At 47.8% G+C, this 137,132-nt stretch overlaps 14 protein-coding genes, 1 long non-coding RNA gene, 3 other non-coding genes and 1 pseudogene across 23 annotated transcripts; 13 read left to right on the forward strand and 6 right to left on the reverse strand.

The window, feature by feature from the left end:
• The first annotated feature begins 4,806 nt into the window (after positions 1 to 4,806).
• LOC120671477 lies at positions 4,807 to 6,852 on the forward strand. Of its 2 annotated transcripts, XM_039951822.1 has the most exons (4): positions 4,807 to 5,017; positions 6,056 to 6,283; positions 6,363 to 6,392; positions 6,477 to 6,852. In XM_039951822.1, the coding sequence occupies exons 1-4, from the start codon at positions 4,829 to 4,831 to the stop codon at positions 6,606 to 6,608; spliced, it is 579 nt and encodes a 192-aa protein (XP_039807756.1). In that variant the 5' UTR covers positions 4,807 to 4,828; the 3' UTR covers positions 6,609 to 6,852. The 2 variants fall into 2 exon arrangements, with proteins under 2 accessions (XP_039807756.1, XP_039807746.1); XM_039951812.1 differs by having other exon boundaries at positions 6,363 to 6,828.
• A 437-nt stretch (positions 6,853 to 7,289) lies between these two features.
• Positions 7,290 to 9,250, reverse strand: LOC120671488 (DNA polymerase epsilon subunit 3-like). Of its 2 annotated transcripts, none has more exons than XM_039951834.1 (3): positions 8,822 to 9,250; positions 8,150 to 8,349; positions 7,290 to 7,796 (listed from the first exon to the last, which is right to left on the reverse strand). In XM_039951834.1, exons 1-3 carry the CDS (start codon positions 9,076 to 9,078, stop codon positions 7,660 to 7,662), a joined length of 594 nt encoding a protein of 197 aa, XP_039807768.1. In that variant the 5' UTR covers positions 9,079 to 9,250; the 3' UTR covers positions 7,290 to 7,659. The 2 variants fall into 2 exon arrangements, with proteins under 2 accessions (XP_039807768.1, XP_039807776.1); XM_039951842.1 differs by having other exon boundaries at positions 8,231 to 8,349; positions 8,822 to 9,246.
• A 3,645-nt stretch (positions 9,251 to 12,895) lies between these two features.
• Positions 12,896 to 15,163, forward strand: LOC120671497 (ubiquitin-60S ribosomal protein L40-1). Its single transcript, XM_039951855.1, has 4 exons — positions 12,896 to 13,105; positions 13,207 to 13,396; positions 14,483 to 14,549; positions 14,872 to 15,163. The coding sequence occupies exons 1-4, from the start codon at positions 13,003 to 13,005 to the stop codon at positions 14,899 to 14,901; spliced, it is 390 nt and encodes a 129-aa protein (XP_039807789.1). The 5' UTR covers positions 12,896 to 13,002; the 3' UTR covers positions 14,902 to 15,163.
• Positions 13,787 to 13,876, forward strand: LOC120696367. Its single transcript, XR_005684143.1, has one exon. It is a non-coding gene; the product is annotated as a small nucleolar RNA Z266 (small nucleolar RNA).
• Positions 13,988 to 14,084, forward strand: LOC120696368. The gene has a single exon (XR_005684144.1). It is a non-coding gene; the product is annotated as a small nucleolar RNA Z266 (small nucleolar RNA).
• LOC120696365 lies at positions 14,256 to 14,345 on the forward strand. Its single transcript, XR_005684141.1, has one exon. It is a non-coding gene; the product is annotated as a small nucleolar RNA Z266 (small nucleolar RNA).
• Positions 15,164 to 41,388: 26,225 nt separating the features above from the next.
• Positions 41,389 to 42,036, reverse strand: LOC120695195 (germin-like protein 9-3). Its single transcript, XM_039978494.1, has one exon. It carries the CDS (start codon positions 42,034 to 42,036, stop codon positions 41,389 to 41,391), a length of 648 nt encoding a protein of 215 aa, XP_039834428.1.
• A 7,637-nt stretch (positions 42,037 to 49,673) lies between these two features.
• On the reverse strand, positions 49,674 to 51,335 carry LOC120671506 (40S ribosomal protein S25-2). The gene is made up of 3 exons (XM_039951866.1): positions 51,184 to 51,335; positions 50,896 to 51,105; positions 49,674 to 49,975 (listed from the first exon to the last, which is right to left on the reverse strand). The coding sequence occupies exons 1-3, from the start codon at positions 51,184 to 51,186 to the stop codon at positions 49,862 to 49,864; spliced, it is 327 nt and encodes a 108-aa protein (XP_039807800.1). The 5' UTR covers positions 51,187 to 51,335; the 3' UTR covers positions 49,674 to 49,861.
• A 256-nt stretch (positions 51,336 to 51,591) lies between these two features.
• LOC120671518 (uncharacterized protein At2g27730, mitochondrial-like) lies at positions 51,592 to 55,607 on the forward strand. Its single transcript, XM_039951876.1, has 3 exons — positions 51,592 to 51,815; positions 54,676 to 54,714; positions 55,010 to 55,607. Exons 1-3 carry the CDS (start codon positions 51,711 to 51,713, stop codon positions 55,220 to 55,222), a joined length of 357 nt encoding a protein of 118 aa, XP_039807810.1. The 5' UTR covers positions 51,592 to 51,710; the 3' UTR covers positions 55,223 to 55,607.
• A 1,674-nt stretch (positions 55,608 to 57,281) lies between these two features.
• Positions 57,282 to 65,069, forward strand: LOC120695196 (annotated as a pseudogene).
• Positions 65,070 to 66,607: 1,538 nt separating this feature from the next.
• LOC120671526 (chlorophyllase-1-like) lies at positions 66,608 to 69,309 on the forward strand. The gene has a single exon (XM_039951889.1). The coding sequence runs from the start codon at positions 68,203 to 68,205 to the stop codon at positions 69,142 to 69,144; it is 942 nt and encodes a 313-aa protein (XP_039807823.1). The 5' UTR covers positions 66,608 to 68,202; the 3' UTR covers positions 69,145 to 69,309.
• A 3,673-nt stretch (positions 69,310 to 72,982) lies between these two features.
• On the forward strand, positions 72,983 to 74,978 carry LOC120671549 (5-amino-6-(5-phospho-D-ribitylamino)uracil phosphatase, chloroplastic-like). 2 transcript variants are annotated; one of them, XM_039951932.1, is made up of 2 exons: positions 72,983 to 73,139; positions 73,452 to 74,978. In XM_039951932.1, the coding sequence occupies exon 2, from the start codon at positions 73,567 to 73,569 to the stop codon at positions 74,704 to 74,706; it is 1,140 nt and encodes a 379-aa protein (XP_039807866.1). In that variant the 5' UTR covers positions 72,983 to 73,139; positions 73,452 to 73,566; the 3' UTR covers positions 74,707 to 74,978. The 2 variants fall into 2 exon arrangements, with proteins under 2 accessions (XP_039807866.1, XP_039807860.1); XM_039951926.1 differs by having other exon boundaries at positions 73,014 to 73,317.
• A 2,220-nt stretch (positions 74,979 to 77,198) lies between these two features.
• Positions 77,199 to 78,144, forward strand: LOC120671566 (beta-amylase 7-like). Its single transcript, XM_039951942.1, has one exon. It carries the CDS (start codon positions 77,316 to 77,318, stop codon positions 77,769 to 77,771), a length of 456 nt encoding a protein of 151 aa, XP_039807876.1. The 5' UTR covers positions 77,199 to 77,315; the 3' UTR covers positions 77,772 to 78,144.
• A 181-nt stretch (positions 78,145 to 78,325) lies between these two features.
• Positions 78,326 to 81,647, forward strand: LOC120671533 (beta-amylase 2, chloroplastic-like). The gene is made up of 9 exons (XM_039951901.1): positions 78,326 to 78,803; positions 78,893 to 78,970; positions 79,058 to 79,261; positions 79,439 to 79,633; positions 79,986 to 80,150; positions 80,228 to 80,488; positions 80,657 to 80,875; positions 81,094 to 81,313; positions 81,407 to 81,647. The coding sequence occupies exons 1-9, from the start codon at positions 78,468 to 78,470 to the stop codon at positions 81,433 to 81,435; spliced, it is 1,707 nt and encodes a 568-aa protein (XP_039807835.1). The 5' UTR covers positions 78,326 to 78,467; the 3' UTR covers positions 81,436 to 81,647.
• Positions 81,648 to 81,964: 317 nt separating this feature from the next.
• On the reverse strand, positions 81,965 to 85,433 carry LOC120671541. Its single transcript, XM_039951915.1, has 5 exons — positions 84,296 to 85,433; positions 84,146 to 84,204; positions 83,590 to 83,718; positions 83,090 to 83,225; positions 81,965 to 82,605 (listed from the first exon to the last, which is right to left on the reverse strand). Exons 1-5 carry the CDS (start codon positions 84,983 to 84,985, stop codon positions 82,282 to 82,284), a joined length of 1,338 nt encoding a protein of 445 aa, XP_039807849.1. The 5' UTR covers positions 84,986 to 85,433; the 3' UTR covers positions 81,965 to 82,281.
• A 2,306-nt stretch (positions 85,434 to 87,739) lies between these two features.
• Positions 87,740 to 101,663, reverse strand: LOC120671576 (cleavage and polyadenylation specificity factor subunit 2-like). The gene is made up of 18 exons (XM_039951951.1): positions 101,386 to 101,663; positions 100,329 to 100,497; positions 100,068 to 100,164; positions 99,869 to 99,995; positions 99,680 to 99,795; positions 99,366 to 99,460; positions 99,135 to 99,286; positions 98,763 to 98,820; positions 98,586 to 98,693; positions 97,909 to 98,161; positions 97,389 to 97,570; positions 97,014 to 97,109; positions 96,815 to 96,913; positions 96,352 to 96,483; positions 90,241 to 90,285; positions 88,884 to 89,048; positions 88,379 to 88,450; positions 87,740 to 88,183 (listed from the first exon to the last, which is right to left on the reverse strand). The coding sequence occupies exons 1-18, from the start codon at positions 101,532 to 101,534 to the stop codon at positions 88,085 to 88,087; spliced, it is 2,214 nt and encodes a 737-aa protein (XP_039807885.1). The 5' UTR covers positions 101,535 to 101,663; the 3' UTR covers positions 87,740 to 88,084.
• Positions 101,664 to 101,687: 24 nt separating this feature from the next.
• On the forward strand, positions 101,688 to 103,525 carry LOC120671587. 2 transcript variants are annotated; one of them, XM_039951969.1, is made up of 4 exons: positions 101,688 to 101,889; positions 101,974 to 102,082; positions 102,548 to 102,660; positions 103,189 to 103,525. In XM_039951969.1, the coding sequence occupies exons 2-4, from the start codon at positions 101,983 to 101,985 to the stop codon at positions 103,264 to 103,266; spliced, it is 291 nt and encodes a 96-aa protein (XP_039807903.1). In that variant the 5' UTR covers positions 101,688 to 101,889; positions 101,974 to 101,982; the 3' UTR covers positions 103,267 to 103,525. The 2 variants fall into 2 exon arrangements, with proteins under 2 accessions (XP_039807903.1, XP_039807896.1); XM_039951962.1 differs by having other exon boundaries at positions 101,731 to 101,924.
• Positions 103,526 to 104,751: 1,226 nt separating this feature from the next.
• LOC120671598 (LYR motif-containing protein At3g19508-like) lies at positions 104,752 to 105,555 on the reverse strand. Its single transcript, XM_039951982.1, has 2 exons — positions 105,306 to 105,555; positions 104,752 to 105,196 (listed from the first exon to the last, which is right to left on the reverse strand). Exons 1-2 carry the CDS (start codon positions 105,495 to 105,497, stop codon positions 105,128 to 105,130), a joined length of 261 nt encoding a protein of 86 aa, XP_039807916.1. The 5' UTR covers positions 105,498 to 105,555; the 3' UTR covers positions 104,752 to 105,127.
• Positions 105,556 to 129,052: 23,497 nt separating this feature from the next.
• Positions 129,053 to 132,788, forward strand: LOC120671606. 2 transcript variants are annotated; one of them, XR_005673680.1, is made up of 4 exons: positions 129,053 to 129,553; positions 129,804 to 129,985; positions 130,077 to 130,183; positions 131,594 to 132,788. It is a non-coding gene; the product is annotated as an uncharacterized LOC120671606 (long non-coding RNA). The 2 variants fall into 2 exon arrangements; XR_005673679.1 differs by lacking the exon at positions 129,053 to 129,553 and having other exon boundaries at positions 129,683 to 129,985.
• Positions 132,789 to 137,132: the final 4,344 nt, after the last annotated feature.

Raw genomic sequence — 137,132 nt, forward strand, 5'->3', positions numbered from 1 at the left:
CATTACTTTTAAAGGTGGGTGAACCATTACCCGTCTCTGAAAATGAGCATTATTTCTCGAGGTGGGTAATGACATCGCCCGCCCCTAAAAATGGGCGAGTGATGACAATGATCCGCCCCTACAAATGTTCTCACGCGAAAAAAGTCTATAATTTTTTCATATGATCTCGGATGAAGACAAATTTTATATCAAAATTGTAGAGTTTGATGAGATATAAAATTTTCTAGTTGACAACTTTTTTATTTAAGGTCATTTAGTAGTCCAAAAAATATTATAAGTTTCCTAGTTTCAAAATCTACAAGTTTTGATTTGTTTTCAAACAACCTTGGATGTAGAATGTAGAGTAGTTCCATATCAAAGATTTAATGGTTAAATCTAAAATTTTATATAGTTTATACATTATTCATTTAAAAACATTTAGTATCACAAGATTATTTACTAGTTGTGCCCTACATATGGTTATTACTATATAGTATCTCATACAACTCAAGTTATATTTTCAAGTTTCCACAATCTTAACACATATACACTAAATCAAATTTGGCATATTTTTTCTGTATCTATAGTTCACAATAACCATAGTATAGAAATTTTGCTTTCTTTATTTTTTCTACTATATTTAAAGATTCAAATGAATTTTTAGAATAAAATGAAAAAAAAATTAGAGGGCGGGTAATGTCGTCACCCACTCTTGAAAATGAATTTGTAGAGGCGGGTCATGAGCTCACCTACCTCTACATTGATTTGTAGGGGCAGGCATATTATCCATCTCTACAAATCAACTTTTAGCTGCGAGAATTAGGGATGAATATCGCATCCATCCCTAAAAATACGTTCCTACCTGTCCCTATGATTACTTTTTGTATAGTAGTGGGGTGGGCTTGGGTGGAGTGTCCGAGCATCCCTCGGACGACCGTGGGCAAGCATTACCTTTTTATTTATTTTTTTGAAAGGGCAGCAAGAAAGTTGCTGCAAAGTTTTATTAGAAGGAACAGAAAAAATAAAAATAAAAACAACTTTACAATAAACCAGCCGGCCGTGGGGTCACTCCTTGCAAATGAAACAAACACAACGCGAAATCAAAAGACAAAAAAATCTCGAAAATATGCAAAAAAAATCTTTTGCTCCGTAGACACAGAATTAAATGTAAGAAATCTTTCCGCTCACTAAAGCAGTGTGACTACAACGCACCTACTCAAATCATCATCCGCTGTGTTGCCAGCCTCCCTTCACTCCCTCCACACAAGTTCGTGTCTCAGACCGAGCCAAGCATACACACAGTTGGAAAACAAGCCTCGCCATGTCACGAGACGATACTTCGCCTCCAACGTTCCCGGTGTCCTTTTCCATATTGGAAATTCTTTTCCACCAAGGGCTACCAAAACTACCGCTGTGATATCGTCACAAACCTGCCAGTTCATCCCTAGGAGAAGCACAACGGCTCGTCTGCCGACGTTGGCCTTCCCCTCAGGTTGCCGCGAGCGCGCTTGGATCCAGATGTAGCACAGAGGCGGAGATCGAGGGCGGCTCAGCCCGGCGAGGAGCCAGTGATGCGCACAACTGGATGGTGCCGACAAAACTGTCTTGTCAGCCGTTGTGTCGCGCCTGGTTCCCAAAATCTCCTGCATGGATCTTTTTCAGCTATCGAAAATTCTCACGCGCACTGGCACCTCGCCAGAGCTACTGCATGGATCCTCGATTTGTTTAGGGCTCTGTTTAGATTCATAAAATTTATATTAAAAAACATCACATTGAATGTTTGGATATATGCATAGAGTATTAAATAAAATTTATTTACAAAATATTTTGCACGGATGGGTTGTAAATCGCGAGACGGATCTAATAAACTAACTTAATCCATAATTTAAAACAGTGATGCCACAGTAACCATCCGCTAATCATAGACTCATTAAGCATATTAGATTCATCTCGCGATTTACAATCCATCTTTACAAAAAAAATTACAAATAGATTTATTTAGTACTTTGAAATAGCAAAAATTTATTTCAAAATTTTACCGTAAAGATCTAAACACGGCCGCGTAGCAGTTTATCCCGCTGGCCTTGAGCCGGCCTCTTTCCCGCAGTACCCTTCGACTAGCAGCGGCGGACCTAGCCAAGAAAATGAGCAGCCGCCTGCTAGTACAGAAGACTTTACAACTTCTCTGAACAGAAATTTGTCCATTGAAACAAAAGGAACTGAGTGTCAGCCTGCTGTGCCCTCGCTCGGGTCAACAACTCAACATAGGTCCGCACCTATCAACGAGGACGGAGCACGGAGGCCGCGGATTCCGAGCTATTGTCCGAGGCGGACAAGGAGGTTCTTATATTAAGGCAGTAGCACAAGCGATTCCGAGCTATACTATGTCCTGCTTTGAACTTACCAAAACCCTGTGTGATGATATCAGTAAGACGATATGCCGATTTTGGTGGGCTCAGCAAGGGGATGAGAACAAAATGCAGAGAAGCTGACCACTCGCGAAGACAGAAGGCTTGGGATTCAGAGACCTGCACCTCTTCAATATTGCTACGCTTGCAGCCTGTACATCAAGAGCCCCATGGGGAAGCCAAACAGGATGTTCTAAGCAGCTGCGTCCTTGCCCGTTTAAAACCGACGGCGTAGTCTGTAGTGGAGTTTGCTATGGGATTTATGTTTATGCAGTAATTTATCTTACTGTTTTGCAAATTTTGTGCCTGAAGTGAACAAGAGTGGCTTTTATGATACACTAGTGTTTTTTTGTTAGAAATTTAGGCAATTTCAGTACAATTTAATCCAGAAAAAGATAAACATGTTTGTGACATTAGATATGTGCACGTGTGATCTAAACGTGATGAACATATAGATGATACTTATTATCATAAGAAAAATATACCCAGCAGCAGAGCCGGATGCACTAGTCGACATAGTGCTTGTTGGTGTAGTCGTAACGCTCGATGCAGTGCAGAACGGAAGCAGTGCCGATCACCAAAGACACTGGGAAGAAGACGATCACCGCAGCTCCAGGAAGGAGAGGACGAAGCGAGTAGTCGTGCCGCAGCGACACTCCCCAAAAATGTGATTGCCGGCCTTCACCCGAGCAGGAGAACTCGTAGACGGCAGCGTTTCGGAGGCCTACTCTTCCTGTTCTTGTGCACGCAAGAACAGAAATGGGGAAAAACAGTCCGGCAGCAGAATCAATGGAATTGTTGTGTGTCAGTCAGGAGAAAGAGTGACCAACCGACACTTTTATCATGCGCATGCGGAAGGTGAAGTGCAGGAGGTGCCCTCTCATTTCCGCACTGTCATCAATCACCAGAAACTCCTAAGTTAAGGAGGAAAACTCCCGCAATTACTCGCAGAAACTCCCAACTTAAACAAGATAACTCTTGCATGCCTTGATAGACAAAACATCACATGCATGCATGTGTGTTAATAAGCGAAACTCCTGCACTTAATTGATTTTACGCATGCCATAGCCATGGGGGAAAGCTATTCATCGCGCGCGTGGGTGGCAGCGGAGCTGTCGCAGAAGCGAGCAACGCGCCTGTTCATCTTCCCCGGCGAGCTCCGGCCAGGGTTCGGGCCCTTCGGGGTTCCGGGTTGCCGGGTCCTGTGGCCTCCGGCGGCCTTAGAAGAGGGGGGAGGGGGGTAGGGAAGCCCGGCGGCGGAGGCGGGTTGTGGGCGGCGGCGGTCGGCGGCGGGGACGCCGCCGGCCGGGGGCGGCGGGGAGACATGCGGTGGCCCAGGCACCGGGCGGGGGAGCACGGGTCCGAGCTGATTAGTGTCGGCGGCGGCGGAGGGCAGCGGCGGAGGCGCCGGCGGCGGCGCCGGAGCCGGGGGAGGCGGGGGAAGGCGGGGGCGCGGCGCCGGGAGCTTCTGCGATGCATCGACGGCAAATCGCACAAAGCGATGAATAGACACCCCCATAGCCATGTCCATTCGGTCACAATTCCAAATGATATTAAACCATCACATGCACACTATTTATACATACAGGACTTAGAGTTTATTTGATATATTAAATATTATATGAGCAAAGCCCGTAATATATCCAACATTTTTCACCTTGCCCTTGAGCTGACGGGACAATGTGCATCAAGCTACGCTGCTGCTATTGGCGTAGTTCTTGGGAATGCCTCCTTACAATACCTGCGTTCATACTCGTTGCACGTCTGGTCGCTGGCTGTGCCCTGATTCCCCAACTATCACGTCGTGTTTTCGCCCACGCCACGACGGAGTCTCACAGTCCAGCTTACCCGTGCAGACGAACAGGTTGCAGCGAGCTCCACAGTTATTAATGAGCTGAGCAGCTCAACAGCGAGCAGTAGTGAATGGGAGACCCGAACGCGGTGATGGCGGCCCCACAAGCATGTATTTGCCTGCATTTTATCGGCGGCTCGCGAGACGTCAGCTGAGGAAATCTTTCTCTCCCTCCCTCCTCCACCTCAACTTATTGGCTGACGAGGCAGACGAATCGCCCACCACAATACTTGTTCTCATGCAATGCAGAACGATCATGGTGACGTCAGCATCAATGCTAAAGGATCATGGTCTTGTCAACTTTAATGACTTTCTCCTGTGGGTAAAATCGTAAAATCTACCCATAGTAAAGTTTTGAATTTTAGTCTCACTGAAATAAGCACTTTTGTTTAAAATGTCGATCCCAACGTTCACCTATCTGACGAAAACTTAAACGTGATCGAACTGAAACCAATTTGTGTGAAACTCAAAAATCGATGTTGCATAAAGCGCTCGATGCTTTTGGGCTGCATGAGGCCCATAGAAGGCCCGGCCCAATTGCAGAGGCTTCTTCACTAACCACGCCACCCCACCCTATCGAGCGAGCAAAATGTCGCTTGCGCCGCCTCCGCCTTCTTCCCCTCGCCTCCGCGCCTTCCGCCGCGACGGAACCTTCTCCTCCGCCGGCCGATCCCCCAGTATCACCGGATGCCTTTCTCCCCGCAGCGCTCTCTGCTCCTGTGGCCGCGCCGGACGCGCCTACTGCCTCTTCTCCGGCGGGGGCAACCGCAAGAAACAGGTGCGCGCGGCGCAGCATGCACCCCTTGATTGATTACTGATTTCAATTCGTAGCCCCGCAAATTCGTGGATTCCTTTGTAGTCGGATTTATCTGGGAAAATGGTTACCCAAGGTGGACGCCCGTCGTGAATCACGTCGTCATGTAATGTCAGCGTTGCAGGGTTGAGCTGTCTGTCCATGGGACTGACACATTGCGGGGTCAGTAGATGATGGGATCGGCAAAACGTGTTTACAGAATTCGATGGTTAAATGAGGACCTGTATGGGGGATCTGGTGGGAGTTTCTCCAAACCCCCTTGTTTAGTACCAGTGCATGCGTTTCTGTGTACATTTTTATGGGGATGTTTATAATGCTGAAATCTGTAATGTAGGCAGATAGAAGTTGAACCAGGTCAGATAGATTGCAATTGCAATGCTTATTCTGCTTGTGTCGTTTCTCTTCTGTTTGTTAGTTGTCGCTAATGTTTAGTCATTTAGACAGCCCAGTTGTTGCAAAATCATGCGTTAGCTCGGATTCAAAGATCGTGTTTGGCATACGATGCTGATATTCTTTATACTGAAAAAATCTGGTACTTCTATGTACAAGACTAGTGAGCTAAGTAGCACTACTGATTTCTGTGAGAATCCAAAATTACATACACAATATTAGCTTAAATTGTGCACAAATTTCCTCACAGGATGAAGCTAGGGGATGGCAAATTGTGCACAAATCCTAGTACTTTGATTCTTGTGGGGATGTATATAATGCTGAATAATGTAATGCTGCCACATAATAATAGAATAAATTTGATGACAAAACTTATCCTACTAGTTCATTTCCCCCCTTGTTCACTTAGTTTGAGCAACCTTGCACTTGTTGTCACAAAATTGTACATTTCCTAGGATGTAAATGTCCCTTTTTGGCATGCACCAGTTTTCTGTTTTAAAAAGAAGTGTTAAGTACTACTAAGCTATCAGACTAAGTAGTTCTACAGTTTTCTGCGTGAATCAAAACAACACATAAATATTATTGCAAAATTGAACAGTACTTTCCTGATAGGATGAAGCAAGGAAAGCTCTGGAAAATGCCCTGGGGCAGAAGAAGGCAGAGTTTGACAAATGGGATGTGGAGATTGAAAGGAGGCGACAAAGGGGGCGGCCTAGAGGTCCTGCTACTGGTGGTGGAGGATGGTCAGGAGGAGGCCTGTGGTTCAGGTGGCTTACCAGTGGAGGTTTCTGGGATGCAGCAAAACAAATTGTTCTTACAATCCTGGGCATTATCGCAGCGGTAAATACAAAATAGCCTTATTACCTTATTGAGCTCCCAATTCAAATATCTGCTAACTGTTGCTCATTTTTCTTTGCAGTTTTTCTTGATTGCAAACTTCAATGTTCTGGTAGCTGCTGTTATCAATTCATTGCTGCTAGTTCTGCGGACAATAAGGCGCACACTCTCCTTCATAGCTCGCTGTGTTTTCCAGGACGCATTGGTTGAAAGGCCTGGACCAAAATCAAGTACCCTAGACAACAGCAATGCGGCTGCATTGCCTGTGAAAGGAAGAGCTGGAATGTCTGCGACAGAAAGAGTTGTAAAGAAATGGGGAACGGACTGAAGTAGAGCACAGCTATTCTTGTTAGCTTTCGTATTGTTCAGAGTTTTTCTGTCATTTTACCCGTTGTTTGTCATGTTCATGTAGAAGATGAAAATGGTAGAAGTTCTAACTGGTCTCTGTGAATGATATCTTGCACATTTCGCAATTTTCTTGTAGCATATGATTGATCTGATCCCTGAACTTTTATCCACAATACTGAATTAAAGCCATTTTTATATCAGCTTTGCACACTCATTTTGAAGTATGAAGTGTGCAGAAACGTGTTTGGAATTGTTTTACTAGCAGCTGTCCTGATTCATTTTCTAAGCTCTCCCAACTTGCAAAGCGAGCTCTTTTCCTATGTTTCCTATGAGTTCTGGATCATTTAACATTGTCTCCAAGCTTGTTGCCAAAGATGAAATGTAGTCCGCTTTGTGTTGATATTTTTAAAAAAGTTTAATCATGTTTCAGGATTTCATGTGACATGTAATGTCAGTGCGAAATAAATATGATCATTTGGTGATTCTAAAAGGAACCGAACACAGTCACTTTTCAGCAATATAATAAATCGTAACCAACATGAACCTTCCAAATATTGTTTTAGTGCCAGACTTTCTGGATAAACACCAAAACATTGATGGAGATAGGCTATACCGAAATGATATAGCCTAGGCTTCATGGCTACTTGGCTCAATTTGTTCATTGACAATGATCGACGCCACAAAAGATTTACTCAAATTTGGGGATACAACTGCGAGCGACACAACACATTCAATTTCAACATCTAAACAGGATGCGTGATAAGCTATTTGACTTGAGGTAGAATAAAAACCAGCAATTTGCAACAATATATTGCTGATGCCGCTCATAAAAATCATTTCATCTGGAGCAGAATTCTAGTAGCTACCTGAGAGCTGGAACTGACAGCAGGGCACTTGAATTATACAGCTCCATATCAGGTCTACGGTAGTTCTGCAGTACAGAGGTAACATGCAGCACATAGTGCCTACAACTAACAACATAACAGTAACACCTTGGTTTCTGCATGTAACTATCACTCCAGCAGAAAAAGCTAATCATCATTCTCCTCGGCATCATCAGCTGGATCATTTTCCTTCTGTGGTAGAGACTCTTCATTTAGTTTCCTTCTCTTCTCCTTTTGTTTTTTGTTTGCTTCTGACCTTTTGTCTGCATTTTTGTTTCTGAATTCTGGAACAGAAAGAATGAGGAGAAATGAGGAAATGAATAAGATGGATCTAGAATAGATTTGACTACAAAAGCCTGAAAATAATTGTATGGAACTCATATGTCTTGGGTCGTTGGCAGAACATCATGCAAGCCTTGAGTATAAAAACTAGAAAAAGAATGGGACTTGATCTCCTAGAAATTCTAAGTGTATTGTTAATAACCTTTATATTAATAAATGCACCAAGACATTGAAAGCTTAAGCAAGTATAAAAATGAGTAAAGCCAGATGCCGTTTTACTGCCTTCACATATGGATAAATAAACCCATGGAGTATCTAATAAGGTGATTAACAGGATCATAGTAACAAGACTGACCTTGCAGTGAGGTCCTACATATGGATAACCACATGGAGTATCTAACAAAGTGAATAGTAGGACGAAGGTAACAATACTGACCTTGCAGTGAGATCCTAAGTGGCTCTACAAACTCTGAAAACTCCATCTCATCAAGCGCCTTGAGGACATCATCAGCATTGATGGTCTGCCTCTTTGATTCCTTGCACATATCATTGGCACTGCAGATAAAATCATCATCATAATATGATCACAGATGCATAAGGAGAAGCTGAATATGCTAAAATTGGAAGCCTTTATTGACCGGGAAAACTGGGAGCCTCTGGTTACGCTATGCAAGAACCCTTGCTTCAAGTTTTTCGATTACACAGGTTTCCCTTTCCATAACCCCCTTTCTAGTTAACGAGCATACAAAATTTCAGGACTACTCGCTTTTCCAATAGGCAGAAATTCTTCAATTTTCCTTAATTATCAGAAGATTAGATTGGGAAAAAAAAACGAACACTCCTGTTCAACAAATAGTACTCTGCTAACGCATTATCAAATTTCTTCATTTCTCCCCAGTTCCAAACCCCAACCCAAAAATAGGGAAACGGAGGACAAAGACACTGCAACAGTAATCACAATAAATCGTGGGCAATCTGAGTCCGAATCAGAGTGTAGCAGGGGGGGAATGGGGGGAGAGGCACGGACGTGGCGGAGAGGTAGTGGATGAAGATGCGCGCGCTCTCGGCGAACGCGGCCATGGCGTCCTTGTTGACGATGACCTCCGCGCCTTCCCCGCCGCCGGCGACGTGGGCGAGCTTGTCCTTGACCAGGCGGCGCACGATGGCCTTGGGCAGCTCCTCCACCTCCGCCTCGGCCATCGCGGCAGCCGGTGCCGGGGCGGGCTCCTCCTGCGCGGCGGCCGCCGGCTGCGGCTCGGCTTCCTTGGTGGCCTTCCGCGGCATCGTTCCTCCCTCCCTCCTCTGCTGCGCGCGGCGGCTGGCGGTGGCGGGGAGCAGCGAGAAGTGAAGTGGGAGCCGCGAACCCTAGCAAAATGGTGGCCTTTCCCGCGCTCTTCTCTCCCCCTTCCCGCCCACTGCTCCGCGTCGGAATTTCAGGGTGCGACGGGACGGGAAGGGCGGAAATAATCCTGTAGCTGAGAAATTTCTATATTTGACATTTAATTGAATTTATTATGAATGTCTCACCAAATTTAATATTTACTTCACATGCCCCTCAAAATTTGATATCCAAACTGCGAATTCTTTTAATATAGGTGCTGTTTCTCTTTTTTTTTCCTTCTTTCCTCCCCCTTTCTTCTCCCGAACCATGTCAAACGATCGAACAACTCTTGCTTATTAATTGTTAGAATTTGACGGAATCCTTCCCCAGTTCGGCTAAATCCCCTACCGCCGTTGTGAATTGTCTGCGCTAGCCACCGGTGCTGTGCAAGCGTATCACTCGCAGTTTGCCGCCATCCCGCGTGATAGCACGAGAGCTGGCACGATAGTAATGGCAACGGCTACGAGCACTCGAGCAGCAGCGGGGATATTACCAGTCTGGCGCAGCCTCTGGACCTCCATCTAGGCCGTGACCTCGCTGTGCTTGGTGGAGAATTGGTGATGGATCAGGGTTGGACATCCACGGTAAAGTTGTGCACGCAATCCGGGAGCGGGAAATCTATTCTCCGCATATGTGGAGCCGACGTGTTACGTAGCACAAGATGGGGAGGGCCTCCTCTCGACTCACCGTTGGCGAGCTAGGGGGAGGAGAGGGAGGAGCGGCCGCTGAAGGGGCTGTTGGTGGGGGGGAGGAGTGGCCGCCGACAGACTATAAGTTCTAAGTTGATGCGGTTCCAATGACCGTTGGATCTAGAGGGGGGTTCAGGGGCGGCGGCGGCCCGACGGTGGAGACGGGTTGGCAGGCGGAAGGCGAGGCGGCGTGGGAGCGCCGCCGGCCGGGCGGGGCCGGACATCCGGTAGGCGGCCACTGGTGGCGGGGACGAGGAGAAGGCGGTGCGGCCGCGGACGGGTGGCGTGGCAACGAATTTGGTTGGCGGCAACGACGGTGGAGGGTGGTGGCGGGGGCGCTGGGGGATGGTGATGGAAGGCAGGGGAGCAATAGCAAAGCTGCTTATACGATGGAATCACGGCCACCCCCGCGCGCTGCAATAGACGACCTCGTCCGGGAGACAGGGAGCCGTGGAGGTCGGGCGCTCCCAGGGGGCACTGCGTTGAGCCAAGGAGTTGGACGTGTGCAGTCTGCGTGGCCAAGGCGAGCGACCGAGCACTCTGGGAAGAGGAGGTCCTGCGATGGCGGCGGCCGCGAAGAGAGACGAGGGAGAAAAGAAAAGGACAGGGGCAAAACTGATGTAGGAGAATGAAAAAGGAAAAAGAAAAACTAAAAAAGCAAAAGAAAAGATGGAAAATAAGAAGAAGGGTAAAGAAACATTAATTAGTATTGAAACAATTCGCAACATTGCTATTAAATTTCGGAAGACGTATGAATTGAGGGTTAAATTCAGTGAGACGAGAGGAATTAGTCCGTCTGGTCCCTTCCTTTCCCCTTTCTACAGTAGAAGAGGGCGACTCGAGGGCGATCTCCGATTCCGGCGCTGATTTCGTCGGATCCTCTCACCTCCGGCGGCTCGTCGGCGCCGGAGGAGGGGGGATCCACGGAATCGGTGTCCGGTGTATATACCCTCCACTTGCTAGGCTTTGGTAGGTTAGGGTTTCATCTACCCACTCCAATGGTGTCGAGTGGGTTCTTTTGTCTCTGCTGTGTCGTCTCCGGAGATGGCGTGGATGGTTGCTATTTGGTCGGCGGCGGTGCGGCAGGTTTTGGCGCTGCGACCGGTGGGAGCTTCTTCATCATCTTCGGTGACGGAAGCGTGAGTATATATCTCCTGTTCTTTTGCGAAAGGGTGGGAGTTTGGGGCTTCCCCGCTGGCGGTTTGCTTGTCCAAGTTGCTGGGACCCTCAGCGACGGCGGACTGTTCTTCCGGTCGCCGGTTTCATGGCTGGCGACGACGGACTTCTTCTTCCTCTTTCACTTTGCCAAGGTGACGGCCTAGGTAGGGCTAAAAAAAAGAAAAAAAGACATTCATTCAACGAAATCGATACGCTTGGGGTTCCAGGCGTTGGCTCTTGCGGCAAATCCAAAGCTTGGAGTCCCTTGGCGAGGTGGGAGATGGATCTTGCTTGGTCTTGGCGTTGGCCTCCGGCCGACGGGACCGAAGACGATGGCGGCAACGCTCAGGAAGAAGATGGAGGTTGCCTGTTGTAATTTTCCTTTCTTCAGGGTGCTGTCTGTAAAATGGGGATGTACTGTGCTAATTTAATATAATCCCTCTTTCGCAAAAAAAATCAGTGAGACGTGTATTGAATGTCGAACATCAAAATTTCTCGTACGTAACATATGAATTAATTATGATGAAACTAGGAGAGGTTGTGAATTATCTATGTTTTTGCTTAATAAACAGAGAAAAGAAAACCTTGGAACATATGATTGCTTTTTTACAAGGACTCCTGTTAAAGAAGAAAATAATTCTGCTCACCACAGCATATTACACGTGGCGATGTGCCATTTGTTCAGCAGCCGGATCAACACACATTTATTATGCAAATAAATAGACTTAAAAATAAAAAAAATTAAGGCGTGTTGCGACGACCTCTTGCCCCTGAAGCGAGAATCATATACCACTAGACCAAACACCCATTCTGTTTGGGACTGATATTTCACCTTAATTGACAGTGTTTATTGGTAACTAGGGCATTCTGGCCTCAAGCCCTCAACACGAACCAAACGAGATTCAGTGAGCAAGTCACAATGTAACTTTCGGCCTCTTCTGACCGTTGATCAGGAATAATCAACGCCACCTCAATGCAAATAATACCGAGCTACATCGAAGCTGTTCGGCTGGTAGAATAAATAGTACTCGGCTGATAGAATAAATAGTATTATGTGAGAGAAAATAATTCGAGATAAGCCGTGCCAAGATCAGCCGAATAGTCCAAATAACAGAAGGAGCGGACGGTTACAGTTATCGTGCTAGAGTGCTCACTCTACAGTGATTCCTCTGTTGTTTTCAATCCGACGCTCAAGGAGGTGCCCAGAAATAATTGCAGTTGCACGTGTTACTGTGATTCGAAGCATAGCAGAAGCTCGTTGCTGCTTGGTGATCGGTGGGCCCAGCTATGGTGTTTCTTCCTCCTCGTGACGCCAACAGCTTCTTCCTCCTTATGATGCTGCCAGGTTAGAGTGGGAGGTGGCCAGGTGGGGAAACGACAAGGGGTTGGGACTTGGGAGGTGGGGGGAGCAGCCCTCAGCGAGGGCCGTCGGCCAGAGTGGTGGTCGAGGCGGCGGTTTTAGAGTTTGGGGCTTCTGGGTGGAGGCAGCTCCATGGCCGACGGTTATAGAGGGAAGGTCGCAGGTGGGGGCAGCTTGACAGTGATGGCGGTTCGACTGGTGGCGTGGAAGCGTAGCTAGCAGAGCGAAGTTGGACCTATACTGGGCGGTGACCTATGGCGAAAAGGTTGAGGTCGATGACCAGCGCGGCTCAGACGGAGGCGGCCACTGGGGTGGGGCCAAGCTGCAGATGGGCTGTGGTGGGCCTTCTGACTGCGAACTACGCTCGGGGTGGCTTATTTGTTTTTTTTTCTTTTTGAGAAACAATGGGTGGCCTCTGGGTGTCACTGAATCCCTTTCCGACAGAAACGGCCCGGCCCAATGAAAACCCTAACGCAGGGAGCTCGTTCCTCCCCGGGGTATAAAATGGAGGGGCCGCCGCCCTGCCCACCTCACCCGCCCATTCCCGCACGAAGCCGACGAGTCGCCGCCGCCGCGCAAGAGCTTGTGAGGGGCTTCGGAGGAAGGCCGGGTAAGGCAGGATGCAGATCTTCGTGAAGACCCTGACGGGGAAGACCATCACCCTCGAGGTCGAGAGCAGCGACACCATCGACAATGTCAAGGCCAAGATCCAGGACAAGGAAGGTAGGGTGCCATCGTGCCCAATCCTATCCCATCTACCCATCTCATCCAGCCGGCCTTTGTAGTGTCCTGGCTGATTGATTCCTCTGCCTGGATCCGTGCAGGCATCCCGCCGGACCAGCAGCGCCTGATCTTCGCCGGGAAGCAGCTTGAGGATGGCCGCACCCTTGCCGACTACAACATCCAGAAGGAGTCCACCCTCCACCTCGTCCTCCGCCTCCGCGGTGGCATCATTGAACCCTCTCTCCAGGCGCTCGCCCGCAAGTACAACCAGGACAAGATGATCTGCCGCAAGTAAGCACCTTTTTTTTTTACTCTGGTTGCCACCCTCCTCGCTTCTGTAACCTTTCTGTATGTTCTCCTTTAATGTTGTTTTCTGGATGGATATGTATTTGCCTGTCAGATTTGTTATTATTGTACCATTATGTTGTAGATGACGATCTGTGAGATTTTCGTTTATAGTTTGATTGGTACGCGATTGGACGCAATTGGAACTGTGGGTTCGTAACTCCCTGACCAGTATGTGTGGCAATGGGTTTCCCCATGGGTCCAGAGATTGATCCCCACCCATACTTTGTCATCTGCCTAGCCCACTCCAGCAGTTGATTTTCACGGGTGGGAAATTTGATTATATACATCTGCTGTGTCATCCTATTATCTTTATTACATTTCATCTGATTAGTGGTTTGGATGGAGTGATGAATCAATTAGATGTGCGAAAGTCTCTTTGTGAGCTTAACTTTTGAGGCATACATTCTGTCTGACCTCCCAAGCCACTGATTAATATTTCACTGCAGTTGTTAGTACATGTTTTGTTTCAATGGTTAGTTTGCCATTGCCTCTGTTTTTGCCCATCTCCGTGGAGTGCTATCAGTTTTTGATCTACCCTGGCAGGGGTGATGAATCAATTAGATGTGCGAAGTTAACAACTTAACATATGAGCTTAACTTTTGAGGCATATAATTTGTCTGACCTGTCAAGGCACTAGTATTTGGCAACGTTCTTGAAACTTGTTTAGTCTGTTACTGGGCCTCCTCTTATGAACTTTCCCTTAGATGTTGCCTTTTTTCTTGTTCTAGAGGTTTTTATGGCTTGAGTTTTCTTCAATTGCAGTGTGGTTTGCACTGTTTTTTTGTGCTTTTGTAGCATAATTGATTGGCAGGAATGATGAATCAATTAGATGTGTGAAGTTACTTTATGAACTTAACTTTTGAGGCATAAATTTTTGTCTGACCTGCCAATCTTAGAAACAGCACATCGCTTCTGATTTCTGTTGCATTTTGGTGCTCGTCTATTTATATGTTGTGGCTATTTTGCTTTGCTTGTGATCATCACCACAAGGGATAATGCATCTAACGAGTTTTTTCAATTTGCTCCCAGGTGTTATGCACGTCTTCACCCCAGGGCAGTCAACTGCCGCAAGAAGAAGTGTGGCCACAGCAACCAGGTAAACATCGTTTTCTTGAGCCAAATTCTTCTCCTTGGGGATTATTACATAATTATCTTATTATATTCTTTGGATTTGTAATTAAGTTGATAGTAGTAATGGAGTTGGTAGCAATGTGCCGGGTCATATATCCAAAGCCATGGCAATTTCTCTGTATCATATGATGCTTGGGGATATTTAAGGAAGTAAAAAGTGTTTGGAGCATTATATGGTTTGCTAGTTATTATTTTGCTGGCGACTTGTTTACTAGTTTTACAAGAGCTTTTCTTTTTGCGGATGATGCAAATATCTGATATGTTCCGTGTGTTTGTCCCCATTTCAGCTGAGGCCCAAGAAGAAGATCAAGAACTGAGGCATGGCGTATCGGTTCCATGGGTCGTCCGGATCAACTAGAGCGTCCGAATTTAAGTTTTTGCAGCTGCATAATGCTCCTCTGATTTGAGTCAGAACTTAGTGGTCTTTCTGTTCAGGGTCTTCAGCATGTATTTGCTGGCATAAATTTGTGACAGAAATTCGGGTTTATATTATATGGTAAGATTATAACTCTATAAATTCGTGGTCGTCGATACTTGTGTTCTTCGTGTGCTGTTTCGGATCGAATCTCGTCTTGTGTCTCCACTGTTGTCTCTCCTGTTATGGATTGTTATCTCTGCGTAACAGCTTAGGTTAAGCCCGATTCCGCTTGGTGTTGCCAGATTGTGATCGTGTGCTGGGGAGAGGCGGCTGGGTTTCTGTTTGGGCTTTACTCGGATCCTAACGGGCTTTGAGCAATCCGGAAGGGCAGGATTTCGCTGAGCCTCGCGCCGCTCGCGTTAACGCGTATTGTTTTAGTCCCACATCGTCCGCGCACGTCTAGTCGCCGTCACATATAGGGCCTGTTTGGTTTGGCGCCTATGGCGCCACACCGTGCCTAAGCTGCGGCGGCCGATTCGGCTGCCACACCTGCGGCGCGGGATGTGTGGCGCGGTGTGGCGCCGTAGGTCACGAACCAAACACGCCCATAATTCGCGATCCTGACGCGTCTCTCGCCGCGCGGCAAGCGCGGTTAGCACATGTGATCCTGGTTTCTGATTCGAGTCAAGGTACAGTGCTCTCTCCTATGCTGCCACAATTACCCTTGGAATGAGGTACTGACTTTGCAAACTGGTGACGCCGTGCGGCATGCACGGCTAGCAAAAATAAATCACCAAGCCATGTTGTCAGGGTCAGGTTCTCGAAGGAAGCCAAACCCCGCATAGGGTTGTTGCCATCCTGCAACCGGGGGTACACAGCGCGGCGCCACCATTGGTTCGACAATAAAAATAATACATATATGCTAACCGATGAACAGGAATTTCATTGCAGGTTGGCAACCCTTTTTTTGGTGTGATTTAATAAAAAAATTTATATCTCTATACTAAATTATTTTTAGCACTACAGTTTACTAATCAATATATTTATAATATGGGTTGACCGTAGCAAAGACTTCAACTGTGCAAGACTTCTCTGAAAATTGGCTCTACTTTAGGGATGGAACATTGAAATTTGGGGCTAGTTTATGTTTGACGGTATTGCTAGGTCGAATCCAACTGCCAAAAATAATTGAAGACCTTGTTTGGTTCAATTGTGCTTATAATAAGACCCAAAAAAGCCTGTTAGCTTCCAAACATCAGGGCTTATTTAGTGACTTATTGTAAGCACCCCATAAGTACCTTGAGGGTGTGCTTATTGTGCTTGTTTGCTGGTGGGATCCACCACATACTTCCACTTGGTTCCCCCTTTTCCACCCCATACCCCTCCAACCCTATCGGGTTTAAAATTAGTTTGCAACATTGATTGGGAGTAAAACTGGTAGAAAAAAATATGGATGCTTATTTTAATCATACATCTCCAAACATGTCTGAAGCTTATTTTAAGCCTATCATTGCTGCGTGCTTATTGGCTTAAAATAAGCCTCCACTTCCCGAACAAGCTCGAAGTATAATTCTTCTTACAACTGTTCAACAATTACAGTATGTGCATCGTGTGCGTGTGTAGTGGTAGTAGTTTTTGTTGTTGCTGATTGTGGTGGACCTATCCAGTCTGAGCTTAAATTATTCTTAATCGATATAATGGGCAGCTCTTGCCTGTTCGTTTCAAAAGGATATGCATCGTGTCATTGTGTGAGTTTACAGCTGTCAGAATAATGGGCAGCTCTTGCTTGTTCGTCTGAATATGTGATACGTACATCGGCATATTTTGGGACAACTTAGGCTTTTACCATCATATCCACACCAAACTAATGGATGCACAAATTTCTCCCAATTTGTGGCTTCAGAAAAGTGGCATGCTGATCACTAGCAAATAAATTTTGTTCCAAAATGAATCTTGCACATTCTTATCAGTGCAACTGTAGCGAAAATGGACTCTCATGCCATATTTCAATATAATATTTTGGCGATTGATGACACACACAACACTTGGACTAATATATGTGTTAAGATGATCATTATCAGGCTTATAGGTACAAGGGATGAAAAGATACAAAACCCCGAAGAAATCAGGTCGAAAGGACCAAGACATAGGTAATTTGCACTCACCGGTTAAACCGACGTGAGGCAAATTACACTCACCGGTGCAATGGGCTCAGTAGAGACCAAGTAAACAGAGTGCACCGGATGAACCGATGATGGGAAAAGATGTATCATCGGTACAACGGATCCAGAAGCTAAGGCTAGGGTTCAGCACCGGTTAGACCGGCGATGCTCAAATTGAGCGTCGGTACAGTTGTCCAGAGACTCCATTTTTCAGGGGTTTCTGAGCTTGCACTCACCGGTTAAACCGATGATGATTTCAAGAGCGTCGGTACAATTGATCAAGTAGCCGTTGGAGCAGTAACGGCTAGTAGCTGGGAAAAAGCATTCACCGGTTGAACCGGTGATGACAAAACTAGAGCGTCGGATCAACCGGCGTTCAGGAATTCTGTCAGCCTTTCCCAACAGCTCTTTTGGGGTGTGTGGGCTATATATACCCCCCAAGGCCAGTTGCTGCATATGGTTGGACGCCAAAAAGATTGAAGGAAGTGTTGCCCAAGCAAATCATCATCTCCAACCATCCTAGCAGAGCTTAGTGTCATATCTAGCTTGTGAGAAGCTTTGAGAGAGTGCTTTGTGCACTTGTATAGGCTTAGTTCTTGAGAGAGCTAGCTTAAGAGAAGTCTTGCCGAGGCAAATAAAGCATTCCCGTCGACGACCCTCCGACTTGGTGTGGAGCGGTGCCGACACTTTGTACGGGGGAAGAGGAGACCCCCTCCTTGGTGGAGAAGCTCCGTAGTGGATTTCGGCCGGGTGACCGAGAGAGACGGTGGTGGTGCACGAGACTCGGTGTCTTGTGGGCACTTGCCTTTGCTTGCCGGTGCGCCTTGGTGGCCTAGTGCAAGACGGTGATCGGAAGAGCCTCGGTGTCCCGTGGACGTAGGCGTTTGAGCCGAACCACGTTACATGACCGTGTCTACTCGGTAGTTTGCATCCCTCTTGCCCTTACCACTTTACTTACCGTATTACGTTTCCGCATTTACTCTATCTTGCGTGCCTTTACTTTTCTAGTTAATTTGATTAGAATTGGCTATAGGTTGCAAGTCTTTTGGGGTAAGTAGAGAGTATCATAGATAAACCTTAGTAATAACTAGCATGTGTAGGACGTGTTAGGTTTATCTTATGCAAATAGTTTGAGCCCTAGGTTAGAAAGCGAATTAGCGACCCTATTCGCCCCCTCCCCCTCTAGGGTCGAACACCCCGGTGATCCTTACAATTGGTATCAGAGCCTGGTCTCACACCTCTTACGAGGATTAGCCAATTCCATTGGTAAATTTGTGAGTAAGCTCGTAGGAGACCCGTCGACTTCACCGTCGAGTGAGTATCATGTCCGGGGAAGGGATGAGTACTGATAGGGCTCTGTTTTTCGATGGCACGGGTTTTCCTCGATGAAAAGTGCTTATGCAAGCACATCTCCAAGCCCGTGGGCTTGATGTTTGGCGTGTCACCGAATTAGGCAAGAAAAATGAGACTAAGGCCGAGAGACAATATGATGCCATTTCAAAATCAATTCTATTATCCGCTTTATGTGATAGTGTGTTTAATCGTGTTTATGCTTGTGAAGATGCTCATAAGCTATGTACGCAAATCATCGAGAATCATGAGGACACAAAGGATGTTGCCAATCAAAAATATCATATTCTCGGCGGGGAGCTTAGTAGCTTTAAACAACTTCCAAATAAAAATGCTCATGACATGTACTCACGATTAAATATTCTTGTCAATGAAATTAATGCCTTAGGTCTCAATCAAGTTGAGGATTGGGAGATTAACCGGAAGATCCTCTGAAGCCTTCGCAAGCCCGACTACGACATTATCAACTCACTCTTGCAAAAGAAGACTTGGTCAAGCTTACACTAAACCAAGTCATCAATTAAATCATCGCCCATGAATATAGTATGGGGATGACAAAGAAGAAGGAGCAAGAGTCCACCTCTTCTTCAAGCCATAAGAGTCTCGCCGCCAAGCACTCATGCAAGCACCAACCAAGGCGACAAGACTCATCAAGCTCAAGTAAACAAGAAGAAGAGGATGAGAAAGATAGTGATGATGAATCAAGTACATGAGCATGTACATGAGCTCTATGAGCTTGGGTACAAAACACTCATTAGAGGGAGTGCGGTTGGGATGGAGAAGATGGCGAAGAAAAAGAACAAGTCAAGACCCCAAGCTCTCTCCGCCATCTGCAAGCCCAAGAAAGGTGGTGAAAGCTCAAGTAAAAAGAACAACAAAAATTCCAAGAGCTCCACCACTCATCGCCCTCGGAGGACATCACCACCACCCATGTGTCTTATGGCAGTAGGTAATAACGATGTAAGTGATGACTCCTCCTCCAATGATGAATCCGATGTTGAAACTGATGAAACTAGTGAGATGATGACACTTCTTTATAATCAACAAGAACATCTCACTAAACAAAGTAAAGAAATCAAAGCTCTCAAGGCTAAAGAAAAACTTCATGCTTCATTTGTCTCAAGATATGAGAACTTGCTAAACAAATTTAATTTGTTAGACAATGAGCATGAAGAGCTTAAAAAGAAATATGGGAGCCTTGAATCTAAAAGTAGATAATCATCGGATGAATCTTTCCCTTGCAATATTCCTTGTGCAATTCCTATTATCAAAGTAGATGCGTCTACCTCTTGTGATCTAACCCCATGCAATGAGGATGTGATTGTAGAAACATGTGATGATCTCATTGCAAAGGAAAATGATGAGCTCAAACAAGAGGTAGAAAGGCTAATGGCGGATTTGAGGTGGCTCAAAGGAAAGTACACTCAAGAGAAAGCCCAACCTTCTCAAGATAACCCCCTCAAGGGCGTGAACAAGCTTGAGAAGGGAGAAACTATGACTTGCTTCAAGTGTCACAAAGAAGGCCACAAGTCCTACCAATGCAAGGAAAAAGAGGGCCAAGCAAAGGGCAAAGAAAACGGCAAGCCCAAGAACTTGAACAAAAGCAAGAAGGGCCACAAGAAGGCTAAGGAGATCAAGAAAAACACATCTCCATACTTGAAGGCCTCATTGGTGTACACCAAGACCACCCACAAATTCAAGCAAAAGAGCGACCGCTACATTCTCAAGAAGAAGGAAAATGGCAAGGTGGTTGCTCATGCCATGGGGTGGAGATATCAAGGATTGAACCGGCCTATTTGGGTGCTGTAACACCCGGATTTAAAATTTGTTTGAAATTGAAAAAAAAATTGTTCAAATTTGAAATGTTTTTATTTCAAAAAGATCTTTGCTTTTGTAAAAAAAACATATCTTTCTCTTCTTCCCCTTCTAGCCCAGCCCACTCCTCCCTCCCTCCTTTCTTCCTTTTCTGCGCAGCAAAACCGGCCCATCCAGCCCAAACCGCTTCCTCTCCCTCTTTGTCACTGCCAGCCGGGCCCCGCCCGTCAGCTCCATCTCCTACCTCCCACCGCCTCGCCTTCCCGCAGTGCAAGCGCCGCCGGCCGCCCAAGCCCCACGGCCGCACGCCTCCCTCCCCTCCCGCTCCACTTCAGCGCGCCTTTAATGCCGCCACCACCCCTTCGCCTCCCCCTCCTTCCTCTTTTGAAACGGCTGCCACCACCGAGGCCTTTAATGGCCGGCTGTCGAGCTTCGCCGCCCCTTTCCCTCCCCGCCGACCTCTCCTCTCCCTCCCTCGGCCTATAAAGGGCAAGCCTAGCCCGCGTGCTTTCCCCTTCCCCGCTCCTCGCCCTCGCTCTCTCTCTCTCTCTCGCGCGCGCGCAGCGCCGCCGCCGTGCTCGGAGCACCTCCACCGCGCCATCGATCTCCCTCTCCGCCGCCTTTCCTCGCTAACCAAGCGCAGCCGGAGCTCCGCCTTGAGGTGAGCAAGGTAGCCACCTCGTTTCCCTCTCGTTCTCCCTCTCCTGCGCTGAGGATTGCTCGCCAGAGCACCACATCCGCCCCTCGCCGCTGTGCGCCCTCTCCGACCAATGCAGCACCTCCCCGACCCCTCCATCGTCTTCCCCGTGCTCTCCTCTCCCTCCTAGGCTTCTCCGCGCGCGAAACTGAGCCCCGGAGCGCAGATTCTGGCCGATTTCGGTGACCCGCCGCCGTAGATCGCTCGTCGCCGGCGACCAACAGCGCCGCACGCCTGAGCCGCCAGAAGCAGAGCCGCGCAGCCAAGCCGTTGCTCCGCAAGCCGAGCTGAGCCGCGCCCGAGCCGGCCAAACCCGATCTGTGCCGTTGGATCGAGATCCATCGATCCAGAATCAATCTAACACAAGTCAATACCGGTCAACCTTGGTCTTTTTGCAAAAGAGCCCCTGTACTTTCTGGTAATCAACCCGCACTCCACCTCAGTTCAATAATAATTCCAAAAAGGTCCTTTCTTTTCTGTTTTAGCCCCTGAACTTTCTAAAATTTGTACCCGCCGTCCAGGACCTATTCTTTTGCAAGCTAGTCCCTGTATCTAATGTTTATTTGTGCTCTAGTCCCTGGTTTCTTCGGATCTAACCCCAGGAAGTTCTGTATCTTCGCAAATAAGCCCTCTGAAACCTTGTTTTAGCCATAACTTCTTCGTTCCAACTCCGATTTCAGCGATTCTTGCGCTCACGCAATCCTTGCAACGCGTACAACATCTTTATCACCATATCTTTCTCTATTTTAACTATTTTATGTCTTGTTTCTTGTTTTATTGTATGTTTTGCTTGTGTGATCGTGTAGACGACACGTCGTTCAAGGGAAATCAAGAGCAGCAATACGAGGAAGAGAATCAACAGTTTGGCAAGGAAGGCAAGTGGACTTCTCCCCCTGCATATTCTGTTTTGTCCCAATAATAGCATGATAATTCACTTTACTTTATTGTTGAATTGCATAAACTTGACGGGACTCCTATTAAGGACTTTACCTAGTCTTTTACCCCAAAACCTTGAACACTGGGTTTAATATATCTGTTGGGTAGAAATGCTTAGTTGCTTAACTTTGGGAATGGTTATATCATAATCTTTTGAGAAATATTAATCATGATTTATATTGTTATGATGTGGTTAATTACAAGATCATATGATTTTAATTGGAACATGAAGAACCACCCAAGAAAACCGTACAACCACAATACCATATGGCTCTGGTCTTGGCTGATTAATTAGAAATTATAGCTTGTGACAGTCTTACCGAAAGGGCAAGAGTGGAAGCATCGATGGGGTATAGCCCGGTCCTCTTGGGGTAGCAGCCTTTGCTAAGGTGCTGACCATTAGGGAGGGTTATGCTCTTCTTTGACTTGAAATCTTAGCGGGTAGTCACTTGTTAGGGAATCTTTGTAAAAGCCTCGTAGTGGACCCCTCGCCACTCACCAAAGGAAGTGCTTAAGAGCTTTGCAAACCCGGGCGACTGTAAGGATCGATGGACCAAGAGGGGGGGTGAATTGGGCCTTTTTCAAAATTCTAAAGCAATAAAACAACCTTAACCTATGCAAGGCTAGTAAGGCTCAATTCACCAACCGGCTAAACAAAGCAAACTACACAAGCTAACAAAGATATGAAACTAAGCAAGGTAGAGCTAAGCTATGATCTCTAAGGTCAAGCACATGAAAGAAAGCATGAAAGTAAGTGCTTGAAATGAAAGAGAGTGCAAGAGACAACCGGATTTTTCCGTGGTGTCGATGTGTTGGCACACACCCCTAATCCACGTTGTGACACTCACTAAGAGTCTTGTCACCTCCCATGTCACCGAGACTTGGGCGCTCACTAAGAGTCTCCGTTCACCATCCCGGCGTGGTGGAGCTCAAGCCACGTACAATCTTCTTCTCCGGGCTCCCACAATCCTTGGCAAGCTCCGCGAGAAACACTTCGATCACCAAGATCGTCTAGGTGCTGCCAAACACCAAGAGTAACAAGTTCCTAAGCCTTCACTTGACCTACACTCAGTTGGCCCTAGCTCAAGCACACTTGCTACACTTGCAATGGATGAGTTCTTCAAGGTTGAAGCACAAACTAAGCACTAGATCTTCTCTCTTTTGCTCAAAGCTCTATCTCTTCTTCTCAAGGGTGGCCTCAGGTTTTCAAGGTGTCAAAGGCAACTGAAATGAACCAGGGGGTACCCTTATATAGAGTGGAGGAGGTCACATAGCCGTTGGAGGTTTTCTGCACAAAAACCGTGACCACCGGAAGAACTGACGGTATAGAAAATGTGTTCGTCGGTTCAACCGGTCTCTCTGTGTCAAAGAAGTAGCCGTTGGAGTTCTGACACAGTATCCACGCTTGCGTCATTGCACCGGTGCATGCTCCGTAGGGGCATCGGTTCAACCGGTGCTGAAGAGGTTCGCTGATCAACTCAAACAAGCGTTCTGGAACAAAGTACATCCAATGCACCGGTGCTTTGATTCTTAACCATCGGTTCAACCGGTGCTGAAGAGATGTTGAAGTCCACCAAAACATGCTCTCTGGAACAAAGGACTTTCATTACACCGGTGCTTTGATTCTGATCCATCGGTTCAACCGGTGATTTACTTGATGTCTGCCTTCATCCAGAGAAGATAGACCGACAGGGCATCGGTCCTTCCGCCATGCATCGGATGCTCCGATGCTAGTGCACCGGTTCAACCGGTGCTACTGATTTTCTTTGTTTTCAGCTGTTTTGACTTGGATTCGAATGTGACTTTGATTGTTTCTTCTTCCAAGAGTTGTGTTGACTAAAATTGACCATCTTTTGCTGTTTTTGAGTGAGTGTGTAATATTTCTAGGGCCAACTCAAGTTTGATCAAGCTACTAACTCATGAACCCCTCTTAATAGTGCGATCGCTACAAAACTATAAAACCTATACTAACCTAAGTGTCCTTCTCAACCTTGTGACACTTAGGACTAGAAAGATCCTTAGCCTTGACAAATATAAGTTAAAAGCCGAGATCGCCTTTTTGAATGACCGAAATTGAGGGGCCTCTTTTGACATATGACCAAATGAGCGATAATGATTTATTAAGCTGCACAAACTCATTAGTCACAATAATGGTTGTCATTAATCACCGAAACATACCTTGAGGGCCTAGATGCTTACAATCTCCCCCTTTTTGGTGATTGATGACAACACAACCATAAATAACGAGAGAGCGAGAAAGATAAAGCAAGATAAACACAAGCGAACTCGAAAAGAAGGACCAAAGAGCTCAACGGCTCAAACGAAATTCATAGATATGTCTCAAGGCACGGCATACTCAAGCGACAAATGTACATATCCATGAATTAACACCAAATGTGATACAAAGAATCAAAGTCCTGATAACTACGAGCTCTCTCTAGCTCTACCCTCCCCCTAACTCTCTACCCTCCCCCTAACACCTCTCCCCCTTTGGCAAGAAAGCACCAAAAAGGAAGGCGATCTAATCCTGAGCTGGAGAAGGCGGGGTCTTCCGGCTGGGTCCGGTGGAGAACTGAGCGGCGGAGTCGTCGGCGTCGTCATCTGTCCAGTCGTCGTCGACCGAAGAAGACTTCTGCTCGACCGGAGTCGTCGGAGCAGCAGAAGTAGCTGGAGCAGCGGTAGGAGCTGGCGCGGCGACGATCGTGGAGTCCGTCGGAGGAGCAGACGTGACGGGAGTCAGGTCTGGCTGAGTGGGGCGCACGACGGACGGACGGAGCACCTCGGGCTGAGAAGGAGAGTCGAACGTGAGTGACTGAGCCGAGGGGTGCTGGAGCTGGTGTAGGATCTGCTGCTGTCTATGAAACTCTGCACGCTGCTCGGCTGTCCAGACACTAGGCTGTGGAGCAGGAGCCGGGGCAGCAGTAGGAACAGGACTGGCAAACAACCCGGTCGGTAGAAGTGGTGACACCGGGAAAGATGACAAGGGTGTCTGCATGAATCCGCCAGCAGGTGGAGGAGGATCAGTGGGGTCGAACTGGAGCTGCTGGGGTGTAGGGAGCTGAGGCTCTGGCAGTCCAGTGTGTCGGTACAGCTGACCGAAGCATCCCGAGAAGAAGGTAAACATCTGCTGCTGGATCTGGGACTGCTGCTGAAGCTGTAACCTCATGGCCTCCTGCTGCTGTCGAATCCCCTCAAGCACCAGAGTCTGGGCCTCCTGCTGGCGAGCCTGCTCGGCCTGCATGCTCAGCTGAGCTGCTGCAAATCTGTCCTGCTGATCTGAGAGCCGAGTAAGAATAGCAGCGAGTGCATCTGGCTGAGTGACCTGAGCGGTGGAGACTGGAGGAGCGGGGGCTCGTGCTGCACCAGAAGATCCTGCCTCATCATCATGAGCTCCTCGAGGGACGGTAACAGTGGGAATGAAGTCCTCGTCATCCTCCGAGTCCTCTGAGTCAGTGATCAGGTAGTGTGGGAGCTGAGCCTCTGCAGCTGCTAGTGAAGCGTCCTCGGCTGCTGTCGGATCATCTGCAACAATGCCCTCAGCCAAGAAACGCTCATCCAGAACCCGCTGTGCTCGGCGCTGGCCTCTCGAGCCACGACGACCGTCTCGAGGAGTAGCTGGTGAGTAAAAACTGAACTGTGTCCTCGAGTGCTCCAGCTCATCCATATGCTCATTCTGACTTAGCTGAGCCAGAATCCAACAGATCCAATGAGCAAACGGATGCCGACGGTGAACTGTCATGCCATCCAGAATCACATCCTCTAGCTCGCAGATAAAGAAGTCGACTAGGTCAAAGTCACGACCTGTCATGATATAAAGTAGAAGCCACTGCTGCAGAGCTGTGATCCCCTCATTGTATCCAATCCGAAACAACAAGCTCTTCCTCAAGGCTAGATGGATAGTGTGTGCCATGGGAGTCAGCCTGTCCGGAGTCCTCGGTGTGCCAGGTAGGAAAGGCTGCTGAAACAGAACACTGATCTCCTCATCAGATGGAACGTGAGACTCGTGAGGACGTCGAGGAGGTACCGTGCTGCCATAAGCCTGATAGTGTATGAAGTGTGGCTCCTCGGCAATCTGAACTCCAAGGTAGGTAGCCAGTCGTGCTCGGGTCAAGCGATAGTGCCTTTCCTGGAACATGAAGTCTATAAACTGCCGGTCCTCCTCAATAAACAGAGTGGCGTAGAAGACTCGAACCCACTCTCGAATATACCTGGACCTCTCACTGAGTAGAGCAGGCAATCCAACATATCTCTCAAAGAGAGGAAGCACTGGAGTCCCACCTGCTGCTACACGCATAGCTACCCAGTGGAGCATCTTGTGCTCACTAATCTTGATGTCCAACTGGCAGTAGGTGTGGTAAAAAGACTCCTGAAGCAGAGTGTAAAAATGACGATCAACTCCGACATCCCTCTGCTCGGGAAACCACTGCTCTGGGGTCACATAACGCAATCTCTTGACCCTAGGTCCTGGAATACCCCTGAGATCGAACAACTCAACCTCGGGCAGCTCCTCACCACTGTCCTGACCACCTGTCTGAGTCTGACTGTCGGTGTGCTGCTGCGGTGCATGACTTGCTCCCCTCTGAGTGCCACCACCTCGAGTCCGTGGACGTGAGCGGGACTCAGGTGTGGCCTGAGCTGTCTGAGTACGTCCTGAGCGACGTAACTGCTGCTGTGGCTCCCCCTGAGCCTGAGGCTCTCTGATCCTGAGTGAGCCCTGCCTGTCAGCTGCATCTGCCACTGCCTCGGCCTGCTCTCGCTCACGGTCCTCACGGGTGCGCTTCTTCTTTTTCTGCACAACCATCTTGCTCTTGCCCTTCTTGTCACCAGCCATCTGACATAGAGAGTCAAAACAAAGTTTTGATTTGAGCCTATGACATGAATTCTAGTGGATAACTTTTGAAAGAACACACTAATATAGATCTCATCAAGTTAAAGAGCCTATGTGTGTGAGTGAGAGGCAAAGATCATGTGTGGTCATGTGTGATAGATATGAAAAGTGAAACATGACACATGTGAAGATCATACCCTGGAGGATTAGAGAAGAGAACTCGACAAAGATCGAAGAAAACCCCTTTGGAGCAAAAGCTCGAACACCTTGAGCGCGCTTGAACCAAAGGTGCAAGGAACTCAAATCAGGGCTCGAAACGCGGTGGAAACTCCAAAGGAGTGGAGCAGGAGGGGCTACGCGCGTAAAGGAGTCTGTTGGCGACGGTGATGAGCGGCGGCGCGGCGAGGAAGAGTCGGAGCGCAGGTGCACAGGCGCGGCGAGGGCGTGAAGCAGGCGGCGTAGGCGCGGAGCGGGCGAGGCGCGGGCGAGGCGCGGGCGAGGAGGAGCTAGGCGCGTGCGGCGGCGCAGGGGCGGAGCGTGTGGAGCAGTGGCGGCGAGTGGGCGCGTGGCGGCGGAGCGAGGGCACGGGCAGGCGGTTCGCGAGGAAGAAGGTGAGCGTGAGACTGACTCGCGGGGCCCGCGGAACGGTTAAGAGAAACAGGACGTGCGGGCCCGCCAACCCTAAAGCACCGGAAGGTCCGACGGTTTAAAGAAAAAGCATCGGAGTAACCATCGGAGCAAAGTTGACCGGATCTGGACGAGATTGAAACGTGGTCAAAAGGGGCACCGGAAGATCCGCCACTGAGGCACCGGAACATCCGACGAGCGTCGGTGCATCTGCAGGAGTAAGGTCCAGAGGCTATGCAAGGCCCATTTACTCCACGCAGTAGCACCGGTTGAACCGATGCTGAAGCGTCGGTTCATCCGCCATACATCGGAAGCACCGGTGATCCATCGGAGTAACGGCCGGAGGTTGTTCCAGAGGCGTTGCAGAAACCTAGCCACGAAGACTTAAGCACCGGTTGAACCGATGAGATGAAAAGCAAGGCGTCGGTTTAACCGGTGGTTAAAGAAATTTTCTGCTGAACTACAAACTCTACTTCTGATCCAAAAACTTAAAGCCAAAGCCATAAACACTCAGTTTTGGATCATTTTCGAGAGACAACCTCGCCCCTCAAACACTCAAACTAAATGCTCGCAAGCTTTTATATTAACTTAGGCAAATTAAGATCCAAGCGAGGTTTAAACACAAAAACCAAATGTATGAGCCACTTTGCCTATGAACTTAGAGATAGAAATTTTAAGTTCGATAGAACGTGACTCAATAGGCATGAAAGCACAACATTGATCTTATCACCCTTGTAGAGATGATATATCATATTTAGCATGAATATCTTTCTCGAAGTGTGATTTGCTCCCTTGTGATGCTACTAACGTGATGCAATGCCAAAGCAAAGCGTGAAATTAAACATGGATGCATTCTATATGACAAGCACATGCATTGCAAAATTTAAATCTATCTTGTTAAGTTTGAACCCTCGTCAAGCTTCTTCATGATGAACCTTTCTTCATGCCATGAGCAAAACCAAGACCACCGGCTCATGCAAGACCCATGTTCATCACTATCTTGACAAGGTTAGACAAGCCCCTAGCTCATGTACATATGAAATGCATCTATATGACAAGGCAATTATATGACGTTAGAAGCATCTAGAACGTTAAGCTCACTCCTTAGCCTAACAAAAGTACTCTCGTCTAAAGGTTTTATGAATATATCCGCCAATTGCTCCTCGGATCTCACACCTTGTAGAGATATATCTCCTTTGGCTTCGTGATCACGCAAGAAGTGATGGCGAATATCAATGTGCTTTGTGCGTGAGTGTTGAACCGGATTTTTGGCAATTTTTACGGCACTTTCATTATCACAAAGGAGCGGGATCCTATCTAGTTTCACACCGAAGTCCAAAAGGGTTTGCTTCATATATAGGATTTGGGCACAACATGCACCGGCCGCTATATATTCCGCTTCCGCGGTGGACAAAGCCACGGAATTTTGCTTCTTACTCGACCAAGAAACTAGAGAACGCCCAAGCAAGTGGCAACCCCCGGAGGTACTCTTGCGATCCACACGGCTTCCGGCAAAATCCGAATCCGAGTATCCCAAGAGATCTAAACTAGCGCCTTTGGGGTACCACAAGCCTATGCTAGGGGTGTGCTTGAGATACCGAAGGATCCTATTCACAGCCGAAAGGTGTGACTCCTTTGGGTTAGCTTGAAAGCGGGCACACAAGCACACACTAAACATTATATCGGGCCTAGATGCGGTAAGGTAAAGCAAAGACCCTATCATTGAACGATAGAGGGATTGATCAACCGGTTTACCGTCCACATCCAAGTCGAGATGCCCATTGGTTGCCATGGGTGTCTTGATTGGCTTGCACTCATCCATCTTGAACTTCTTCAAGATATCTTTAGTATATTTTTCTTGATGGATGAATGTCCCTTCCTTCATTTGTTTGACTTGAAAACCAAGGAAGAAGGTCAATTCGCCAATCATGGACATCTCGAATTCCCTAGACATCATGGTAGCAAACTCATGGCTTAGTAAATCATTAGTTGAGCCAAAGATAATATCGTCAACATAAATTTGACAAATGAAAAGATCCCCGTTGACTGTCTTTTGTAAACAACGTGGTGTCCACCCTCCCGATCTTGAAGCCTTGCATGATTAGGAAGTCACGAAGCCTCTCATACCAAGCCCTTGGAGCTTGTTTTAGCCCATAGAGTGCCTTGTGCAACCTATAAACATGGTTAGGATTCCTCGGATCTTCAAACCCGGGAGGTTGCTCAACATAAACAAGTTCGTTAATAACGCCATTTAAGAATGCACTTTTCACATCCATTTGATACAACTTAATGTTATGATGTGAAGAGTAAGCAAGAAGGATACGGATAGCTTCAAGTCTTGCGACCGGAGCAAAAGTTTCACCAAAATCCAAACCTTCGACTTGAGAGAACCCTTTTGCCACAAGTCTTGCTTTGTTGCGTATCACCACCCCATGTTCATCTTGCTTGTTTCGAAAGACCCACTTGGTGCCGATGATGTTCTTGTCTTTTGGAGGAGCTTCGAGGACCCAAACTTCATTGCGGGTGAAGTTGTTCAATTCTTCTTGCATGGCCATCACCCAATCCGAGTCCTCAAGCGCTTCCTCTATGCTAGTGGGTTCAATACAAGAAACAAACGAGTGATGTTCACAAAATGAAGCATGCTTAGAGCGAGTTCTTACTCCCTTGGAAGGACTACCAATGATTTGACCAATTGGATGATCCTTGGAGATGCGACCATGCTTCACTAGCGGTATTTGCGTGGATGGTTGTTGGGGTGGATCTTGTGTGACTTGTACTTGTTGTGGAACATTTTGCTCTTCTTGTTCTTGGACTTGGGGTGTTGGTGTTGGCACATCTTCTTGAGGTAGTGGATCATCTTTTTCTTGATCTTTATCCACTTGGGGTGCCTTGGAGGTGCTTGGTGTAGATGAGGAAGGTCCTCCCCCTTGATCATTGCCTTTATGCACCTCTTCCGGCTTGATATCCCCAATGGACATATTCTTCAAAGCTTCATCAATCTCTTCATCACCTACATTTTCATAGCCAACAACCTCCTCTTGGGAGCCATTAGATTCATCAAACTCCACATCACATGTTTCTTCAACTAACCCGGAGGTTTGATTGAATACTCTATATGCTTTGGAGTTTGATGCATAACCAAGAAAGAAACCTTCATCACATCTACTTTCAAACTTACCGAGCCTTTTCTTCTTGTAGATGAAGCATTTGCAACCAAAGACTCGAAAGTATGATATATTTGGTTTCTTCCCGGTGATGAGCTCATATGGAGTTTTCTTGAGGAGTCGGTGGGGATACACTCGGTTGGATGCATGACACGCCGTGTTGATTGCTTCCGCCCAAAACTTCTCGGACGTGCCATAATCATCCAACATTGCTCTTGCTAGGGTGATGAGTGTCTTGTTCTTTCTTTCCACCACTCCATTTTGTTGAGGCGTGTAGGTGGCGGAAAACTCATGCTTGATGCCCTCTTCATCGCACCATTCTTCAATCTTCATGTTCTTGAACTCGGTGCCGTTGTCACTACGGATCTTCACAATTGGGGAGTTGTACTCCCTTTGAGCTCTTCTTGCAAAAGTCTTGAAGATTTCCGGAGTTTCACCCTTATCGCCTAGAAACATAACCCAAGTGTAACGTGAAAAATCATCAACGATTACTAGGCAATAGAGGTTACCACCAATGCTCTTGTATGTAGTTGGACCAAAGAGATCCATGTGAAGTAGCTCGAGCGGCTTGGAGGTAGACAACATCGTCTTGATGGGATGATGTGTTGCAACTTGCTTCCCGGCTTGACATGCTTTACATAGCTTGTTCTTGTCAAAGGTGACGTCCTTCAAGCCGGTGATCATCCCTCTCTTGTGGGCTTTCTTGAGGTTGCTCATGCCAATATGAGCAATTCTTCTATGCCAAAGCCACCCAAGAGAAGACTTGGTGAAGAGGCATGTCATGGTGCTTGTTTGCTTTGAAGAAAAGTCCACTAAATAGATGTTGCCATGCCTAAACCCCGTGAATACCATTGACTTGTCTTCTTCAAGAGTTACTACAACACCATTCTTGTCAAAGGTACATGTTAGTCCAAGATCACATAATTGAGCAATAGAAATGAGATTAAAACTAAGTGCTTCTACAAACAAAACATTTGAAATAGATAAATCTTTAGAGATAGCTATTCTACCCAAACCTAAGACTTTCCCCCTTGAGTTATCACCATAGGTGACATGTTCATGATCGCCGGGGTCTTCAAGAGAGGTGAACATGCTATCATTGCCGGTCATGTGTTGAGAGCAACCGCTATCTAGTACCCAATGTTTTCCACCGGCTTTGTAGTTCACCTACACACATGAGAATTCACTTTTGAGTTTTAGGAACCCAAACAAGCTTTGGGCCTTGCACATGTGTGACAAGAGCTTTTGGGACCCAAAGTTGCTTGGGGAGCTTCTTCTTTGACTCCTTAGTGAGTTTGCCAACGAATTTGGCCTTCACCTTGCCCTTCACTTTACTCAAGAGAAAATGGTTATTTTCAAACGTTGAAGAGTAATTCTTGGGTAATTTAGGAAGAGGACGTGATGGTAAAGTGCACTCCCTAGTGTGGTGCCCGGTGACTTGGCAATGTTGGCAATATGATCCAACTTCCTTGATGAAGCTAATCTTGATCTCCGGAGAAGGAGTAGTAGCTATGTTTGGCTCCGGAAATGAACCAAGACCTCTCTTGCCATAGTCACGGGCATTGTTGAAGAGAATCTCCTTGTGGATGTATTCTCCTCTTGAGAGCTTCTCCACACTACTCTTGAGGCTTGCAACTTGATCCATCAATTCCTTTTCCCTAGAAGGTGCAAGCTTGGGCAAAGCATTAGTAGCATTTGCATTAATGAGTAGGTCATCACATGAAGTAGAAGCATTGACCTTCTCAATAGTTTCATGAGCAAAGTTCTCAAGACTTGGGTCAATTGCTTCATAGGCAAATTCAAGTTCTTGATATTTGTGAGCTAACTCCCTATGCTCTTGTTTAAGCTTTTTGTGGCTTTCTTCAACTTGCTTAGCAAGTACAAGTGACTCATTGTGCTTTTTGAGCAAGTCATTGTACTTGCCAAGCAAGTCGGAGTGGGCAAGCTCTAACTTGGCATGAGTGCTCTCAAGAATCTTGACTTTGCCCTTTACCCTCTTGATGACGGATGTATACTCATTAATGAGGTTAGCAAACTCATTAGGGTCAAGCTCATCATCACTATCATTTTCACTCTCACATACCTTAGAGTTACCTTTGGCCATGAGGCACATTGGAGGTGGAGGTAGTGATGGTTCTTCATTTGTGAGGGCGATGGTGACTATGTCTTCTTCATCACTTGATTCTTCGCTTGATGAGACATCGGTCACCCACTCTTGCTTTTCCACCAAGAAGCTTCTCTTGGTGTGCCCTTTCTTCTTTGGGAAGAGCTTGGTCTTCTTGTCATGGCTCTTCTTCTTCCCAAGCTTCTTGTTCTTGTTCTTCTTCTCATCTTCTTCATCATCACTTGAATCATGGCGATGTTTGACTTTGTTGTCCTTCTTCCTTTTGTCCGGCTTGGGGCAATCGGGAGAGATGTGGCCTTTTTCTCCACAATTATAGCAAGTTTTGTTCTTGACATCTCCCCATGGCCGGAACATTCTTCTTTTGGGGTCAAAGTTGAAACCCTTCTTGTTGATCTTGTCATTCAAGCGTGTGAACTTTCTCATCATGAGAGCAAGTTCTCCATCATCTTCTTCATCGGATGAGCTCTCATGATTATCCTCTTCTTCATTGCTTGAGCTTGATTCTTGCTTGACCATCTTGAGCTTGCGGGATTTGTTAGCCTTGGTTTTGAGAGCAATTGACTTGCTTGTTGTTGGCTCTTCGGTCATACCAAGGATACTCATTTCATGAGCGCGAATTTCGCCCACAAGCTCTCCCACTTCCATTGTATCAAGATTCTCCTTTTGAAGCATAGCATTGATAATGTTGTACTTGGGCTTCGGAAGGAGCATGAGAATCTTGCGGTTGATGGAGCCACTGTCAATTTTGGAAACTTCAAGAGCATTAATGTCCTTGACAATGACATTCAAGCGGGAATACATATCATTGCAATTTTCATGAGCAAGCATTTTAAAAGAATCATATTTTGCTCTAAACAAGTGATATTTTTGTTCACGGACTTTTGTGGAGCCTTCATGAATTTCAATTAGCTCTTTCCATATATCACTTGCTAAGTCCATGCCATTTACTCTAGCAAAGACTTCCTCACTAATGGCTTCGAAAATTGCATTTCTAGCCTTTGCATTCCATTTTAATTGCTCCGTGGTGGGAGTTCCGGTGAACCCGGTCTTTGTTGCCAACCACACTTCGGGGGCAATCGCATCAAGGTATGCGGCCATACGAACTTTCCAATAGGCAAAGTTCTTGCCCTCGAAGTGAGGCGGCGAACCTCCCATCTTGGCCATAGCTCTAGGCGGTGAAGCCTAATGATCCAAATGAGCAACGAGGCTCTGATACCAATTGTAAGGATCGATGGACCAAGAGGGGGGGTGAATTGGGCCTTTTTCAAAATTCTAAAGCAATAAAACAACCTTAACCTATGCAAGGCTAGTAAGGCTCAATTCACCAACCGGCTAAACAAAGCAAACTACACAAGCTAACAAAGATATGAAACTAAGCAAGGTAGAGCTAAGCTATGATCTCTAAGGTCAAGCACATGAAAGAAAGCATGAAAGTAAGTGCTTGAAATGAAAGAGAGTGCAAGAGACAACCGGATTTTTTCGTGGTGTCGATGTGTTGGCACACACCCCTAATCCACGTTGTGACACTCACTAAGAGTCTTGTCACCTCCCATGTCACCGAGACTTGGGCGCTCACTAAGAGTCTCCGTTCACCATCCCGGCGTGGTGGAGCTCAAGCCACGTACAATCTTCTTCTCCGGGCTCCCACAATCCTTGGCAAGCTCCGCGAGAAACACTTCGATCACCAAGATCGTCTAGGTGCTGCCAAACACCAAGAGTAACAAGTTCCTAAGCCTTCACTTGACCTACACTCAGTTGGCCCTAGCTCAAGCACACTTGCTACACTTGCAATGGATGAGTTCTTCAAGGTTGAAGCACAAACTAAGCACTAGATCTTCTCTCTTTTGCTCAAAGCTCTATCTCTTCTTCTCAAGGGTGGCCTCAGGTTTTCAAGGTGTCAAAGGCAACTGAAATGAACCAGGGGGTACCCTTATATAGAGTGGAGGAGGTCACATAGCCGTTGGAGGTTTTCTGCACAAAAACCGTGACCACCGGAAGAACCGACGGTATAGAAAATGTGTTCGTCGGTTCAACCGGTCTCTCTGTGTCAAAGAAGTAGCCGTTGGAGTTCTGACACAGTATCCACGCTTGCGTCATTGCACCGGTGCATGCTCCGTAGGGGCATCGGTTCAACCGGTGCTGAAGAGGTTCGCTGATCAACTCAAACAAGCGTTCTGGAACAAAGTACATCCAATGCACCGGTGCTTTGATTCTTAACCATCGGTTCAACCGGTGCTGAAGAGATGTTGAAGTCCACCAAAACATGCTCTCTGGAACAAAGGACTTTCATTACACCGGTGCTTTGATTCTGATCCATCGGTTCAACCGGTGCTTTACTTGATGTCTGCCTTCATCCAGAGAAGATAGACCGACAGGGCATCGGTCCTTCCGCCATGCATCGGATGCTCCGATGCTAGTGCACCGGTTCAACCGGTGCTACTGATTTTCTTTGTTTTCAGCTGTTTTGACTTGGATTCGAATGTGACTTTGATTGTTTCTTCTTCCAAGAGTTGTGTTGACTAAAATTGACCATCTTTTGCTGTTTTTGAGTGAGTGTGTAATATTTCTAGGGCCAACTCAAGTTTGATCAAGCTACTAACTCATGAACCCCTCTTAATAGTGCGATCGCTACAAAACTATAAAACCTATACTAACCTAAGTGTCCTTCTCAACCTTGTGACACTTAGGACTAGAAAGATCCTTAGCCTTGACAAATATAAGTTAAAAGCCGAGATCGCCTTTTTGAATGACCGAAATTGAGGGGCCTCTTTTGACATATGACCAAATGAGCGATAATGATTTATTAAGCTGCACAAACTCATTAGTCACAATAATGGTTGTCATTAATCACCGAAACATACCTTGAGGGCCTAGATGCTTACAGCGACTCAGGGGGACACGAATTGTGGGTAAAGTGTACAACCTCTGCAGAGTGTAAAACTGATATATCAGCCGTGCTCGCGGTCATGAGCGGCTTCGACCCTCACATGATAATTGAACTTGAAGAATAATTAAACTGTGGTTCTTGGTATGTGTTGGATCCTTTATGATCTTTATGTTTAAGTGGGTTGGTATAAACTTATACCTAGTAAATAGGTGCTTGCTAATAAAATTTGACCAACTAAAATGATAATTGCTATAAACCTCAGCCTTTCCTTGATAGCCTTGCATTTCCCCCCACTTGCTGAGTACCAACCATAAGTGTACTCATCCTTGCCTAATTGCTGCTCAGAAGAGAACATTGAAGTGGAGAACTACAACAACTTCAAGGAGTTCTAGGCGTGCGTTCACCAGTCAATTGCCTGTGGGATTGGATGAAGCTTTGTTGAAGATCTCGTTTAGGATATCGGTGGAACGTCTATTTATCGGAGTGTAATAATGTTATGTACTCTCTCTTGCTTACGTTTTGGACATTGTCTTTGATATATTTCACTTATGACGTCTATCATATGTGTGTAAACTTGATCCTGGCGCACATATGAGATGCATCTGATTTCTTTCTGAAATCGGGTGTGACAGGTGCCTAAGGAAATAATCAATACCATGGATGGCTCTCAAAAGGTTTGGATCCCTAAAACTTAGGCGCCAAACAAGCACTACGAGGAATTTGGAGGCTTGGCAAGGTTTGGGATGCATGAGTAGGGATGCATCATGCAAAGTTGAATTAAAGCCAAGTTATGGATTAAAGATTAGTGACCCAAACTCCCCTCCCCTACATATGAGGTAATGAGCTAGGTAAAAGGATGATCTCAATTCATTTGATATCCTTCATGCATCTTTGTAGCTCAATGCCTCTCAAGGATTGCATGATCTTATCTTTACTATTGATATCTTTCATTTGATATGCCTTTTTAGAAATTTCACATGGTAGGTTATCCTTGCCTTATTCATATCTTGTTGTAACCTACATGAGCTTAATTGATTCTCTCACATGGCATATGTCTTTCATAGCATATCTTGCAATTTGATATCTCTCATATTCATGGTAAAAATGCTTTTGATATCAATTGCTTAGTTATGATGCCTTGATTAGCAAGTTATGAAGTTAAATCCCCATTATGTGAATTACAAGTGCATACATTTGTTTAAAGTGATTCAAACACTAATGCACACATTTAGGGGGAGCTATCTCTATAACTTACGTTTGTGTGACTAATATGCTTTACAAGTGCTATTTGTTGTAGTCACCGAGAGCTATCTTCATGAGTTCAAATTTCTTTTGAACACTACCCCTATGTAGCGAAAATGGCCTCTCATGCCATATTTCAATATAATGTTTTGGTGATTGATATAGACAACACAACACTTGGACTAATATGATTGTTAAGATGACCATTCTCAGGCTTTTAGGTTCAAGTGATGACAAAGAGAAAATAAGCGTAGCTAGGCCCGACAAGAATTGAAGAGACCGTGAAGAAATCCAAGTCAAAGAAATCAAGATAAAGGGAGACATGCCAAATTTAGTGGGTATAACACTCTATCACTAGTAAATTCCTTTTGCTACTAATGCTCCTTGCTATTAGTGGTTATGAAGCTTTTAGGTGTTTGATGACAAAGGGGGAGAAATGTACCCTAAAAACAAGCAAATAGTTTGGAGTAAATGATGCCATTAGCAAGGGGGAGGAATGAAAAATGCAATGCAAAAGGATGCATGGTGATAGGGGGAGGTACTTAGTCAATATGGGGGAGAAGTGCAATTTGATGATCCCATGGACTAAGGTACAAAAATTTTCATTGCTCATATGGTTCAAACCACACAATTGTCTTACATTGGCCACAAGTCATTGTTTCACAATTGCTATCAGGCCGGAAGCATTTCGTCCTATGGACTAATCAAATGCCGGTGACCTTTAAAACGAGCATTGAAATGTCATCCGAGCAAGCTAAGTAGTTTCTAACTTTTCAATTTGGTACCAATTTCTTATTCTTGCAATTCATCTTGCTTGCTTTGGTTGTGTTGTCATCAATCACCAAAAAAGGGGAGATTGTAGCGAAAATGGCCTCTCATGCCATATTTCAATATAATGTTTTGGCGATTGATGACACACACAACACTTGGACTAATATATGTGTTAAGATGATCATTATCAGGCTTATAGGTACAAGGGATGAAAAGATACAAAACCACGAAGAAATCAGGTCAAAAGGACCAAGACATAGGTAATTTGCACTCACCGGTTAAACCGACGTGAGGTAAATTACACTCACCGGTGCAATGGGCTCAGTAGAGACCAAGTAAACAGAGTGCACCGGATGAACCAACAATGGGAAAAGATGTATCATCGGTGCAACGGATCCAGAAGCTAAGGCTAGGGTTCAGCACCGGTTAGACCGGCGATGCTCAAATTGAGCGTCGGTGCAGTTGTCCAGAGACTCCATTTTTCAGGGGTTTCTGAGCTTGCACTCACCGGTTAAACCGACGATGATTTCAAGAGTGTCGGTACAATTGATCAAGTAGCCGTTGGAGCAGTAACGGCTAGTAGCTGGGAAAAAGCATTCACCGGTTGAACCGGTGATGACAAAACTGGAGCGTCGGATCAACCGGCGTTCAGGAATTCTGTCAGCCTTTCTCAACGGCTCTTTTGGGGTGTGTGGGCTATATATACCCCCCAAGGCCGGTTGCTGCATATGGTTGGACGCCAAAAAGATTGAAGGAAGTGTTGCCCAAGCAAATCATCATCTCCAACCATCCTAGCAGAGCTTAGTGTCATATCTAGCTTGTGAGAAGCTTTGAGAGAGTGCTTTGTGCACTTGTATAGGCTTAGTTCTTGAGAGAGCTAGCTTAAGAGAAGTCTTGCCGAGGCAAGTAAAGCATTCCCGTCGACGACCCTCCGACTTGGTGTGGAGCGGTGCCGACACTTTGTACGGGGGAAGAGGAGACCCCCTCCTTGGTGGAGAAGCTCCGTAGTGGATTTCGGCCGGGTGACCGAGAGAGACGGTGGCGGTGCACGAGACTCGGTGTCTTGTGGGCACTTGCCTTTGCTTGCCGGTGCGCCTTGGTGGCCTAGTGCAAGATGGTGATTGGAAGAGCCTCGGTGTCCCGTGGACGTAGGCGTTTGAGCCGAACCACGTTACATGACCGTGTCTACTCGGAAGTTTGCATCCCTCTTGCCCTTACCACTTTACTTATCGTATTACGTTTCCGCATTTACTCTATCTTGCGTGCCTTTACTTTCTGAGTTAGTTTGATTAGGATTGGCTATAGGTTGCAAGTCTTTTGGGATAAGTAGAGAGTAGCATAGATAAACTTTGGTAATAACTAGCATGTGTAGGACGTGTTAGGTTTATCTTATGCAAATAGTTTGAGCCCTAGGTTAGAAAGCGAATTAGCAACCCTATTCACCCCCTCCCCCTCTAGGGTCGGACACCCCGGTGATCCTTACAACAACAGCCCACAATTTAGTTTTAGGTTTGGTCAAAGTTTTCTTTAAGCATGCAAACTTCTTTGAAATTTGGCCTCACTATTTAGGGGTGGAATATTATAATTTGAGGTAGTTTGTGTGTTTGCTGTTATTGTTTGGCCGGATTTAACTATCAGAAATAATCAATTATAATTAATTTTTTTTCTTTGTCACTGGATTGTCTCTGAATTATTGCTACGTTGCTACTCGCAAAAAAAATGGGGGCAAACACATTTCTACTCTTGGTTTGTAGCGAAATGGTAATTTTGCCGGTTTGCCCTCATTTTTTTTAACTTTATGATTTTACCCTACGATTTCAAAACAAAGGCAGACTTTACCCTTGGTAACTTTGCTCATGCGTTATTGCTCCTGTTTTTATGATAATTGCTCCTGTTTTTATGATAATTGTGCTTTTACTCATGCTTTAGCACCGACGTCGGGGCACGGGGGACGCCTGAGGGGAGGGGGAGCGCAACGGTGAGGGGGGCGCCGCGCAACGGGTCTGGCGCGGCCGCGTGCCGACGCTGGGGCGTGGGGGGTGCCGGAGGGAAGGGGGAGCACGGCGACGGGGAGGGCGCCAGCAAGCTCCACGCCTCGAGCGGGCGCGCGCCAACATCGGGGGTGGGGGGTGGGGGCGTGATGGGGAGGGGGCCACCGGTCGCCGCTGCCGATCGCTGCCCCGCCAGGTAGTGCCGCTGGTCGCCACCGCCGGTGCAGGTCATCCAAACCCTATCGCCTAATCGGTGAAATAAGATAAGGCTAGGGGTATTATTGTCTTTTCCTCTAGGCATTTTTTATTTTTCAATTTTTTCTTCCATTTATCCCAGCAAGGCAACCGGTGTTATAGAGTAGGGATAAAATCATAATTGAGCTTTGAAGTAGGGGCGGAAACACTTTTTTGTCAAAAAAAATTTGCTATGTTGCGATTGTGGAGCGAGTGGTACTCGACTATACATCAAGAGAAATCAATCGTCTTTAAAATTTGAAATAATTTCAGTATGTTGGATGTAACGGGGAAGAATTAAGAGCAACTCCAGCAAGGCCCCTAAACAAACTCCCTACTCTATATTTGGAGGCCAAAACTAAAACACAAACTCCAGCAGGGCCCCTACTAAAGCCCCCATCCTAGGAAGGCCTCCAAATTCGCCACCACCCCCCAGGCCCGGGGGTTCTACCCGAGGTCGCCATTCTTCCATTTATTCCCGCGGGACGGATTTTTCCAGCTTCCTTGGCAGTTGGCACCGCCGAGCTCCATCGGCACAACTGCGGCCTGGTCGCGCCGGCTCGAGCTACATTATCCGCGCCGCCGCCCCTGAGCTGTAGCACGCTCGCCGCACGCTGGGTGGATCTGCGGTGCCTGTGCACTCGCGCCACAGCCCCGAGATGTAGCCTGCTTGCCGTCGTTCCCAAGCTCGGGCACCCCGCCACACCCCGAGTTACGGCAACCCCGTTGCCGAGCTCCAGCACCCTCCTCTCCCCCGCTAGAGCTGCAGCACCTCGTCGCCGCCCTTGAGCTCAAGGTCCTCCACCAAATCGAGAACGGGAGCTCGAGTACCGACCTTGGGGGAAAGGGGGTGGCAGCCTCCGGCGCTACTGCTGCTAGGGCACGTGGTTGGTGGAGGGATAGGCAATCCGTTTTGGCTAGCAGAAGGGCGAGTGCAGACGGCGGAGGGAGAGGGGTGCCGGAGACTGGGAGAGAGAAAGATGGCGGCGGAGGGAGATGCATGCGAAAGAAAGAAGATGCGAGGAAGAAGAAGGGTCGTGGAAATAAAATAAAAGGTTAGACACTGTTGGCTGGGTCCCACTTGTCATAATAAAAGTAGGGGTTCAAAGTAGGGACTGTTATTGGAGTTGTATGTAAAAATTTAGATCCCATAAAGTAGGGAGAGCCCTTACTTAAGAAGTAGGGACCTTGGTTTATTTAAGAAGTAGGGACTTTGGTTTAGGAGCTATTGCTGGAGATGCTCTAACAACTGCAGTCGTTATCATCAGCTTGCTGCTTGGCTGAAAAAGAGTCTGATGGAACTACATATCATCATTGACATCGCAAATGAAGGAGGAATAGGAAAAGCAGACAGGTAGCTCAAAAAGTAGATGAAATTTTATAACTTTCATATCAAATATAGGTAGAGCAAAACGAAAACTTATAGAACTCATCAACATAACACATCGCACCGGCGATTACAGATCCATTATCTCATGATCCACGACTCTCACTCATCACTTACTACCCCGCCATTTTACACTTTGGCAGGTTATTCAACGACGACACGGCCAGAACAGTATACGACTGCAAAGAGAGGATGCACGCGATCGAGCCATATGATTCGGAGAATGACGATCAAGGCTTCTTGGGCGGGGTGAGGGCGGCCTTGAGCTTCTGGACCGTGGCCACGTCGGTCTTGAAGGACTTGGCGAGGACGGTGTCGTCGATGCCGGTGCCGAACACGGTGACGGGGATGGACACGAGCCCCGCGGCGGCGCTCCCGAACGCCGAGAGCGCCCTGGCGGGCTCAGTGCCCTTGTTGCACTGCCAGTGCACGGTGCCCTTGGGGAACACGAACATGTCGCCGGTGGCGAGGTCCTGGGTGAAGAGCTTCCCGGCGGTGTCGACGAAGCCGACGGAGAGCGCGCCCTCGACGACGAGCAGCAGCTCGGAGGCGCGCGGGTGGGTGTGCGTGGGGTTGACGGAGCCCGCCGGGAACGAGAGCGCGGCGTAGGACACGCTCTGCCCGTTGAGCGCCGGGAACTCCGCCATGGAGGCCTTGGTCGCCGTGAAGCTCGCCCCCGGCGCCGGTGCCGGCGCGGCCAGCGCGGCGCGCAGGCCGGTGTACGCGAAGAACTGGCCGGTGAGGTTCCCGGGGATCGCGCCCAGGGGGGCGATGTAGTCGGTCAGGATGTCGGGGTCGCCGGCCACGACAGCCAGCGGCGCCACCGAGAGAGCGAGCACCACGAGCACCAAGGAGCCCAAGCGGCCGATCCCTGCCATTCTCGTCTCGTAAACTGCTACCAGATGGTGGCCGAAAGACACAGGTGGTTGACTAACTAACTGCGATGTGATGGTCGATGAATCCTATCTGAAGCTTGCTTGACTGATGAGGAGCAGCGATCATGTGCCTCCCCAATTTATACAGCAGCATTCATGCCAGTGGTCAGTTGGAGTAATCGACGACGATGGATGAACCAATTGCTTTGCTGCATAGGGAAACTAAGCCAGAATAATTTGATTAATCCCTCCAGCTTGGAGATGATCATTGATAAAACTTATGATGACTGGAACGATTAGTATAGTGCTGGAGGCTCAGATGAATGTTTCTCCAGGCATCCAGGGTCCCGGATACGCCTGCACTGCTAGGGCGCCGCGCGAGATGCCCTGCGACGCCGGCTCGTTTGGCCGGCAGCTGTGTGCAGCCTGCCGCCCTGCACTTTTGGGAATTGTTTGCGAGGAAGTTGCTGGAAGAAGACGAGGAGGCCGTACAAGGAGGTGTCGATGTAACTGTTCGTACGGAGCATACTAGTCGCACAGCTGCTGCCAGCAAACGGTTGGCTCGATCGCCTCATTCTCGGTTTCTCCAATGACAGTGGCAGCTCAGTTGGGTAGTCGGGATTCACAATGCAGGTGACTGCTTTGTTGTTTGCAAAGGGATACATGCATGCTTCCATGAAAAGGCTGTTCTTCAGTGGTAAATAACTAAATATAATTACTCCTATTAAGCTAATGTTATCCATCCAGCAAGCTGGTGCAGTCATAATGTAGATGTCCAGTAGTCGTCCAGATGCATGCTGCGTTGGAACTGCAAGGACCCCAATGCTGTCTCATTTCTCTAACACTTTGCTTTGCCACTAAAATGTACGTATTTTTTTAAAAATAAAATAGACAACAGCATGTTTGAAACAGTAAATGCAGAAAGTAAACAGTTGCGAGAGGATTGTGACAATCTTTTTTATTTTATGCAACGTAGACAACTTCTCGCTGAAAGCAAGGATGAGTGCCGAATGCTTTCGTCGGATTATAGAGGGAAAATTCAGAACATGTTCAAGTAAGAAAGATATGAAGGGTTACTCACATTTACTAGTTACGAATGGAGTGCATTCGCCAAGTCGGTTTTGGAAGAAAGTTTCAGTTGTCCTCTTTTTTCTTCAAAAAGAAGTTACTGTTGTCCTACTAGGATAGAAATATGTTTATGGCGACTTTCGGTATGACATCGTCAAAGTGTAGTGGAGTTTGCATTCGGTCATAGTTCTTTCTCATAAGAAGTACCTAGTAGCACAGAAAACATATATCGTTTCAGTCTTCATGTTTAGCTATTTCTGATTTGCGTGGTGCAGATGAAACATGGATTACTTCCTACCTATCTGGAGCCCTGTAAAGATATTAGCACAAGCCCTCTACTGCAACTACTGCAATCTAAACCGGTCTGCAACTACCCACTACTGGAAATCAAAATTTTCTTGTGCGCTAGAAACTGTTAGGGATATAGGGAAAAACCGTCAGGGAAATTATTTCTGATAGTAAATCGACATACAAATCCTGAAGGGATAAAATGGCTGAGAAATTACAAGATAGAAAAATTTCCCTGGCAGAATTTCCCTGTGTGGTGGCCCACAAGAAAATTAGGATCTGTCGGGTTAACAAAATCCATTGAGAATCATTTCCCTGTAGGGCGTTCTCGATAGGGAAATCAAATTTCCAGCTCTCCATCAGTGCTATTAATTTATCCATGATGGGAGTACTGAACAATTGACAAATCGACCGACAAAAAAATGAGATTATTTTCTGTCAGGCACAAGGTTTTCTAGTTATTCTGTTGACTAGCATTTCAGGCACTAATATAGCATTTTGCAATAATAGTATTCCTACCATAATATTTGAAAATACGAAGTTACATCACAGATTTTTGTGCAAAAACATATTTTTATATTCTCTACTGGAATTGAAGAAAACAAGCCATATGTAAAATATAAAACAACAAAAATTAACATACAAACAAATGCCACTAGACGAAAGACGAAAGATCATGATTTTGTAAAAAATTAGAGAAAGGAAGCATCAAATTTGGAGTTCATATGAGGAAGAAATGATAACTAGAAGTTTTAATTCCGGATTAAAAAGAGAAATACATGTGTTCTTCAAATACTACCAATTAAAAAGTTTAATTCATAAAAATGAATGATTATTGGAGGTAAATCTTTTTGAGTCTTACAGGATCATGTTTTGAGATTTTTCGATAGACGTTTGTGCCACATCATGAGTTTCACTCGAAATCATAGTCAATTACTTTATGAGTCAATTTCACTGTGAGTTGCACATAAACTAACAAGAAAATTAGTATTTCCCCGTGAGTTCTAGAAAAACCGACAAGGAAAATTGTATGTTTCCTATGAGTTTAGGAAACCGACATTCTTGTGAGCCTTCGTGGTACTCTAAACAAAAATTCTCGACACACAAGAAAATTTCGGTTTGCAATAGTGACTGGAACATGAGATTGGGATTTATTTCGGGTCGAAAACTAATTATAACAAAATAGACTCATGAAACTTATCATAAGTCTATTTTGTTGCAATTAGTTCACGTCCTGGAATAAATCGCGAAATCTTGTTGTACCTATTATTCCGGCCCGAAATGAATCCGACATAACCGAACAAGGCCTTAGTGGTAAAAGACCTCTCCATGTATGCAAAATGGCAAAGTGACTTCAATTCTTTATGTCAGGAAAGACCAACAACAACGGATCAATGCAATCCAGAGCTTGCATTGGGCCGTATGTAGCCACTATTGGAATTGGCAAAGATACAAATCTGTCTATTGAACCATGCAGTTAATTCTCACTGGATACATATTTTAGCATTTTATTTGACCTGGCCGGCACCAGGCATAACTCAAGAACATGCGTGGAAATCTCTACGGACCCAGCTGTTGTCTCTCTGCAGACCCAGCAGTTATTTCGAGGACCCATCAAGTTAAACCTACAGACGCTTATTTCTTGTGTGGAGCTAGTCCTGCCTTGAGCTTCATTGTGTTAGAGTTTCACCAAGCCGCGCGTTTGCCACCCAGGCTACCATAGCGACCATAGTTCACGCCGGGCGCAGTTATTCGTCGCTTGAGATGATAGTTGCGCTAACCATCACCTGAAAGTAGGAGCAATTATTTTTTCCACCATTGCGGACGGAATTTTGGGCTGTATCACAAGCCCATTTATTAATTAAATGCTTTGAGTGGAAGAAGTAAAATCCAATTAGTACTATCACGAGAACATATTCACGCATATAGGTGGGGATAAAATTGATGACATCACCATGTGCAATGGGGTCAAGTTTAAAAAAAATCTATAAATCTTGAACTGTTCACCCAAATTAAATTTCGATTGCACCATTGTATTTCTTACAACAAGATCTTCAAAACAAGACCACACTCGACTATGTTTGCACGAAATTTTTAAAAGTATTTTTTTAATATGAAATAATTAATTCTGGATACTGGGAACAAACATTTAAACAACACGAATAAATAATTATTTTTATGAATAAAATATTAAACACAACGAACAAAAAATAATGTACAACGAACAAAATGTTAAAGATTGCGAACATTTGATTGTATAGACTAAATAATGAAAAATGAGTATCACGACTTATACAATTTGATCTACAAAGCGAACAAATAATTTGACATAGCGAACAAATTAGTTACATGTAGATAAATAATTTCACATGAAGAACAAACACATCTACATCACAAAAATATTCTTATAATTATATATATACACGTGGTAACACAAACTTGTTTTTCACTTCGGCCTATATGAATTGTATAAGTATAAAAAGAAAATAAATTATTTAAAAACTCTACAGGACATGTATACAACTTACATAAATTCTATAATATAATTAATAAGTTTGTTAATCAAAACAGGAAAGAAATAATAAAAATGGAGAGAGAAATAAAAATTAGTATCACCAAAAAGAACGAGAGTAAAGAAAAAAGTGAAAAAGAATATTATGCCTCATCATATTTGGATCACGAATAAATGAACCTGCATTGAAAAGAAATGTACTAAGTAGTAACAAATACATTAACTGTTGTAATGATAAAATATAAAATTTTCACATTACAAAATTAAAAAGTAAAGTGACAGAAAAGAAAGAATATATATATCTAAAATTAGTTGCATGAAGTCAAATAACAAATTAAAATATAAAAGTCACATATCGTATGAATAAAAGAGATAGAAAATTAATTTAGAAAAGTCACCGTCAAATACAAGAAAGGTAAATGAAAAGGAAAAGGAAAAAAACAGAAGGAAAAACATGTTAAAAGTGAGAAAACAGAATAATGATAGAAAATATAAAAAAGTGTTGGTCAAAAAGTAGTAATTTTGAGAGAAAATAATAAACACAAAAGGTAAAATATGTTTATGGTCAATAAAATAGGAAATAATAGAATAGAAAGAACAAAATGAAATGATAAAATGTTTTTTTGTTATGAAATGATAGACCTAGAAAAAAAGAAAATAAAAAGAATACAAAAATAGAAAATAAAACACGCGACAAGAAAAAAGAAAGAATATAATAAGAACAAAAAAGTGCCTGGATCATTTATTGCTCCGCATGATGTCATGTAAAGGCCATGCGGTGTGTCTTCCTACGGGAAAAAATAAAGCAAGTTATCTAGTCTGTTGCATGCATGCACATCTGATATCCTTCGCACACTTTGCGGCTTCAAACACTTAGTAATTACTATTGGGCCAAATAAATTAATGGAAAACAGCCCACCAGCTGAGATGCAACCCTACAGGCAATGGATGAGGTTTTTGCAGCGCGGGCGATAGCTAGCCCCAGCGGTTCACGCCCAGGCGATGGCGCATCATCTTCGAAGACGACCCTGGCATGTTGGGCCGCCCCAGGCCGTTTGGGCCTCGATTCGAGCCCACTGAACCCGTGACCTTGTGTTAAGCCGTGACTTTGATGGTTAGGCCTGGACGGGCAGATTATGGGTACCCATTACTTTTACCCTCATTAATTAATAAGGTGTACCGCCTCGGTTAAGTTTTAACCGAGGCGGTTTGTTTTAACCCACTGCCTCGGTTAATGTCCTATTAACCAAGACGGTCGCCTTAGGTTGCCCGCCTCAGTTAATGTTAATATTAACTGAGGCGGTTGCGACGCCTGGCCACCATTAACAGAGGCGGGCTGCCGGCAGCCCGCCTCCGAAGACTTTTCAAATCGTCTCGGTTAATCAGTTTTTGTAGTAGTGATTGCTACTTAATACTCTCTAATTTTCCGCTGCATTCTAGCTCTAAATATAAGAAAAACATGATATGATATCCATATAGACCTAGTATACATCTTAGTTTGTAAAAAAAGAATTAATTGCTGAAAACACTTATGTATAGTGTTTATGTTATAGTTAAATTTATGAGTTTTTTTAAAAAATAATTAAGACTTGTAATCAAAAATTTAAAATTTTGCTCTTGAATGTATTCTTGTGATTGTTGCCATGATGACATGATGTGTATAAACGGTATGGGTGTGCATGACGGCATGCTCATGCCCATGGCCTCGCGGAAGAAGGAGCCACGTTGGGAGTGGAATCCAAGAGGCATAGGCTTGTCTGAGTTGGTTAAGGATCGACACGTCATCACTTTGATATTTTTGAGAATTTTTCGTACAAACCACATGCTTGATAATGAGAATGGTAAGCTAAGTACCATACGTGCACCCTTCACTAAGCGGATTCGGCGTGGTTTGTGATGAGGTGTAGTCGGCGGTTTCGTTGCACATTTCCATCTCAGCCGTTCGTCTCAACGTTGGGGATGGGTATGCGAACGGCTGACACGTGAATCATTGATTACAGACTGACGGGTAGTATGGCCTATGGTCTCGTGTCTATTGCAGTAGCCGTGCTCTCGGTCATTAAGCACGCTCTTGTACTTTGACTTTAATATAGAGTTTCGTGAAGGAATTATGGAAGATTGAGTTCATGGTTACATGATCACTTTACTTATGCAATTGTTTTGATGCTAGATATAGAAATGTTAGATGTCATGTGTTTTGCTTATTCACTTGATAAGTTGTGCTTGATAAATGTCACCGTGAAGCCGGGCACGGGCATGCTCATATTCATGCCCATGGCCTCGCGGAAGCCCGTGTGCGTGAAGAACGCGCCGGTGACGGTCGCCGGGTCCGCGTTTGCCGGGAGGAGGTAGTCGCTGAGGATGTCTGGAAACCGTGAAGCGGGGCCAAGAGTGCAAGCACCAAGAACACTGCCGAGTACTTGAATGCCGCCATATTTGCTTCTTGTATCAGACGTTCTGCGTTTGTTGGAAGGCAAATGAAATGAGGATGCTTCGATGCTTGTGCGATTGCGCAATTTATAGTGAGGGTCTGTTGGCGAGGAATTGGAGTCACCAAGAATGCAGTTTGTCTGTTGTGGCACGGGTTCTGGCAGGTGCGTTGAGGGTAACGAACTGCTCTCGGCGACGATGGAGTCCAGCACTGATAGGGCTCGCAGCTGGGGTGCTCCTTGGATGCACGTATCAGCTGGCATCAGAGTCGATGCATATACTCAACTGATCTGAACTCAGCAGGTTCAGGGGCTGGAAGCCTGAAAGCTGGTGCTAAGCACAGACATGGGAGTCTTCACATTTCACTGAACTTGATGCATTTCCTCCGGACAACACGACACCGGCCGATGCTCACAGTGCAGGCATTATTTGTACAAGTCACAAGTCGTAACCAAGTTGAGAGACAAGTTTGTGATCATTAGGGTTATGGCCTTATGGGAACCTTGGCATATCCTACATATACCAGCCACTCACGCTGGAAATCACTGTTGGCAATGGCAAACAGAGCTCATTCTATTCTGGCATGAGAGATGGCTCAGTGGCCAGGCCCCAAAAGACATTGGACATGAATTCTTCAAATTGGGCATGGTACAAGGATCAGACGGTGGCTCTTGCCTTGCGTTGCTGGCAGGAGCAACATCAGGTTCAGCTCTAGAACAACCTGGTGATATCAAATGGAGATTCGGTGCAGATGTGTAAGTTTTCAATTCTACATCCCTGACCAACACTGGGACAAATGAATGTTCTTATCCTTCCTTTGGCTCGGGCAGATCAGAAATGCGCTCTGTGCCAGTCAGGCAGTCACAACAAGAAAAGGTCCCCCACCTCATGGTAAACTGCCCCTATTTGATGGCTGTCTGAGCAGGCTGTTTGGCTATCTGATGTACGATTGGGATGCTATTGCTCTAGCGCTTGCAATCAGAGAAATTGTTTATATTTTGAGAAAACAAGTAAAGCGTTTCTGCTACAACATGTGTTTGAAGATGTTAACTGCATTAGAACATCTCACATTTTAGTGTAATTTTCTTTTGTTTCTAATCTCACACTCCACTATGATTTTCTTTATTGTTATGCGCACCAAATAGTCTAGTCAGATTGAAACCTGCTTGGTAGTCGGGACTGGACACTCTACAAGGCTTGGCATCAAACATCAAAACAGCAATCTATACAGTTGCAACATCTGAAAGCTAATTTTATACGAGTGACATTGCGAGCATAGGATGAGCAGCAGTAAATAATACCGTGAATTCATGATACCCCGGCAGATTAACAACATTTGCAGTGAGAAGAGTAAAGATCCCGCATCAAGTTAAAAATTAGGATAGCAGCATGAACTTAAAATAGTACCATAATCTCAAAAGGATTCAACATTCTCCACATCAATGGTAACATCGACTGAGCCATGATTGAAATAAACTTGATATAACAGAAACATAAGTCCTCTAGACTAGATAACGCCTGAAAAGACGCTCATGTGTTGGTTGCCCTGGTGTATATCTGCTGGCTGGAATGAACAGAGACCATCCTTATAAGCCCCCTTGCCATCAGGTCCTTGATGGCCCTCCGCGCCAAGGATCCATTGATCTGTGGGTCAAAAGAAACAAGATTTGCCTTAGTCACACAATGGTTTAAGGAGATCAATGGACTGCAACTTATACATCACAAGTTGCTATATGGATAGCCTGACAAAGTCACAAGGTAGCAAATAGATGGATGGTAAACCAAATACAGTCTCAATTGAGACATTTGCAAAACACAAAGGGAACAACTATTGGGGCATGATCATCTACAGTATGCAAAATAGTAATTACAACTGCTATGCACAGTCCTAAGAGCATCCTTACTAATGGTAAAAGACATGCACATAAGAAAATAACATGAACAAGGTTTGTTCTGGCAATGGAAATGAGGAAACAAATGGCAAATGCAGAATCATGCATGCCCATGACTCATTTATCCAAAACATCTGCAGTAAGTGGTTACCAAAATTCTATTTCCAAGTGACAAGCTACAAAGGTCGTCACTGCTCCAAACAAACCAGTTAAACATCAAGTTGTGCATCCCACGCCCAAATCAGCTTGATTGGATTGTTTTAATATAAATTGCATTAAAACTGTTTCTAATTCATCACACAATGTCTATGCAAAACATAGAGACTGGAAACCAACGCTGCAAGTCTGAACTTATCTACGCCAAACATAGAGTAGAAAAACTGCGCTGAAAGCCTAATTGTTACCAATTCACATGAAACGTAGATTAGAAACCGACACTGCAAGTCTACATGATGCTACAGTATGTACTTATGTACCACTAGCTATTTACCGTCCACTCAAAATCATACAAACTATCATTTGGGGAATCATACTGGCATCCATTCACCTAAACCATATATGCCATAACTACCACATCGAGGTATATATTCTGTATCATAAGGAGGACAAGTACAGCACTCAAGGTAAGAAGAGATCGACAGATCCATCCATATGACGGCGATGTAATATTACCCTGAGGCGCTCGGAGAGGACGGACGGGGTGATCTGCTTGTACTTGGGCACCTCGGAGAGCAGCTTGTCGTAGGTGGCCTGGTCGAAGAGCACCGCGTTGTTGACCTTCTCCTTCTGCTTCCCCTTGCTCCACTTCTTCTTCTTCTGCTTCCCTCCTCCGGACTTGGCCGGCTTGGACGACGGCGGCGGGGCCTTGTCCTTCTTCGGGGCCTGCCAGAACAGACGAGACGGTCAGCAACAGCCGAGCAGGCCGTGCGGGTGGGTGGAGCGGAGAGGAGCGAGAAGTACCATGGCGGCGGCGGCGGCGCGAGGCAGGCGAGGAGAGCGACGAAGAGGAGGGGTGCGGCGGCGGGGAGTCGAGGCGGGTGGGGATGAGCGGCAGGTATATGGGTTGGAGGCTAGGGTTTTCGGCCGTGATGCGTCCTCTCCACCGTCCGATGCGATCGGACGGGTGGGACTCCGCTTTGGGACTGGATATCCTCAACAACACCCTCAAAGGTGAGAATAATTACTAAAGAACCCCTGTAACCGCTTGGACCGCGCGCATGCGTATGCAGAAATATCCTCACACTATATGTATATTACTACACTATACCCCTAAAAAGGACTGCATATCGAAATGTGAATATCTTTCAGAGGGCTAATATGCAAAAGTAGCACTGCCTGGGCCCTGTTTAAAGAGGGGGAGACTCCTCCAGAGGCAGTTCACAGCAACTCATTTCTTTCTTCGGGAGAGAGCAAAGGCCAAGGGGCGAAGCGGAAGAGCGAGGCAGCGGGTGACGTCACCATCCTCCAGGGTTTCCCGATCGGCGGCGATGGCGGCCAGGACGGCGGCGAGGTTCGTGCAGCGCAGGCTCCTGTCCTCCGGCGGCAAGGTCCTCAGCGAGGAGGAGAAGGCCGCCGAGAACGTCTACATCAAGGTCCAGATTTCTCCCCTCCCTCCCTCCCTCCCTCCCTCCCTCCCTCCCCCACTCTAGTGCGGTACTGCGGCCTTCGGTTTCTGATCGGGGACGCGATTCCTGCAAGAGGCGTGTGTGTATGCGACTGGTGATGCGATCTGAGGACTCGGCGTCTAGTTCCGCAAGTGTTGGAAATGGCTCGTGGTGCGGTCTCTGCGCGAGCCGCGTGCTTCTGATGACCTCCGCGCGTGTCGGGACTTGGGGATTTTTTTTCTAGGGTTTGCTTGTTGTAGTTTAGTTCCAGGAAAAGGAGTGCACTGGTGACTGGGGTTATGTTTTGGTGCAAACGGTTGCTAGTTCCTGACCTTGGAATAGTTACCTGTGGCCCTGTTGCAGTAGAGCGTCGATATATGTGGTTAAATTGTTGATTACCTACCCTTGCCATGCCTTTGTTCTTGTTAGTAGTTTTGGTTCAGATGCATGGTACTTGATTATGTGATGTCTGAAATTGTGGATTGTTTAGCTTTTGGAACTTGTTCATGTGCAATTGTTGCCTGCAATGATCCACCCTGCTTTTGCTTGAGATTGTGGAAGCATGATGTTCATATGAGCTTGTTTACATTCCTTTATGTTAAGGCCTTAAGGTCCTTAATTTTTCTAGCTATGAAATCATACATGTTATAGTGTTGTAGTTTTTCCATCAGCTATGTTTATTTGCTCCATCTTTTACTGCTGTTAGGGAACACCACTATTTATATGTGTAATTTCCTGTTATGTTTTTGTGTGCCTGATCAGTTTCCTGCGGTTTGAAAACTAATATTAAAATGGATGCTTATTTGTATTGTATCGGGTGGATAAATAAATTGTGATGGTGTGATCTGCATAAGCATGTTTTCTGGAATCATGGATGTGAACATTGTGAATGTAGCGGGTTTTCACTTATAAGCCTTAAACCATTAAAATTATACTAATGCTTAGATGATTATACTGCTTGTAATATTTGAGTTCTGATGCACCCTGCCTACCTGTCTGTGTGAGCTTTGTGCTCATGATGACACCCGCAAGTGTTGCGACTTGGGCGCTTAATCTAGGTTGCCTTGTTATACTGATCAATGTGGTTATGTGATGGTGTATACTGTATACTGCTATTTATTGGTGACATGGATAGAGTCCTGCCCCAACTTGAACTTATAGGAGCTTTGGATAGGAGCGCTTGGAGACTAGCTATCAATGTGCCTGAACCTTGAACTTATTTCTTTCGGGTTTCATCTCTAGCCTACCCCAACTTGCTTGGGAAAAAAAGGCTATGTTGTTGTTGTTGTTGTATGGATAGAGTCCTGCACCCCTGATCAAGTGACACATCGATTTATGGTGGCTGTCTACCTGTCCATAGTAGTAGGTCCTGTTGGTGCGCATTTGTTTGAGATGTATGCTTATTGTGTTTTCAGGATCCTAGCTTAGATTGTGGGTTGCTTTTGCTTCTGGAACTTTGAAGGTCACTCTGTTAGTCATTGTTTCTGGAATCATGAATCTAGATACTTTCCTTACTTTATATCTGGAGTATTTCACCTAATTTCCTCTGCAGTCTTAGGCCCAGGTGGCATTTATCACACCTAGTTGCCTAGCTTCATAATAATTCTGCAAAGCTTCCACATAATTTCCTTTGGATATGTTGTAGTATAGCAGGTTTTCACTATTAAGTCTTAAGCTGCAGGAGTTATACTCTGCATTGCTACTGCTTAGACAACTGCAGTGCTTATTATATTAGTATTTTGATGCCATCTGTTGGTAGGAGCCCATTACTCATTTGAGCTCTGCTAATGTTTTCTTTAGGATTTTTTTTTAGGTTGTCTCCATATAGTGTAGTTTGAGGAGGCAAGAGTATACTGGTCAACTGGTGAATGAGATCATGTCATTGGCTGTATACATGTTGTTTGTTAGTGACATTGAGATAGCATTTTTCATCCCTGGTCAAGTAATACACTGTTTAGTCAAAGTAATACACCATTTTTCATCCATTGCTTTCTGTTTGCGGGCGCACATGTCTTTGAGATGCATTCTTATTTATTTTTGCAATCATGACTGCAATAGTGGGTTGTTCTTTTGCTTCTGGAACTTTGAAGGCCACGGATTTTGTAAGGTCCTGTTATATTGTTTCGTGATTGACTCATGGAAAAGCATATACATTATTTTCTTCTGAGTTTTGTTCCATCACGGTATTAACAATCAAGATGTTTGTGTATTGTGGCAATTTGTTGGTATATTACTGCACTGTTGATGCTTGTGATTTGCTTCTGATTATACAATTCATTGCCTGACTCTTTGCAAAACTTCTCTCTCACTCTATGAACTTATTTTCTGTTATATCATGGGAGCTTATAATTTTGTTCTGAGTTCTTTGATTCTATCTAGAGTTTAAGTTAGTTTAATCTCCTACTTTTTGCTTATGTAGAGGAATAGAAGTAGTGATGAGTCCATAATTAGGTGATACAATTAGAGTGTTCCATAAGCTTGAGAATTTCTAGTATGCATGTGAAATTTGTTTATTTGTATACCTGACCTGTAGATAGAAATTATCATCGAAGATGACTGCAGAACTGCAGTGAAATACTTGTGCATTAAACTCAATCCAGATAGGCTTGTGTTACATAATGAATTAAAGAATTGAATGCTTCACTGTCTTTAACTGTAGAGTGTTTATACGCTGCAGTGCAACAAAAACCTTGAATTTGACATGGCATGTTAATTGCTCAAGTGGTGTCTGGATATGCTTTTTCATTGCCTCTATGTACCTTTTTTTCGTGTTTATTTCTGACTCTTAATACTATTATTGTCTTGATGCTATGATAATAACACCCAGTAAATTGTGTTGTCACTGCAGAAAATGGAACAAGACAAGCTGGAGAAGCTCGCACGCAAGGTATGAAACACACATTCTCTCTAAGCATTAAATTGGGCAGCATTCCTTTCTTGCACCATCATAACCTTATATTTTGTTGATGTATTTTATGGGTAATGATGAATTCTTTTATATGGAATTATGAATGTATGAATTCTTTTACTTGGAATCATGAATGCTTCACTAGTATATATGTCTCTGGCTATGTTTGTTCTGCCATGCTAAGTAGGAATGCTGTATATGTTTTGGTGCTGGAGGTTAGGAACTCATGATGAAACTGTTTGTCGCTCTTACACAAGATGTAACATGATTTCAGGGTCCCAGCTCAGGAGAGCAAGCTTCATCAACCACAGGCTCTGCAGCAAGTGACGTGAAGGCCACGGGCGGGCCAACAGAGTCAGCATCTGCAGGTGTGTCGACTGACAAGAACAGGAACTACGCTGTCTTGGCAGGCACAATTGCTGCCCTGGGTGGCCTGGGTTGGTATTTCTTGTCAAAGCCTAAGAAGTCGGAGGAGGTTGTGGACTGAAGAGGGTTTGTGAATGGGATCTGCGGACAGTCTGCCTCATCAGTTTCACCCTGGTTTACTTTCTGCGCATAGACCTGCACCTTCTTCGTGGAAATAATTGTTGAAATGTACTCTGCACTACTTGTTCTGAGGTGGCATCATCGAACTTTGAAGTATGCACTGGAGACGCTCTGTAGTTTTCTCCCTTGTCAACTCGCAATGTTGTATGATGATCAGCTACATCGTTGCTGAAGAGGTTTTTGGGTACTGCTGTTTTTGAATCTATGGAACCTGTTGGCTCTAGTCTATAATCAGCAGTTCAGCACATACCTGTTGGCTCGAATCTATGGAACCGTTTCTGTGATACTGAATGAGAATTGACATAACACATGCGTTGCCATTTGCCTCAGTTTTGCCAGAATGATCATATCTTTGAATGCCATTTCTGTAAGAATGCAATGGTTATTTATACTTAAACTAGGATTTCTGTATTGGGATACGGTAATTGAAGTCGTGTACTGTGCATAGTTCGCGTACTGCAAATCTGGAAGAGCAGTCACAACATAAAACATAAGACAATAGGAGCAAGCTCTTTAACATAAAACATAAGACAATATGAGAAAGCTCTTTAACGTGGAAATTAAATGGAGTTGTCTAGATGACTAGGGCACAGATAAACTAACGACAGCCATGAAACAAACCATAGTAGCTTGCTTCAGACTAGTATGCTGCTAACACTACACATAGCAGCATATACAGAAGTTACCATTTTAATCAAAAAACTTGCCTGCCAAAACTGATGATGCTTCGTGCGTACATGCCACCAAACCAACATCGAAAACACGTGAATCATTTCTAGGAGCAATGAACTGGGCCTGAGGCACATATGCTCTTCAGCTACTTATGTGAGCCAATTAAAAGCCTCAGCTATCAGGAATATAAGTCTTCAATTTAAGAATCTCTACCATTTTGATGATATGTAGCCCTCTTTCGTTTTATCTCTTTTGAAACTCGATAATTATTAATTTCTTAGAAAAGGTTTGGAAATACCTTTTTATGGATGGTTGAACTAAATCCTAAGCCTGCCCAGTGAAAAACTTCTAAAGGAATGAAAAGACCCTAAGGATCAGTGATAGTTCAAATGAAGGCCTAAGCATGAAACAGGCTAGACTCATTCTCTTCTTTGATAGGAACAGTACATTCATCTCTGATCCAAACCTGATCTTGTTCCAAATGTACACGCTTGGCTAAACTGGCTCATACAGATTTCTATATATAACTCCAAACAGGCCAAACGAACATTATATACATTTAGAGGAGAGCACACGGAACATATCACTCCGAGAGACATGCCTAAGATGCTACAATTAAAAACCTTCTGACAATTCTGTGTGAAATCACGATGTTTGCTCCTTATTTCTTTGCCAGATTTTCGTGGACAAAGAAGCCACAAGAAGCAGGAGGTTCCTTGATCATCCAGCATTTTGTAATCCTTGCATGCATACTGTTACCGAACTTTTTCCTCTTTCACAGGGTTAAACCTGGTAGCACAATTTCCCTGTGGCCACTTTCCTGTATCAATCAAAGCGAAGACCCAAAATTTATTTGCACGTTATGTTTTCCTGTAAGTGGCAAGCAAAATGTAAAGAGAAATGTGCATGAGGGGGGCAACGAAATGAAATAGGAGCAGTGCCAGGTAGCACACTGTACAGGGCATAAATGCGAGATGATAGCTAGTCTTATTCAAGCATGTGGATGGATGATTGGATAAGATCAGTATTTATTATGATGATGCAAGACAGCGGTACAAATGCAATTATGCGTAGGTTGTTGGAATGTGCTATTGAAACTGCACATTGTCCTTTTCCAGGATGTTCTCAAACCACACGAGCTCAAGAATGGCACTGGGGTTTCATCGCCACTGATGCGACATTGACTTTGAAGTGAGGCGGACAGTGAGATGGCAATTCCTCAAAAATTTCCTTTACCAAACTACTTGCAGTAAATTTTTCCCATCCTCCTCATATGTGCCAGACCGCCAGTCTATAAATTTGCCACCTTGATCTTCCTTCTCATCACAACCAACTCAAAGCACTTACTAGTGAGCAACTGCAGTGCACAGAGTGAGAGATGGCAACATCAATAGAGATCATGAACCCCCGCATTGAGGTTCTTGAGACTGCAGTCACCTCGGTATTCCAGCCAGGGAAGCTTGCGGTCGAGGTGATTGCAGTGGATCATGACACAAATCCGACACCACCAATCCCGATCTTGATTGCTTCTCCCAAGGATGCAGGAACATACCCTGTCGCCATGCTCCTGCATGGTTTCTGCCTCCAGAACCATTTCTATGAAGAAGTTCTCAAACATATTGCCTCTTTTGGCTTCATCATGGTTGCACGCCAGGTTAACTATTACTGCCTTCTAATGCATTTCACATGTATGTATAGTCCACATTGATTCAGAAATATACAAACTGCAACGGTTACAGCAAGAAACCAGCCTAGATCACAACTACCAAATTTACAATGAGAGTTCATGTACAGACATGTTTCAGGTTCAATTGGTTCCTCCCATGTCTGTTGGCTGACATAAATCATGCAACTCTGTAATTCTATTGGCAGTATCATATCAGCATACTGGCCAAAGGTGACACTGAGGACATAGCTGCAGCAGCAAAAGTGACAGATTGGCTCACTAAAGGGTTACCGTCCGTCCTGCCCAAAGGCGTCGAGCCGAACCTTTCCAAGATCGCTTTGGCCGGCCACAGCCGAGGTGGCCAACTGGCCACACAGCGTTCTCTCTCGTCCTGGGGCATGACAAGACCAATCTCAAGTTCTCTGCTCTCATTGGTCTCGACCCTGTCGCCGGCACAGGTAAATATTCACAAATCTCACCCAAGATCCTCACCTACGAGCCGTCCTCTTTTGACATAACTATGCCGGTCTTGGTCATCGGCACCGGGCTGGGAGAGGCGAAGAAGAACATACTATTGTTAATTGCTATGGATCGACTAGATACTAATGGACCACAAGTAGATGCTTGAATTAAGATATAGGCATATCTTTTTTAGATGGAGAACCCATCTAAATGTGTAGATGGATTAGTGTTGCTCTTCCTAGTGTTGATAGTGGTGGAGATGATCATATATATATATATATATATATATATGAGAGAGAGAGCTAGATGGCTTGGCTTGAGTTCTACCCCTCTCCCCTCTATTTATACCCACTACACACATAGGGGAACCACACCCATAGTTTGGAATTTTTTGCCCACTGATCATAGGCAAAACCATTTGAGATTCAAATGGTTTTTGGCAAAACTTAAGAGTTAAGTTTTGACCAAACTTGAGGCCCAAGTTTCCTAGTAAAACTTGGGGCTTAAATGGTTTTAGCAAAATCATTTGAGTTTTGAGTTTTAGTGGTTTTGATCATAACCATTCATTTATATTTTAACGGCTAAGATCAATTCCAACATTCTCTCCCTTGATTGTAAGGTTAAAACATTATAAGTTTATTCATCAATAAAACAACATACAAAGATAAAAGAATCACAACGATCAGTAATGTACCGAGGGAACCTATTTACTATCGTACACCACTTTACATCAAAACAAACTTCTTTAACTTAAGAGCTCATATTTTATCATACATAATGGTACAGACTCACTCTATGATAAATAGTACACCAAGACAATAGATTACAATAGTCAATTAAGTACTATTGAATCAAATGACTATGGTTCCTATTACATCTCAAAATGAGTCCTCTTAGCTTATGGGGAGATGGTGTCTTTACGGTTCTAATTAATTCAAGATCAGAGGCTTTTCTACCAAACCCATGCTGGCAACATGATATCTGAATATACTGGGCGGTAGGCCTTTAGTAAGAGGATCCTCTAACATAAACTTTGTGTTTATGTACTTCAAACTTATTGTTTGATTTTGAATTATACTTTCACAACATGGTACTTTATGTCAATGTGTATGGCAGCACCACTTGACTTGTTGTTACTCGAATACAATACTACTAGCTGATTGTCGCAGTATAAAGTGAGTGGTCCTGAGATACTATCCACCACTCTTAATCCTGGGATGAAGTTCTTTAGCCAAGTTGCCTGTCCTGTGGCCTCATAACATGCTACAAATTCTGCTTGCATCGATGATGATGCAGTAACTGTTTGTTTGGAGCTTTTTCACGAGATAGCCCCACTAGCGAGTGTGAAGATATAACCTGACGTGGATTTCTTAGTATCAACACACCCCTCAAAATCAGCATCTGAATAAACCACAACTTCGAGGTTATCAGATTTCTTGTATGTGAGCATGAGATCTTTAGTGCCTTGTATATAACGCAAGGCTTTCTTAACGGCCTTCCAATGATCAATTCCAGATTAAAATGTGCCACAAGCGCCATTATGATTCTGAATGAGTCTTTTGAGGAAACAGGCGAGAAAGTTTCACTGTAATCAATGCCTTCCCTCTGAGTGAAGCCTTTAGCCACGAGTCTGGCCTTAAACCTTTCAATATTGCCCTTGGAGTCATATTTTATCTTGTAGGCCTACTATTTTGGCTCTTTCGGGAATTTCAACTAAATCCCAAACTTTATTTGTACTCATAGACTTCATCTCTTCTTGCATTGCACTAAACCATTCAGAAGCATATTCACTATGCATGGCTTCTTTAAATGATGTGGGATCATCATCCAGTGCATACTCATCCATATCTTCAGTCACTTGAGTGACATATTCACTTAAGATTGCAGGTTTCCTGATAACTCCTGATAACTCGCTGTGATATCCTTAATGTATTATCATTAGGCATCACAGTTTGAGGGTGTTGAACATCTTCACTAGGAAGATCATTAGGAGTAGCTTGTGAGACAACAATTGGTGTCTCAACTGGTATTATTTCAACAACCCTTTCATTTGAGGGTGCAATCTTAGTAGTTGGAACAAAAATTGGTTCTTGAATAATAGGCATTGGGACATAATCCCGCTTTTCTTCAAGATCTATTTCCCGGGGTGTTATTTCCTCTTTCATCATTTCACTTTCCAAGAACACTGCTTGTCTTGTTTCAACTAACTTAGTGAACTGATTTGGACAGTAAAATCGATATGCTTTAGACTTGTCAGGATATCCAATGAAATGACAACTGACAGTCTTTGGGTCTAATTTACCCATATTAGGATTTAAAACTCTAGCTTCAGCAGGACAACCCCAAACATGCAGATAATTCAGGGTTGGTTTTCTCCCGGTCTATATTTCATAAGGTGTTTTGGGCACTGATTTACTGGGAACTTTATTTAAAACATGACAAGCTGTCTTAAGAGCTTCCATCCATAAATTGATGGGTAGAGTGGAGTGACTCAACATACTTCGTACCATATCCATAAGAGTGTGATTACGCCGTTCAGCCACTCTATTTTGTTGTGGTTCACCTAGTGCAGAGTACTGAGCCTTTATGCCATTTTCCTGTAAAAACTTAGCAAATGGACCAGGAATTTGGCCATAAGGCATATGCCTCCCATAATACTCTCCACCACGGTCAGACCTTACAATCGTTATCTTTCGATCATGTTGGTTTTCCACTTCAGCTTTGAACAGTTTGAACTTGTCCAATGCTTCAGCTCTTTCTTTCATCGGATAGATATAACCAAAACGGGAGCAATCATCAGTGAAGGTTATGAATAAATCAAAACCATCCACTGATTTAACATTAAAAGGTCCACAAATGTCTGTGTGGATTATCTCCAAAACCCCTTGGCTTCTATTAGCGCCTTTCTTAATTTTCTTGGGATATTTTCCCTTGATGCAATCTATGCATTTTTCATCATCAAAAACCAAGGAGGGGAGTATATTTTCTTTAATGAGACGTTCAATTCTCCCCCTCGAAATATGGCATAAACGATAGTGCCATAATTTCGAAGAAGTCTCATTATCGTCTCTTTTACGCTTATTATCAAGAGTGGACATAATATTATTTATTGGATCACTTATGGAAATAAGATAAAGCTTGTCTTGTCGGATGGCAAGACCAACATTATTTTTATTATACATAATTATATATTTTTTATTTCCAAAATTACAACCAAAACCATCATCATCCAAATATGATACAGAAACTAAGTTTTTTTTCATGGATGGTACATATAATACATTATTTAGTTGAAGCTCAAAACCAGTATGTAACAAAAGTGTAAAAACACCAATCGCTTCAGCTTCAACTTCAACTCCATTTGCCACCCTGATTTTTCTTTCCCCTTTTCTTAGGGTCATCTTAGTAGCAAATCCCTGCAAAGAATTAGCAACGTGAATAGTTGCTCCTGAGTCAATCCACCAAGTATTGATGGCATAATCAACATACAAGGACTCATCTACAAAAGTTATAATATCATTACTTTTCTTATTAAGCCACCTCATAAAACCAATACAGTCCTTCTGGAAGTGTCCAGGCTGGCCACAGAAATGGCATCCTTCTTTCTTTTCTTCACTTCCAACATCGGTGTTGGCATTTTGCTGGGGCTTTTGTTGTGGCTTATTCTGCTTGATTTTCTTAGAACATTGCCCCTTATTTTTAAATTGAGTATTCTTAGGCTTTATATATTCATTGACAAACCTTCTGTGTTGTCGTCTCTGAGAGGCCTGAAATTGACCAACATGTTCAATCCTCTCAGCCTTAAGCCTTTCTTCCTCTTGTACACACATGGCTATCATTTCATCAATGCTCCACTTGATTTTCATTGCATTATAGTTGATGGTAAATGGAGAAAACTCCAGGGGCAAAGATGACATTATAAAATGCACAAGAAAGCCATCAGAAATTTCCATTTCTAACGACTTAAGTTTAGCAGCCATGTGACATTTCTTCATAATAAGCTCTCTTAAGCTTCCATTTGGATTATATTTTTCTTCTACAAGCCTCTTTATCAGAGTGCTTGCATAGATTTTTGAGGAACCTTTGAACTGATCCTCAACTTTGCTAAGATACTCCTTAGCACTGTTTGAGTCCAGAATAGCGACTCTGATACTTTCAATGATGAAACTTTTAATTATCATGAGGCACTTTCGATTTGATGGCTCACATAATGCCTTTTTATCATTATATTCTTTTAGGAGTACTTCATAATTTTCAGAGCCCTCCTGTGGCTCTTTAGGAGCATCATTATTGAGAGCATAATCGAGATCCAGCAGAGCTAAATTGATCTCTAATTTTTCTTTCCATGAAACATAATTGCTCCCATTAAGTGGCTCAATACCGTTTATCAATCCGGTAATATGAGCATAAGATGCTGCATCGAAAACATAAGGGAAAATATTAGTGAGCAACATCATAAACTACTTTTATTGATCAAATTCAAAACAGCTTTGGCCAGAATTGAATAAGAGCAATAAAATTTTGCGAAAGTTATTCATTCATCAGCTTTGGCCAGAAAAATGAATAAAATTCACACTTTGTTTTATATACCTCAAAACTTCTTTTATTAATCCAATCCAATCACCTTTGGGCAGAAAAGATTGGAAAAATAAAATTTTGTGAAAATTTATCCATTTATCAGCTTTGGCCAAAAAAAATGGATAGAACCCACACTTAAATAGAGGCATAAAATTAACACAAGTTATACAAAGTTAATGCAGCGGAAACATGTATTAAAAACATAATAAAATAACTTAAATGAAAACTTATTATTTGCATGAGCAAAAATAAAACATGAATAAAACTTTAATGGTAAAATGCCCAATATGTTTATATGTGCAGCCCATGACTAAAAGGAAAAGCTTCGTAAAATAATCAGAAACTTAAACGAAAATTTGGCCCACTGTACCAAAAAAAAAACTCAATACTGTATAGCCCATTAATCCAAAAGGATAACCCTAACCCATTCCATTCTTATCCTTATCCTCTCTCCTTCCTCTCAACCGGCAGCGGCAGGAGGCGCGGGCAGCGCAGAGCGTGCGGGGTGCAGGGGCGCACGCAAGTGCGCGCGGAGCCGCGGGAGGCGCGCGAGCAGCGGAGCGCGGGTGCGGGGCAGCAGCGAAGCACGCGCGCGCGCGTGCGGGGCGGCGTCAGGCCGTGTGGCAGTGCGGGGCCGCGCGGGGCGCGCGCAGAGCGGCGCAGCAATGCCTGCGTGCATGGCCAGGGGAAAGGGCAGGGGTTGCTGCGAGCTCCGCTCGCCGGGGGTGTGTGCCTCCTTTGCAGGCGCGCACCCCCGTCGAGCATGGCTCGACGGCGTCCTATGGACCCTGGTCGCGTGCAATCCACAGCGGCACAGGGGACCAGGGTCAAGCCCCAGGGTGAGTCCCTTATGGAGAATTACGGCCATGGCTCCACCATGGCATTGGAAGACCACGAAGGCAGCCACAACCCTAAGGTATGTGGATTCGCCCCTGTTTTTTATACTTAGCTTTAGGGTTAGGGTTCTAATTTACAAAATTTCCCATATCCCTTTCCTATGCATGCAACCTGAGAACTTGAAAAGCACACACATACATCAATGGTACATGCTTTTGGGTCTAGCAGTAACACAGAGTGCATGAACAAGATGAACATAGGCTTGAAATAAGCAAAAAATTACTTGGACAGTGAACTAATTGAAACAAAATCATCATGAATTGTATCAATTAAAACATTATTATGCTAGACAGTTAGCTAATGGAAGCATATTCAGCATGAGTTTCATGAATTGGAGCACAATTACATGAAACCAATACCATGAGCATGCACAAGAATATGAATTGGGCACTAGAACATCTAGAGAAACATGAAAAACACATGAACAAGGATCCAAAAGGATCTAGCATGGCTCTGGTGCCACTGTTAATTGCTATGGATCGACTAGATACTAATGGACCACAAGTAGATGCTTGAATTAAGGTATAGGCATACCTTCTTTAGATGGAGAACCCATCTAAATGTGTAGATGGATTAGTGTTGCTCTTCCTAGTGTTGATAGTGGTGGAGATGATCAGATATATATATATATATATATATATATATATATATATATATATATATATATATATATATATATGAGAGAGAGAGAGAGAGAAGCTAGATGGCTTGGCTTGAGTTCTACCCCTCTCCCCTCTATTTATACCCACTACACACATAGGGGAACCACACCCATAATTTGGAATTTTTTGCCCACTGATCATAGGCAAAACCATTTGAGATTCAAATGGTTTTTGGCAAAACTTAAGAGTTAAGTTTTGACCAAACTTGAGGCCCAAGTTTCCTAGTAAAACTTGGGGCTTAAATGGTTTTAGCAAAACCATTTGAGTTTTAGTGGTTTTGATCATAACCATTCATTTATATTTCAACGGCTAAGATCAATTCCAACAACTATTCCCTCCCTGTGCCCCAAGGATGTCAACCACAGGGAGTTCTACAACGAGTGCAAGGCACCTTGCTACTACTTTGTGACCAAGGACTATGGGACTTGATGATTTAAACAACAGTCAGGTGCTTGCTTTTTCATGTTTCCAAAATAAATGCCAGCTGCTGCTGCTGTATGTTCTTTCCTAAGTCCAAATCATGATGAACTGAATAAAAAAGGAGAGAGTTACATCCTAGAACTCTGTATAAATGGTAATAGCAGTCTTTACCCCCAAATCTATTTGAATATGTTTCCTTTGGTATTCAATAAAAATGAAATCATCCCAGTATTACTTTCAAAGAAGAAATATGACAATTTCTTGTTTCCTCTGGCATCCATTGGCAGCAGTGTTGGAAACTGCAGTATTTGCATCCCCCTCAAATAAACACAGTTCACCGGTTCTCTTGTGTCAGATAACATATGCACTCCCATTATCTTCTAGATTGCGCACAAAGACACTGCAATTCCAAGTTGCAAACGAAGCAAAAAATTTACCAGATCTCCAGGGGGGTGGGGGGTGGGGTCGTGGCGGATGCAGATTTAAAACCTAGGGGGGCTTGGTTTTCCTTTCTCGTCTCCACTCATTTCTTCTTTTGTTCTTAATCTTTTTTCTCTTTTCTTCTCATCTTTCTCCTTTGATTTTAATGAAACTTTTGCCACCGCCATTTGTGGCTTAATGAACTCTGCAATACGATATTGCTAGACTCTTTCTTCCTCAAACTATCAAACAATTAGCAACTAATAGCTTCAGTGAACCCAATGATGTGCGTGTATTTGGTGATAAGCTCATTGGCAGCAGCTTCTTCCGCTACTATCGTGGCCATTCTTCTTGCGATAGATGTCGATTTCTGCAGGGCGTACCCATATCTCACATGCAGCCGGTTCAAATTTTCTGTCATCCAAGCATCCATGGCATGGTCATTCGTAGCTGCATCTGCTGATTTCACATTCTGATTGTTTGTTTCCCTTTCTAAATAACTTTTTAAGTTCTATCACATCCCGTTACAATTCTGCTTGAGAAATTTTAAAGCCACATATGACAGTAGGGGGGCTAGAGCCCCCTAGCCGCTCTGTAAATCCACCTCTTGGGGGGTTAAAAATGAGGAGCATTCGAACTACGGGGTGGAACATGCCGCCGATAGCTGCTTGGTGTAGAACTAATGACAAATGTGCACAAAGAGACAGGAGACATACCGCGGCGACCGGCGAGAAGCGACGCGGCGGCGGCCATCGCAGTGCAAGCAATTGGATCGGGCTCCTCTATTATGAAGCGACACGTTGGGCTGAGACTTCTCCATCCCAGATGGTTGGCCCGGCCCAAGAAATACAACGATGACCAGTCGATGACGACCTGATCAAACTGGAGGCGGCGGCTGCTGAACCTGAACGTGCGTTGATCACGATTGGACTGACGCGGTGACGCCTGATTTGGAGCAGAGGCGGAGCTCCCCATGCGGCACGGTGGGGCAGCTGCCCCACCTACCGCCAGAGTAGCACCACTAGAACCCGCCTATCTTCCTCCCTTCCGCCGAGGCGGCGAGCATGGAGCGCGGCGAGGCGGCGAGCATGGAGCGCGGCGTCGTGGCGGCCAGAACTGGCGGCGGCGTGGTCGTATCCTCCGCTCCATGACAGGGAGAGAAGAACGGCCTAGTTAGCCCAATAGGCCAGCCCAAGTACAAGTGGAACTAGTTCCCCAAAAGCCAAATCCCCGCAGCCCCGCTCGCATCCGCCGCGCCTCCGGCGGTCCGGCCTCCGCAGCGGCGCAGCCTACCACCGTGCCCCCCGCCGCCTCCACTAGAGCGTCGTCGCGTGGAGCTGCAGGCCTGCAGCCGCCCGCGGCCCCGGCCATCTGCCCCTCCGGGCTCCGGCCCTGAGCTGCGCGGCACCGGCCCAAGCGCCGGTGGGAGGTTGCTCTGATGGAGTAGGAATTGGTGGGGGATGTTGGTCGCAGCGATGCCGGCGAGCCGATGACAGGCGCGGATCACCGCCGCAGCGCTCCGCCTCCGCCCTCCAGCCCGCCGCGCCACGCCGCCGCCCACTGCCACAGCGCTCCGCGCCCGAGCGCCCACGGCGCCACCCACCGCCGGTGCCACGCCGCAGGCAAGCTTCCGGTGATGCCGAGTACGACCGGCGAGGCGGCGACTTTGCCTTTCCTCGCTGCCCCAGCTAGAATTTTGGGCGAGCTCCGCCACTGATTTGGAGGTTTGCTTCTGCTTCTCCTGACAACAACAACACCCTCCGACCACTGGCTACTCTTCTTTGTCGCCGTTTCTCAGAAGTGCGCTCTCGCTAAGAGACGAGGTATGGTCTTTGAAAACAAAGGCCGACTCGTTCAACATTTGGATGGAGCTTTGAACATGGACAGAGCACGCACGATTCAGGAATGCCACATCGGCACTTTCTTGGATCTTGTGTTCTTTCTCCGTGCCCTAGATGAGTCGACAGGTTTCTTGAAAACATGACTAGCTACTCCTCGTTTCTTTTGTATATTATTCTAAGACGCGTACGTATTTTAAGATTCAACCGTCATAATCTGTGACCGAGAATTAGTTGAGAAATTCATAAATTGTAACATGTAAAAATTGGTGCAATATTGCACTCATAAATTACGTGATGATGGATAAAAAATACAATTGAAGTGATATTGTCATATTTAGGAGATCGTGGTAGCTCAAATTCTACTTTACATTTTGAAAATGAGGGTCTCATTAGTCTGTCAAGAACATACAATTATACAAAGTTGCCAACACATTGCATCGTTAATTCTGCTGACGAACTTACTTAGCACATAAATAGGATCCTTAGCCTATACATGATAACAACCTCATAATGGTGGGTAAATCTTATGAGTAGCAGCCATCAGAGCTCTGAGCCGTAGAGGAAGTAGACGTTCTTATCGGCGTAGATGTTGCAGTAGTATAGCGATGTCCCTCCGGAAACCAACGGCACTGCCCTAAGCGAGAACTTGCATTGGCCTTCCACACCCCTTGAGTACCCTTAGCGATCAGACATGGATTTGTAGCTAACCTTTAGAGTTTTTGTAACCTTAAGAATGGCTAACCACATCGCAGTGTGGGGTTGGGGGGCTGGTCTTTGTTTGTAAATAATTTAATAGATCTGCTGATGGCAATCTATTAATTTTCTTCATTAAGTTTACTAACCAAGTTTAGATGGTTTCAATGTTTTTCTTATTATTTTTATTTGCCTTAATAGTGAAGATCGTATTATTCCTAACAGAAAAATATTTCAACATGCATTTGATTAGCCGTTTAGATGGAATATGCATGCATCCATGATGGATGATCTATCACTAGCGTAGACTTGTAGCTACATAACCTACATAATGCACGTGCGATGAAAACGCCCCCTGTTCTATTTTCCCAGCATGTTCACAGAGCAGAGCTACTCAAACTCACTTTGCCCATCGTAGCTACCTCACGACCGAGACCGATGGAGCTCTATAAATTTGCCCCCTAGCTCCATCCTCTCTTCTCATCACACCATTCACCAGTTCGTCCATCACAATTCACAACCAACTCCAAGCCATCTTACCAGCCAGCAGCCCCTGCATTTTAATCGTGAGCACACAAGAGACAAGACGGCAGCACCTGTGCAGGCTGCCATGGCGACCCACCAGCAGGTTCTTGAGCCGCCGCCGCCTGCAGTGGCCACCTCGGTGTTCCAGCCAGGGAAGCTCTCCGTTGAGTTGATCCCCGTGGATCACGACGCGCTCCCGGCGCCGCCGATCCCGATCCTGATCGCCGCCCCCAAGGACGCCGGAACCTACCCCGTCGCCGTGCTCCTGCACGGCTTCTTCCTCCAGAACCGCTTCTACGAGCAGCTCCTCCGGCACGTCGCCTCGTTCGGGTTCGTCATGGTGGCGCCGCAGTTCCGCACCAGCCTCGTGTCCGGCGGCGACGCCGACGACATCGCCGCCGCGGCAAGGGTCGCCGACTGGCTCCCCGGGGGCCTGCCGCCCGCGCTCCCTGCCGGCGTCGAGGCCGACCTCTCCAGGCTCGCGCTGGCCGGCCACAGCCGCGGCGGCCACACGGCCTTCGCCCTGGCCCTGGGCCACGCCGAGACCGCCCTTAAGTTCTCCGCGCTCATCGGGATCGACCCCGTCGCCGGCACCGGCAGGTCCTCCCAGCTCCCGCCGGCGATCCTCACCTTCAAGCCCTCCTCGCTCGACGTCGCGATGCCGGTGATGGTCGTCGGCACCGGGCTGGGCGGGGGCGGGGCGAACGTGCTGTTCCCTCCCTGCGCGCCCGGGGAGGTGAGCCACGCCGAGTTCTACCGCGAGTGCAGGCCGCCGTGCTACCACCTCGTCGCCAGGGACTACGGCCACCTTGACATGCTCGACGACGACGCCCCCAAGCTCGTCACCGGCCTCTGCAAGCAAGGGAGCAGCGACAAGGACGTGATGAGGAGGACCGTCGCCGGGATCATGGTCGCCTTCCTGAGGTCTGCGCTGGGGGAAGAAGACAGTGAAGATCTCAAGGCCATACTCGGAGATCCTGGGCTCGCACCGACCACCTTGGACCCTGTTGAGTACCGGTTGGCATGAGCACAATGATCGTCGTCGTTACTCATGAGCAGTCGTCATGACTTCATAATAAGTTACTGAATTTGTTTGTTTTTTAATTTGTTCTCCCTGTATGCAACTCTTTACTTCATTTTCATATATTTGTATACAAACAATTTGTTGTAATAATAAATAAAATTCGATCGATTTGATTGGATAAGTAGTATATACATGCTTCCCATGCATTATGTATGTTTACGCACTTTCTTTGGTTTCATATAAAAAACTTATCCCAGCGAGTGTTTCATTAAGAGAGGAGTAAAAAATATAAAATACACCTCGGCCCTCGAACTTAGCTCGAAATATGTCACGCTCGTCACTAAACTTCCAAAATACGCATTCAGATTCCCAAAACTTGCTAATTTTTTTAGATAAGATATAAATTATAGTTATTTATATTAAATTATATTATATGGCAGCTAACTAGGTATTGAGATGGACATGACATGCATATAGGGAAGGAAATGAGAGAGGGGGAGCTTGAAGGGGAGAAGAGAGACGGGGTTGACATGTGGCCCCCACATGTTAGGTCTACATCATCGGCTGATTTATAGGATTTGGACCTTACATGTAATAGTTAGCAAGTTTGGGAATCTAAATGTGTATTTTGAGAGTTTAGGGACAAACATCAAGCCAAGTTCGAGGGCTGACCGTGCATTTTTACTCTTAAAAAACTGTGGGGAATCACTAGGGACAAGGAGGCGTCGGAGCTTGGAGGGGGAATTAGGGTGAGTCTTCTATGCCATAACTGCAGAGGGACTCTCTCACTTCCATGTGGGCCCGTGAGTAGGGATGAAAACGATCGGGAACGGTCAGAACTAGTATTACAATACAAAAAATGAAAGAGGTAAGGTAGAAATTTTTCATGTATTTATGAAATTAATAAAATCAAATATGGTGAAAAATGACTATAAAATTAATTGTAAATTATAATACGGAAAACAATATCGGTCGGTACGGAAATTTTTGTCCCACTTTCATCCCTTCCCCGCGGGCATGGTACCCACATGTCATTAAGTGTAGTTCCTCTGCAGTTGCTTTCGGGAATTAGGCAGGGGGCCTAGGTGAATATAGATTTTGGGCCCTACGGGGTTACATGGACCAGTGGGGTTGGGGGGGAGGTTTTTTTTTTGGCTAAAAGTAGTCTGGTTTGTTGTATATTTCTTTTTGAGTCATATACATAGAATACACTATATATATACAAATTTTTTATTCAAAAATAATTGGTATTCAAGTGAATACCGTTGAATTGAATAGGTTCCGCCCCATAACTAGGTTGAAGTTGAACTGGCATCCAAATAAAACGAGGTTGCATTCTAGAAGCGGATCAACCATCCGCTACCAATCATCACATATTAGATCCCACCATTTGGATTAATATGCTGTCCCATCGGAGTTGACCGATTTGACGCCTAATTTAGAACAATTTTCACTGCACGGCATCTTCCTTTGAGTTGTCCATCTCTGACCACACCATTTTGCAGCTTGTGTGCACGTGCAGTTTCTCTAAATAGTTATGTGAAGATAGTAATACTTAGAAAATTAATTGTATTTTTGCATCAAATAATAATTTTGCTAGGTCCATCCACTTGAAAAATTCGGTAGTTTTAACTGCTGATTGGCCTTAAGAAGTTACAAACAGAATATTGACAGTACATTTGCTCAAAGACTGTCGAAGTGTTCGTCTTAACAGTCCTCCAGCCCGTCTAACTAAATGTTTTCACACAAAAAAGAGAGGTTTAAACGCTACTCCACAAGTTTTGTCTAGTTTAGGAGTTTATACATCAGTCAAACCAGGCCATTCACGCTTTAGGCATCACAATTCACAGCTACACAATTTTCAGACGGACTGGACTATGAAACAGGGTTCTACACGGCCATTTAATAAGCCCATATATATATATGAGGTAATGGCAGGATAAAAAAATTGGATGCTCGAATCGATATGATAGCTACTTAATAAGAGGCTATATATGAGCCATATATATTCTAGTAATGAATTAACTTATGGACAAAATAAAAGAATAAAGTTGACTACTAGAATAATTATAGTATTCCACACCTTTTTAAATGGTATGGCGTTTATTAGGACAAGCTGTTTGGTCTGTTTTTAAAGTCATATATTTTAACTATAATAACTAGTTGAATATTTCTTGCATATTTATAGCTAGAACCTGTCAATAGTTAGAGCATAACTGATGAACTAACGTTTAGCGTCCAGAAAAAGCTAACATCGTCAGGGTATTTGAGTTGAAAAATACCATCACAAAGTGACTCTAAGTTGCGAAATAGTATTTTAAACATGGTTTTGATAATAAAAAAAATGATGTCCAGGCCTCTTATGGAGAGATAATTTTAGAAGAGGTGAATCCGACCCCTATGTCACTATCTCCTTCTTTGCATTTGGCACTATCCATTTTCATTTACATTTGGAGATAAATTCTTGTTCCAAAATAATTGCAACCTTTATAAGTTTGTAAATTAGTAAAATAATTATTTTTTATAGAGGTACTAACCTTCACTTAAGTTAATTTTCTTTCATTTTGGTCAAAGTTGTAGAAGGAGTACTAAAAAATAGAATTTTGTAAAGTTTGAATTTAGAAAATAATTTTGGCAGGCTAGTAATGTAACTGCACAACACATAAAATGAGAGAAGAAAAGCTCGGTGGATAGTTTGACATTTGGATAAGTTTCTCGGCTTATAACCTATGGAAGATGTGACAGAATGATAATTTATAAACATTTTGCCATGACAGTTTGATGGAACTTCCACTCTTTTATGACGCCTATAGGATAATAGCTTGAATAATAATGTTAATCAAATCCTATAGGATAATGCCTAGTAGCAAACATGTCTTTCTTATATTTTAATTTGAAAACCCAAACCAAAACCGTGTCATACTGCATATATGCAAAATTATGTATATATGCTGGCTGGTAGTGTGTGTGTGTGTATATATATATATATATATATATATATATATATATATATATATATATATATATATATATATATATATATAGTTTCTTTAGGAAATTCTGGTACATATATTCAAAAAGGTTAAAGGTCTATAAATAGTTATGTTGCTATGGAAAATGTGACGGAATGGTATTTCCATAAACATTTTGCCATGGCAGTCTTTGGGATGGGACTGCTGCTCTTTTATGATTGACTAGGATAATAAACTCGAATATTAATATCAATCAAATCGAGATAAACAGCAAACCGACTGAATCATGTTGCACATGTAGATAATTACGTAATACATTGCCTACTACCCTCTCTATTTTATTTACATGTTACATTAGGTTTGTTTTAATTTATAAATGGACCAAATTTATTGAAAAAAATAACATTTACAATGTCACATTTGTTTCATTGAATTTTCGATGAAATAAATGTTCTTAGTGCATATGTTAGCTATATTTTTCTATAGATTTAGTCAAATCTAGCTAAATGTAACTTCGAACAAATCTAACATAATATGTAAATAAACATAGATGGTGCTAAATTTTTAGAAAAGTATAGTACGCATAGTATAGTACATGGTTAATTAATCAAGTGCCGCCATATACCCCTTCAATCAAAACAAGAAAGGGAGAGCGAAAACGAGATAAGGCGAGACCGGGTCCCCGCGATTCCAAGGCCGCGGGAGAGCAGAGCCGAGGCGCATCCTCCGCCTCACGTTGCCCCCAAAATCCCCATCGGACGCTCCCCGCCGCGCCACGCGTCGCGCATCCGGCGGAGACTCGTCTCCCCTTCCTCCTCCACGTCCTCAACCGCGGCGGCTCACCATAAAATCTCCCACAGGCCACGGGGGGTGGTAATAAAAAAAACAGAAAGAAGAAAGAGAAAATAAAAGGAAGGCGACGAGGCGAAGCCAAAACAAGGTTGGCGGCTTCCCGACGAAACCTCCCGTTCCTCCGCGACCCCGCGAGCCCTCCGCCGCCGTCCGATCTCCCCCACATCGCCGCCGGTACCGCCTCCTCCCTCCCCCTCCTTATCTTCTTCCTCCTCTGCCTTGAGCGCCTCCCCTTCCCCCCACCCACCCAATCATTGCTCGAGCGCTGCGCCCCCTGCGAATCCGCAGCAGCTCGGCTTATGCTTCACCTCGCTGATTGGGTGCTTTGCTGATTAGGTGCTCTGTTTATCAGGTGCTTTGCTTTTTTTTTTTTCCTTCTTCTGCTTCCCTCTCGGTGCTTTGGTTTGGTTCTTGCCTTCGTCGCCTCGTTTTCGTCTCGATTTCTCTTCGATTGGATTCTGAGCGGTCGGTGTCTTGCTCTTGCAGTCCAATCCCGTCGGGAGAGCAGGCGGTTCAGGTGGTTGCCCCAACAATTCGGGGGCTCCGGGATCTCGGTTCCTGATCGGTAGGCGGGCGGGCGTCGGATCCAGCGGCCGTCATCATGGTTGTCGATACGGTCAGCGCGAGCACCTCCATTATTGCGCCCCACCTGTTCGACCAGAGGTCCAGGGGCCCCCACCGCCCCCTCAGCCGGACGTTCCATGTCGTCGCCTGCCGCCCCCTGGGCACCGCCTTCGCGGGCCGCCGCCTCGTGGCCCGGGTCGCCAGGCAGACGTCGCCGCGGCTCGCGGACTGGCCGGTCAAGGCGCTGGCCATGGGGGTGACCAAGGAGGCCAGCCCGCGCAGGGAGTACCGGGGGATCCCCGGGGACGGCGGCGACATGGGGGATGTTGGGGTCACCAACCCGGCCCCGTCCTGGCCCCCGCGGAACAGGGCGGATGACCCCAAGCTGCACAACCCGCTGCTCCGCCTCGAGCGGATGGGCTGCGGGTGGCTCGGCGTCATCTTCGAGTGGGAGGGGGTCATTGTCGAGGATGATGCCGAATTGGAAAGGCAGGCGTGGCTGACCCTGGCGCAGGAGGAGGGGAAGTCGCCGCCTCCGGCTTTCCTGTTGAGGAGAGTGGAAGGGATGAAGAACGAGCAGGCGATTTCCGAGGTTCTCTGCTGGTCACGGGACCCCTCGGAGCTCAGGCGATTGGCCTCGCGAAAGGAGGAGATACACAGCAGCCTTCGGGGTGGCTCTTTCTACCAGATGAGGAACGGTTCGCGGGAGTTCATGAGCACGCTGGCCAATTACAAGATCCCTATTGCTGTGGCCACCACACGCCCACGGAAGGTTATTGAAGAAGCCATCGAAGCTGTTGGCGCGCGGAGTTTCTTTGACGCCGTCGTGGCAGCGGAGGATGTCTATCGGGGGAAGCCTGACCCCGAAATGTTTCTGTACGCTGCTCAGCTCCTAAGCCTAATTCCGGAGAGGTGCATCGTGTTCGGGAACTCCAACTCCGCCGTGGAAGCCGCTCATGATGCTCGCATGAAGTGTGTCGCGGTTGCAAGCAAGCACAGAATCTATGAGCTTAGTGCTGCAGATCTTGTGGTGAAGCAACTGGATGAGCTATCTGTTGTTGACTTGAAGAACCTCACTGATATCGAGTCTCCGGAGTTTGGCATGGAACCTGAACCAGAGATGGAGGAAGAAGCGTCCACACCATCGTCAGCAGTGGGTGTAGATTTATTCTGGTAAGAGGCCCGATTGTACATTTGATTGATTCCTCTCCTGCACAGCATGTATTATTGTCAACTGTTGTAGCGATCAGGAAGAAGGGCTTATCATCCTTCTAATCAGTAGAATGTGATAGGTAAAAATGTTGTTTAGAGCTCACACACTGTATATATACTCAGAAAGAAAGCAGGGAACTGAATATATCGATCAGGCCATTTGGAACTGCAGTTCCTGAAACTATGTATAACACCACAGCGTTTCTATTGTGAAATCAGTGTTCCAGGTGCTACATATTCTCTTATCTGCAGTCTTGCATCAAACCATTATCTATATTTTTGCCTGCAGTTTGGTTTTCTAGTCAATCTATTGTTTGGTCACCTTTGTGGATATTGTTATTAGGAATCAATGTTCTTACGGCGTTAAGGCGAGTTTTGGCAAGTCACCACCGCCTAGCCGCCTAGGCGGGCTAAGGCGACGCCTAGGCGCCTAGGCGGGCCAAAATAGGGGAGCGCCTTGTCGCCTAGGCGACGCCATAAGAACATTGTTAGGAATGATGTCCCCCCACACCCCCCACTTGTTAAGGCGTTGTACTCATTACTGGAAATGTTTGTTCAAGTTGATGCCTAAGGCTATCAGTTTGCTTTAGCTTGATGCTGGCACTAAATTCATATAGATGGTTTTGCGTACAATGATCCTTGAGCTTATTTCTGAAAAGTGTTGTGCTTCACCACAGAAAAAAAAACGTTGATGATGGCACTGAATTATGATGCCGCAACGCATCTGTTTAGGCATTTATGTACATGGTGTCAGTTCATTCCAAACTGAGATGCTAGTTTCTTTTTCCTTCCTCAAGTTTATAAACTGCCTGAAAATTGGCTTTCGTTGAATGCTATGCTTTGATGAACCTGGAATGCTAATTCATACATGGAATTGTTTTGCCATCGGCTGCGATGTGCTGAGTGGCATTTTACCCGTGAACCCCTGAGTTGAAGTCTCCTGAACTCAAATGGTTCAGTTACTGCGTTTCTCCTGAGCCAATTTAACCGTGTAGCAGGAAAGATCTTTGTCCCGAACCATGTATGATTGCCCTTCTGAACAAATCATCGAACACCTTCAAGTTGCAATGATAAGCAACTAATCGACCAGTCCAACATGCCGCTTTGCTTTGTCCGGAACTGAAAGCATGCCAATGGAAGCAAGAAACCGAAGCTGAAACGCAACACCAACTGCCTGACGAGTGACGGTAGCTGAAGCAAGTATTCTCTGTCCCTGCTGCTTAGAGCAAAGCTTATAAGCGCGCCGACCGCCGGCTGCAAGAAGGACCCGATGGTGGCGGACCCCACTATTTTTAATGCCCAGCACCATGCTCCAGCCAATAGAAGCCGGCAAATGCCTCTCCGCCCGCTGTCAGTCGACGTTTCACGAGTCGCCCGTATCTACTCTCTCTCCACGTAGGACTCTACGCGGCTTCCAGCCACTCACTATACTTGCTCTTAAGAACAAGAAGAAGCGGCGGTGCAGAGCAGCAGAGGCGTGGCGTCGTGCCGCCGTCGTTGGCGTGGCGGTGCCAGTGGGCTGCTTGTCGCTGGCAACGACGAGTGCGAGCGAGCATGTGTGCGTGCGCGCCCACACGGAGCGGAAGCGACGGCCGCCCAATCACATGCGCCCCATGTGCGGCTCCCTTCCCCGTAGGGTTGAAAATGGGACGGGAAAATCCCGTCCCGACCGGCTCCGTTTACCGTTTAAACCGACCGTAAACCGTTTCCGCGAAAAAATAGGAAAATGGGAAAACAAAACGGAAAAACGGGCGGGAACGGGAACAGGAACGGTTGGGGTGTTTTTCCGACCGTTTTCACGGTTCCCGTTTTCAGCCGGGAAAATTCCCGCGGGAATTCCCGTATTTGTCGTAGTCGGCTGTGTTGCCTGTGTTGGAAACGTGAATTGTTGTTGGCATGTGTTCCAACGTGAATTGTGAATTCGTGATTCACTTTACCTGTGTTTCTTAGTTATACGTATCTTGTTTCCATGTTATTTATGCATAGTTGTAATTATTTTATCGAGTTAAATGTTTGAAGTGGTTGTATGTATTTTCCCGTTTTGAGTTATCGATTCCCAATCGTAATCGGCATGCTCCCGACCGATTGATTCCGTTCCCGATATCCCGTAATACCGATTTCGTTTTCCCGTCCGATTTTCCCGTTCCCGTTTCCGTTCCCGATCAAAAAATACAGTTACGGGAACGATTGAGGGGTTTTCCCGACCGTTCCCGACCATTTTTCATCCCTACTTCCCCGGCTCGTCCGTCCCTTCCGCGATGGTGGCGAGGGCGAGGCCGACGCGGAGGCAGGCAGGCAGGCGCGCCCCAAGCGTGCGCCGCGGCCTCCTGTCCTGGCCATCGCGGCCGTCCATCCGCCCACACGTGTCGCCCCCGCGCGGCCACCGTGCCAGCCATATCACTCCGAGCCCCGCCGCACGCCTCGCACGCGTGACCCGCCATCCGGTTCCTGGGTCCTAGCCGCCCCTTGTTCCCCTCCCCCGAGTCTGCATCTCCCTCCCTTCCCCCCGCGCGGCGGCGCGAGATCCGGGCGGGCGGGAGCGGGATTCAGCAGGCGGAGGACGAGGACGAGGAGATGGGGGTCAAGGAGGAGGACGGCGACGAGGAGGAGGAGGAGGAGGAGGAAGACGACGGCTGCTACTACATGGACCCGTGCCCCGTGCCCGTCGCGTCGCCGGCTGGCAGCGGCGTCGGCGGGAGGGCCAACTATGGGCGGCGGCGCGCGCGCGAGGAGAAGGAGCGGACCAAGCTGCGGGAGCGGCAGCGGCGCGCGATCACGGGGCGGATCCTGGCGGGGCTGCGCCAGCACGGCAACTACAGCCTCCGGGCGCGCGCCGACATCAACGAGGTGATCGCGGCGCTGGCGCGCGAGGCCGGCTGGGTCGTCCTCCCCGACGGCACCACCTTCCCCACCTCCTCCCCGCCCCCCGCCGCCGCCGCCGCGCAGGTCGGTCCCCCCCTCCCTCTCTCTGCTGCTTCCTTCTCAGTCAGTCCACTCGGTCAGGCTCTCGATTTGGGACGAAGGGAATGAAGGACAACGAATGGCGTGTGAACTGGCAGCTGGCCACTGGCTCTGCTGCCCGGCTGGCAAAGGGTAAAGCAGCGCGTGCGAGTAGCTATCCCGCCGCCATTTATGACGTCACAAATGAACACCTGCGGGTCCGAATCAGATGTGATAAATAAATAAGGCCAATTTCAATAAAAATGACGTAATAAGTAAGTATTAAATTTATTGATATGGTAAAATTATTATGAAGTGAGGAGGCCTCATGGGATCCGAGGGAAGTGCCGTCAACATAACGTTTATTCGGCTCGATTACCTAATTTATCAGAATTATGCAATAACACTCCCACTGAGGTGATAAAATTTAAAAAAGAGAAATACCATATTTGATTACAAAATACGAGCGCAAATAGTTACACCGTATATTAAGTAAGAGTTACTAGTATATTTATTAAAAGTTTTTTTTTCTGACCGTCCATCGCACGCAAAGCGTAAAGGGGACAAGCACAAGCGGCCAAAATAAGCCGCGGCCCGTCACGGGCCTCATGGCGTTACCTCGCCGCTCCCGCTCTGCTCGGCTCCGTTGCACTTGCTTGCTCCCCCGCTCCGTTCCGTTCCCGCCTCCCGAGGGCGCGCTCCACCACCACCGCCCGCCGCCTCCTCCTCCTCCTCCGCCGTCCCCGGCCTCCCCACCTCTCTCGAGCCAAGATAAGCCGGATCGGAATGCTGACGCGTGCGCCTCCCCCTTGTGTGTTTCCCATCCAGCCGGCGCCCCGCCCCGTGATGGTCGCCGCTGCGCCGCTCGCGCTCGCGCTCCCGCTCCCGACCTCGCCGGCGCTCCCGCTCCGCGGCGTCCCGCCCGTGGCCGCGCGCCCCATCTCCCACCGCCCCGCGCTCGCGCCGGTGCCCTCCGTCCTCCTCTCGCCCCCGCGGACCGCAGCCTCCTCGCGCCCCCCGGCGGACGACGTCCCCGACGGCGAGTCCTCGCACCTCCTCGCCGTCCCAGTCCCCGCCCCCATGGACCCCGCCATCGCCGAAGATGCAGCCGTCGCCAAGCAGGTCAGCGACCCCCCGCCGCCTTCTTTTGCATTACGTTCCTTCCCATCGGCTCATCGGTCTCTCACGATTGTTGGGGTCTGCTGCTGCAGGTGCCCGAAGTGGCGCCGCGCCCGCCGGAGCGGGATTTCGCCGGCACGCCCTACGTCCCCGTATACGTCATGCTCCCTGTAAGTACCCGCCGCCAACATTCCTCTTCTGTACTGGTTACTGGACCTGCGCGATCGCGTTCCGATTCGTGCGCGTGTTTTCGGCAGCTTGGGGTGGTGAATGTCAGCGGCGAGGTGATGGACGCGGACGAGCTGGTGGGCCAGCTGCGGGTGCTCAAGGCAGCTGGGGTGGACGGGGTCATGGTCGACTGCTGGTGGGGGAACGTCGAGGCGCACAGGCCGCAGGAGTACAACTGGACTGGCTACAAGCGCCTCTTCCAGATGATCAGGGAGCTCAAGCTCAAGTTGCAGGTCAGACGACCCAGCATCTCAATGCATCCTTCAGTAATTTTTGCTTCTCTGCATTTGTTGTGCGTCGGTTGATGTAACACTTCTACATCGATCATCTGCTGGTGGCAGAATGTTGTAGTTCAGTGTTGATTTCCTTAGCTTGTGTGGCTTACATGCTTTTCCCATCGAATTACTCAGGTTGTCATGTCATTCCATGAATGTGGTGGCAATGTTGGAGATGATGTGTCCATTCCTCTCCCACATTGGGTAACAGAGATTGGAAGGAGCAACCCGGATATCTACTTTACTGACAGGGCAGGAAGGCGTAATACCGAGTGCTTATCATGGGGAATTGATAAGGAAAGGGTTCTACAAGGCCGAACAGCTGTGGAGGTACAATCATTTCGCTGGATCTTGCTCTGTACTTATCACTCTGAAAGTTTGAACTAATGCTTGTCTTCTTGTTGATTTCCACTTGCCTCCTATAATTCTGCATCTTGATCCTGGCTAGTTTTGAGACTAGAAGCTGCGAATGGCTTCTCATGAAACTGTAATTGTCATGTACGTGTTGTCATGTTTGGTATTTTCATGATAATGGTATAATGTTTTAGGACGGTTGCATGATGAAACTGGTTTGTATGTTATGGAAATGCATGTGCTGTATGTTCACACCTTTCAATCCATTTTTATTGAAAGACCAATTGTGTTTACATATTTCTTATTCCATTCTCATATATCAATATAGGTATATTTTGACTTCATGCGAAGCTTCCGAGTGGAGTTTGATGAGTATTTTGAGGATGGGATCATCTCAGAAATTGAGATTGGACTAGGGGCTTGTGGAGAGCTGCGGTATCCATCTTATCCAGCAAAACATGGCTGGAAATACCCTGGCATTGGAGAATTTCAGGTAACTCTTCAGACATTATTCTTAGGTAGACCTATCGGTATTTTTTTTTTGGCCATTGAGAATGTATTGTTCTCCAGTGCTACGACAGGTACTTACAGAAAAATTTGAGAAGAGCGGCAGAAGCACGAGGACATACTATATGGGCAAGAGGGCCAGACAATGCTGGGCACTATAATTCTGAACCAAATCTCACTGGGTTTTTTTGTGATGGAGGAGATTATGATAGTTATTATGGCCGTTTTTTCCTCAACTGGTACTCTCAGATGTTGGTGGATCATGCAGACCGTGTCCTGATGTTAGCAAGGTTGGCTTTTGAGGGTTCAAGCATAGCTGTTAAGGTCAGTTATCTAAAATCCAATCATTACTTTTGGTTGTTTTGCTGGCATTTATTCTTTCTGTTAGAAACTTGGTCTTACAATAGCTAAAGTAAACTTATCTTTATCATTTATGTCCCCAAATCAAATACAATGATTGATTACAGCTATCCACTTCCGTGATATTTACAGGTTTCTGGAGTGCACTGGTGGTACAAAACTGCCAGTCATGCTGCTGAATTAACCGCTGGTTTTTACAACCCATGCAACCGTGATGGCTATGCTCCAATTGCTGCAGTATTGAAGAAATATGATGCTGCTTTGAACTTTACATGTGTTGAATTGCGCACTATGGATCAGCATGAGGTATACCCTGAGGCATTTGCAGATCCAGAGGGCCTGGTATGGCAGGTAGGGATCCTTTCTTCTGTTTCATGTTTTTACATTCCCTTATCAACAGCTTATTAGCTGATCCTCGAATTCTCTAGTGAGCACAGACCTGTGATACTATTTGACAGGTTTTCTCTGAATGAGTAGTTGACACCTGTACAGCATCATATGTTTGCTGTTTAATTACAGACAGATTGATGCTGTACTAGTGTTTTACAATTGGATTTATTGTTTCTCAGGTGCTAAATGCTGCGTGGGATGCTGGGATACAAGTGGCCAGTGAGAACGCTCTACCTTGCTATGATAGAGATGGATTCAACAAGATTTTGGAGAATGCCAAACCACTGAATGACCCAGATGGACGGCATTTGTTTGGATTCACCTACCTGAGGCTTAGCAAAGTTCTGTTTGAGAGGCGCAACTTTTTCGAATTCGAGCGCTTTGTCAAGAGAATGCACGGTAAGATATACTGGCCACTGGAGTGGTCTGACGGGAATCCTATTTTGGCTCCAGTTAATCCCATGCTGACTTCTTGCGACGTGTTCTTTGCAGGTGAGGCGGTTCTTGATCTGCAAGTATAGATTGCTAGCGTATTACATACACATATACAAGTGATTCTGATTGGCTTAGGCCTTAAGGCTTACATTTTTGCTCTTTCCTTTTTGTTTCGTAGGTAGTAGTATCAGCTGATTTTGACCTGTTACATAGAACTCGCTGCTCTATTTGTAAAGGCTATTTCTATATACATATATACCCAAGTTTTGAAGAAGGAAGACAGGTGGGTTTACTTGAATTGTTGTGTGTAAAATGTGAATTCGCATCCATGTACATCTGCCTGAATTGCATAGTCATTGGGTGTGCACGAGGCTGTGCAGCGCGGACTTTGGCGTGAATCCTGAAAAGCAAGGCATTCTTATGCTGTGATTCTCATGCCCAAGGTGGGAAACTCTGCTGTACGCATGGGCTGAAACGGGAATAAGTCTTTCGATCGAACTGTACGTATGTGAATAATGCTCAGCAATGGAAGCTATGAGTTTGGACTTTTCATGCCGTTTGCCTCATTTGCAGTAAGGGTATGTTTGATACTCTACTTGGTCTCACCTGTATCCGTCACGGGGGAAAAGGTGCATAAATTGATCTGTTCAATTTCACCTTGATTATTCATTCACAAAACTTGTCTGCACGGACCACGATCGATCCGTGCAAAAAATTAGAAAAAAAAGAGAGATTATCTTCTAGTAATATGAATGAATGACACTAAACGTCTAAACCAATGACACAAGAATGTCCTTTTCAAAAAAAGAAAAATGACACAAGAACGTGGCTACTGCTGGGAGTCTGCGACACGGGGCACCAAAGCAAAGCGAATTTACAACAGGTGAGGCGCCGCGGGGGGGGGGGGGGGGGGGGGGGGGGGGGGGGGGCGTTCAGGAGAAAACCGAGCTGCGCAGCACGATCTGGCCGTCCTCGTCCTTGTCGAACACCCGCTCGATCAGGTCGTTCCAGCTCATCCGCTGCCTGGCCCCCGCCGGCGGGAAGCTCTCGCTCCTCTCCGGCTGCCTCCGCCGCCTGGCGTCGTCGTCGTCGAACGTGCCGTACGGCGACGGCGCCCGCGCGTCCGGCACCGACAGCGTCACGGCCCGGCGCAGCGCGGCCCTGTGCTCCTCCACGTGCTCCCTCTGCAGGGTCTCGTTCCGCTCCATCCGCTGCTCCGACGGAACCGCCATTGTCTCCTCCTCCTCCAGCATCAGCTGTACACCGACAGCGGAGCCATGTTACTATTAGGAAAAAAGTCAGAGAGGCAGCTAAGCTACACTCACTTGTCCCTCCATGGCGAACGAATCATCCTGTGTCTATCTTAATGATTGCTTAAGACAAAAACCTGAACAATGGTGCAGACGAACTTCATCTCACCAACGTGTAACTGATTTCTGGACAAGATTTTTTTTTTTGTCACTACCATAATTCTTCAGAATTTGTCCTCATTTTTTAGCATCTCTAGTTTCAACAATGTTCTCAAATAGAAAAAAGAACCTGCCCCACAACGTTAGCGGGTTACATTCTAGTTAGCATGAACAATTCAGGGGGAGAAAAGCAGTGATATGCAAGGTCCAGTTTACCAAAGATAAAGCTATCCCTTCGAAATAGCTTACCAGAAAATATTTCTCAGGCAAGAATGCAGTAGTATATAGAGACTAGAAAGTAAGGATAACTATTAGCATATAAGCAACTCACATCCAAAGCCTTTTGGGCTTCCCTCTCAATCCAAACAATGGCATGGTCTGCTGTGGCGTTGCAGGAAAGAACAATGTGCTCAAATCTACCATCCACAGGCACAGCTGTTTTGACTACCGGTGGATATCTTCCGCACCTGTGTTATTCAAGGAATTCAGTTTGTTCATGGAAATATTGTACAGCTTCGTTAGCGCCAGAGTAATCTGAGCAAAGGACATAAAACAGCAGAGCAAGTTCAATATCAAATTGTAGCAGTATCAATATGGGTTCACAGTCAGTGTTGTGTATGTTATACTTGTTGAACTAAATGGCAACTACATGAATAGGTACATACAAAGTGTCAGCTGCTGGTTCTCTTGAAACAATTGAGTCCAAGATCCAAAACTATTAGCATAACTTGTTCTCTAGTTACAATTGTAGGACCTCTACTGAAATTAACTGATACAATACAACCTCATGTTGTTTGTTGCATTGTAGACTACCAAATAAGGAAATGGTACCTGCACATTTTTCTTTCCACTATGTGATATATCCTGCCTGGTGCATAAAGCCTTCTTGGATCCTTTAGCATTGCATCTTCAGGTATACATGTATCCCTCAAACACCTCAAACATAGGAGGCACGGCAAGCTGTCCAAGAAGAGAAGATGGCTTAATTTCAGACTTGCTTGAGCCTAGTATGCAGTAAACATACGGATACACAGCTACAACATAGGTAGCGCAGAGATAAACTGAAAAATAGAACCAGATAAACCAACACCAGGTAGACTGACTTGTAACCATTCTACATTGACGATGTTCATCATGCACAACTATGATATGATTCATCATCAAACAGTTATATAGTTTATGTTTCCAACAAATAGAGAGGTTGGTTTGTGTAAAAACTAAAAACAAATAGAGTAACTAGGCTTACGCAACGGGAAAGTAAGAACCAGTAATGAATCACACAATGATTTGGAAAACAAAGACCTTTTTAACACTAAACACAAAAGCATGTAAATCATTAGTTCATAATCAAGAAATAAGGGAACTACATTTAGTGGCACGGCCGTACCAGAGGATTGACTTGAAAATGTCCTCCAAAGGAGTAGCTGTCCGGGGCAAGAAGTCATCCTGCCGCCAAGGGGAAAAGGGAAGATGAAGCATGGCTGGAACTGGAAGCAGAGAGTACATAAAGAAGGATTAGTAAGGCTGTGTGACTGACCTGTAGGACGACAGAGTTGATGACGTCGGCATATCTGACGGCGAGGTTGAGCGACATGCACCTGGCGGGCGCCATGGCGTAGCAGCGCGTTCGGCTCCTGTCGACGTTGCCGAGCTTGTCGAGGTTGAGCACGACGACCATGGTGAGCATGGCGGCGATGCCGGCGCCCAGGGAATGCCCCGTGAAGGTGAGCGTGTAGTCGGGGTACCTCTCGAGGAGGTCCCTGAGGAGGTCGCACTCGGCGTCGAGCACCCAGCCGGCGGCCCTGAGGAGGCCGTTGTGAACGTAGCCGCCGTCGAAGCGGCGCTTGCCGAGGCGGTTGTCGAGGAGGAGCGCGTAGTCGGACTCCTTGACGAGGTTGAGCCCCCGGAGCGCGAGGACGATGTCGGCGTGCGCGTGGTCGAGGTAGAGGAGGTAGGGGGTGACGCGGCCGCGGGTGTCGGCGTAGGTGCGGCGGCGGAGGACGCAGGCGGGGTCGAAGAGGAGCGGCGCGGAGGCGGAGAGGTCGGGCTCGTAGTTGGCCATGACGAGGCGGCACATGCGCGGGACGGGCTCGAAGTCGGCGGCAGAGGCGAGGCCCCAGGTGGCGCTGTCGGCCTCGCCGGTGTGGAGGCAGCGCTTCCAGGCCCAGCGCGCGCAGGCGAGGCAGTAGACGCACTCGAGCAGCGGCAGGCCGCAGGCCAGCGACATGGCCGGCGCCGCGCCGGGGGCACTCGGCGGCGGCCGCGGCGGCGATCAGTCATCCATTGCCCAGCGCGGCGGCGGCGGTCGCCGGGAGGGAATTGCGTCGAACGGGTGGCGCGCGGCGCGGATCGAACCGAATCGGGAACCAAATATTCGGGCGGCGGCGAGATCGCTCCAAAGGGGAGGGGAGATCCGACTGGCGATCGGATGCGAATCTTTCAACGAGCGAGGGGCGTATGGACGAATGGAATCGGCTCGTGATTTTCTCTCTCTCTCTCTCTTTTTTTTAATTGATGAAGAGCGCGGGCGGCGAGTCCACTGGTGCTGGTGATCTGTGGAGGAGAGTAACGAAACAGTTGGCTGAGGTAACTCCGTCACCTGGCGATGTCAACCGCCGATTCAGGTTGACGACGAACTGGGAGGTCGGGCAGGCGAGGCGCCAGTGGCAATTCTTTTTTTTAAAAGGAATTATTAGTGGTAATTCTTTTTTAGTGCTATTTCTTTTTGGAATACCGGATTAGGTAATTGGATCGGAGGGAGAGGTGATGAAAAGGAAGACCTTGGCAACGGATCAGGAACTCTTTCCGGTCTGGTGCCTTCTAGAATGTGGATGGGCTCTTTTTTTTTGAACGAAAGTGGATGGGCTCTTTGAATGCAGCCGATTCCATCATACACTGGGTAGGATAAGGCGAGCTGACCAAACGAATGAAATCATGATGTGGGAGCGGAGGCAGCCCTCTACTAAAACTGTATTTGGTTGTCTCCCTGAAAGATTTTTCATAAAAAAAACGAATATATACATGAAGTATTAAATAAAAATTATTTGTGAAACTTTTTACAGATAGATGCAACTTTGCGAGCAGTAATTTTACAATATTATTTCTCTAATCATCCTCTAATCTTACAATCAAAGACTTTATTAGCTACAACAACTGCTACACCATAGTTGTGGATGTGATTTTATAATTAAATTTCATTTATAATACTTCTAATTAGTGGTAAAGGAGTGAAAAGTTTTCGTGAAAACTTTTTCACGCGCAACCAAACACGACCAAAATGCACATCACCATCGTCCTAGTCTTAGGCCCCGTCCCCACTATGCGTGCGTGGCAATGTGGCATTGCACCGCGTGATCAAAGTTGGACTTGCGATGTGGCAATGTTGGAATATCCTTGCTTGATCTCCTAACGGCCGCAGCATATACCTTTCTCAGGTCAGCTCTGCTCCGTCCAGATACAAGATTGAGACTTAGGCCCTGTTTAGATCAAATCCTGTAAACCCGTAAACACAAAAAAAAGACATCAAATCACATGCATGAAATACTAAATGAAGTCTATTTACAGAACTTTTTGTATGGATGGGCTGTAAATCGCGAGACGAACCTAATGAGCCTACTTAATAATTCATGATTTGCAACAGTAATGCTATAGTACCCATCAGCTAATTATTAATTAATCATGAATTAATTAATATCATTAGATTCGTCTCGCGATTTACAACCCATCTGTGCAAAAAGTTTTATAAATAGACTTTATTTAGTACTTCAAATTAGCAAGATTTCATCGCAAATTTTTTTTGCTTTTCATCTAAACAAGGCCTTATCAATATTGTTACCAGCACAGTCAGGGAAGAGAACCGAGAAAAGGGGAACAGGAAAAAATGTGACAGCACCACTGCACCAGAATAGTACTACGAAACAAGATTAAAAGGTTTTGCGATGAATATACACTTCTAATCTACAGACAGCGTCTTACATCTTAGGAACACAATCAACGGGAGCCCCAACCAAGTAGGCCTGCTAATGGGTTGGGTTGAAATGGATTTTATGGGATGGGTTTTGAAATGGAGTGTGTTTGGATGATTTAAAATGTGTTGTATTAGTTAATGGGGTGGGTCGGGGCGGGTTCTATATAAATACGGGTTGAGTCGGGTTGGGGTGGGTTGAAATGGATATTTTTTACAAAATAGTATAACTATATATAAATGTGGGTCCCACGTGAGAGCTGGACTCTAAAATTAAAACCACGTGTTTATATTAGAAAATTTTATCGAAATTGACTGAATTTTGTTGGAGATGACTCAGTACGACTGGCAGCTATTTTGTGCAAAGCAGTGTGGCTAGAACTACCTGTGGGCCCCACATGAAGAGCCGGACCCTGGAATTAAAACCTCGCGTTCACACTATAAAATTTTATCGAAATTGACTGAAATTTGTTGGAGATGACTCAGTACGACTGGCAGCTACTCTGTGCAAAGCAGCGTGTCTAGAACTACACGTGGGCTCCACATCAAGAGCCGGACCCTAGAATTAAAACCTCGAGTTCACACTATAAAATTTTATCGAAATTGACTGAAATTTATTGGAGATGACTCAGTACGACTGGCAGCTACTCTGTGCAAAGCAGCATGGCTAGAACTACACGTCGGCTCCACATCAAGAGCCGGACCCTAGAATTAAAATCTCGCGTTCACACTATAAAATTTTATCGAAATTGACTGAAATTTGTTGGAGATGACTCAGTACGACTGGTAGCTACTCTGTGCAAAGTAACGTGGCTAGAACTACACGTGGGCTCCACATCAAGACTCGGACCCTGGAATTAAAACCTCGCGTTCACACTATAAAATTTTATCGAAATTGACTGAAATTTTTAGAGATGAGTCAATATGACTGACAGATACTCTATGTAAAGTAGTGTGGCTAGACATATATGTGGTCCCCACATTAAGTGTAGAACCACTAAATTCCTCTGCATAGTAGAACCCATGGGTTTTTATGGGTTAACCGCTTATAATGGAACGGGTTGGTTAGAGTTAAGAAATTAACTAATTGAGTTGGGTGGGGTTGGGTATCTATATATGTTAATTTTGGGTGGGGTTGGGTATGGTGCGGGTTCCAACCCATTAGCAGGGCTACAACCAGGCATGTCCATTAAACACTCACGCGTAAGGTTCCAAATGTCCCATTAGATCTACCACCAACACAGGGGGCTCCCGGACCACCACAACATCAGCTTCCCTCAGTCCATTCACTCATCACTTGCACAACCCGACTGCGTTGCAGCGGCGCATACCAGGATAAACGGAGCACCCGCACGGTCGGCCTCACAGCAAGTAGAACTGCGAGTAGAGATGCTTCCGGATCTTGTAGTAGTCCTCGCACAGGGGGCCCTCGAGCACGATCTGCTGAGAACCAGTGCTGCCCTGCAACACAACACCAAAAGCATAGCTGCGTAAGCGTGTGCCTACTGAGGTTCCATGGAAGACGAAGCATCCACAGGAATTGGAAGTGTCGCTTTGCTATGCGCGGTCTGGAGTTCTGGAATCTGGACCATCATCTATGAACAACCGCAGCAGATCCAAGTCTGGGAATTGCTCCTAAGGGGAAGGTACGGTTACCTTCTGGGAATCACCAATCTTGCGCACCGTGATGTGTTCGCCACACCATAATGCACCACCAGAAAATTCAACCTGCAACGGTGACAGGAGTCAATGGCTTCAGTATAGTGTATACACCAACAGATATTAGCTATACCTGCCCACTAACATTAGCCACCCAAAAATCGTATGTTGTGGCATTCATCAATCTAATCTTGTAATCGACTGTAAAATAGGCTATGTGCGTTTGAGGAAAATGAGCATCTATAGGCTACGCGAACTGAACAGCCTGTGCAGCCAACAAGTGCTATCAAATCCTGTAGTATGCTAGAAATAGTGAAAGTTAACACTTGCCAGCTCCAATTTCTTATCAACATACTAATGCACCCTAGGTCTCAACACATTTGATCAATCCTACTTATAACAAATAAAATGTTCCTCATGTCCACTCCTAAAACTAAAAGTACTGAAAATGTCATTTTAGGTACAGTGGAAGATCAAAGACTTGGGAACGCAACAAACCTACCTGCCAACCTTTATTTTCCAGAAATTGTTTAAAATCAGACAATTTTAAATCACCCACAAGAACTGGCTTGTGGGGCGGCGGCATTGATGACGGGGGAAGCAAAACAAGCTTCTCATCTTCCTTTCCAACTTCTGCATCCACCCAAGCAATTTCATGCTCACCCAACTGCAGTCCATGTTAGTGTTAGTGATTTCGTAATGATGATCCATAGTGAAGAAAGTGCATGACAAAGTAGAAAGTAACTAACTGATTCAAGTTTGAAGGATGAAGAACATGGTAACTTGCCTAAAAAAGAATCTATAACTACTGACTCAAACCAGGTGGGTTCTGTAACACCCATTCCCACTGGTGATGAGCTGAGACGTGCGACGATCACAGCGAGCAACAGAATTAGGAGAGGAATGAGGAAGGAATCCTCTTCCTGATTTACTTTTTGGATTTAGTTCATACAGGGGCGGAGACAGAATGGTCCTAGAATTTCCTTCTTTAGCTGTGAGGATAGTAACCACATACAAAGATACAAAGGAGCTCTTGGGCTGCCCCCCCCCCCCCCCCCTCCCCTCCCTCCCAACCAAGCCCGGTCCTAGATCTGCCCCTGATTTCGTAGGTGCCGTGTTCTATTACATCACTGGCTTATTAAGTTATTAGAAGGTACCCACCAGACTACGTGGGTCCACTTACAGATTAACTGGAAATAATGAACAAACATTGAAGTAAATGACATCAAATACGTAGTCCACTCCAGTACGCTTTCACTCTTGCATTGCGTCTTCTGTCATGTCATGGGCCATGACAGTTCTTACGGTAAATGGACAATATTTTGGCATGCAAGGCATTTGAAGTTGACTAATGAATTCAACTAGTTCAATATTGTTTACAGTTAGCAACTAAGCAAGCATTAAGCAACCGTTGTAAGAAACACTCCAAAAATAAATCAGCCGGTGGGGGACGGCTGCCCACACGGTATCACTAAGAACTCCAGAGCCCAGCCGAGAAAGGTCACTGTCGGTTCATCCATGCCGACCAGGGAACCAGCAACTGATCTGAATGCTATTAAGATCGCTGTAACCATTATGCTGCAGGCCCCTTCGCCTCTAAAAGATGCCACATAAGATTGGAAGCAGCAGTATGTTAAAATTTCAATGCTTAAAGAGGTAAATTTCCAGTGCAGTCTTTTAAGAACTTGCAATTTTGCAAAGGGTAGTTTTTCTATAACAATTTCACAAGGGCTTAGTTTGGGGGCTAAACTATACAAAGTGAGAACTTCGACCGTTAGATTATCATACAAAGTTTCTTGAGATTGTTAAGAGCAATAGAAAGAATGAAACATAATGCCATAGGGAAATATAGCTTGTACCTTCTTACAAATGATGTTACTCATTAACTTCTCCGAAAGTTGGACCTGAGACAAGACAGCACAAACATCAAAAAGTTTGCAAAATGGAAGGTTGATGGAAAATGCAACATATAAATTGTAGATGATATAGTTATGTCATGGACACAGTCTCCTAGCTTAACAAATAATGGCATGAACACAAGGGTCTTACTGTAGGAGGGAATAATGGATGTATTCCTCCAACCCTAGAAGGGTGGGTATATATAATTCATATACATGGGCCTCTAGACACATGGGCTCAATATACACCAACACCCCCCCCCCCCCCCCGCAGTCTGAACTACCGGCACAGCGGTGTTCAAGACTGGACAACAAGAAAGCCAACACCCCCCGCGCAGTCTGAACAACCGGCGCAGCGGTATTCAAGACTGGACAAGAAGAGAGTACAAAGAGAGTACAAAAGGGCTAATACCCCCCGCAGCCACAACTAGCCACCGGCTACGTTTAGGCTGGAGCGAAACTCCGAGAAGGTCGAGGAGAGCAGCCCCTTAGTGAAAATATCAGCAAACTGGGAGGTAGTCGGGACATGGAGTACCCGAACATCGCCGATGGTGACTCTGTCGCGCACGAAGTGCAGGTCAAATCTCCACATGCTTCGTCCGCTGATCCTGGACGGGGTTGGTGGAGAGATACACGGCGCTGACGTTGTCACAGTAGACGAGAGTGCTCTTGGCGAGCGGGCTGTGGAGCTCCGCCAAGAGCTGTCGTAGCCAGGACGCCTCCGCCACGCCGTTAGCGACAGCCCGGTACTCTGCCTCAGCACTGGAGCGGGAGACAACCGGCGGAGACCAGGTTGCCGCCCAGGAAGACGGCGTAGCCGGAAGTGGAGCGATGAGTGTCCGGGCAGCCAGCCCAGTCAGCGTCAGTGTAGACCACCAGCTCAGCAGAGTACGAGAGGTGAAGCACCAGGCCGAGGTCCACTGTGCCACGGACGTAGTGGAGGAGACGCTTCAGCGCAGCAAGGTGTGACTCCTGGGATCATGCATATTGAGACAGACCTGCTGGACAGCATAGATGAGGTCCGGCCTGGTGAAGGTGAGGTACTGCAAAGCGCCGGCCAGACTCCGGTAGGCAGTAGGATCAGCCACCGGATCACCCAGATCAGCAGACAGCTTCGCCTAAGTGTCGACAGGAGTGGAGCAGGGCTTGCAATCAGTCATCCCAGCCCGCTCCAGGATATCAAGTGCGTACTGCCGCTGGTGAAGGAGAAGACCAGACGGGCGAGGCTCAACAGTGACGTCCAAGAAGTGGTGGAGCTGACCAAGATCCTTCATAGCAAACTCCTGCTGCAAAGAGGAGATGACACTCTAAAGCAACTGCTGACTGGAGGCGGTGAGCACAATGTCATCGACATAGAGCAGCAGATATACAGCCTCATCCCCATGGCAGTAGACGAAGAGAGACGTGTCAGACTTGGCCTCGGTGAACCCCAATGTCAGCAAGAACGTGGCGAGCCGAGAGTATCAAGCCTGAGGAGCCTGCTTCAGACCATAGAGAAACTTGTTGAGCCGGCAGACCATATCCGGACGACTCGAGTACACAAATCCCGCTGGCTGAGAGCAGTAGACAGTCTCTGACAGAGAGCCGTGAAGAAACACATTCTTCACGTCCAACTGGTGCACAGGCCAAGAGCGCGAGAGGACCGTGCGCACCGTAGCGGACTTCACCACTGGACTGAAGGTCTCATCATAGTCCACACCATGCCGCCGGGTGAACCCCCGGAGAATCCAGCGAGCCTTGTAGCACTCTAGTGTGCCGTCAGCCCGACGCTTATACGTCCAGATCCACTTGCCAGTCACCACATTGCAACCAGACGGACGCGGCACGAAATCCCACGTCTGGTTGGCGAGGAGAGCCGCGTACTCCTCTTCCATCGCGCGACGCCAGTGAGGATCCGCCAAGGCGTCGCGAACAGAGGAGGGTACCGGAGAGACTCGCGGCTCTCCCTCGGTGGCAGTGAGAGTCGCGGCCTGAGACGCCATCCGCCGAGTCACCATGGGATGAATATGCCAAGGATCCCGATGGATGACTGGCGGGTGGTACACCTCCGGCTCGGCTCGAGAGGGAGCCGTAGGAGGCGGCGTCGGTGACGGCTCCGGTGTAGGCGTCGCAGGAGCCTCCGGAGCAGGAGGCGGCGCCGGTGTCGACGCTGACCGACGCAGGTGCAGGGGAAGGCACCGGGACCGCGCGTGGCGCAGCGGGAGACACCGGGTCTGCGCGCGGCACGAACACAGGTCCGGGGGCCACGCGTGGCGCGACCGGGGGCATCGGGGCCGCGCTCGGCGCAGCAGGGATCAGCGGAAGCGGTGCCGGTGGGCCGGGAAAACCTCCAGGGAAAGGTCAGACAGGTAACGGTGGCTAAACCACCGGGTCAGTCGGAAACATAGACTCCAGTTTGGGGTCAGGAGAAGGTGTGGAGGAGGTGGAGTATGGGAAATCCGACTCGTCAAAGATGACGTGTCGGGAAATCAGGACACGGCGAGAGGTGAGGTCAAAGCATCGGTACCCCTTGTGGTCAGGGGAGTACCCGAGGAACACACAACGAGTCGAGCGGGGCGCTAGCTTGTGAGAAGCGGTGGCGGAGGTGTTAGGGTAACACGCACACCCGAAGACCCGAAGGTGGTCGTAGCGAGGAGTACCGAAGAGTGTGGTGAAGTGGGAGCAGGGGAAACAATGGACGGAAGGCGGTTGAGCAGGTAGGTGGCGGTGTGGAGGCTCTCAGCTCAAAAGCGTGGGGGCAGAGAGGCCTAGATCAGAAGGGTGCGCACGACGTCGTTCGTCGTGCAAATCACCGCTCAGCCTTGCCGTTCTGAAGAGAGGTATACGGACAAGACATACGCAGCTGAACACCCCGAGACAGGAAGAAGGAACGGGAGGTGGAGTTATCGAACTCCCGCCCGTTGTCGCACTGGACGGCCTTAACAATGAGGCCGAACTGAGTGGACACCCAGGCAAAGAAGTGGAGGAGGGTGGGGAAGGTCTCAGACTTGGCGCGCAAAGGGAAAGTCCAAGAGTAATGAGAAAAATCATCAACAATGACCAGATAATATTTGTAGCTAGACATGATGAGCACAGGAGATGTCCACAGGTCACAGTGAATAAGATCAAAAGCATGCGCAGCATGCGAAGAAGAAGAAAACGGAAGTCTAACATAACAACCTAACTGGCACGCATGACAGAGGTGCTCAGCAGGAGCCCTAGTACATGAAACATCGGTACAACGACTGAGCTGAGCCAAAACGTCGCGGCCGGGGTGTCCAAGCCGGCGGTGCTAAGTGGTGGAAGAAGGCGTCACGGCAAAGGCAGTAGACGATGAAGAAGTCGAGGACGGAGCTGCGGAAGCAAGAAGCCGAAGAGTGTAAAGGGGCCCCGGGCTATCACATCGGAGGAGCGGACGCCGGGAAGCCGAATCCTTCACAGTAAGACCAGAAGAGTCAAATTCGATAGAACAGGAGTTGTCAGCAGTAAACTGGCGAATGGAAAGAAGGTTGTGAACCATTTGAGAAGCAACAAGAACATTAGGAAGACGAGGAGCAGAACCCACGGCGGTGACAGGAAGGCAAAACCCATCACCAACCATGATAGAAGAAGGACAAGAGGGGTGTGGGGGTCGGACAGAAGAGAGGATACCGGCATCAGGAGTAGTGTGGAACGAGGCACCCGAGTCGGCGATCCACTCGGTGCTGACCGGCGGCGTTAGTCCCACGGTGCTGAAGGACTGCGCCAGAGCGGCCTGGTCCCACCCCCTAGGCCAGGTCGGTTGCTGGCTGGGCTGAGCGGGCGGGGTCCAGGACGGCACGAAGAGTGGAGCAGCACCGGTGAACATGGCCGCTGGCTGGAGCAGAGGACGAGGCCCCCCCTCCCGGACCCTGGAACGACCACATCGAGATGCGCCCTGACCATGGGTTGCTGAAGGATGGCCAGGGCGTACCTCCAGGGGCAGAGGCAGAAGCGAGAGTCGGAGCCGGAGCCGGCAGAGTCGGCGCGCCCCAGAAGCAGGGCCACCAGTGCCACCACCACCACGTCCCCCCGCCGCCGACGTCCTTGCCCCCCCCCCCACCTCCGGACTGCCTAGCGGGAGCATCACCAAGGAGATAGGTGGCAGGGGCGGCGGAGGAAGCCGGTGGAGCAGCGACGAGCGCGGTGGAGCAGCGACGAGCGCGGTGGAGGTGGACGAGTCCGATCCGGGCGCGAGACCCCTGGTGATCTCTTCGAGGGCGAGGTCGTCCCGGACCTGCAGGAAGGAGGGGAAGGGCCTCTGGCGGGCGATCCAGTTCTTCAGGTGGTCATAGGTGCTGCTCAGGCCCCGCAGGACATTGAGCACCAAGACCCGATCGGACACCAGATCCCCGAGGTCGTGAAGAGCATCGGCCATGCCCTTCATCCGCCGGCAGTACTCACCGACGGAGAGGTCCCCCTGCACGAATGTGCGGAAAGTGGCGTTGAGCTGGAGGGCGCGGTACTCGGCGTTGCCGAGGAACTGCCCCTCGAGTGCCACCCAGGCCTGCCGCGCGGTGCCGCCGTGGGTCTTGACGAGGTCCTGAAGATCTAGAGAGATGGTCCCAAAGATCCAGGACAGGGCGACGCTGTCGAGGCGCAGCCACGCCACGTCCCGCGTCTTGATCGGCGAGTCGACGAGGATGTGGTCGTCGAGGGCGTAGCGGCGGAGGGTGAGGAGGACCTGATCCCGCCAGCGGCCGTAGGAGGACGCGGGGTCGAGGAGGACGGAGACCAGGGCCCTGATGTTCTGGACGCCGGCGGCCTGGAGGTGGAGCTGGGCGACCATGGGGTCGGTCGAGTCGTACCGGGCTCCAGATCCAGCGGGCGGGGCCTGGTGGGAGGAAGAAGCGCCGTGCTCAGGGTCGACGTGCTGGCCGGAGGAGACACGGAGGAAGCGCTCCGCCTCGGCGACCCGGAGAGCGAGGGCGTCGGCCGTGACGCGCTTGCGCTCCCAGGCGAGGGCTGCCACGCGGACCCGCCCCTGGGCCGCCGAAGCCTCCGACTTGGCAGCGAGGAGGGCCGCGGCGAGAGCGGCGTCGGTCTGCTGCCCGCGGAGGGCGGCGGCGGCGAGCGGCGCATCCGCGGGAGACATCCCGAGGCCAGACCATTCGGGATCGGCAACTGCGGCGTCGACGGCCCGCTTGCCCGCAGCGACCGCGGCGCAGTGGGCCGCAGAGGCGGCGGCGGCGGCTGCAGCTGCGGAAGCGGCGGCGGCAGTCGGGTCGACGACCTGCGGCTGCAGGGGGCCCACCGCTGCCCCTGCACCCTCGGCGCCCGCGGCCCTGCCGCAGGAGATGGGGCGGCGCCTGGAGTGGCTGCAGGGGGCCCACGCCCGCGGCCCCCGACGCCCGCGGCCCTGCCTGCAGCGGCAGCAGAGGCCGGATTGGGCTGCGGCAGGGAAGGGGGCAGCGCCTGGAGCGGCTGTAGGGGGCCCGCGGCCGCGGCCCCCGCGCCTCCGACGCCCGCAGCCCCGGCGCCCGCCCCTGCAGCGGCCACAGCGGAGCCGTCGGGCACAGGGTCGAGCAGGGCTAGGACGGCGGCGGGTCGGGGCGACCGGATCTGGGGCCAAGCGGCCGGGCTGGCGGGCGGCACGAGCCACGCGCCCGGCGCAAGGCCGGCGGCGGCAGCAACAGCAGAGGAGGAGGGGAGGGGAGGGAAAGAGGAGGGTGGAGGCGCCGGCGGCCGGCGGCCGGCCATGGCTGCCGGTGGCGGCGACGGCTGGCAGGGGAGGGAGGAGAGAAGAGAGAGAGGCTAACCCTAAGCTAATGATACCATGTAGGAGGGAATAATGGATGTATTCCTCCAACCCTAGAAGGGTGGGTATATATAATTCCTATACATGGGTCTCTATACACATGGGCTCAATATACACCAACACTTACTGCTGCCCCCAAAAAGATCGATAGTGCATAATAACTTATAAAGTTGAATGTTTCGTACATGAAAGGGGTTTGGTTTTGCCTCTACTTGCTCAAGCCATCAGATTAATGTATTAGGTTGCCTGATCTTAACGACCGCCTAAGCCTTCTACTTTATAGTACTTTAAAATGAGTTTGCAATTAAAATGCTTACCTTATAGGCACATAAATCCGATGTTACATCAATTGTTTCCTCAATCTGAGGAGCATAAACATGTGAGTCTAAATTCTTTGCACAATGCATTTTCAAATGCTCAGTAGCTTCCGCTGATCCGTGCACCAGAACCTGAAAAAGTCATGCATCCTTTAGCGTGAGATAACAATTTTCTATACACATGACAACCGCTGATCACAAGCATAACAATTGCATGTCACTCAAATCTTGTTGTAACTAATCAAACAAGAAGCAATAGACACTTATAATTTAAATAAAGTTTTTCTGTGGCAAGTCAAAAGTAGAAAAATGCATAAATGACATAATCTACCATCTATGGTGTCAGGTATGGAGAAGTATAAACTAAATGCGCAATATGCCCCATAAAGGAGCATGCTTTAGTTAAACCTGAAAAATCTAAAGCACACAGATAAAAAAAGTATATATAATTAAACTCACATACAAGTTTCAGTGGAGCCACATGAGCTATAACTGACTTCACAGAACGCCCATCAGAGCGACCTTCAAAGTCCATATAAACCAATGAGCATTTCACTTGAACCTGGAAAAAGTTTCAGTATACCAGAGCACATGTTATAAACATATAGCTCTCTGCAATTGACGCAAAGACTAATGAAGGAAAACAAAGAGGAAAAACTTACTGTCATCTCATTGGAAATAACTTTTGAGGGTGTTGAATCAAGAAGCAGACGTGCTGAGCCATCATCAATTTTACCATCTAAACAATCTCCAGGACCCTGGAGAATAAGAGATGCACGTAAGAGCCAAGAATGAATAATTGAGTTTCATCTTAGTCCAAAGATGACAAAAAGGTTTTCATGTATTTGCAGTTATATTTTAAAGCATCTTTCAGCTATCATGAAGGAATGCAGAACTACCGAAGTATTCGATTGAACCATATGAGTCAGTCATGCCACTTAAGTAATAATGAGCAAGAATTACATGACAGCCATTTTGATTACAAATGACCATCTGTCAAAACTCAAGAGGCATAGTGGGTGCATAAACAAACTTACAAGCATCAAAGTACTATCCATTTCTTCTTGTTTCATCGTATAATCATCAGGATTGATGACCTCGCCAAAGTCATCCCATTCAGCAGTATTTTCAAAGAAGGGAAACATTGGAGCAACACTGGTTGAAGGAGGGACAAATCCATCAATGAGAATATCATTGTTCCCACCAAAATGTGAACCGGCTGGTAGTACCACAAAGTAAAGGATAGTCAACTATACATAACACATCACATCAAATATTAAAACTTACATCATAAAACAAGTTTGGGGAAACTAAATGGAACAGAAGTTGTGTTATTGTAACTATCATCTTGGCTGCTGAATATAGTCAACAATCACGAATGTGGATATCGAACTTGATCAGGTCAATGTTATAAAGGCAGAAAAAAATAGAGTAGGGTCAAAGAAACAGCAGGTGTACTCTAGAACTTGTTATCAGAAGATGGCGTATATTTAAGAATCCATGTGTGGTAAGTTCTGAAGAAGATTGACCAGCAAAGTTCACAAAAATGTAATATACCCTTGGCGGATTTACGAGATGAACTTGTATCAATGACCATTGGGTCAGAAGCCTTCGCATTTGGTCCATGCGAAGCCTTTAGTTCCTCTTCTTTGACAAGGCTAGCCTTTATTGCTTCTTCCTTTTTTATCCGTTCCTGTTCTTCTTCATAAGCTTTTAGCTCATCACCCACCAAAGGAATTCGCTTGCTCATAGTGACCTTCACAGCTTTAGGGGGTGGGTCCACTTGAAGCATTCGAGCAAGTGTACCAAACTGGAGAGCAAATATTTTCTAGTCAGATAATTGTAGAAAGGTAGTACATGAATTATGTTTGTAAGATAAAGGAACATTAAGATTAAAAAGACTGGTAGTTTCATGGAAGTGAGGCTTCATAGTCATATATATTTTGTTCTACAAATTACAAAAGTTTTATTTAGCATCTAATTTACTTTCCCCTTTGACTCCTTCAATTCATGTGCTCTTCACTTTCAGAGGTCAGAGCAACTATTCATCTTTCAATATTTGAAAATTTCAAATATGTGTGTGCAAACTGTCAGCAGTCATTAGTTAGAAGCTTCAACAGTTCCCATGATAAGTCATTTCAAATTGCCAGCTACTGAAACCACAAGAAGATTGATGACAAGAGTAACACATCTGCATTGACTTTTAGACTTATATGCCACGCACAAGAATGTACCTGTCCCTTCTCAGTAAAGAGCACTAGATTCCTTGCTTCATTTGCCATCTCAACAAATATGGCATGAGAAAAGCCAACCTCCAAACTTGCCATGGACGCCAGAACCACCTGCTAAATAACTATTAACCTCAAGGCTCCAACAGTATGATGGAGAGCAGAGAAATATGTTACCCTAACCTTTGGAGTATCTCCCAATTTTTCAAGCTCTTCTTTGTTAATTATAAGTGTGACCTTTCTGCAACACAGAAACATGAAGTTTAGTTAATGGTAGAATCAGATCGACTTCAATAGTTCAATTTATTTATAAAAGAACTGTTCGCTCGAGACAAATATCCAAAATTCGAAGTGCAACATTGCTTAAAAAGGATACTTAAGTATGGCACAAATGATAGAATTCTAATAGCAGAACAACAACTCAGACATAATAAAATTGTGATTACAAGAGATGCAAATGAGAGTATTAATATTTGAACTTAAATAGTGAACATATATAGCACAAAAAGAACCAAATAAAGTTTAGCTGGAACTTATTGCTGTTTGAGGCCATACTTTAACAAGAAGGCATTAGCTCTACTGCTTTCAAAAGATTTTGCGATCTGATCACCCATCCATTCAAGAAAACTCTTGACATAGTCGATAGTACTTGTAGAAACATTTGTAAGAAAGTAGATAGGGTACTCCAGACGCCGGTCACCCCAGTACTGCAATATATCCAAGACAAAAAGTTAGCACATTATTGAAATAACACGAAGAGTCTAGAGATAGTATCAGAGATTTCACCTTATCCAATATCAAAAGAAGTTCCAACACCCTACCAGCAGTATCAACAGGAAGTAACACACTTCCACCACTTGCCAGAACTTTAACTAATGAATCTGCATGAAACATGATGGCATTAAACAAAACCGTGGCTAGGATGATCACATATATAAAACGGAAAGGGTGGTGAACATATCATTTGGAGCTATAGCATCTAACAGTGAGTCTTCATCATGATTCATGAAGGTAGAGGCTAGCACTTAGGCATACTATTAAAATTGCAAAAATATATAGAAACAGAATAATAAAAGCAAGTCCAGAGCTGAGTGCCGTACCAATGAAATCTTGATCCTGCTTTTTTCTGTAGCCTTGATTGTTCAAAGCATTGTAAGCATCAGTTATCAGAACAGCTGGCCGCACAAAAGATCCAAGAACGGTACCATTCAAATGCCTGAAAAAATGAGATAGTTTATGCAAAAGAGAAAACCAAATTTATTCTGGAAAAACACAAGAGAGGATCTAACATCTCTTTCCGATGGTTGAAGTCAACAGCGTACACAACATCTTCTCCATCTTTTGTTATCTTCCACACTGTACCCCCCAAAAGATGCCCAGCCACATGTGGAGCAATAACAATTCCTTCACCTTTATCTGCCAAGAGATGCTATGTGAGCAGATGCAGTGTAGCATGCTAAAACAATGTGACAGCATGATCTTACTGACCATTCAAAAGGTAATTTTGTGAGTATTTCAATCTCACAACGTTTTGGAATGCAGCATCAACATCATCCAAAGTAAACAAGTCAAAGTCTGAGACTTGCTGCAAAAGAAGGTACGGGTCTACTGTGAATGGATATAGACTACAAAAATGGAGTCAAGTTTTCTTTAACATATTGGAAGGGAGAGAGGGAGACTGTATGGTATTGTAAATGTGTGATTTTATAGCATACGTCTTATGGAAATAGTGGGCACCAAGAAACTTACCCATCGAGAAAGAAAATGATCGTACATGGTCAAAAGTCCAAGTCTAAACACAGGTTCTGTTGCATACACTGGTGCAGAGAGTCCAAGATGTTTCATAGCATAGGGCAAAGCTCCTAGATGCATCATGTCAGGATGTGACAAAAGAACAGCATCTATTGTTGGTGCAACCCTGAAACATATATAGTGCCCTTATGAGTGTAAGTCAAAAGTAACATACAATTTGCTTCGACGACAACAGCTCATTTACAGAAATGTGATTTATGCATTCTGTAGTACTGGAAAGTACTTCCTTTACTTAACTACAGAGGGAGGATTTTGGAAAGAAATATGTAGGAGTGCATCCTTGCATCTGTAAGATGTGTAACTGTATGAGTGGCAGGAATTGAACGGTCAGTACATAAGTCACTGGAGAGGCTATGCACATCCGATAGGCATGGATGCAAGGTGGCACACAAGGAGGCCAAAGTTTGCAGTCATGTTTCTACGTCATCAAATAGGGACTTATTTAGTTATTTGCATCCTGTTATAAGAAACAATAGGCGCGAGAAGACACGTTTAGACAAATTACTAGACTACACCTTAGGCATATAAAATGCTGCATAAATAACAGGTCATTCAGCAACAGACACGCATCCAAGCACATTCATGCACATATGTTCGTATGGGTATGTGAACATTCACCGTCTAACACAAGCAAGAGAGCACAAACTCATTGTCAGCCGATTTTCCAACCAAGCTGGAAATCACACTGGTTAGAGCACAAAACCCTAGGACTTGACAAACCACGAGCGAGCCTCCATCCTAGCAAAGCAGAGGCACCAATCATCAGCCAGAATTTACACTACCCACAAGATTTGTGCAATTGGACCAACAAGTGGTTCGCATCGCATCAGGTCACTACAGTATCTGAGCGCAGCGCCGGCCAAACTCCAGTCTCACTCACGGAGACATTTCATCGAACAGTTATGCTAATGTGGCGTCGGGAGCGGGAACCATTCCCTCAAGAGTCAACTGAATCGAAGACAAGCTAAGCTCACGAGCACAAGAAGAGGCGTACTTGGCGAGGGGCTGGAGTTGCGAGGTGTCGCAGAGGTCGGTCCATCCGCAGTCGAGGAGGAAGCGGAAGCCGTCGACGGCGAGCAGGTAGCACAGGGGCCCCTCCCCGTACGCCCCGCTGAGAGGCGTCACCTGCACCGACGTCCCCATCTGACCCAATCTCCCCCTCCGGCGGCTCGACGGCGAGCGGAGGCGGAGGATTCCGCCTCTCGGAAGGGGTGGTGGGTTGTGTTCGAAGTTGGAAGCAGACACGCAGCGAACCTTGCCTAAACCCCGCGCGTCAACTGGTGTGGGCCGTGTTGGGCCGAGCAAACTCAGGCCCGTATGGCCCTCGAATCCTTCCGTGCCCACGTGTTCCCCCGGCTCCGGTGCGGTGAGGCGCGCCCTTCCCTCGCCGCCGGCGACGCCGACCAAACGAACGCGCAGTGAGAGCCTGAGAGGACGGCTGCCCAATCCGCAAGGAAGCGAAGCTCCTCGGCTCCGGTCGGATCGGCTCCCTTTTCTGGTTGGGTTGAAGCTTCTCGTGTGGTGGTGTCTCTGGTTGGATGGATCTGGGCAAAACTCTAACTCGCGCGATGTCTCTATGCAGCTGATTCCGATGGACGGCGCCGCCGCCGCCGCCGCTGCTGCAGGAGGAAGTGGGGAGCCGGCGGCCAACGGGTCCAAATCTGAGGAGCAGCAGTTCGATCCCAGCCGGAGTAAGGGGGCGTTCTCGTATTAACTGGCTTATTCGATTCGTTTCGGTAGATTCTTGTATAATTTTAATTCGTGCTGTAGGTTAGTTCCTGCTTTGTTCGTAGGAAATATCTCGCCAGAGAAATTTGGATGGAAGATTGAATTATCTTTAGCTTCATGTAGGTTATTTGCACAAGAATCGTGAACTACGCATTCCCTAGAATTTACTGGCACACAACTTCAAAAAAATGTTCTTTGGTACCAGGAAAGTTCGGAAAACTATTACTGTAAGGACGGTGGCGTCGTTGGATATTAGAATGTTGTCGAACTGGATGCTCAAGTTGTATTCTTGGAAATTGTCATTATCTCGAGAAGAGCATCCACCAAACCTTTTAGTTTGTCAACTGATAATGTATCAAAACTTTGCTTTTGGTGTAATTTTTTAGTCTTTTCAGTGGTCTGACATCTAGTTTCTTGATGTTTTGAAGTGGTCGGGATAATCAAAAGAAAGGCCCTGATTAAAGATTTGGCTGCAGCGTACCATGCTAAGTGTATAGCATCCTGTAAAGAACTCCTGCAGCTTCAGAAACAGTGGGAGGAGGTCGGTACCTTTCTTCCAAAATCTCACCTGTAGAGCTCCCTGTGTTCCTCCATATTGCTTGCCAACAATTCAGGGCCCTTTGTTGTGTATTTGCAAGGAAAATATTGGTTAATTCCCTTGAGATTTAGATTACTTTGAATGAAGATTGCGGTTGACTAAACTGGTTGAAGTTAATAAGTCATTCAGTTTGAAACAAACGTTCATATTGTTTTTCAGAGAGCATATAGGCCTGGACTTTTGAATAGCACAATTTCCTAGTGCAATTGGATTTACACCTCTTTTTTACTTTTTTAAAGAATTCACTCATCAACACATACTTGCTAGCTAGTTTTTCAATTTCTAGTTTGTTTAAGCTTTGGGATCATGAGTTGACTTGTACCAGTTATTGAGAAAGATGCTAATTCTCTCATCCTAGAATTATATGTATTGCTTTACAGTATTAAAATTATGTTTTTCCCTGGCAGCCCTGCAGTACCTTTTTCTTGTGTGTGTAATGAGGTGTCTCAAAATGTTAATACTGACTCACAGGAACAGTATGTGGAAGCCAAAATGCCCGAAGAACCAAGACTGATTACACTGAAGACCTCAAAGCATAGGAAGAAGTAGATGTAGGATATTAGCTTCTTTCTAAAGAGCACTTTTCAGCTCTGTTAACTGTTGTGATCGTTAGCTTGACAGTGAACTAAATACAAGGAAACATCTCTCTCAGCTGATCTTATGCTGTAAAGTATTATTTGCCTGCTTCCAGTTGTGCTTTTAACTAGCATTTTTTGTTCTTTAATTAAAGATAAGGATTACAGAGAAATACTAGCATCTTGGATCCTTTTGCTGTTGCATCCAATAAAGCAGACATTTATGAATCTCACTAATTTTCATTCCAATCATCATAATTTTTTGTTCTTTAAAGATGTCTTTTAATGAAATAACATGTTGGATCTTTTTGTAGTTTGCTTCAATTAAGGCATTTACTTGTCTCACTGATTTTTAGCTCTAATCACTACAGTGGTTGCAGCTGCCCGGTTGTTGTGATCTAACTGATGCAATGTTAAATTTATGTGTTCCACCACGTTTTCACGTTGAATTGAATGAGTTATCGTTGTATTTGATAAATCATGATTTATTTATTAAACACAAGTCACGGAGATGAGGTTAAAGCATCCCCATTGTGTGGTTTGCGGTGCCTGTTGTACAGGGCAAAGCATTTTATGTCCTAGGACCTAGATGATTACATGTGTTTACATGGAGGAGGTGATGTGTCCTTCCACACCTCCATTGAGCAATTCCTTTGAATGCTAAGTCGGTCTTTCTGCAATCCAAAGTTTTTTTTTGTCTGCTGAAAAAGTCAACTAAAATCAGCCTGAGTCTCCAATCTCCAGGGTGTGCTTACCATAGTACCATTGTTGTTGCAAAGAACAAGACAAACCTAGACTAATAGTATGTAAAGAATATGTGACCGTTTCTATTAGTCTAGGGTTGTCCTGCTGCCAGTTCCTGTCTTGGTAAGTCAACCTGATCTAAGGAGCTTGTTCTTCCATAGTGGCCTCTTAAGGAACTAGACAATTTGTGGTGCTCTGCTTCCCTGTGTTGGTATTGCTTGTCTGTTTCTCTACGCCAGCTGTGTGTATGCTTTATTTGGACGTGCAAATCCCTGAAGTTGGAGGCTTTCAGCAAAATCTCCGGGATGGGGTACCTGTTTGATTGATTGAACTGCAGTTGTTCCAAAAGATTTGTTCACATCCAATTCTTTCAAGTTTGGAATTCAAAGGTCGTATAGTGTATTAGGCAAGTTTATTTGGTGGTTGGCATCTAGGAGAAGATCATTAAGTTGATTCCGGATGGGGCGCCATAGGTGACTCCAATGTTGGTGTTGCCTTTGGAAATTTGGTAAATACTCGTCCGAGTGGTGAAGAATCCGGGATCGTCAACACCTCGCAAACCTTGCTATGGATAAACCAAATTTGGTAAGTTCTTGCCATGCCTGAGAAAAGAAGGGAACTCCAGAACCCTAACACCGAAAAACTCGGTACAGGAAAACCTAAAACTATTTTTTGAACGATTAGGAAAACCTAAAACTTAGACGAGTACTCCATCTACTAGGGCTAATACTGTTTCTCATTCATCAAAAACATGTTAACATACTCATCTTTGATCCCGAATATCGCAATCCAGAACTCATGCACCAGATAAACATGTCCAAGATCAACCACAAGTCGTTCATGTAGCCGGATACCACCAAGGAAATAAAGATGGTGTTGAAATGAATTGAAAAAAGGGCGGCAGACAGACAACTGCGTGTGCATCCTGGCCATAGAACTTGGAGTCGGGGATCAAAGCAAACAAAACCTTGAGCAAATTTATTCAAGACGGAGTAATGCAATGCAAGCGCCTGCCAAACCAAGCACATAAGTCAAAGCTAAACTGAAGCCTCAGGCGTGGAGCGGGCATAGGGTCGAACACCTTGCGCGCGTCACCGCCCCGCGTGGCCGTCGCCGAGAGCCTTGAGCCGCGCCGCCGCCTTCTCCGCGTCGATCGAGTACTGCAAGGCAGCCAGGCCAGCGTTGCCTGCTTAGACGACAGCTCGGCCGCGGTGGTCTTGGGCGAAAGCAAGCAAGCAAGCAAGGTTGAGAACGAAGCGACCGTACTACCTTGGAGAGGACCCATGACGCGTGCGTGTAGGCGCGGCGGAGGAGGGCCGCGAGGTCGTCGTCGGCGGAGAGGTCGCGGTAGTTGACGAAGTTCTCGCGGGCGTACTTGGCGTAGTAGAGCCGCGTCTCCGCCGGCAGCCGCCGCACCAGGCGCAGCACCTCGCGGTACGCGCGCAGCCCCGCGTTCGACATCACCGCACACCGCCGAGGCGAGCTGCTGCTGATTGCGAGTATTTTTTTTTTAAGATAGCAGGAGCTCTGTCAGAGAAAACATTCATACATAACGCGTTGAAGCGTACACCACACAACACAACTTTACACCACCACCACCATCTGGGAGAGAAGCTAAAAGAAAGCCGTCGAAGAAAGCGCCGTCGCCAATGCTGTGCCACGCCAAAAACGCAGCCCGCTGCAAGCCCGAGCGGCTAGAATTCTCAAGTCGCACACACACGATCGTCGATCCCTCTGCTCCAGCGGTGCTTCGGCAGAACACTCTCATCGCAGCACCAAAGAAAAATACTGATACTGGCCACACTGCGTGGGGGTCTCGCCTATCCCACCGCCTCACTCCTCTGCCAAGGACTCAGATATCTAAAACTGCTATAAGAGCATCACCTCCGCCCAACCGTCACCGAGATCACAACTGCACCTTGCGCGCCAGCTCCAGTCCTCCAGCACCCATAGGCCCTCTGCACCTTGCCGCCAACACGGTTGGGGTCTAGCACAGGCACGGCCGACGCTATACGTGGCCGAACGCCGCCAAACCAATCAGTGAAGACGCTAGCGCACAACGGAGACGGGGAGCTCCAAGGGCAGCGTCTTCAGGAAGAAACACGACGCTAATGCGCGTCGTCGCCGCCCACCCAAGATGGCCAGGGTTTTCACCCGGAGATTCCACCATCGAAACAGGAAGGATGCTTTGACAATATCCTCAGCAGGATAACGGCATCCAGGATGTCGCCATTGTCGGCCCAGCATCGCCAAGCGGGATTTCTCCCAGCACCCTCCTTCCCGCAGCCGCCACGAGGTCACCGCCAAACACACCAACCTCACCTCCCAGGACACATGTCGCCGCAGCCGCGCGCAACCCCCCACCGACGTGCGACCACCACACCATTGCGCGTGCCTTAACCTGCGCACAGGCTCCTACCACCCGTCACAGCCTCCATGAAGCCGAGGATCACCAGTCGCACCACCTTAGTGCCACCAGAAACGTCTGGCAGAGCATCCCTGCCGCGACACCATGGCGCAGCAGACATGCTCTGCTCAGACACCCATGGCCGCGCCACCACGACACCGCCGCCGAAATCGTAGAGTCGCTGAAGAGTGGGAAGCTCCTAGATGCGCAGAATGAAGCCCCAGCACGACCCCCCGCCGACTCGTCACCGACGCGTCGCCGCAGTCAGCGCCTCAGCTACCGGCCGAGAGCCCCCGCTGCCCCACGCGCACACCGGCAGGCGCCATGCCGGATCCGCAGCCATCGAGCCTCGCCGTTGCGGGCCGGCGCCCCCGCCGGCGAGCATCTTCAAGCGGCCCGGCGCGGCCGCGCCCGCCCGAATCCGCTGAAAGAAGGGGAAAGGGGCCCCACCACCACGGTCATCACAGGCCGCGCGAGCTTCCCGGCGACCTGCTCGAGCGGCGGCGAGGCGGAGGGAGGCGACGTGAAGCGCCCCGACCCAAAGATCGAGGCTAAACCATGTATTAATAACCGAAGCAAGTCCCCGGTACAATACATGTTACATCAAGTGGAGTCTAAAGTCATACAGAGCTTTATTCAACACGTACACGAGGAGTAAAGTGACAACACCAAGCTACCGCAAATAACCATAGGATAACGATTAGCATAACGACATGCAAAACTAGCACTTCGTCCATTACGGCTCCACTCGATCAGCTTGGGTGCGGACACGATCTACTCATAATCTTCAGGCACAAAGTCAGGATCCTTTGAAAAAAATAATCAACAAGGGTTGAGTACGAAAGTACTCAGCAAGTCCCACCTCACCCTTATGGGGAGGGAGTTACAGATTAATATTCAAAGGTCCATTAATCAGCAGAATATATATCAAATATAGTATTAAAGGTAACCCAAACAGTCATCCATCTCATAGGCTAGGTGGCTCAACTAGTTGAGATGTCCACACCGTAACCTGTCCAAACCGAGGACACGGACCATTCGAATGGATTGTACACTCTGCAGAGGTTGTACGCTTTACCCACACGCACTTCACCGTCCAGAGATGGCTTCGTCATAGCCGACACCCAGCCGTGGCTCAACCCGACTAGTCACCCACAAACCCCCGGGTCTGGACCAATCCAGGTCTCAACCCAAAACATATCCACCTCGGACGACTACCAGGTTAGCCAGTGGGATTAGACTAAGGCTTACCCATACAAGCTCATGTGGTCGTACTAAAGGTAGGTTAGGTGAGATGTCACCACAACACTCGGTCCTTAAGGCTTATCAGGGCAGCCAACAACCATAACCAACCAAACCCGAGATGTCACCACGACAGAGCTCGGTCGCAAGTCTACCACCACGGTAGCGCATGCACCAACACATTCAACACTTGTCGGTGTCCTGACCCGGGGGTCCGGATCCCAACTAGTAATGCTGTGTGTTTCCTCGTCCCAGATGTTGATGCAAGAGGAAACACAGTAACGCACGGTTTATCCTAGTTCCGGCCGCGTGGAGATGCCTGTAGTAGGGGGATACAGGCGTGGCGAGAGATGGAGGGAAGCTCCCAGGTCTCTGAAAGAGGAGGAGTCGATTGAGGCGAGTGCCAATATCGGTGCTGAGCGTTGTGTTCGTGTGAGGATGGTCGCGAACGTAGGGTGGCGATGATAGCTAACATCTAGAACGTCCCCCCTTAAAAGAAGCCCGCCTCCTCCTTTTATAGTCACAAGGAGGGGCGGTGTACATGCGCAGGGGAACGTGGAAGTCATCGTTTTCCCCCGAATCACGGGGGTGCAGTTGTCGAACACTGTAGGAAGTACACTGTGGGGCATGGCGTCGGGCATGGCAGTCGTCCTGGTGTCGTCCTTGATCTTGCGGAGATCGCGCCGGCATCCGGCCAGCCCCAGCAGGCAGTGTGGTCGTCGCTGTAGGGTGTACAGTCCTCCAGACGTGGCGTGGTGATGTTCCGTGGGCCTTGCAGGTCAGGGTCTTGTAGATATACGTGCACCAGCGGTGATGAGGCGCGTGGCGGTCCCGGACCCCCCTGGACGGAGTGCTGGCGTGTGCACTAAGGAGGTCCAGGAGTCACGTGGAGGCCCGGACCTCGTGGCGTGGTGATGTTCCGTGGGCCTTGCAGGTCAGGGTCTTTCAGATATACGTGCACCAGCGGTGATGAGGCGCGTGGCGGTCCCGGACCCCCCTGGACGGAGTGCTGGCGTGTGCACTAAGGAGGTCCAGGAGTCACGTGGAGGTCCCGGACCCCTCGAGGGGGGAGGTCCGGGCCTCCGACTGCTAGTGCTGAGCGTCCCTCCTTGAGGGGCACGTGGCGACGCCGGACCCCTTCCCGAGCGGGAGGCGGGCCCGGGGCCATACATGTGATGAGGTGGAGTCCGGACAGCCGGAGTTGGCAGAATAGTAACAGGAGCTGTGCCGAGCATGTCTCGTCCCGCGTCGCAGGCTCCACAGTGCTGCCACAACGTCCGAGATGGCGGAGCAGTGACAGGAGTTGGCGGACGGGACTCCGGTCACAGCCACTGTGGGGAATGGCGGCCTGACGCCGTCCGTCCTGGGCGCTGTGGAGGAGTGGTTGGCATTTAATGCCTCCGTACGACGGGCGGGTGAGCGGCAGGGCCGTTTGTCCTTTACGCCGAGGGGTGGCCTCGAGCGAGGCGGAGATGAGTTGCCTGCTCGAGGGTAGGTTCGCTACCTTCGAGGAAGGCGGAGATGTTTTGCCCGCTCGAGGGTAGATTCGCTACCCTCAAGCGAGGCGGAGACGCAGGGCGCAGTCGAGGGTCTCGAAGGGTGCCCTCGAGCGAGGCGGAGGTCGCCCCGCGGGTCCGAGAGGGGTGCGAATGGGCCGCATGCTGGGCTTCTTTGAGTCCTTTCCTTTATTTCAGATTGGAAGGAGGCCGTAGGCCTTCATGGGCCCAGTCGCCTAGCATGTGTTTGCGGTTTTTAGGGTGATCCTAGTACCCCGATTAGGGCGTCCCTAATCGCGGTACCCGACAGTTGCCCCCGAGGCTTTGGTCGAGTCATGGGATTCGGCCAAAGGGTATTTCAGTGATTTCCCCCTTTGACGTTATCGGTCGATGTTGTGCACCCGCCAGGCGCACCTGGGTGCCAGCCCAGTGGATGTGACAATTCGTCGGTCGGGGTAGTGCGCCTGCGGGGAGAGTACTTCGAGGTGCGCGCCCCTTCTCGTTTTGTTCCGGGGACAAGACACGTTAGCGCGCTGAGCGGGCCAGGGCCATGATGGGGCCTGCTGCTCTGCAGCCGATGCGTTTGCCGCGCTGTCCAATAGCCTGAAGGGGGATGGAGACGCCTGACCATGGCGCCGGTGCCAGGTTTGGTGGCTATTCTTCGCATCGTCCCCCCTGGCGACAAGGTTGCTCTCGGGGAGACGGTGTGAAGGGTGCTGTCCGCCAGCTCGACCCCCCGTATGGTCTTCGGTGGAGGAGATGCTAGAAGAAAGCTTGCGAGGAGAGTATCCCGCTGGACCCGTGCGGTCTGGGGGCTGTTCCTTGCATCCCTAGCAGCCTGGTCGTCGCGTCAGCCAGGAGCCCGGTGCTTTTCTTCGTCGCTCGCTCCTCCCCAAGACAGGGAAAATTACCATGCAGGTTTCAATGCATTTGTACTTGTCGACGGCTTTAAGCCGGTAGCCATTTGTAATTTTTGTTTGTAAAGAGCAATGAAGTCTCCTTCTCCTTCGCGGAGAGGACGACCGAAAGTGTATGGGTGGGTGCCGCCCCTGCAGGAGATTTCGGTCCTCGAATGTGTGAAGTTTCCTCCATGGGGGCGCGTCAGCGCACCCGCGGGTGTAGCCCCTGAGGCCTTGGAGGAGTGTTTGTACTCGTCCAAGGGCTATAAATGTCGCCCCGCTTGGTTGCTTCACTGGGGTGGCTGGCCAGCATCTTTTTCAGCCGGCATCGGCACTCTTTCAGCCGCCCTCGGCATTCTCAGCGCTGGCACAACGACCCAGTATCCAGCTTAACCATCAGGCAGACGTGCGTCAATAGTAGGGGTTTTGGTTAGACACACGGATCTTCACAATCGACGGTCGTCGACCTATTCGAGGGTGCGGCTTGAGCCGCGGTGTGGGAGGAGCCCCCGAGCCCCGGCCTAGGTAAAGGCGTTCAGGGAACCCTCGACTTTGGCTATGACCCTCGTCGCCCTTCCGCAGGGAGGAGGGGCGAAGCGCACCATGCTACCCATGTCCGGGCCGCGAGCCATGGTTGCTTCGGTAAGCTGTTATCGGGTAGTTCAAGTAGACGTCCGTGCCCCGTTCGATCAAAGGTCAGCTTGTGGTCCATGGACACGTCACATAAAGCGCTCGCTAAGGTTCGCTAGGCGGGGCTTGGACCCATTCGATAGGGTCCGAGGGCTCGATGCTCTCCCTCGATGGGATCCCCCTGCTAGGCACCCTCGACTGGCCTTGAACACTGCGTAGGACGTCTTGAACTCCGCGTTCGAGGGTAGCTTGTACAACACGTCCATGCAGTCCCTGACTCTGGCAATCTAGGGCGCTTGTCGAACCCTCGACGGGCCAGGCTTCGAACCCCTGATCAGTAAGGCCTCGGAATAAGACTCCCTCGAGGGTGAAGAGCCCCCGAAAGGAATATTCCTTCATGGTTCGCAAGCGGCGCGGATTTGCTAGTCATGGGCGCAGGTGTTCCGCTGGTCGTGGGCGACGTGGCCCGATTCGTGCGGTGCGGTGCGGGCGCGCCTTTTCAGGCGGCTACCTCGGGTAGATGAAGCGGTGCGGGCGGCGGCTGACGGATTGAACAGCGCAACAGTCGCGCCGCGCTCGTCGATTACCGTGCCGTAATTATGGCCGAGTGCGCGCATGGGAGACTCTGCGGTCGTGGGGCCCATCCGTCAGCGATGGCTAAATCTACCGCATTGAATGCGGCGGATTCGTGCCGTGGCAGCGTATCCACATGCCATGGTGAAATAAAAGCGAGAGCGGGGGGGCGGGGCTGTTTGGGCTCACCTGGCCATTTGCCTTTATCTCCCTTGCCTTCTTCGCCTCCCCTGCATCTGAGCCCGCAACCAAGAGCAAGAGGAAGAAGAAGGAGAGAGCGAGAGCGTACCTCAGGCACCACAAAGCTTGTCTCCCCACACCTCCAGTAGTCCAAAGCCATGTCGGATATCCGAGAGCCGGTGCCGTGGGGGAAGTCCACCGCCACGGAGGCGGTCCTGGAGCAGCTGGCGGCCGACCGGCTGCTGCCGATGAACGTCAACTCGCAGCGGCCGGCGTGGATTGCTTCGCGGCCGGAGGAGACCGAGCCAAACCCCCCCCGAAGGCTACATCGTGAGCCTCGTGCGCCTGCACGAGCGGGGATTCGGCGTCCCCGTCAGCAGGTTCATGCGGGCCTTGTGCGACTACTATGGAGCGGAGCTGCACAACTTCGGCCCCAATTCCATCTCACAGGCGGCGGTCTTCGTCGCTGTCTGCGAGGGATACTTGGGGATCGAAGCCCACTGAGATCTGTGGATCCACCTCTTCCGTGGCGAGCTCTTCGTTGAGAACATGAGGGGCGTCATTGTGCCGCGGGCCCGAAGGAGCGGTACGGGCAAACGCAGTATGAGTGCCCGGTCTGGGTAAGTGTTTTTGGTTTTGTTTGTTGTGTTCGTTTGATCGCTCCCCCAATCCTGCTAACCTCAGTCTTCCTTCCCCAATTTCCAGCTCCGGGGCCTTTGCCAAGGACGCCGCCCAGCTCGCGCCGACCAAAGCCCACAAGACCGGGGCGCGAGCCACGCCGCAATCGGCGCCGCAGGCCCCGCCCGTCGTGGACATCATGGTGGAGGCCGAGACGCTACGGGAGGCCATGGCTCGAGGGGCCCAGGTGGCCAAACAGGCTCGAGCGGCGGGGAACGGGGGCGACGCCGGCCAGAGCAGAGCTGAAGTAGCCGCTCCGGCTGACGCTGCGGGGGAGGCCGGCCGGGGCGGCGCAGAAGACGCCGCCTGGCCGGACGTCGAGGCCGAGGTCGGTCGGAGCGGCATGAATAGCGCCGCCCGACTGGTTGCAGATGAAGGATCAGGTGGGGGTGCGCAAGAGCGCCCCGCCAGCCAGGCAGAGGTGGAGACCCTCGTCCCCGGGCCCCCGGGGGCTGGGGTCGAGGGAGTCGCGGAGGTGTCGGCGCAGAGGGCGCCGATGGTGGAGGAAGCCCACGTCTCGGTGCCCGCAGAGGGCCAGGACGAGGGTGTGGTTGCGGTGATGACGGCGCAGACAGTGACGGTGCAAGCGGCGACGGACAGCGTGATCCCGGTGGTGCAGCTGACGGATAGCAGCGAGGAATACAGGGATTCGAGAGACATCGACCCCGCTGCTGCGGCGAGCGCCGCCAACAAGATCGTTGAGTTCACGTCGGCCTGCGCAGAGGTGCTCGACGAGGGGACATCCGAGGGGCCCTAACATGGGGCGATCATCCAGTCTGTGGTCCCTCTGGAGTTTCTCCGCGATGAGCGAGAGGAGGAGGCCGTCTGGCAGGCGTAGTTTGAGGCAGGTTCTCGGATTCAGAACCACCTAGAACGCACCCTGGAGCTCCATCGGACGACAGATTACCAGATCAGCCAGGTAAGCGGCTCCTCCCAGAGAATCGTTCATATTTTGGCCCCGATTTTGTTTGTTTTACCCACGCCTTTCCTCTTGCAGCGGCTGAGGGATATCTGGCTTGGGCAGCACAACGCTGGTCTGGTGCTCCGGAGTGTCGACGCCAACACGAAGATGACGGATCTGGAGGCGCGTCGGCAGGCGCTGGAGGAGGAGTTGGCGCGGACCGCCGGTGAGCGTGACATCCAAAGGGCTGCAGCAGAGCAGAAGGATCAGGAAGCCGAGGTGCAAACCGCTGAGCTGCAGCGCACCAGGACGGCATTCGAGCTGAAGGAAGCCGAACTCCAGCGCAAGGAGGCTGAGCTCCAAGACAAGGAGGCCGAGCTCCAGCGCGAGAAGGCAACCGTCGCCACGCTCACCGGGACCCTCGAGGAGAAGGGCAAGGCCCTCGAGGAGAAGGAGGTGGCCCTCCGGAATGCGGAGGCCACCCTCAAGGAGTAGGAGAACTCCTTGTCTTCTTTCGAGGAGGCTGCCCGAGTCCAGCGGGAAGAGGCGCAGAAGAGCATCGCGGGTGAGTGCTCGAAATTTCGATTGTTGTTGGGTTCTAGTCTTTTGTAGCTTATCCTCATTTCTTTGATCAGAGCTGAGGCAGCAAGTGGTAGACGAGACTGCGGCAAAGGAGGTGGTCAACACCGCACTCATGGCGGCACAGGCGGAGTACGCTGACCTGGAGCGAACCGCCGTGAGCGTGAGCCAGGAGCTCGAGGGGGAGGGCGCCGTCTCTGGTAGCTTGGTGATCAGCCGCCTGCGAGCGCTAGGTGGCCGAATCGCCGAGCATGCCAAGAGCACCTTCCGTCTCGGTGTCCTGCGGGCCCTCGTCGTGGCCTCGACGCACTACATCATGGATCTCCAGAAGGTGTCGTCGGGGTACGTCGTTCCCAACGACGCCAATGCGGACGCCGCGTCAGCTATCATGGACGACGCCGACGCAGCCGCGGAGGAGTTCGCCACTGCCTTAGCCGAGAAGCTCGAAGCTGACATCCCCCCGATAGCCGAGTTCGATGCTATCGCAGATCCACCGAGGGGGGATGATAACCTGTAGATAGACTGGGCCTCGGAGCCCATGTAATAGATTAGTACTTGTTGTAATTGCACTTTGTATTCGTATCTATGAATATAGAAGTTCGTTATCATTAAATCGTTGAAATCAACAGTGTGGCCCATCGAGGCCTTGTGCGTTCGAGCCCGCGTTTTCTTTACTCTACTTCCGTGTTCTCGTACGCGACTTAGATAAACTTCTGCGAGGAATTTCGCGTTCATAAGCGACGTAGGCGTGGGGTGGTGAGGGGGGTGCTGTATCCCGGAGACGTAGGCGGCCCCACGACTCGGCCGGCCCCGTACCATAGTTGCTTATGCCTCGCGTCCGTTTTTTCCAAGTGTACGAGAAGCTTAGAGACGGGACGGAAGTTTTTCGAAAAAAACGTTGGCGATTTTTGGGGACATTCGGGGGTTCCCCCCGTAGTAGCCCCCGAGGGAGGCTTGGCTTTGCCGAGGGTAAAGCCAAGCGTACCTTAGTGTTCGTGCGCATCCGAGCCCTCGAGGGTCCGGAAGGTTCCCAAAAACAAACAAGTAAAGCGTACTTCTTTATTATTTCGGGAAATCGAAAATGCGAGTACAGACGATATACAAATAGCTCGGAATTCTAAGGATAGAAGCGACGTAGCTGTTGTATGTTCCAAGCGTTGGTGAAGGCTTCGCCGTCTGTGTTCGCCAGCTTGTACGTGCAGGCTTGAGCACCTCGGCGATGATGTATGGGCCTTCCCACGGTGGTGAGAGCTTGTGGCGACCCCTGTTGTCCTGTCGGAGCCTCAGCACCAAGTCCCCTTTGTTGAGGTCCCGGTGCCGGACTCTCTATGCTTGATATCTTCGTAAAGACTGCTGATAGCGTGCAGAGTGCAGGAGTGCCACGTCTCGAGCCTCATCCACTTGATCCAGCGAGTCTTCGCGAGCTCGCTGGTTCTGCTTCTCTTGGTATGCCTTGAACCTTGGCGACCCGTATTCCAAGTCCGTGGGGAGTATGGCCTCGGCGCCATTAACGAGGAAGAACGGGGTAAAGCCCGTGGCTCTGCTTGGGGTCGTCCTCAGGCTCCAGATAACCGAGGGTAGCTCCGTGAGCCACCTCTGGCCAAACTTGTTCAACTTGTTGAAGATTCTTGGTTTCAGTCCTTGGAGGATCATGCCATTGGCACGCTCCACTTGCCCGTTTGTCTGTGGGTGCGCCACAGTCGACCAGTCCACACGTATGTGGAAGCTGTCGCAGAACGCCAAGAATTTCTTGCCTGTGAACTGGGTGCCGTTGTCGGTGATGATCGAGTTCGGGACCCCGAACCTGAAGACGATGTCGGTAAATAACAGAACGGCTTGCTCGGATTTAATCTTGCCGATGGGTTGAGCCTCAATCCACTTGGAGAATTTGTCGACTGCCACCAGCAAGTGAGTGAAGCCCCCGGGCGCCTTCTGCAGCGGGCCAACGATGTCCAGTCCCCACACGGCAAATGGCCATGTGATGGGGATGGTCTACAGCACATGGGCCGGGAGGTGTGTTTTTCGAGCGTAGAACTGGCAACCCTCGCAAGTCCGCACGACGTCGGTAGCGTCGGCGACTGCGGTGGGCCAGTAAAAACCTTGTTGAAACGCGTTACCCACGAGGGTGTGCGGTGCGGCATGATGACCGCAGGTGCTAGCGTGGATGTTGCGGATCAGCTCCTTTCCCTCGAGGATGGGGATGCATCGCTGCAGAACGCCCGAGGGACTGCGCTTGTATAGGTCGTTGTCGATTAGGATGAAGGACTTGGCCCACCTAGCGAGGCGCCGTGCCTGAGCGCGGTTCGTGGGTAGGACCCCTCGAATCATCCAGTCAAGATACTGGACGCGCCAATCTTGCGAAGTGGGGGCCTCGTCGATCTCCATTGCTTCGGCCTCATCCGCAGAGGAGGTCCCGAAGGCAATGTCCATGGCCTCGGCCTCGTCCGCCGGGGGGTTCCAGCCGGAGGGCCCGGCGGTCGAGGGGCCTGGTTCCGCCGGATCTTGGAATTCGACGGAGGGCTTGGTGATGTCACGAGCGAAGATGTTCGGGGGGACGGTGGTCCACCCCGACGCGATCTTTGGTAGTTCGTCGGCATCCTCGTTGTATTTGCACGAGACGTGATTGAGTTCTAGGCCGTCGAATTTGTTTTCAAGGCGGCGCACTGCTTTGCAGTATGCCTCCATCTTCGGGTCGTGGCAACTAGACTCCTTCATCACTTGGTCGATGACGAGTTGAGAATCACCGCGCACGTCGAGGCGTTTGATGCCAAGCTCGATGGCGATACGGAGGCCACTGAGGAGGGCCTCGTACTCTGCCATATTGTTAGACACAGGGAAGTGCAAGCGTACTATGTATCGCATGTGATCTTCGAGGGGTGAAAAGAAGAGGAGGCCGGCACCGGCGCCGGTTTTCATCACCGACCCGTCGAAGTACATGGTCCAGCATTCGGCCTGAATTTGCAGTGGGGGTAGCTGAGTGTCCATCCACTCAGCCACGAAGTCAGCCAAGACTTGGGACTTAATCGCTTTGCGAGGGGCGTAGGTGAAAGTTTCTCCCATCAGCTCCACAGACCATTTGGCAATTCTACCCTCGGCTTCCCTGTTGTGGACTATCTCCCCCAAAGGGAAAGACGAGACCACGGTGACGGGATGGGCCTCGAAGTAGTGGCGTAGCTTGCGCCGTGCCAAAACCACTGCGTATAGCAGCTTCTGAATCTGTGGATAGTGTGTCTTAGTTTCAGATAACACCTCGCTGATGTAGTACACCGGCCGTTGGACGGGCAGAGCATTGCCCTCCTCTTGTCTTTCGACAACGACCACCGCGCTGACCAGTTGGGTCGTCGCGGCTACGTACAGATAGAGGGGCTCGCCATCCGTGGGTGGCGTGAGAATGGGGGCATGGGTAAGCGATGCCTTCAGCCTGTCGTGGGCTTCTTGGGCTTCGGGGGTCCACGTGAAGCGCTCGGTTTTCCTCAAGAGTCGATACAGGGGTAAGCCTTTCTCACCGAGACACGAGATGAATCGGCTGAGGGACGCTACGCATCCCATGACCCTCTGTACGCCCTTTAGGTCTCGGATCGTTCCCATCCGAGTGATGGCCGAGACTTTCTCAGGGTTGGGTTCGATGCCCCGCTGTGAGACAATGAAGCCCAAGAGCATGCCTCGAGGGACTCCGAACACGCACTTTTCGGGATTGAGTTTTACCCCTTTGGCCCTTAGGCAATCGAACGCGATCCTGAGATCGGCAACCAGGTCATCCACCTTCCTAGATTTGACAACGATGTCGTCGACATATGCTTCTACGTTCCGCCCGAGGTGGTCCCCGAAAATGTGGAGCATACACCGTTGATATGTAGCTTCGGCATTTCTGATACCAAAGGGCATCGTGATGTAGCAGTACATGCCGAAAGCTGTGATAAAAGAAGTCGCGAGCTGGTCGGACTCTTTCATCTTGATTTGGTGGTAACCGGAGTAAGCATCAAGAAAGAATAAAAGTTCACATCCCGCAGTTGAATCTACGATTTGATCAATGCGTGGCAAAGGAAAGGGAACCTTCGGACATGCTTTATTTAAACTAGTGTAGTCTACGCACATCCGCCAACTCCCATTCTTTTTCTTCACTAATACAGGATTATCTAGCCACTCGGGATGGAATACTTCCTTGATGAATCCGGCCGCCAGAAGTTTCTGCAGCTCCTCGCCGATCGCCCGGCGCTTGAGCTCATTGAAGCGTCGCAGGCGCTACTTCACTGGCTTGGAGCTGGGTCGGATATCAAGGGAGTGCTCGGCGACCTCCCTCGGTATGCCAGGCATGTCCGAGGGGCTCCACGCAAAGATGTCTGCGTTGGTGCGGAGAAAGTCGACGAGCACCACTTTCTATTTGATGTCGAGGGTGGCGCTGACCTGCAATTCCTTGTCGTCGGAGTGATTCGGGTCGAGGGGCACCTTCTTGATACCCTCGGCGGGTTCGAAGCTTCCCGCGTGTCGGTGCGTGGAGTCCAAGGCCTCGCTTGCCATCTTGTCGAGGGTGGCTGCGAGGGCCTCGTCTTCTGCTTGAGCCTCTGCGTGCTCAACGCACTCGACGTCGCACTCGTAGGCATGCTCGAACGAAGAGCCGATGGTGATGACACCCTTCGGACCCGGCATATTCAGCTTGAGGTAGGTATAGTTGGGGATGGCCATGAACTTGGCGTAACAGGGACGACCAAGGATGGCATGATAGGATCCCCGAAACACCACCACCTCAAAGGTGAGTACTTCCTTGCGGAAGTTGGCTGCTGTGCCGAAGCAGACGGGTAGATCAATCTGGCCGAGGGGTTGGACTCGCTTCCCCGGCACAACGCCATGGAATGGTGACTTGCTGGGGCGAAGCTTGTTCAATCCAATCCCCATGAGCTCCAAGGTGTGGGCGTACATGATGTTGAGGCTGCTCCCTCTGTCCATGAGCACATTGGAGAAGCGGGTGTTGCCGATGATGGGGTCGACAACAAGCGGGTACCGTCCCGGGTGTGGGACGTAGTCGGGGTGGTCCTCGCGGCCAAAGGAAATGGTGTCCTTCGACCAGTCGAGGTAGGATGGCGTGGCCTTGGTGACGGAGAAGACTTCTCGGCGCTCACGCTTGCGCTGCCGAGAGGTCATGTTCGTCGTTGGTCCTCCAAAGATGAAGAAGGCGTTCTCCACCGGGGGGAACTCGTCATCTCCACCTTTGTCGCCAGCATCCTTCTTCTTGTCCTCGTCGCGATGCGCGACACGGTTGTAGTACTTCTTGAGCATTTCGCACTACTCAAGGGTGTGGTTGACCGAGCCCTTGTGGTAAGGGCACGGTTTCTTTAGCATGTCGTCGAATAGGCCGCCTCCACCTCGAGGGGGGCCTCGAGGTCCTTTGCGGTCCGGGGCGGCGACGAAGGCCTCGTCGGAGTCTTCTGCCTGCCCTGGTCCATGCTGGATTGGTGGGGCCTGCTTCTTCCCTTTCCTCCCCCGCTTTTGTTTCTTGGCGGGGGCGTGGGTCTTGGCGTTGCTGCCCTCCGCGGGCGCATCTTCCTTGCGCTTGTCTGGCTTGTCGTCGAAAATGGCACCAACCGCCTCCTCGCCGGCGGCGTAGTTGGTGGCAGCGTCGAACAATTCGTTGGTGTTGGCGGGATGGCTTCACGCAAGCTCGTGCACCAGGTTCCTGCACGTCGTGCCCTCGAGCAAGGCGTTGATGACCTCGACGTGGGTGACGCTGGGGAGCTCGGTGCACTGCTTGGAGAAGCGCCGCACGTAGTCGCGCAGGGACTCATTGGGCTTCTGGCGACACCCTTTGAGGTCCCATGAGTTCCCAGGGCGCACGTATGTGCCCTGGAAGTTGCCCACGAAGATCTGGACCAAGTCGGCCCAGTTGTGGATCTGGTCCGCAGGCAAGTGCTCGAGCCACGTTCGTGTGGCGTCGGCAAGATGAAGGGGGAGGTTGCGGATGATAACCGTGTCTCCCGTCACACCGCCCAGCTGGCACGCTAGGCGGTAGTCGTTGAGCTAGACTGCGGGATCAGTCTCACCCGAGTACTTGACGAGGGTGGTGCGTTGTCGAAAGCGCGGGGGAAAAGAAGCAGTTCGAATCTCCCGGCTGAATATCCGGGTGCCCGGAGGCTCCGGTGACTCACCCCTGTCATGCTCGGGGTCGAAGCGTCCACCCCGTCGAGGGGTGTACTTCCTGCCATTGATGACGTAGCGAGCGTCGCCGTCGCCGGCGTGCCTACACGTGTCGTGGAGTCGCTCCCTTGTGGGAGCCTTTCCGATGCGGTTGTGCACCGAGGGTGCCTTCGTGTCGTGTGCTACGGCTGCCTTTCCTTTCCCTCCTGGCGGAGTGTACACCGAAGCCTCGTGGTCCTGGCGTGCAGTCCCGCCGGGCTACTCCGGGGCTTTCGAGCGCATGCGAGACGCAGAGCTCTCGGCCTGCTGCACAGCAGCTTGTTCGATGAGCGCCTGTGCCTCGCGGCGCAGGTTGCGACCCGAAGTAGTCGATGGCTCGGGCATCGCTTGGAGTAGGTAGGCCGCAGCGATGAGTTTCTCGCCGGCTGTTTTCAATTCCGGAGGTTTGTCGACATTGTCGTCGGCTAGGATCCGCTCCCGGGCAACACGTCCTGCCGCCTGGGCATGTGCACCACGCGCGGTATGCTGCTGCTCGAGTGCGGTGCGCAGGTCCTGGGTCTGCCGACGCTGCTCGTCGAGCTTAGCATGAAGCTCCTTGAGCTGCGCCAGCTGTGCTTGCCGCGCTGCCGAGCTTGACGAAGAAGAAGGGGCCGCAGGCGGCACCACCGGTTGGTTCGCCTGCGCGTCAGCCCCGCCGTTCCCGTCATCACCCGGAATGTTGTCATCTTGCCCGTCCTCGAGCTGGACCATGAAGCACTCTCGGGCGGGATCGTACTCCCCCTCGCTGGAGTCCTCAGAGCAGGTGAGGCAGTAAGCCGTCGCCAGCTGGAATGAACGAAAAGTGCCGGGGCCACGGACCCCGGAGTAGTCCTCGGCCTCCTCGGCCGTGAAGTTGTCCATGAAGAAGTTGACGTTGTCGGCGATCGAGCTCGCCGTCTCGGGGCAGGAGTCGTTAGGAGATGATGCGACGAGGCTGCGGATCGACATGAGGTGATGACCCGGCAGGTCCTCGTACTCGGCGAAGTTGCCGCTGGACGAAGAAGCGTAGGACACAGCATTGCGCATCCCGATGGGGAAGGGCGACGCCAAAGTCGCGCCCCCCTGGGAGGCCCTAGGGCTGCATCCGATGATGGTGCCGGCGTAGCTGACGCTGAAGCACGTGATGACGAAGCGGTGGCCCCATCGGTCGCGACACTGAGCCGTGACATGGCAACCTCAACCCACGTAGGGGAGGTGAGGCGTGCCGCCCGGCGCCGCTCTGCGCGCGCTTGTCGTGAATGCTGGCCCGAGCGCCTGTTGCGCTGGGCTGGTGAAGCCGGAATGTCCGGGATGCTTCTGGGCGAGAGGAGCTCCATGAGGTAAACGTTGCCGGTTGCTCTAAACTCGAGACTCCCGAACCAGATCACGTATCCTGCTGGGAGCGGATCCGAAATGCCCATGGGGTCCGGGTTGGATCTGCTCGCCATTCCTGGAGATCAAATGGGAACAAGAGAGAAAATGTCACTCAACGAGCCCCTACCTGGCGCGCCAACTGTCGGTGTCCTGACCCGAGGGTCCGGATCCCAACTAGTAATGCAGCTTGTTTCCTCGTCCCAGATGTTGATGCAAGAGGCAACACAGTAACGCACGGTTTATCCTTGTTCCGGCCGCATGGCCGTATGTCCAGCAAGGGGGTGTGCGAGGGAACTATATTATCTTGCACCAGAGGTGCCTGTAGTAGGGGGATACAGGCGTGGCGAGAGAGGGAGGGAAGCTCCCAGGTCTCTGCTAGAGGAGGAGTCGATTGAGGCGAGTGCCAATATCGGTGCTGAGCGTTGTGTTCGTGTGAGGATGGTCGCGAACGTAGGGTGGCGATGATAGCTAACATCCAGAACGTCCCCCCTTAAAAGAAGCCCGCCTCCTCCTTTTATAGTCACAAGGAGGGGCGGTGTACATGCGCAGGGGAACGTGGAAGTCATCGTTTTCCCCCGAATCACGGGGGTGCAGTTGTCGAACACTGTAGGAAGTACACTGTGGGGCATGGCGTCGGGCGTGGCAGTCGTCCTGGTGTCGTCCTTGATCTTGCGGAGATCGCGCCGGCATCCGGCCAGCCCCAGCAGGCAGTGTGGTCGTCGCTGTAGGGTGTACAGTCCTCCAGACGTGGCGTGGTGATGTTCCGTGGGCCTTGCAGGTCAGGGTCTTGTAGATATACGTGCACCAGCGGTGATGAGGCGCGTGGCGGTCCCGGACCCCCCTGGACGGAGTGCTGGCGTGTGCACTAAGGAGGTCCAGGAGTCACGTGGAGGCCCGGACCTCGTGGCGTGGTGATGTTCCGTGGGCCTTGCAGGTCAGGGTCTTGCAGATATACGTGCACCAGCGGTGATGAGGCGCGTGGCGGTCCCGGACCCCCCTGGACGGAGTGCTGGCGTGTGCACTAAGGAGGTCCAGGAGTCACGTGGAGGTCCCGGACCCCTCGAGGGGGCGGAGGTCCGGGCCTCCGGCTGCTAGTGCTGAGCGTCCCTCCTTGAGGGGCACGTGGCGACGCCGGACCCCTTCCCGAGCGGGAGGCGGGCCCGGGGTCATACGTGTGATGAGGTGGAGTCCGGACAGCCGGAGTTGGCAGAATAGTAATAGGAGCTGTGCCGAGCACGTCTCGTCCCACGTCGCAGGCTCCACAGTGCTGCCACAGCGTCCGAGATGGCGGAGCAGTGACAGGAGTTGGCGGACGGGACTCCGGTCACAGCCACTGTGGGGAATGGCGGCCTGACGCCGTCCGTCCTGGGCGCTGTGGAGGAGTGGTTGGCATTTAATGCCTCCGTACGACGGGCGGGTGAGCGGCAGGGCCGTTTGTCCTTTACGCCGAGGGGTGGCCTCGAGCGAGGCGGAGATGAGTTGCTTGCTCGAGGGTAGGTTCGCTACCTTCGAGCAAGGCGGAGATGTTTTGCCCGCTCGAGGGTAGATTCGCTACCCTCGAGCGAGGTGGAGACGCAGGGCGCAGTCGAGGGTCTCGAAGGGTGCCCTCGAGCGAGGCGGAGGTCGCCCCGCGGGTCCGAGAGCGGTGCGAATAGGACGCATGCTGGGCTTCTTTGAATTCTTTCCTTTCTTCCAGATTGGAAGGAGGCCGTAGGCCTTCGTGGGCCCAGTCGCCTAGCATGTGTTTGCGTTTTTTAGGGTGATCCTAGTACCCCGATTAGGGCATCCCTAATCGTGGAACCCGACAACACTGCCCTGGTCTTATTCCCATTCTGGTTTCATCAATTAACAAGGTCTGATAATATGCCAGTCTGACAGTAAATCAATATGCAACATGGCTTCAATCAATGGTTTCTCTCATATCCTCAGTGTATCATCTCATGCAATCCCTAAGTCTAGCAAATTTTATATTTAACCTTACTTAGGATCAATCATAGTCAACGTAAAGGATCGATGAGACTTGCCTTCGCTTACGTACCCGGCGGCGGCGGCGTCTTCCTGGTCTCCTGGTTCCTCTGGACTCTCCTCCGGAATCGATTCTATTTCGACAGATTCGTGCGCAAACAATCATACAAGCAAAGCAAACATACCTCAATACATTGCACAAATATTGTTGTATTAAATAGAGTTTGATTTTAGATGAATTTAGGAAAAAGAATTAGATTAAACGGAGTTAAAATGGCTGAGATATTGACTTTATAAGGTGGCTGGATAGATAATTACGAAAATAAATGGACTGACAGCTACTGGTCTGGTGGTTACGTGAGCTGATTGCAATTTTTTTAATGGCCCATGATTAAGTGGCAGAAGTGGATTAGTGGGCTTTGGCTCTTGGACTTGCGGTGGGGTCTCCATAGTGCTACAGTCAACAGACTCAAATACTATCGGGTGAGGGAACAGGCGGGAGAGTTCGTTCCTCTCGCCTCTGCTCGCCATGGATAGGCTCAGGAGCTCAAAGTCCACACGGGAGAGGGGGAGAGGGGGGCTGGAGAGTGAGGGGAAATAATCCTTAGGCCATGGGAAGACTTTCTTGAGCAGTGATTCGGGTGGACGCTACGGCGAATGGCAGCTGCGACCGGTGCGGCGACCATGGCTGCTGGAGCTCGGGGAAAGCTACTGGATGGGGGAGAAGGGCTCAATCGAGTCTAGAGGAAGGCGATTAGCGTCGGGGGCATGCTCACCTGTGGCTCAATCGAGCTGGGAACGAGCTGCAGAAGGAGATCGACGGTGCTCTGTTCTTCGGCTAGAGGAAGACGAAGGGCTTGGTCGGTGGCTGGTGTGCATAGCGACGAGCTACGGATGGTGTGAGGTGTCACGGGGCAGCACCGGCTCAATTTACAGGCGGCCAAAGGCGGTTCGTGGCGTGAAAAATCTCGGCCGGTGAACTGTGCGCGGCGATGACGGCACAGCGACGTCGCGGAGTTTCAAGGCTGGCAGGACGACTGCAGTGGGGCACGGCTCGGGCGTGGATTGCGGAGGGCGGCCTGGCTGGTTGGACGTGCACGAGGGTGTCGTCGAGCTGCTGCTCTCTCTCTCTCGATGCTCGTGGCGTCCTCTCAAGTTCGGTAGCGACGTGTCCGAGTCCGGCAGCACGGCGTCTCCTTGGGGCAAGGTCCACTTGCACGACGAGATGTGTCGATGGTGCATCAAAAGCTGAGAAGGCGGTGGCGGACAACTTGCAAGCTCCTACACGCATGTTGCTGGCAGGAATGGAGGTTGGTTCCCGGCGCCGGGGCCTGAGTAAAGGGGAGTAGGTGCTGCTATCGGTTGACTGTGAGTTATTGCGATATACGGCAAGATCGCGAGGCTTCCATGGAAAGGGACTGGTGAGCTTTGTTGCAGGTACTGCCATGGAAGGTGAGGGCGTGCATCTGTGTTGCTCCTGGACAGGGAAGGAAAAGGTAGGCTTTTGCGTGAGGGAAGAAGATAGACATTTTGTGCAAGGAGAGAAGCACGTGGCTGGTCATTGAAAGGAATGGGTTGCTGTAGTGTTTTCAATTGGGGTAGCACAAATGATCTTGGTGAGATTAGGAGGTTGTTCAGTAAATAAAGGAGGGCAATGATTAAGTTGGTTGTGTGAATTATATTAGTCCTAGGAAAGTCCTTCGTATAGAGTAGAGACACGGGTCTTGTAATGAAGATTGTTTGTTAACGTTGATCAAGTTAACTATATAATCGAGAAGTATACTTAAGTTTTATTTTGTTGATGAAAATTGGGATGTTACACGACGGGGGCTGGGCAGTGGCTAGGGTTTCGGCCGCCGAGTCGCCCTGCGCGGGAGCGATGCGAGTGCGGGGGCTTCGGGAGGAGTTGGGGTTTATCTGTTCTGATCATTGCGAGTACTTTGCAAGAGTGTGAACTGTGAAGGGCCTACTCCCATATTTTGCGACCCGGCCCATTTGGCGACAGCGTAAATTCATAAAATAATAATTTATTTAAATAATTTATTGAAATCAGAAAAATATGTAATCAGACCAAATTCTTTCTCAAAAAGTGTACTATATCCGTTGGTGCTCTATTGTGAGTTATAGGCAATTACGCTTGTGCGTTGCTACGGACAAAGTTGGTATAAATTTTCGATACATATTGATACATGTGTGTTAATTTATAGGGATCTGATCGAGTCGTAGACGGAGAAGGTTGGTCCGACTCACATTCGGGATGGACTAAGATCCGCCTATGAATAACATAAACGGAACAAACCAACGTATCAACCCAAAAATTAGGGTGAATATCTTCCTCACTTTAGTAATACTAGGCAATTATGCTCGTGCTGCTACGGACAAAGTTGGTACAAATATTGAATACATATTGGTGCCCGTGTGTTATATTAATTTATAAGGTGCTATGTGATCGAGTCATGGACGGAGGGGTTGGTCCGACTCGCATACGAGATGGACTAAGGCACACTTGTCAATAACACAAATGGACCAAACCAACATACCAAACAAAAAATTTGGGTGAAAATCTTACTCGCTTTAGTAATAGGTATAGACTAGCATAAGTGCTCGTGCGTTGCTACGGGTAATATAATAGATCTACATAATATATATCACCAACTTTGTGTCCTATCACTTTGTGTACAGGCTGTGCCGTGATCGTGCGAGATATTGATTGTCCCGGTTTCAAATGAAATTCCGATTGATTTATCCAGTTCCCATTAGAATTTCAATTGACGGACTAAAAAATTATTACTTGCGTTAGAAATATAGGAAAATATGACGGATCAAAAAATTATTGCTTATTTTAGAAATATAGGAAAATATTCCCGTGCGTTGATATGGGCGAAGATTGTATAGATATATTATCCTCATTTTACTACTGCAAACAATATACAGAAGTTAGACATTCCATGTATACTCGACCAACACCTATCTTGTAAGTCAAGATTTCAAGACCTTAGAACCTGTCCTACAAATATCAGATAGGATTCCATCTTCCGTGGGATGTAGGTACTGCAAGCTCAGGAAACTTTTTGTAGCATATACGAAAGTAACATTTCAAGAACATCATGTAGCCTTATAACTTGATACGCAAACTTGGATGATATAAAACAGCCAAATTAACATATTCTCTCTCGAAGTCATGTGATTTTGGAAACGAATATATTCTCTAGGGAGACCAATCTGATGGGTTATACATTGGATTTGGCATTGCAATGGAATTCCTACTTGGGGTGTTACGTTGCAATGCACAACGCTTCGTTTCACGGTCTCTTTTTGCCTGCTTTTGCTCAGGTGTCATGTTTGCATAGAGCAACCTCTGTCGTTCACAAATTGCTTGTCTCTGCTCAGGTTTTAAATTTGCATAATGTTTCCTAGCACTTGAACGTCTTGCTTCAATCTTTTCAGCTGTTAATTCTTTTTTGTGAGCACACTTGTTTCTTGGAATAGAGCAATTCTGGGTTTGAGTAAAGTGTTTTCATGGCCATGAATCCATCTAGAGGATGATGTCAAGTCCCATGTAGTTGGCGTGTGTTGTAGTTCTTCTGGCACAAATTGTTTTGGTTTCCGTTTGACCATGATGTTGTACTTTGAAAACAAAGGTAGCTACGACTTTGTTTTGCTGATGAGCTTCACGCCATCTTTTTAGTAATTCATCCTTTTGCTAGAAAGATAGTTGTGCGTACCTGTCCCTTTCTCGTTGTCTCTTACGTTCTTTGGGATCCATTAGCGATGGCTGCACAACGGAAATCATGGACCCACTGACATTGCAAATGTTGTCTCCATCATTGTTCGAGGTGTTGCATAGAGCATTGCGTGGTGGAGTGCCACCCCTCAATTGTTTTGGAGAAGCCATCTAGGTAACTTAGGGAGGAGGAAACGCCCGGCAAGAGAAAGGTGTCCCAAACGGTACGTCCAGTTCGTTTGAGGTAATTAAGTAAGACAAAGCAATAGTTAGAGGCCCACCAAATAGGACGGACGCCGGACGAAACAAAGAGGCAGAACATGCACGAAGACTCTTTGCGTGATTTAGAACCAAACCATTTTTTCTTGGCTATACACGTATGGAACCGCATATAGATTGGATCTTATTTGTTGGTATTCCAAATAGAGCAAATAAAACACTATGAACAAGAACAAATTATATTCAAATAACATTAGATAGAGCATTAAAATATAGGCTATATTTTTAGGAAAATTTAGTACTAGTTCATATTTATTTAAAATGAATTAGTTATGTATTTTATAAATTTATAATTGGAATCTTTCTTAATTTTAAAAAAAATAGAAAACCATCTTTGAAACCATCCAGATGATCAAATTCGTCTGTCTGGTTTTAACACTTGAAAGGTATACAACAACAACAACATAGCATTTTTTCCCAAGCAAGTTGGGGTAGGCTAGAGATGAAACCTGAAAGAAATAAGTTCAAGGTTCAGGCACATTGATAGCTAGTCTCCCAGCGCTCCTATCCAAAGCTATCTCTTTAGAAATATTCCAATCCTTAAGGTCTCTCTTAACCGACTCATCCCACGTCAGTTTAGGTCTACCTCTACCCCTCTTTACATTGTCGACCCGCTCAAGAACCCCATTACGCACCGGCGCCTTAGGAGGCCTTCGTTGGACATGTCCAAACCATCTCAACCGATGCTGGGTAAGTTTCTCCTCAATTGGTGCCACCCCGACCCTATCCCGAATAACTTCGTTCCAGACTCTATCCCTCCTTGTGTGCCCGCAAAACCACCGCAACATCCGCATCTCTGCTACACTCAGTTGCTGGACATGTCGCCTTTTTGTAGGCCAACATTCAGCATCGTATAACATCGCCGGACGAATTGCTGTCCTATAGAATTTGCCTTTTAGCTAACACTTGAAAGATATCTGGCTTGTTTAAGGTTCAAAATTAGACTTTTGATAATTGGATGGTGTTAATTTGACCTTTTCGAGAGGGCTGCTTTCTGCACAACACCATCCTGCTCTGCGTTTTGCTTCTAGTCAAACACATCCATAGGCTTTGGCTACATCCGGCTTCCACCGCCTCTCCAGTCAGACGTTTCACTCCGGGCGATTCACAGCTTTGTCTGGCCATTGCTGACATCAGAGATCACATCAACTGTGTCAAGCAGCAGCTTCACTGCAAGCCTTGCCCAATCTACAAGAATTGCCACATCCCAAATGGTTTCATGGCTTGCCACATAGAGCAGGTTGGCTGCTAGCCCCGCGGACGATCCTTGGGAGAGCCACCAGCCCACCACCACAAGGTCTAGTCATCCTAGATGGACATCAACGACCCACACAGTTTGAGCTGCTCCCGAATCAGCGTGACTACGAAGTTAGGCCTACGCTACCGAAAAATGAACGGTTCACCTTGATTTCGTGTACAGAGCCATCGGATAAGAACTATACTTCAATTTTTTATAGTGTACTTCACCATTTGGCCTGCAACTTTACTGTTTGATTGGACGTAAAAGTGCTTTGCAAAAAGCTGAACTCGGTGGCAGCAAGCTTTTTGAACCCCCTACCGCGTTCGGCAGGCTGGAGCTGGAAGCTGGAGCTGGAATGCTGTGAAAGAAAAATACTGTTGAGCTGGCTGGAGCTGGAGCTGGTGGCTAGAGTGGTGTGAGAGGAAATTACTATAGCGCTGGAGGAGAGTAGACTAGCCGAACACAGTGACTATGACGATGCCTATATAGATATTTTTGCCTCGCTCTAAACCATGGGCGGACTACTAGTACTAGTTGTACAACTATGTACCTAGCTATTATTCTCACGTACTCACCATATGCAGTGAGGAACATGCCGTTGTGCTATGAGCAATTGCATTTCAATTAACGCATTTGACCCATGGTTCATAACTTGCACTATCACTTGTGAACCCCTCGCTCTCCAAATGTGCCATGGGTGGGCTATTCGGTATAGGGAGGTGTACACCCATATACCCAAATGTTAACCCAACGTAACTCTTACACGCACTGAGGTACATATCGGGTTTTCCTTTTATAAAATGGACTCCAAATTACTCATTCGAGTCCTTGGTTGTTTACTCATCTATCCCTTTTAGCCCCCTCGCTCAGCCACTTTGCCCGCCCCCCTCCCTTTTGCGTTTCAAACTCCACACCATGGTGGAGGAATGTGAATCCAATTGGATGCCTAAATTTGCTAACTAGCCGCCCGCCGTAATTATCCCGTCGTTTCTACCCCCGGTGCGTCGAAGGCTCGTTCTTCTTCACCATCTGCACTTTCCCACACTTCCAGCGATGATGAAGGATCTTCTTCGGGTGGAATCACCAATAGATGTCCCCCCCAAGGCAGTCCACAATATCGTGTCAAAGTTTAGTGAATTCAAGAAGGAAATGGTCCGTCAAATTGGATTCGGTGGGTTACTAGAAGTCCCATGCATCTCCAAGGTAAATCTGAAGCTCTGTTGCTCAGTAGGTTGGATATAGATGAAAGTTGTCTTATTTTTTCTGAGTCTCGACGCATTTACGTGCACGAGGACATTGGTATTGTGTTTGGAATCCCTTGTGGTGGATCTCACCTGAGCAGTTAGATGGTATTAGGAACACTTGTGGTCTTTGTGGAAAGGATTCCCTTAGCTTCAAATCACTTGAGTATGTGTTGCTAAAACATGTTGATGACAAGTCTTCGCGCCTCCAGCTAGACCGATTCAAGATTTCGTTCGTGGTTTTTGTTATGGAACATCTTCTGGCTCCATCAGCAAAACACAACCACGGCAATTGCGATATTTGGGGTGCTCTTAAGGATACAGAGTTGATAGGCACGAGATGCTTGTAAAGGGGCGTGTCTTGTCCCTTTGTGGATGCCATTTATTCCTCCAGGTTAGCAATTGCCTAATCCAAATACTTGTAAACAAACCCCGTTATACTTTAATCTGAATCAACTTCTTCTCGTCTTTTTTTAATGATGCAGGTTCTTTTCTTGGACAATGTTGATCTCCGGACCTTAAACAAGAATCATACATTACTGCCCCATATAAAGGTGTTTGACCAGGAATCTCTTCGCCGAATGACCACAATGTATGTACTGCTAAATTAATTTGACTGTTTTCTTCTTCATGTGCAGTCTATATGTGTTCATCATCCTTTTTATTTATAGCCAGACAATTTGTAACACACTAATATTTCCCTCTGTTTCCATATCCAAATATGCTCCAAACATTCTAGTGCGTACATGAGGCACACTTTTTAGTCGGATGCACATGTTCCTATCCAAAACCGCGTTGCTACCAAGCTTGTTATATCAGAGAACCAATCACATGCATCGCCTGCAACAAACATTTCTGCCACACCTGAAAATTGGACTTTCTCAAGCCCTACTGATTTTGGCTCTTACGTCCACACCAAATACCCAACTATGGTACTTAACCAATCACTTTTTCTTGCACCGCCATTTTCTGTCAAATTCAGGTGTTTTTGCTATGAAACCGCTATCTAATTGTCTGACATTATAGCATTTTCCTTTTCTGCACAGGAAAAGTTGTATGCTGTTCATTATTTCAAGATGCAAAATGCCCTTATGATAAAATGTCTGTGGGGGCCTCCAACAATAAATAAAATGTTCAGACATAACTAGAGACTGTGGCTTAAACTTTGGAAGGGGAGAAATTAATCATCATCATATCTAGACATGAGGGAGAATTATCTCATCAGTTAGTTCAAGTACATAAAAGTTAACCAATTTTCCAAGATACAAGGCAGGCAAGGATTTGCAGACATTTGAGATAGCTAAAGAACATGAAACAACTGCTGCTACAGTTCTGAGTGAGGATGTCATTGATGCGCCCTAGAGCAATCTGATAAGTAAATAACTAAGAGGGGTTGGATAAATGGACACTCGCAAACCATGATGTGGAAGAGGATATGTGACAGATACCCAGTTAAATAATGAAAATAGCAACGTGTCTTAAACTTTGACAAAAGAGCAGATCATTGGAGCGGTGTCTTACATTCTAAAACTAGAACCGTATCATGATGCTGCAGAATACTCATCTTCTTACTGACTGTTTAGATTTAGGTGTTTTGAATTTAGGAAGAGTGAGCATAGTTATTTAAGTATTTATGACACACACATTGGGCAGAGGGGGCCTTAAATTCACAAAACGATGATCATGTAAATAAGCAACTTAACCTTGATGTTTCTTCAGTAAATCTAAAAGAATTCCTGGATGCCATAGTTTCAAAGTTTTCTCAATTTCTTTTTTTTAAACTAAGTTTTCTCAATTTCTGGTTGACATGGTCACATAATCAGAATATTATGCAAGAAAGCGTGGTGTTGGTGACCTCTCCAGGGCCAAACGAAAATTATGCATGATAACTCAAAATGCCTGGAGAGGATGACATCAATCAGCAACCAGATTTTCCAATTTGTGAATCTTACCTGAACCCATTGTTTCAATTCTTTAATCTAACATGAACCCATTGTTTCAGGAGTTCTGCACCGCGTGGCTTCAGAAAGAAAGTAAAAATGGTGAACAATTTTGTCAGTTAGATTGCTTATTTGCTTACTATTGCAGATAGATGATCTGTGTCATGAACTATGGGATATAGCCATGTAATTTCAAGGCCCATCCTACACAGCTATAACTATAGAAGCATGGGACGGAGGGGCTAGCTAAAGCACTGCACAACAGTGGTGGTGCGGCTTGGTTTGCCCCCCATCTTTTCATTGCTTTTCATATCTTCAGTAATTGGATCTTCTTATATGTTGGATTGTATCAGGCAGTTTTTGAGGCACAGTTGAGGGTCAAGGGCCCTGGTAACAGCAATTCGTTATAGCACATATGAGAGTTCAAATGCCCATATGGACTGTGTATTCATTTGATGCCTGTCCTAGTTATTTATTTAGACTAAAGGTGATGCCTCAATTTGTGAGGCAGAGCACAGAACAGTGTGTCTATGGGCTACAGCCACATATGCAGATTTCATTTGAGCATAGGTACGGCACTGTCCCAGATTAATAAAGACAGTAAAGTCTATAGGGATTTAGGATGAAAGCTCAATGCTATTTCACAGTTTTCATACCCAAGTGATTACTTAGTATCTCAGAAACTCAACTACAGACCAACTAAATAAAAAATCAATCTGGAGTTATATGTAGCGAAAAATCACCATATATACTACTGTGAGAACTCGATCATGTTTTGCTCCATTGATTTCTCTTTGTTGTACAGAGCCATTGATGACCCGGAGCATACACCCTATCTTATTCAAAAGAAGTGTAAGATCTACAGAAGACAAGTAATTCCGAGGAAGCACGAGCTCGTACAGCGATCTGAGAGGCCGGCCTGCCTGTCCCTTCAGTCTCTAGGAGGATTGCGTCTTGGAGGTGGCGTTGGGGCCGAGGGAGCAGGAGGACCGGAAGGCGTCGATGTGCGCCTGGCACTTGACGCGGTCGCCCTTGTTCTCCTCCAGGCACCTCCGCAGCGCCTCCACGTCGCACGCCGCCGCCCTAGGCTGCTGCTTTGTCTCGTCTATCCCTCTACCGACGGCCACCGAAGCAGATGCCACCGCCGCTTCCATGGTGGGGCAGTGGGTAGCTCGCCGTCGCTAGATCGAGTCTGGAGTCTGGACGCGATGGGGAAGGGAGGATTTTTTTTTTCTTTTCCAGCGGAACCGTGTGCTATGGGGCGGCGGCGTAATAGGGAAAACTAGACAGGTTGCGCGCTATGCCCGCCTATAGCTAAAAGATTGGCCTAAAGTATGATGGATTGAAGCAAATATAAAAGTTACATTAAATTGGTACAGTAGTCCAGAGTCTAAGAGCGTGGCAATTACCGGCATTTTAGTATAGAGGTACATATTATTTTTGTTAGGGGTGTATTTTTTTGTGTTAGTAGGTATAGTTGATGGATTAGTGTACATTGAATATTGATTTTGGTAGGGAAAAAAGATATGGTTAGCAATGTATGAATAATTCAATTATATTTTGCGAGCTTACGAAGTGAAAGCAAAGTCCACAAAGGAGTAGGGTTACCACATGTGAAAGTAATATACAAAGTCTATTTATTATTTATATACAAAGTATAATTAAATATATTTTATGTTTTCAAATAATAGAAGGAACATAATTTTTTGAAAAAGATAAAGAGACTCATTCAATAGAATTCTATTTGAAGAGTACATGGGACCTTATGAGTTATGAACAGTACCACCTAAATAGTATATGGGTGTACGTGGGTCCCACATGGATCCCACCGGAAGAGTACGTGAGTCCCGCATGTACATTACATGGGTCCCAGCATGGGTCCTACTTAAATAGTTCGTGGGCTCCACTTTAAGAGTACGTAGGTCCTGCATAAATAGGTACATGAGTCTCACGTGGGGCCACGGCTCACGAAAGGGCTCGAAATCTTGGCCCCTTAGTATATGTTATTGATATGCCTTCAGAGCCCCAATACGCGTATCCTAGAGCCCCAATATGCCTCGAGTCTAGCAGAGCTGTGGCTTGTCTAACCCCACGTGACTTTCTCACCTCGGTCATTATTGTTTGTTCGATGGAGTAACTTAGTAGTAGCAAGTAAAGAGGTAAATTTATCAAATTGCATAAATTTTAGTATAGATTTGAGAGAAAATTTTTGGAATCATACTATAGCCACTAATTTCTTGTATAATATTCTTAGGCAATTTCTCCACGTGAAGGATAATTTCGAGCCGAGCAAAGCTTAACAAACACAGCTCACAAGCTCACTTTTTTTTTCACCATCGATTGGTTGCTTGACGGAATGGTTGAGATGATTCATTGAGTAGGAGTGGTCAGGAAATAAAACCATAGCCTCATCTTTCTTGGTGCTGGACGTCATTTGAAGAGAGTAAAAGAGAGCAAAACACCCATAAGTAAAAAGAGAGAAGGGATGAAGAAAAAGAAGAAGAAACGGCGTTAAACAGATCTGCCTTGGCTCAATGATCGGAGGCTCGTACATGCTTGGACTTGTGCCAAACTTGGTAAGCTCATTCTACATTTAGAGTATTAGCTCATTCTACACTTAGAGTATTTTGATCCGGTCAGTTGGTTTGATGAATGATGACTGATTGAGTAGAACAACAAATTTGAGAAAGGTTTTGGCAATTCAAGTTATTGTAGTTTGAGTATATGATCAGTTTGAGTGGTGAACTGGTGTCTGACTAAGTTGAAACTTCGTTAGTAATTAGGTGACTTATGGGTCTATATGGCTACCAAAATTAGTGCACAACAGACCTACGGTTTGTGAGATGGGAATTGACTAAAGGGACATAATCTGTGACTTCTTTATTTGACAGTTGTCATACCTATTTGTCAGATGTCAAGCTTGCATCTAAGTAATTGTATTGTTGCTGGTGTAATCTTTTAGAGGTTCTAGAGAAAACTCAATATATCTATTTGTTGACTATAGTGGAAGTTTAAAGTGTATCGTTTGGTTATATGGGTAATCCTATCTCCTCATCTTGTGGAGGTTCACACGCGAATTGTTGTGTTTTTTGTACATGTGATTGCTATTATTCGACTGCATATCTGTTGCTAGATGTTCTACTAAATATTCATTACAATGTGAGGAACTAATGGGTGCTTTGTTGCTGCTCTTATTCCAACAAATATAACATCAAGTGGTACAAAATCAGTGTATATATGAACTATTAACCTGTTCATATAATTTTGTCAATAAGAATGCATATACGTTGACTAGTTGTCGCTCAAATGTTATAAAAGATTGATTTTTTAAACCCTAATACGCCTAATGCAAATGGAGGGAGAATCATTCTTTTAGGATGCATGCGTGTAGTGCATAGTCAGATGAGATCCTAAGAGACAAAAAGCAAACGCGGAAGATATGATCTACACACAGCGAAAGAAAAACACTGCTTGCCGTTTCGATTTGGTTTGTGGACGTGGAAGGTGCAAAATTAATGTCCATTTTCATCTCATCATTTGTGGTGAATAGATAAAGAAGTTGTTGGTATTTGTCCGGAGAAAACTTTCGGCAAACTCTCTGATCCAATCTCTCTAGCTCGAATCAGGTTAGACCGGTGCTTTAGGCTAGAGGCCTCTAGTTCTCTCACTTTGTGGTTTCCTTACCTTTCAGACTGTCGTGCATTTCAATTTTATTTTTTGAGATGGAAATAAGGTGATCCTCATCTTGAAAGAAAAATAACTGCTTTTTCAACACGGTGTATGTCAATATCATAGGTCACACTAAGAATAAGTTTGTAACAAATAGATGCAACACACAACACGATCCTTTCCACCACGTACCAATCAGGCAAAGTGGCAAATAAACTATATATCATCCCGGCAATAATATAAGAGCAACTCCAGTAAACCTCTAAACAACCCCTATCTTAAGTTTATAGAGGATTAATAAGTAAAAAACATACACTCCAGCAGACCCTCTACTAGGCCCTCTATTTTGGAGAGGCTTCCGAATTCCCTTCTCCAATCCTCCATTTCTACGGAGTCTCTAATAAATAGCACTCTATTATAAGTTGGAATTAATTGAAGGCTATTGCTGGAGTTTTTTTTTTTTGTCTGCTATTGCTGGAGTTGCTCTAATGAAAGTTGGCTGCTTGAGACTAGAAAAGGAAGGAATCGGCCAGCGCATCGTTCGTCATTCTTTTTCATGGAGTCTGGTCACGAAGTGGATGTTGAATTTTGCCGTCGTCTGTTGGAAAAGGAATTCGCAACAGGGTCAGCAATCGGCAGGGACTGGCTGCAGTAGCAAGCGGGACTCGTACGTACGTGATGACAAGGCGTACGTCGGCAGGCAGGAAAGGTCCTGCTAAGTGCTGATATGAGTGATGACCGAGCGACCAGGACCACGATAGGACATGCATGCTGCTCACTAAGTCATCACGATTAATGTACATGTGTTCCGACGATGCTTGTCAGTTCTTCATCAGCTACCGAGACTACCGAGCATATGGTTACGTGTGAATGGCTGTCTGTTGCGGGACACACACAACGGCCCACATTAGAAATGCAAGTTATAAATACTTGAGTTATTGATTGATCCAATAAGTTTATAAAATGAACTAGAAGTATATTCTACCTAATTAATTTGAGAAGAAAAGTAAACTAGAAAAACGATATGCCATCATAATTAATCAGCTGACTGTAAAGTTACTCATATATACTTTTGATTTCCAGTTCGGCTTACTGCACGTAAGAAGGTGTACATCTTGGATGTTCAAAAATCTCTATCTAGTAAAAAAAAAGAGGACAAATATATGGATATATTATGTAGGTAGTAGATAGACACTCCATGTTTCCATTTTATTGTTGGCATTAATGTGGCTATTTGTATTATTCAGTGTACACCGTATACTGTTGAATGTTGATTGAGATCAGACATGTATGGTGGCTTCTTTATGATCTGTCGTCGGTCTAGGTACAGTGGTCTCATGTGCTAGCCGAGGCGTTTATAGCTAGGTGTGTAAAAAACAAAGACCGACCGCATTGAGTCCACGAGCTTGACCCATCTGCATTGGTTGGCTTGGTCATCGGTCACAGTCAGCAGGCAAGGCAGCGAGCCAGCAGTCAACACAAACATGCGTGGGCGCGTGGGCGCAGCACAGCACGCGGCAGCAGCGCAGACGAGACCGACCCGATTGACCAGCTAGCTTGGCAAGTGATGAGTTTGGGTGGTCCATCTACCGTTAGTTCTTGTCCGATCCAGGTCCTCTCCTTCCCTTGAACTGGGGTGGGGTCTCGATCTATAGTAGCGCTGCTCCTTCGCATCCTCGGCGAGGATAGAGATAACCGTCGACCGGGGAAGAGATCGACGGGTGTGATCCCCGACCGGCCGTCGAAGTGCACTAGTACAGAAACCATTTGTGTTGACGCCTTCTATTTGTGTTGGCGGTGGGCAAAACCAACCGCCAGCACTATAAATAGGAGGCGTAAAACGCACTGATCCATCAGTGGATTACTGCACGCTACCACATTACGTGGATATAGCAAGAGCCCGATCGAGACGGACGACACACATTTGGGCGG

Source organism: Panicum virgatum, chromosome 2K (genome assembly GCF_016808335.1).
Source record: "Panicum virgatum strain AP13 chromosome 2K, P.virgatum_v5, whole genome shotgun sequence".
In the NCBI taxonomy this organism is placed as follows: domain Eukaryota; kingdom Viridiplantae; phylum Streptophyta; class Magnoliopsida; order Poales; family Poaceae; genus Panicum; species Panicum virgatum.

Bases quoted from the DNA above. Each gene is read 5' to 3' on its own strand.
- LOC120671518 (XM_039951876.1), top strand. From the start codon at position 51,711: ATGGCGGCCAGGACGGCGGCGAGGTTCGTGCAGCGCAGGCTCCTGTCC. The intron at 51,816-54,675 runs GTCCAGATTTCT...TTGTCACTGCAG, and splicing joins CCGAGAACGTCTACATCAAG to AAAATGGAACAAGACAAGCT. The intron at 54,715-55,009 runs GTATGAAACACA...ACATGATTTCAG, and splicing joins TGGAGAAGCTCGCACGCAAG to GGTCCCAGCTCAGGAGAGCA.
- LOC120671506 (XM_039951866.1), bottom strand. The intron at 49,976-50,895 runs GTAATATTACAT...TTTGACCCACAG, and splicing joins TCCTCTCCGAGCGCCTCAGG to ATCAATGGATCCTTGGCGCG.
- LOC120671526 (XM_039951889.1), top strand. From the start codon at position 68,203: ATGGCGACCCACCAGCAGGTTCTTGAGCCGCCGCCGCCTGCAGTGGCC.
- LOC120671488 (XM_039951834.1), bottom strand. From the start codon at position 9,078: ATGCCGCGGAAGGCCACCAAGGAAGCCGAGCCGCAGCCGGCGGCCGCC. The intron at 8,350-8,821 runs GTCCGTGCCTCT...TTTTATCTGCAG, and splicing joins ATCCACTACCTCTCCGCCAC to TGCCAATGATATGTGCAAGG. The intron at 7,797-8,149 runs GTCAGTCTTGTT...TTTCTGTTCCAG, and splicing joins ATGTAGGACCTCACTGCAAG to AATTCAGAAACAAAAATGCA.
- LOC120671541 (XM_039951915.1), bottom strand. From the start codon at position 84,985: ATGTCGCTGGCCTGCGGCCTGCCGCTGCTCGAGTGCGTCTACTGCCTC. The intron at 83,226-83,589 runs GTACCATTTCCT...TGAATAACACAG, and splicing joins GTGGAAAGAAAAATGTGCAG to GTGCGGAAGATATCCACCGG. The intron at 82,606-83,089 runs GTGAGTTGCTTA...GTCGGTGTACAG, and splicing joins AAGCCCAAAAGGCTTTGGAT to CTGATGCTGGAGGAGGAGGA.
- LOC120671533 (XM_039951901.1), top strand. From the start codon at position 78,468: ATGCTGACGCGTGCGCCTCCCCCTTGTGTGTTTCCCATCCAGCCGGCG. The intron at 78,804-78,892 runs GTCAGCGACCCC...CTGCTGCTGCAG, and splicing joins ATGCAGCCGTCGCCAAGCAG to GTGCCCGAAGTGGCGCCGCG. The intron at 79,262-79,438 runs GTCAGACGACCC...CGAATTACTCAG, and splicing joins AGCTCAAGCTCAAGTTGCAG to GTTGTCATGTCATTCCATGA.
- LOC120671477 (XM_039951812.1), top strand. From the start codon at position 4,829: ATGTCGCTTGCGCCGCCTCCGCCTTCTTCCCCTCGCCTCCGCGCCTTC. The intron at 5,018-6,055 runs GTGCGCGCGGCG...CTTTCCTGATAG, and splicing joins GGGGCAACCGCAAGAAACAG to GATGAAGCAAGGAAAGCTCT. The intron at 6,284-6,362 runs GTAAATACAAAA...TTTTCTTTGCAG, and splicing joins TCCTGGGCATTATCGCAGCG to TTTTTCTTGATTGCAAACTT.
- LOC120671598 (XM_039951982.1), bottom strand. From the start codon at position 105,497: ATGTCGAACGCGGGGCTGCGCGCGTACCGCGAGGTGCTGCGCCTGGTG. The intron at 105,197-105,305 runs GTAGTACGGTCG...GCTGCCTTGCAG, and splicing joins CGTCATGGGTCCTCTCCAAG to TACTCGATCGACGCGGAGAA.
- LOC120671576 (XM_039951951.1), bottom strand. From the start codon at position 101,534: ATGGGGACGTCGGTGCAGGTGACGCCTCTCAGCGGGGCGTACGGGGAG. The intron at 96,484-96,814 runs GTATGTGAGTTT...TGACTTTTTCAG, and splicing joins ATGTGGCTCCACTGAAACTT to GTTCTGGTGCACGGATCAGC. The intron at 88,451-88,883 runs GTAGGTTTGTTG...TCACCGTTGCAG, and splicing joins TGGAAAATAAAGGTTGGCAG to GTTGAATTTTCTGGTGGTGC.
- LOC120671566 (XM_039951942.1), top strand. From the start codon at position 77,316: ATGGGGGTCAAGGAGGAGGACGGCGACGAGGAGGAGGAGGAGGAGGAG.
- LOC120695195 (XM_039978494.1), bottom strand. From the start codon at position 42,036: ATGGCAGGGATCGGCCGCTTGGGCTCCTTGGTGCTCGTGGTGCTCGCT.
- LOC120671497 (XM_039951855.1), top strand. From the start codon at position 13,003: ATGCAGATCTTCGTGAAGACCCTGACGGGGAAGACCATCACCCTCGAG. The intron at 13,397-14,482 runs GTAAGCACCTTT...ATTTGCTCCCAG, and splicing joins GACAAGATGATCTGCCGCAA to GTGTTATGCACGTCTTCACC. The intron at 14,550-14,871 runs GTAAACATCGTT...TCCCCATTTCAG, and splicing joins AGTGTGGCCACAGCAACCAG to CTGAGGCCCAAGAAGAAGAT.
- LOC120671549 (XM_039951932.1), top strand. From the start codon at position 73,567: ATGGTTGTCGATACGGTCAGCGCGAGCACCTCCATTATTGCGCCCCAC.
- LOC120671587 (XM_039951969.1), top strand. From the start codon at position 101,983: ATGGACGGCGCCGCCGCCGCCGCCGCTGCTGCAGGAGGAAGTGGGGAG. The intron at 102,083-102,547 runs GTAAGGGGGCGT...GATGTTTTGAAG, and splicing joins GCAGTTCGATCCCAGCCGGA to TGGTCGGGATAATCAAAAGA. The intron at 102,661-103,188 runs GTCGGTACCTTT...ACTGACTCACAG, and splicing joins TTCAGAAACAGTGGGAGGAG to GAACAGTATGTGGAAGCCAA.